Consider the following 109,198-nt stretch of genomic DNA (forward strand, 5'->3'; position numbering starts at 1 on the left):
CAAGTGGAAAGAGGCAACCTTCATTTATTTATTTCCTTCATCATTAAGATGCCATTTGATGTGGCAAAGGGAGCAGCAGCAGCAGGAAGAGGAGCACGCTAGGCTAAAAAATGTCCACACTGTCCTTGACTGAGAAATCTGGAAAGCAAGCTAATTGGAAGTGGCCATATGAAATGGTAATGTGGCACCCAGGTTCTCTGAAGTACCCTGTCAGGCTGCCAACTGTTCTGTAGAGCAACGTGAGCCCTGAATGAGTCCTGTCCTTGTTATAAGCTGAAATACGCCTTCTATCTTCTCGAGCTCTGATCAGGCATGTGCCAGTGTTTTCCCACAGCCTGACGTTTAAGTCAGCTGGGCGTCATTTTAAAAAGTCAAATCTCAGTGCCAGGCAATGGGCCATTTCAGATTTGCTGCATCCAAATGAGCTCAGATTCGCAAATGACCAATTATAGCAGAAGTTGTCCTTCCCATCACCACCCTGGTAAGCCACTACAGCACCTTGCATTGTAAATTCCTGCAGTGTCAACTTGTCGCAATCAGTTTGAACGTGACACCAGGAGGGTTAGAAAAACTGACCCGCACAGTGTATTGTGTAGCTAAGGTCTCATATAAACTTAGCTCTCCTATGTGTGCAGAGTTAGCATGCTAACGCAATGCCTGTCAGGGCCACACATCCTTGGCATTATATGAACTCATCTGGAAACAAAGCGACCTGGTTTAAATGAGACATCAGGTGCTTGGAGTGCTTGCAGTAGCTTAGGACCAGCCCAGTGCCAATAGAAAATGTAGGAATCTGCAATGCTTGCACAATCACATCTCATACAGTTCTTGCAGTGGCAACGGACTTACTAGCTGGGGGAGTCTGCATGTTCTCAGGAGCAAAATATTGAGGTTTGACTGCTAGGTAAATGCCATTTCATGCACAATGCTTGTGATTGCAATGGATATACTTGCTGGGATATTGAGGGCCAGCAACCATATTTCCCCAATGACAACATCAGTTGAGGGCAGCCCATGTGGAGAACAGCTCAGCTGCACTGAAATTAACTCCATTTGTATGTAATGGCTTCAGCACTTGTTGGATATGGATTTGGGTGTTATTCTCAAAAGTAGCAACACAGCAAAATGAGTGATCTCTCCTACTTGGTGCAGCCCCACCCAATTTAGCACGATCATCTTCTACCAAATGTCTAGTTCCTTGTCATCAGCAGAGGTGGGCAATTAGCCTTAATGCTGTTCTGCAACGAAAGTTGCTTGGCTTCACCTGGACCACTAGGTGGCAATACGGGTTGCAGGACATCACAGGACAAGCGACTCTGCTACAATAGGAGAAAGGAACCATACCCCAAATCTCAGAATTCAGAGTGGCATTCTGTTACATTTGACTCAGAAGAGACCCACTAAAATTAATGACCATGACTAAGTTAGGCCTATTAATATCAGTAGGTTAACTCTTGAGTAAAACTTAATTGAATCCTACCCTTAGATTAATTTTTAATGCATTATAAAGCACTTAATTGCTTTAGGTGGAGGATTGTCTTAATCACCACCACACACTTTCAGTAAATCTTCCATGTTTAGAAGCAGTGTGCCTCTGATTACCAGATACTCGGGGACACATAACAAGAGAAGGGACTCTTGCTTATGAGCTCCCCAGGGGACATTTGCTGATTATTGTTGGAGAAAGTGTCCTGGATTGCATGGGCATCCAATCAGATCTCCAAGGCAATGGAGGAATCAGTACCTTATGATGCTCTGATGCACTGAATCAGTAGGTATTTCAGAAGTGGGCACAAAATCCTATCCCATCAATATGCACGAATTGTTAAACTCAAAACAGGAGGGGGTTGTTCTGTGCTTCTTCTTCTTCTTCTTCTTCTTCTTCTTCTTCTTCTTCTTCTTCTTCTTCTTCTTCTTCTTCTTCTTCTTCTTCTTCTTCTTCTTCTTCTTCTTCTTCTTCTTCTTCTTCTTCTTCTTCTTCTTCTTCTTCTTCTGAGCAGTGCCTTCTGAATTGCACAGATCCCTCCCGTGCATCATCTCAAGAGACTTAACTAGTGGAGAGACTCTTTCCCTTGGGGGGAAAAGGTGATGCTCAGCATAAATAGATGTGAGGCAGTATGTATATTATTATGCTGGACAGCACGAGTCTGCAGTGCTTCTGCTGTGGGGGGGGGGGGGGGTATGTAGCACAGCTCTGTTCTGGAATGCAACTTTGAAAAAGGTATATATATTTGTTGTGACTTGACATCTGCTCCCTGTCCATAGGGAATCTTATCCGCAGGCATTACTGAGGATTCTCTTCATTTGGAGTAACTCTTTTTGCCAGGCATTGTCACATCTGTTATATCAGAGCTGGGGCTTTGTTTCAGAGAGACATGTAGAGGAAGGTGGGAGAAATGGGTGCATTCTAGAAATCATATCCTGCATTTTGCAAATACTTATATTTCTTTGGAATATGTGAAATTAATCCCAATTTAGTTCTCATTTATTTCAGTGGGAACAAATTCATGGTTAGTTTTGCATAGATTCTAAAGGGACCCAAGTGCAACTTATTTATCCTGGATCTAATCTTGAGCATTTTAAAGATTGGAGTTATATTTCTTGCAAATATCAGACGCAGCATGTGCTGGCCTGAGGAGCATTAAATGTAAGAGAAATGCCACTCAGTGCTAATCAGACTCTGCCCCTGAGTCAGCCAATCATGTCTCCCTGCTGAGTGCATATGGGGTAAGAGAGCAGGGCTTCTTTGGAAGAAACTCCAATTTCCTGGAATTCCCAGGAGAGACTCACACAACCTCTTCCCTGTTCTCTTTCCATGGAAGCTTAAAACCTTTTCAAATTTCAGATTGCATTAGCTAACTGTTAAGTTTTATCAATTGGCGACTGCTATTTCTAACACTCTTTAAGTTTCAGGTAGGTAGCCGTGTTGGTCTGACGTAGTTGAAACAAACAAACAAACAAAAATTCCTTCCAGTAGCACCTTAGAGACTAACTAAGTTTGTCATTGGTATGAGCTTTCGTGTGCATTCACACTTCTTCAGATACACACTGAAGAAGTGTGCATGCACACGAAAGCTCATACCAATGACAAACTTAGTTAGTCTCTAAGGTGCTACTGGAAGGAATTTTTTTATTTTTTGTTTCGACTCTTTAAGTTTGTTGCTGTTTGATTGCCTCTCTCTTTTTAAATTTTGTGTGAATTTTTATTGTTGGTCCTGTTGTAAAATGCTGTGGAATCCCTTTTTGATGAAATGCAGCATAAAAAATATTTTTATTATAAAATAAATAGCATGCACGGTACACATTTGTCACATTCACTCTTTTCATTCTTATGCGTAGACATCAAAGCACATTTCATTTTTCAACAAAGGGAAGAAACCTAACCCCACCATAGAGCTGGCTGAGGAGCCTTGGAAAATGGCATAACATGAAGTCTCTCTCTGCTGGCAGAGACAGAATTTTGCTGGCAGAATGGCATTAGATTGCTAGAAAGGCCCTGGAACACCAGTGAAGAGCACAGATGTTCCGCTGGTGGGAGTGGAAACAGGACAAGTTGGACATAGACACAGATATGCCACATTTTCCCCAACACATCCACAGAAATGGAGAAACACCACAGCAGCCCCTGGGGCTGGTGCAATTAACCCCCTCTATTGTAGTTAATGGGAGGGAAGACAAACAGGATGCCCCCATCTCCCGCACTGCCTGCAGCAATAATGGCATAGCAATGGATGTGGGGATGACTCTACAAGCCAATCTCTGGAATGCCTCCCTGCTCTAGCATAGACGTAAATCAGGATTGCTCTACTTAAGACTCTCTTATGAAGATCTAGAAGAGACATGGACCAGCCAGAGCCTTTGAGAACCTCACAGACAACGAGTGCCAGAGACTGGTAGAGCCCAAACAGTAGTCGCTGCCTAGCTCTTGATTATGGCTTCTGGGTGCCCAGTAGCCCCCTACCCCTCCCTCACAGGCTGCACCTCCAATTCCAAAATCTGTAAGGAGAATGAAAAGCAGATATTCAAATTGCCATCATTACAAAAGTGCCACCGTCTACCTTACCATGCTGGGATGAGTAATACGAATTTGATCCCTGCTTCAGTAGAATGCAACTCTCTTACTAAATAGAAGGTGCCTGTGCTTGGGTTTCATCAGATACATTCATTCCTCCCATTCGATGCTTCCAGTCCTGGCTACAGTGCAACACAAAGTGCTTTGGGGGGGCCTTACAGTTAACCCAGACAGTATACTCCCAGACACATAGAGCAGCTGTCATTGCTGTGTGTGGCTTTCTGGAAGTTGCAGGGTTCCCATCAGCCCCAGCCAGCATGGCTGGCAGTCAGAGTTCTTCAGTGGCCCACAGGTTTCTCAGCCCTGGCCTTAGACCATACACAAAGCTGCCTTATATCTAGTCAGAACGCTGGTCCATCTAGCCTAGCATCAGCAACTCTCCAGGGTGTCTACGTAGCCAAGGTCCTTCCCAGCCTAGTTACCTGAGATGCTTTGAACTGGAGACACCAAGGACTGCATCTGGGCCTGACTGCATGCAAAGCTCTTTGCTGCCAGCTGAACTCTGGTTCTTCCCCAAATTTGCTTCCGTAGCCAAAGGAACTGCTGTCCTCCTTTCATCTCAGGAGCTCACAGGCCTTTACATGCCCCAGAGCATAAAGCTAAAATTGCTGTGAGTTGGGGCAAGTCCCAGCAATCAGTGCTCCATTCCCCACAGTGAGGAGGAAAGCAGAGCCCCTGGAACAGCAGTTCTGGCTTACTTCAGGTGGAATAGCTTTGACTAACCCCATCATGAAAGCATCCCATCCTTATGCAAGAAACCCTAGCATTTAACTAAGAGCTCTCCCCAAGGAAGAAATTGTCAGAGAGGCTCTGGTTCCTAGAGCGAGGACTTTGTTTTAGCCCCATCCTTGGTAGCACCTCAGGGGAAGTCTGTGTTGGTGATGTAACACCATTCAAGGGACTGGCCAGTGCTTATTGCTGGAAGCTTCTGCCTCAGCTGCTTGGATTTTGAAGCTAGAAGTCAGCCTGCTGAGGCTGTAGGAATATCAGTGTATCAACTGTTTTGTGACAGTGCACTGCCGGCTGGCCATACAAACTGGGGAAAGGAAATCTATCTGAGACCTCAGTTCTTTTCTTCACCCCCCCCCCCCATAGTTATTTTCTCAATAGCACAAGTTGGAAATCTCAGGCAGAATAAACACACGGCTCTGTGACTGCAACAAATTTCTAGTTGGTCCTGGGAATGGAGTATCTCCCATGTATCTTTGTGGGAATTGGTCTTCTTCCAAAATGCTGGATCCTTGAGGCCCAGACTATGGGAACAGGTAGGTTGCTTTCGTTCTCAGCCTTGCCATCACCCTTGGCTGTTTCTGATGGAGGCGTTGCTGACGACAGATGGAACAGCATCATCCCAGCTGCATCCCCGCCCTTTAGGCCCACATGTCATCATAATCGCTGCTGCTGTCAAATGAGCTGTTCCCAGGCCCAGCCTTGCAGTTCACCAAAGGTCTTGGGGAAGTTGTCGAACCTGAAGCAAAGAAATGAGGGCATTTCAGGTCAGCTGCCAAGAAGCAGAAGGAAGGAAGAAGCTCAGAAGGAAAAGATGCTGAGGGGACAGCTGAGGTGCTTGGTGACCTAACTATCCAGCTGTGAAACCTCTCTGGAGGTCTTGCCGGGTAATGCGGGAGAAAACTATCGGCTTCTCAGAGTGGAGAGCTCTGCCCCCCCCATACTTCTCTCTTGCTGTGCTTGACCATTGCTAGAGCCCTGCATTGTGGGCTGCAGTAATTGGCAGCCCTATATTTAGATGAGGATGTGTAGCACCCACAGCCCTTAACTGTCCCACAATAGGAATCCATTTTGTCTAAGCCTCAGATGGCCACCTGGTCAGACACTCCCCCCCCCCTAAGCAATGCTATATGGCCCCTGTCAGCTCTACTGACTTTTAATCAAATGTCTGGCCATGGGTTTCATGTGGAATATTTTTCTTTAACGTTGCATCTCTCTTTTGCATCTAACATGTAGGTACATTTGCAAACGTGTGTGTAACACAATGCCTGGCCACACATGCTCCATAACTGCAAAGCCTTCATTACCAGATAGTGTCAATTTCATTACAGAGAATGACCTCACTTTTGAAGGGATCAGTTTGTGCTCGTCTCTGACGTTCAAAGTAGATACAACCTTGTTTTATTTTGAGATGACCTTTGAATGTGCTAGCTGACTAATTAAAGTTCCATTGATAACAATCCTACGCTTCACCTCCAAAGGAAGGCTCGTTTCCTGGATGGCTTTCCTGTTGCTCTGGTTTCTGGATGTTCTCATACCAGTCTGCGTCTCCAGAAGAGGTGCTGTCACTGTCTTCAGCTGCAGGTCCTGCTGGAGAAAACCATGGACTTCATATGGCAGTGAGGAACTGGATCCAGCACAAGAAATCAGCAACAGCATCACAATTACTACGTACCTCCAGAAAGGTACAGAAAGGCTCTCACCTGCCTGTGGATAGGCCTCTGAAGTGGGGTGCTTGTTGTCCCCCTCCTCGTGCATAGCTGGCATTGCAAAATTGTAACGGGGAGGGTCTTCATCAGTCACTCGGTTTCGAAGAGAATCTGAAACCAGGGGCCAAACAGACTTCAATCTTCAAGCTCCCAGATGCAGGGGAAGGGGAGAAGGAGGTTTCTTTCAAAACACAGGGGTAGGAGGATCCACAGAATATCCCTGTCACTCCCACCACCACCAAATGACTTAGAAGCACAAGTTGATTTGTCAGGAAATAATAATAATAATAATAATAATAATAATAATAATAATAATAATAAATATTTATACCCCCACCCTCCCCAGCCAAGGCCGGGCTCAGGGCGGCTAACACCGGAGATAAAACAGCTGATTGAATTACAGCTGATTGAAAGTAGGCAATTATATATGCTGTATTCAAACTGCACACCTCTGAACCCTCAAACTTGCAGATCCTTTAACCCTAAGTTCCCACAACTCTTAAAGTTTACAAGGTTTGCCCCTTGTGGCTTTTTGTGTTTTTCCCCCCTTTCCGGGCGCACCAAAAGGGCAAAATTCCTCGTCAGGTCTGCCTGAGTGCCTTCCTGCTCCCTCCTTCCCCAGCCCTCTCCTGCTGCCTCTCTCCCAACCTTGCCCCAACTAGCTGCAGAGCATTTTCTGCTCCCTACCCAGTCCCTGCACAAACCCACTGATGGGAGTTTATTGGAGTGGGGGTGAAGAAACACGCTGGACACATACTCAGCTTCCTAAATGCAACCCCTGTTATAGCTAACAAACATTAAATTGCCTCTGAATGTGGATTGCATAGATGTGGGGCACAAAAGTCTAACTTGCATCTCTCAGTAGAAAACCTGCACTTAATCTGCTTTTAAAGTTTGCAATGGGAAAATCTTCGGGGACTGTGGAGGGAGGGAGTTAGGGAAATAGCAGGTGGGCCAAGCGGCACCAAGGAACAGAAGTGATGGGGAAGGAAGTGTTTAAGCAGCCTAACTAAATATTAAAAATCAAATGTGTGGCATGCAGTTTTGCCTGCATTTTCCCTTTAATACTGATCCAAGTCAGACTTCCGAAACTGCTGCGAGTCATGCAGAGGGGTGTGTGTGAATATATACTGGGATATATTGGGAGTGGGGGGGGGGAATGGGTGGAATTTTGATTAGGAAAACAGCACAAAGGAAAGGGATAAACATCCCCCAATCCTGATCAAATCCTTTTGGCTCCCTTAAAGTAGAACGACAAAGGATCTGACAAGAGAGCAGTGTGTGCCTGGCAGTGGTGAGATGCTCACTGTAGAAGGTAGACAGTTGCACAGGTGGTTTGCTGTTGAAATCATAGTGTTCGTAGTCGGAATCAGAGTCTTCACTAAGGGGTGTTGGCAGCACTGCCGTTGCTGAAAGGGAGAAAGAAACATGAGTCCACTCAGGGAGAAGCAGCTAGTAGAGCCACCAGGCAGGACTTCAGGGCACAAGTCCAAGGTCAACTCAGAAGAGAAATGCAGCCTACACCCAACCTTCTCTATCTGCTACTGCCAGGGCTCTTGCGCCGCCAGGGGATAGGTGAGTTTTATTGTCGCACAACATAGGAATCCAACACAACAGTTGCACTAGTTGAAACTCACATCACGGCAGATTGCATGATCCATCGTGCAACGAAGCTGCCAGCAACCTGCTTATGAATTCTCCAGCGTAATAGCATTTCACTGGCACAAAATATTCCAACCATTTTATCAGATGCATGCAATGCTATCTTTGCTTGGCAGAGTAGATAGATAGCTTGTAGATAGACACAAACACAGAGAGACATGAAGGAGTAATGTAACCAGTGAAATCAGAGGGAAACGAAATACAAAAAAGGCACTCTCAGACACTTACATTAAGTAACCCTTCACAGAGCCTCATTGATGATAAACACAAAAGTCTTGGAACGGGTACTGGCATTTATACAATATTTAAAGTACCATACAGTAGATTTTCTAGCTTTGGCTTTTTTTGGAGTTATATTATCTATTTAAATGTTTTTTTTTTAAAAAAAAATAACTATTTTTTATGAAAATAAAATGGTTAAACTGAGAGGAATCATGATAGGGGCAATGTTATCAAAACAAACAACATCGCTGGTAGTATGAGGCTGGAAATAACTGGGATTCAGTAGCAAATACCAGCTCTGAGGTAGGGACTTTCCTCAGGAAAACTGCTTGTTATGATCCTGATAATTATAAAACATATCCAACCACCAGCATTATTGGATAACTGCAGCAAAGAAGAGATTGGAATTGTTACTGTGTCTCAGTAGCCTTTATGAGGCGGGAGAACACATGAGAGAAGTGATAATATAGTGCTACCATTTCGCTCCCAGCCTTATGGGCTACTGTCTCGTAGATTCTGGCCCAAACCATCAAACATGGAAACTAGTAACTGCCAGGAAGACGAGAGAGAGAGAGAGAGAGAGAGAGAGAGAGGTGGTTGGTGGAATAAGGGAGATACAAGTGATGCCAGCAAGCTATAACTACCCATACCTTCTTCTTTGGGGAGGCTTGTGGGGACTTGCTGATAGTTGTTGCGTGTTCGAGTGGCTGAGACTTGCATGCTGTGATTTAGAAGGATGGGGGCAGCTGTTGAGGCACAGGGATTGGCACTATCTGCAACTGAAAACAGATATTTCATTCCCTACGGCTTCCCTGCAAAGGGACTTTGCACGCAGATAGGAGTTTGACTCCTGCTCTGACAACAGTGGAACTGGTGAGCCTGTGGCTTTCTAGATGTTGTCAGACTACAACTCCCAACATCCGTGACCATTGGCTGGGCTGGGCTGATGGGAGGAGTCCAGCAACATCTAGAGGGCCACAGGTCCCTCCTTCTTGGCCTATACAGGCTTCCCTTCCACTCCTCAGAGGGTGCTGAGGTGACATTCTCACAACCAACTTCCACTCGTATGAGTAACTATTGCATTATCTGAGGCAGGGGGAAACCAACACCCAAGCTGCCAACTGAGAAGTGGAAAAGTGAAATATTCCCCCAACAGATGTGCTCTGTAAGAAAAGAATAGCACCTGCACATATTTACTATGGAAAAAGCTGATAGTTTGGAAAGGTCCAAAGGAAATAGAGACCCTCCATAGTAACTAAAGACAGGTCAGATATGACGTATGGCAATCCATATCGGATTTTTGCCAAATTTCCTTGCTTGCTCAACAACTTTGGGCAAAACATTTCACCCTGCTCTTTCTAGGCACAGTGAATTTTTAAGAGTGGGTTTTCGCAGGAAAAGCTCTGAAGCAAAAAAGAAAAAAAAGGGTGTGGGTGCTCAGACACTGAGCTTTAAATTGCGGGCTGTGCCTGGAAAAAGCAGAGGAAAGTTAAGTGCCAATAAGCCCAAAGTTGCATGCCTGGGTAACATCATTCATTCATGTAAAAGAAGTAAACATGAAAGCATTTTCTGGTCATCATACATAGCAAAACGACAACATCATACATAGCAAAAAACAAACCCCAAAAACAAAGAAATAGTGATTAGACACAATTTCCATCTCATATTAAGAAAACAAAAATGGTGTTGCCTGGCACTAAAAGGACAACAGAACAGGCACTTAGTGAGCTTCCTCAGAGACAGCTCCCTAGAAGTGGGGCACCACACCCAAGCAAGCCCCTCTCCCCTGTTTTGACCTGCCTCACCTCTGATGACAGGGGCACCTAGACAGGGCTGGCCCGATACCTTTTGGCCCCTGAGACAGACCCCAAAATGGCACCCCCCCCATCCCTGCCAAGGAAGAAGGAGTGAGGGAAGATTGGAAACAATTGGGGTGGGGAGACAGATCAACGTTGGGATCTGCTACTCCTGTGGATCCTGCCACCTGAGGCAGTTGCCTCACTTTACCTCATGGGCCAAACCTGCACCCAGAGGATGGTCTCTGAAGGACATGATAGGTATGCACCAGCACTCTGAACTGTGTCTGGAAACAGACCTGGCATCAGTGGCTTTTTAAAAGCAACGTGGAGATACGTTCTGTTCACGTGGTTGCAGTTAGCAGCTTTGCGATTGTGTGTAGCACATAATTTTGGGGGTTTTTTGCATGTAAATGTTTCAAAAGGGGGCCAAGAAGTAGGGATATGCTACTAAACTATAGGGAAAAAACATCTGCCAAAATGACAGCCCGCAGGCTGGCTGGATGTTGCATCTTTAAAGCAAAAGAAATGAGTTTCTGACATGAATCCATATAACTAAATGCCCATAACAGGGGAGAAAATGAACACCTGGAGTCCCGAGAGATAGTGGCTCAATTATGCACTTTTCTCTGAGAGGCTTCTAAGTCTCATTTGCAATCAACCCTTATTCCTGAAATCTATCTGCACTCTCCTTCAGATTTCAGGAAGCATTATAGACTTGTTATAAAGGAGGCTTCTGGAAGTGGCAGGGGTACATGGAGACTGAAAAACATTTGACAGCTCGTGACAGCTTCTTGTTGGCAATATGAATCCATGGCAGGGACATTTTGGAGCATTCCTGATCCCTGCCAGGAAGGGATCTGGCATCTGTTTCGAAGCCTTCCTATAGTGGCTGTCCAAAACACAGTATATTATATCCACTCCACCAAATTTCCCATAGCATTGTTTATACATAGATTCCCTCCCTCTGTAGTGCTGGTGATGCCCAGCATACCAATGGTACCGTTTTCCCTTCGCCTGTGTCGCAAAACGGTGACAATTAGAGTCAGAATGGCCAAGAAAAGGAGAAGACCCAGGACGATGCAGAGAATTTGCAGTATCTGGTATGATGGTCGAACATCTAAGTTCTCAGGTGCAGTCCAACCTGCAAATGGAAACATTAGCAGTTGTGGGTGGGTGGGTGGTAAAGATGGACAATAGAAGAAGAAGAAGAAGAAGAAGAAGAAGAAGAAGAAGAAGAAGAAGAAGAAGAAGAAGAAGAAGAAGAAGAAGAAGAAGAAGAAGACAATTTCAGTTTCTCTCCATTTTCCCAGCTCAGTTCATCCCATGATGATTTTTTTTCCAAGTAGGCATTAAAATATATATGCATTTTGTGCAAAAACATTATCCTAATATAGCTATTTTTTTGTACACAATTATGCAGAGTGGATTTATGTTGCATTTGTGATGTCCTATTATGTTATTGTTATTTATTGTTTGTAAGGTGCTTTGGGATTCATTTGAATGAAAAGTGGAATAAAAATACAACCAGTCAATTAGTTTCCCCCAACAGAATGCTTTTTGCATGCTGATTTCAACGGATAAGCACATTTTTGCATGCATTCTTTGGTTTGCGAACCACATGGCAAAATTGAAAGTAGTGCAGATTTCAAAGGAGAGCTGTATGCCGATTTGCTAATTGGTTCAGGAAGTGTGAATTTGAAAAAATTGCATTAAATGCAAAATAAGCAAATCCTCACCCACTCACACTATCCCGCCTCTAATGTGTGGAAGGGAGAAGGGCAAGGAAGAGGGAAACAGCCTTCTAAACTTGTGTTGGATTTTGTGCAATTTCTGTGTTGCTGTTGTTGTTGCTGGTGCAGTTGTTATGAGTTTGGGAAGGGGGGAGTAGGCTGTATGCCAAGACCCTTCTAATGTCTGGGCCCCCTCCTAATTCCTGGAATAGCCAGGCTTGCTTCCTGGTGAGCTAATGGGCCACTAAGGAAACAACAGGAGTGGATCTGGGTGCGCCCCCCTCCCTCAACTCACAAGTAGCTAGAAAGACAAAGGCCAGAGTTGAGAGTGGAATTATGTGTGCTGGAAGCTGGAAGCAAGGCAGAGCACCAGAGCCATGCCTGATTTCTCCTGTAATCCAAGGCTGCAGCTATGAGAGAAGCAGGGCCTTGTGGGGGTGTTAATGCTGTGAACCCCTGCATTGCAGGCTCTGGTTGTAAATATGTGCAAGTAAACCATAAACCATATTAACCGTATGTATCCGCTGTACCTCATTCCAAAGGAAACATGAATCCTGAGTAAGTGCCTGGAACCCCTGGAATCTTGCACCACTCAGGAGATTGGGGTGGCATGTAACAATATCAGTGTTTCCCAACCTTGGGTCTCCAGCTGTTTTCGGACTACAATTCCCATCATCCCTGACCATTGGTCTTGCTAGCTGGGGAAGATGGGAGTTGTAGTTTAAAAACAGCTGGAGACCCAAGGTTGGGAAACACTGACCTAGAGGACACAGACCAGGAACAAGGGTTATATAAAGATAACAGCAGGTGTGGTGTGGAGAGTTTAGAGCAGGCATCCCCAAACTTCGGCCCTCCAGATGTTTTGGACTACAATTCCCATCTTCCCTGACCACTGCTCCTGTTAGCTAGGGATCATGGGAGTTGTAGGCCAAAACATCTGGAGGGCCGCAGTTTGGGGATGCCTGGTTTAGAGGGTGGGTGTTTGTTCATATGGGTACTGATCACACAGGCAGACAAGACCAAACAAGCTGAGATCATGATTTTATGCTACCTCCTTTTGTAACGCCTGAGCACAGGCTGGAGATGTGATACTGTCTGCAGGAGAAAGTGCCTTGAGCTTGAACTTACGTGGACTGGTCAGGTGGGAGACTGGAGTCACTGCTTCTGTCGCTTGTGTGTTTGCAGGGCCCGCCAAACCCTGTGAGCCTGAAATCCAGAAAAGAGCACAGAAGAGTAAAGAACCAGCAACACCTAACGGCCATATTAGTTTTTGGGTTAGAGAGCAGGAGACAGAGAAAGAGGGTCTAGACTGCATCTTCTCAGGATCCTGGGTGGGTGAGAAGGGGACCCCCAAGCTCCTGCTTTTTCCTCTTAGTTTCTCCCCTGCATAGTTTTTACGATTCTGTTTTATTGTATTTTAATCATAGATTTTAAGCAAATCAGCAGCAGCACAGGGAGAGCCAGAGACCCTCCCTCATTTGCAATATTGAGCTCAGGCCGACGAAGCAGCAGCCTGTGCTGGTTTCATGCCAGCACCCGGCAGCCATGCAGATCAGCAGGAAACAGTGTCAGGTAAAGCACATTGCAGGCTTGGGGTAAAACAGAGACAACTGGAAGCTCCTTTAGACTGTGATGCATGTTGTGACAGTGGCTTCTGCACCATCAAATGAGTTACCTAGCAACTCTGCAACGCAACCAGGGCACTTTCAGGTGGTGGGTGGGTCTGTTGCCAAGTGACATCTCAATCACCCCCCCCTTCAGGAAAGCCAAACAGCATCATGGCATAATGTCCCTGCTGAAGCAGGGGAGCCAGAAGGGACCCCTTGCTTGGACCCTGTGGCTACTATCTGTATTGGGCTGGCATGGCATAGATTTCAACCACTCCTCTTTCTATGCAAATGGTGGTGAAATGAATTCAATAATGGAAAAAATGAGAAACCAAGAAAACTGAAATTGACAAATCCTGCTACAGTGGAACCTTGGTTGTCGAACGTAATCCGTTCTGGAAGACGGTTCGACTTCCAAAATGTTCAACAACACAAAGGGCTGTTGGAAATTTCCACTGAGAAAATGGAAAAAACATGCAGCAGAAGCCATTCGGCTTCCGAGGCACGTTCGAAAACGGAAGCGTTTACTTCTGGGTTTTCTGTGTACAGGTTCCGAAGCATTCAGCTTCTGAGACACTCGAAAACCGAGGTTCCAGCCTGTTGCTATGTGTTGTTCACTCATCTCACCTGCCTGCTGCTGTAAAGGGTTTAATGGTGTGCCTAGTTAAGTGCTAATTATCACTCAGTGAGATTTCTGCACCTGATTGCTATTCAGCTCCCACCTTACCATTGTTCTTCTTTATCTACCTACCAATTAAGATTTTATTTTATGCGTCCAATGAAGAGGGCCTGAGTTTATGAAAGGTTACGCCATAATAGATTTGCTAGTCATTAAGGTGCCTCATGGAAGCACTTGGATCATTTTTTTTGGACTGGCAGCAAACGGGGAACAAATAGCCCAGTTCACCAAGGTGATCGGCTATGCCTGCAAGGGGAAGAATCCCAGGCTCCAGGTGGGATTTCTGTCTCCATTTCAGCTAGTGATCTAAATTTGGCCTGTCTTTACTCTGGAATGCTTTTTAGGCATGTGATCTATTCTTGGCTTCACCTTCTGCAGACAGTCCACAGGTGAGAATGTGTTAAATGGATATTAATGTCTGGCAAAGCAAAAATGCAGGCAAGTCCTTAATCTTGAAGGGAGGTGGTGGTAGGAAAGCTCCAGGCAGATAGTGGTGAGGACTGGACAATCGCTTGTCCCTGGGGATCTTGTGGCACCAGAACAGGACATCCAGGGAAGCTGAATGTTGAAAGATTCAGGACAGACTGCACCCCAAAAGCAGGACTTCTTCACGCAGCACATGAAACTATGGAACTTGCTCCCACAGGAGGCTGTGATGGCCACCAACTTGGAGCCTTTGAAAGAGGATTAGACAAATTCACAGAGTTTATCAATGATGGCTACTAGCCATGATGGCTACGTTCTGCCGCCACAGTTGGGAGGCAGCAATACTTCTGAATGGCAGATGCTGGAAACCACAGGAAGGGAGAGTGTTCTTGTGCTCCTGTTCTGCTTCTTGGTTTCCCATGGGCATCTGGTTGGCCAATGTGAGAACAGGATGCTGCACTAGATGGGCCATTTGGCCTGATCCAACAGGATCTTCTGATGTTCATATCTGCCTATTTCAGTTGCTCTCGGTTTCTCTCCCCCCCCCCCCCCCAGGACTTAAGTTCAGGACATGGTCAGAGAATGGCATTGCAAAATTGAATTCCCAGGGAGGGTGGCATTTTGGTTCACACGGCACTTTGGAAAGTTCAGGTGACATAGCTTTTTGCCTTTAAACGCCAACTGAATCAGAGTTCTCCCCTGTCCTTACCTGTTCCTACCATTAACTACCTCTGTGGTTGAAATCTGCACCAGAGAGAGGGAGAGAAAAAGAGAAGGCACACTGGAAATGCCAGCTAAGGGCAATTACCATTGCAGATCACACCAGCAGCTGCAAACTGGGCAGCACACACATTGCTATTGTTGTAGAGCCAGGTGCAGCTGGCGAGTGACTTTTCCGTTCCAAAGCAGTCATAGAACATCTTGCCCATCAGCGTGTGGTTGAAAGGCACTCTCGTGACTGAGGCCTTCTGACTGCAGTTCAATGAGTGACAGAGCACATCAGCCTCATTCTGGTACCAGTTACCATCACACACAGTGTTCCAGGTGCCCCGGTAATAAACCTCCACTCGGCCGGCACAAGCATCTAGCCCTTCTGACAGCCGCCACTCCTGGTGCTCTGCAGAGGTGATGGGAGTGAAGGAGAGAAATAGAATCAGCAAAGATAAAACAGCCGGGGAAATGCCACTCTTATGCTGTAATATGCTACTACATTACCAGCACCAGTTATTTCCTTTTCTTGTAGGCCAGAGCTATGTCTGTTACATAGAAGGCATTTTCATGTGTGATGCTAAGAACTGTAGCAGAGCTGTTTCCTGTATCTGAGGATTGAGATTGCCATGCTGATCAGAACATGTATTCAAGTTTAAAATTTCTCTCTTCTGTTTGCTAGATCATAGCATTCAGAAACAATGGACCAGGCAGAGGCTAAGGACATGGTAGGATGCCCATTTGGTTTCAAGGTTGTCATCTTCCATTTTCTGTCCCACAGTAACAAATGCCATTTTCCTTCCTTTGTCTTCTTATGGATATTTTAAAAAATGAGCTCCCATCCAAAGCGGGGGGGGGGGGGTTGACGTTTCAATTCAGCAATCAGGACGTCAAATGCTACCATGTGTCTCAAAGTCGCTTTGGGTGTCATGTGTGAAAACAGCGGGGATGTGCTTAGCATAACTTATGCTAATATGCTTTCTGGGAAACATTCCAAGAGAAGATTCCATGGGAGGTGGGGAGGTCAGCGCAGGAGATCTCCCCATTCTTGCTAAGCGCCAGGGCCGTCTTAAGCCCATCCAGCGCCCTGGCGTTAGGTCCCTCCAGCGCCCCCCTCCAGAGCCTCTCCAAGGGCCCGGGAGTGCCAAGCGGACTGCGGCAGCAGCGGGAGGCCACCTCTGAGGACTCCGCGCTGCGTATCCTTCTCGTTTCCCCAGCGCTGGGTTCCGCTCAGTCAAGCTTCGCCACCAGCCCGCGCACTGCGGGACCAGCAAGAGCTGCTTGGGTGCTGTGCGCGCGCTGGTGGCGAAGCTCGACTGAGCGGAACCCAGCGCTGGGGAAATGAGAAGGAGGCGCAGCGCGGGGTCCTCAGAGAAGGAGCGCAGTCCTGGCCAGATCTCCGGAACCCTGCGCTCACTTGGCACCCTTCCAGCGCCCTCCAGCGCCCAGCGCCCAGCGCCATAGTTCTCCACACCACTAGCCTCTATGGCTAGGATGGGCCTGCTAAGCGCCGACACCCTGGTTTGCAGGCCAGGCGTTAGGAGGAACAGGGCTACATGTTTTTCAAGGGAGCTACATTCAGTACACATGGTTGTAAAAACACCTGCACTACTTGCTTGGGCCTGGGACCTTTTCAGAGACATAAAGTTTGTTTCATGGTTTATTACTGAAAAAGATAAAGGCGGTCCTCCTGATGTCTCCAGCTGCCCCAGAGAAAAATGCAGGACTGGAGGGACCTTTGTTTGGCCTGATCCAGGAGGGCTCTGCTTCATATATTTTTACTGATCTCTATTGAAAACAAAAAACAAAACTGAACCCTGTGGGGAGCAGCCATTTCTCTTGAGATGGTACTGAGCTAAAACTGATAAAGATGCGTCTATCTTTAAGAATAGACAAAGGTCCGTATAGTTAAAGCTACGGTTTTCCCAGTAGTGATGTATGGAAGTGAGAGCTGGCCCATGAAGAAGACTGATCGCCAAAGAATTGATGCTTTCGAATTATGGTGCTGGAGGAGACTCTTGAGAGTCCCATGGACTGCAAGAAGATGAAACCTATCCATTCTGAAGGAAATCAGCCCTGAGTGCTCACTGGAAGGACAGATCGTGAAGCTGAGGCTCCAATACTTTGGCCACCTCATGAGAAGAGAAGACTCCCTGGAAAAGACCCTGATGCTGGGAAAGATGGAGGGCACAAGGAGAAGGGGATGACAGAGGACGAGATGGTTGAACAGTGTTCTCGAAGCTACCAACATGAGTTTGACCAAACTGCGGGAGGCAGTGGAAGACAGGAATGCCTGGCGTGCTATGGTCCATGGGGTCACGAAGAGTCGGACACGACTAAACGACTAAACAACAACAACATCTTTAAGGAATAGATTTCTGCTTGATCTTTCCGTTTAGCTCTGCACAAGAGATGCACTTCTGTCACACGGCTTTCAGAAAATATATGCATGGGACATGAAATTTAAAGCAAGGATGTCCCAGTGTCCACATGCAGTTACCATTAGGCCAGCAACACCATTTTATCTGGTACTGGGAATTCCTTTCTGTACTAGTTCTTGGCTGCTCCATCAGGCTCAGAATACAGACAAAAAGGAAAAAGGATTGAAAATGCCCTGGCTGCTTCTTCTGACAAGTTTTAATGAGGTGGGTGGAAAGACTTCTGCTTCCCCTTGTCCTCCGTTACAAGTCTTGGAATGGAGGGAAGGAAAGCAAGGATGTCAAGCAACTTCTACCCTGTCTCCTCCCACCTCCAACAATACTTCCACATTTGGTGGAGTCTCCAAGTATTAGCATGGCAACGTGAGTCTGATCATTAAGGTGTGATTATGGGATAATGAGAGTTTGTCTCCTCCAGGATCAGGAAATGGGCAGTTCTTTGGGTTGTCTGTATGAGTAGATGCATGTATGTGTGCACATGTGCGCACACACACAGAGAGGAAAATATCTGTGCTGACCTGAACATATTACACCGGCATCTTCCTTGTGTCCACAGTCATGGTTCCTCTCGAATGGACAGTCCCACAAAAAAGACTCATTCCCCAAGCACTTCACTTCATCCAAATGGATGGGGCCTGTCCCCTTCTGGAAATGAGAGGCAATAGGAGCCTGAAGAGCCCAACCGCAATGCAGTTGCCGGCACACAACGCCAGCATCAGCCAGGTCCCAGTTGTCATCACATATGGTGCCCCAGGTACCGTTATATTCAACCTCCACCCTGCCGGAACAGTTGCTTCTTCCATCCACCAAACGTAGCTTCCGTGTTTCTGCAGGAAAGATGCAGAGAAGTGTTGGGTCAGAAGTCACACAGTGAGAGAACAAAGAAATAGAAGGATGATAGTGGGTGGATAGATAGATAGATAGATAGATAGATAGATAGATAGATAGATTTACAGATCTAAATTTAATATAGTACAACTTGCTAAAACAGCAAGGCAAAGAAAGCCCATACATTCCAAAGCTCCCAACATCCTGATGTTACTTGGGAAATTCAGATCTGGCATGGATAAACACATGTATGAAGCTGATGTATTGAGTTGGTTCATGCATGCATGTCCATCACTTGATGACTCACATGTAGGAATGTTCCTCACAGATATATCCATGGTTTTATCTTGCTAAACATTTACATGAGTGCAACAACTTTTGGCTGCAAAATGTGAGTTCCCCACCCTCTCCTCTCCTCATACAGCCCCACCCAAATCTGCTCTAGGTTTCCCCCCAACTTGGGGGGTGCATGGGGAAAGGAGAGGGTGGGGAAGTTACACTGCACAGCTAAAAGTTGTTGCACTAGCATTACTGTTTAGTTGGATGCCTCCCACAGATACAACTTTCATATCCCCTCATTTCCCCTTGCTTTGCAATGAAAGCCCCCCCCCCCCCCACAAAACCTGAATCCGTTTGTCATATTCAACTCCAAATTATTCAGCCCCAGTTCACAGACGCAGCAGAATGAGATTTTTTTGGGGGGTGGTGTCAGGTGGTTGCATGGTCTGTATTTTAAAAAGAAGAAAAACCAACAACACCAAAAGAAATGCTTAATGACAGAAAACCAGTGCAATGTTATTGACTTAGAACCATTCTCCTCAGCTTGCTACGTGCAGGAAGTTAAAAGCAAAAGTATGGAAAAGCCGTTGAAAGTGGTATCCCCACCTGCAATTTGAGGATTTTATCAACTCATTCTGTTGCATAGGTAGACACAGCCACATTGCTAAGTAATCAAGGTCTGGTGTGCACATGCAGCAGAATAAGGTAGCAGAATTCTGGGGGGGGGGCAAGGGGGATTGTACCACCTTAGACAGTAGGTAGAAGGATGGCATTTTTGTTTGCTCTTCCGTGTACCAAATTTCCTGCAGGTAAAACAACAACAACAACTAGCTCACCAGGGAGAAAGGTCTCATTCCCACCCTCCGCTGTGCCACTTTCCTGACTGCAGAATGTTCAGCTTTGGGTTGTTGTTTTTAAATTGAAAAATATGGTGTGTGTCCCCCACCTGCGGTATGAAGTGACACAGTACACTCTACCACCTCTGAACACTTCCAGCTCATTGCCACATCATTCTGCTCTACATGTACAGTAGGTCCAAGCCATGAGAAATCAAGTGATAGAATTGCATGTGGGAATGTTGTTACCCACCCTGTGATGTTTCTGATTCTGTAGCTAATGAGATAACCGGAATCCAACAGTTGGGGAAATACAGACTGGTCCACCCACTTTTTTTTCTATCTGAGAGGCATTCTCAGTATAGCATGGTGAAAAGGAATGCCGTAGTTCAGTGGAAACTTCCCTAGGTTCAATTTCTGGCATCTCCAGGTAGGACTGGGAATTATCCCCCTGCCTGAAACTCTGGAGAGCTGCTGCCGGTCAGTGTAGACAGTACTGAACTAGATAGATCAGTGGTGGCCCTACTGCGTATAAGACTGTGTCCTCTGCTCCTATGTTCCTAAGGCATCTCGGCTTGAGGCTGTCTGGAGGGGAGGTTGTTTGTTTCCTTCAGAGCTGTGCAAACAGATACATATTTCCTTCCCTCCGTCATGATTCATGAAACCAGCATGGGAGAAAGGTATGTGTGGGTTGAACACTAATTAAAAAGTACTATTGGGCTGGACTCTGTACTGTACTCAGAGATTTACAGTATTTTTAGGATTAAAACACCCACACCCCGATAAGCCCAAAGCTCACAAATCAGTGGGGCCTCAGTATGGTATAGCCCCATTGAAGACAGTGACAATATTGATTCGGCCAAAAAGGCCAATCCCGGCTTATGTTGCTACAGAAACTGCCTGAGATTCAGCCAGTGAGTCCAGGATAGGGGGTCCATATTCCTTTTTTTATTATTTTTACAGAGGTCAGTCCTCCATTGGAAGGGCTGTCAGAAGAGACTCCCCAACTTGGTGGCCTTCAGATATTTTGGACTACAGGGATGGTCCATGGTCAAGGGTGAAGGGAGTTGCAGTCATGCAACACCTGAAGGGCACCAGGTAAGAGAAAGACAGTCCTCTATTTGGCTGAGTCCTCTATATGAAGTGCTGTCTGGTTTGAAAGAACCATAAGAAGGGAAACTGGGGGTGCGGGAGGCTTGAGGTGGCCCCTCAGCAGCTAAAGCCCCTGGACACCAGAAACACATTTCACCTGGTCACAATCTTCCCCACAATGGTGAGATGTATTTTATTTCTCTTTAGATTATACCAGTTGTGTCTAAATTTGCGCCCCTACAGATGAATTAACATATGCAAATATTAGGCAGATTTGCATCCTCTCTTTTTTTTAGCGATGAACAAGTGACTCCCCTAGTCCAGGAAGTGGGTGCTAAAGGGGAAAAAAGCACACCAACCTCAACTTCGCTTTATCCGTGGGATGGGTGCAACACAATTTGCCACCCACACAACTTCCTGCCCCTTTGATGAAAATGTCACTGAGGTGAGTGCACACGGAGCTCAGGTAACCTCAAAAACCAGTGATGAGGTAAGCTCTGCTCCCTGGGAGGAATCCCAGCAGGTGGGGGCTGGCTTGGGCCATTTTTGCACAGCTTGGAGACTAGTGTAAATTGACCGCCTCACCCCGTCTCTGCCCTGTATGCAAGCAGGCTAATGGGAACTGAATGAAAGCCCATCCAGACTCCAAAACAAAAGATGCGCAATTGTGTCTTAGGGTGGTGTCTACTCTGAACCATATGCGTTCCATCATGTCCCAGATCCAAGAAGTGGGGTGAAAGATGTGCTTATAAAAATCTGCACATCCTCATGTCCTTATCTTAGTGAAGAAGTCAATCCACTCTGAATATCATTGGTGCAACTCTTGATAGATTAGCCCTTCAGGATATCGTGCTTGCTCTTCATATGTAAGTTAAGGTGTCTGTCATTTGCAGCAGAGTCAACATGCCGCTATGAGATGTAGTGTGTCTGGTTAAAAAGTCTGTGCCTTTTGTGAATCTGACACCACGGGCAGATGCAAGGATGTATGTACAGAAACCCTATTCCTAATACTATGCCCATCAAAATATAAATCAAATTGTTTACTTCCTAATTACTTGGCCCTTCTCTGGCCCTTCTCTATGCAATCCATTGCTTATTCTTCTTCCGTGATGTCCCTGTTCTGACCAACTTGGCAATTAGACTATCCATTGTTTTGCCCATCAATATCTGATTCACACACAAACACACACACACATATATGTATGCTCAGCTGAATTGTACCCTTTTCTTCCCCAGCCACAGGACTATGTCACATCCACTAACAAGGTGATGTTCACATGCAAAACTGATTCAGTCCCTTCAAATACTAGATAAGACTTGGAGTAAAAGAAAGATTCAAGAGCACTTGCTTTGGATCAGGGCAGTGTTTCACAACCACACTTATAGCCTAGGGAATAGAGAGGCTGGAAAGTGGAGAGGCATAGCTCTCTCAAGAGGGGTCTCTCAGTGCAAACTGTCAAAAGGTGACAGTTTATGGTTTATGGTTATCCCCCATCGAAGCAATCACAATTAAGAGAGTTAATATGGATAGACAATGGGCAACCTACAGGGAATTGCTGGACTTTGCAGGGGGCAAACCCAGACTGAAACTTAATAAGCCATACAGTGGTACCTCTACTTACGAATGACTCGACTTACGAATGTTTCTACTTACGAATGGAGCTCCGTCCGCCATCTTGGATGCTGTTTAGATAGGATTTTTTCTACTTATGAATTTTTAGATAGGGATTTAGATAGGGTTACTTACAATTTTTTTTCTCCCAATGCATTCCTATGGGATTCGACTTACAAATTTTTTCGACTTAAGAATGTGCGACAAAAGCTCACAATTTGAAAAAGAACTGTTGCAAAATGAGGATAAACATCTGTCTAAAATGTATAACTTCTTATTAGAATAGGAAACAAAATACGAACTAGTTAAAGCATCAATGACACACTGGGCAATAGATATAGGACACAATATAGGCCTAAACCTCTGGGAGAAACTTTGGAAAAGTGATCTGAAATTTACTCCGTGTTATTTGCTGAAAGAGAATTATTTGAAAATGATTCATTAATGGTCCAAAGGTGAGTTGAAGGAGGAGGTGATTGACAGTTGATCCTGATGTGTTCACCATGTCATCACCCACACCAAATTGGATCTGCCCAGCACCTGACACTCAGCTGGTCCTGAATGAATATACAGTATTAGTAGTAAAAATGGCCTTACAAACCAGCCACGCAAAAACACACCACAGATAGTGCTTAGCCTACCCTTTCGTATTCTTACCTGGCTCTGCAGTTGGGCTGCCTTCAGTGCTATTTCCAATGGCAGGAGACCCGGTTGGCTTTGCCTGGACTGAAACAGAAACAGGAAAGATTTGGAAGTGAATAATCACTGGTGTCTGATTCCAAGACTCCAGCACAAAAAGCGCACATCATTGGGAGTGGGGGGAGAACCATGGAGCGACACCCTAGGTGATCTGAAGTGCTTCTGCTGAATATAATTAAGTGCTAGTTAGAATTGGTATGATTGGTAAATACTTATTGAGAGATCAAACTGTGCAGCTGAAATATTGTTGGAGGCTCTTTTCTAGCTGGAGAGCTAGTTTTAGGGCAAGCTATCCGTTTCAATGTCACTCAATTCCTCGTTTTTCGAATCTTAAATTCAGTTCACCACACTTCCACATCAGTATGTGAATTATCCCCACCCCACCCCTCTCCAGGCCTCATGAAAATTTGTCAGCACTTTTGTGTTCATTTCACCTAATATAGACACTTCTGTGTGTAATTTTGCCTAATATACATGTTGTTGCAAGCACTTACCCCCTAATATAATGCATTTTTGTATATTATTTTCACTGATATATGCATTTCACCATATATAGGCATTTTTGTACACCTTTTTCAGTTGAAGAACCACATCGCAAATTTTGAGAAGTGTGAATTTCAAAGGATGGCTGTGTTTCAGTTTGAACCAACTTTCTGCCCCATTTCTATTCCCTCAGTTGATACTGATTAAATGTACAGTACAGTAGTTGTAAAAATGGCCTTATGAAACAGCCCTGGAGAAACTACCAAAGATATAAAAGGGTTTAGCTGTTCGGTACGTAATACAGTGATACCTCGGTTTACAAACTTAATCCATTCTGAAGTCTGTTCTTTTCTTTTTTTAAATCATTTTTATTAAATTTTCCGAATTAACAATTCAATCAAATCACATTAAATTATACATATACATATCCAAATATTCTGTCAAATTTTATATCTATCTATCTATCTATCTATCTATCTATCTATCTATCTATCTATCTATCTATCTCTTGGGACTCCCCATGCTTCAAGGTTTGGAGGGCTCTGATCTGTAAGTCCGTTCTTAATCCGAAACTGTTCTTAAACTGAGGCACGCCGGTGCCCTTCCACTGTTCAGATTCTGTTCTTAGACCAAGGTAAAGTTCTCAAACCTGGACACTACTTCCAATTTTGTGGAGTTTGTAAACCGAATCGTTCATAAACAGGACTGTTCTTAAACCAAGGTACCACTGTATCTCTTTTTATAAATATCAAAAGTTCAGTATCTTTTTGCATTCAACAAGCATATAAAACCCATAGGGATAAATTACAATGCTACCAAAATGCAGTTCTTTGTGGAAACTGCACATAAACTGTTGGTTCCAAAAATCAATCTTAAAAGTAGAGATTGCAGCAGGAGGGGTGACTCTTAGATACGTATATTATTAACACAGAGTTAAAATATACAATCTCAGTCGAATCTGATTTTTGACACATTTTTATTTTCATTTTTTTCTGGAAATTTATTTTTTTAAGTACGTTAAGAGATCATATTTGCATTAATAAATGAAGTTTTCTATTAAAATGAAACTGTATTATAAATGCAAACTTATTCTTCACTATTCAAATCCTTGATATTTATTCCAGCGGATTTGAAGCCAGCATCCTGTTGTTTTATTTTGTCTGTTGCTGAAAATCAGAAAATATTTTGTAAAACAATATTTACAGTTTACACCAGCCCTGAATTACATGAAACGTGAAATAACAACATTAAGCAAATCGGCATTGCGAAACTCAAGTGCAAACAGCATATCAAGACCATTGGTGAAATTATCAGATCTGTTTCAAATGCAGCTTTTAGAGCTAGTCTTCAATTTCATGCACCACCACCACAAAATTGAGTCTCACAATTTGGGGAATATTTAAAATGTTATAGAACATCTATTAATATTTACAGCTCAGTTACCCAAGATGCCTTTTCCTTTTGTGACATTTCGGCCATTGCCAATGGGAATGCCACAAAAATGGCTCCACATCTGTTTAAACCTCTGATTTGATGAATGATTTCTATATTCTTCACGAAATGTAGATGGATGGTATCATAAGCTGCTTCTCGACAGGCAATTCTCAACACTATGCGTTCATTGCTCTTTGTCTACATGCAGAATTGCAGCAGTGTTTCCACACTTGCAGAAGTTTTGTGTTTTGTGCGTGCTGAACCTCACACAATGTCCTTCCACGTGTTTGCAAGGTTCCTTCCCACAATTGCTGAGGAAACAAGGACTGATCATAAAAAGATTACTATGTTGTCCGGACACCCTGTAAAAACTGTGAATTAATGACGCATGACAATTCCAAAACAAATACTGTATATTCCTGCGTATAAGACTACTTTTTAACCCAGGAAAATCTTCTCAAAAGTCGGGGATCGTCTTATACGCCGGGTCATATTTCTTATACGGTGAGTATATCCCAAACTCTATATTTTAATTGGAAAAGTTGGGGGTCGTATTATACGCCAGTCATCTTATACGCCGGAATATACGGTACCTTGTCTCGAAGCAACTATAGTCAGCTTTTTGTTGTCCAAGCAGATGCCCTTGGAATGCAGGGTGAGATTTATTGGCTGGCTGTGTGTGTGTGCGTGTGCGTGTGTGTGTGTGCGTGCAGCTGAATTGTACCCTTTTCTTCCCTAGCCACAGGACTATGTCACATCCACAAATGTGGATGGAACATTAGGTGATGTTCACATGCAAAACTGTGACACTCCTAACAGAGAGGCAAGTCCATTGCAATTCTGCACAGAGCTTACAATGGAAGAGTAATGAATGGATAGTATTAGGAACTGTCCATCTAGAAGGAACGTACATCGTGTGGACCACCCCACCACTGCTGTAAAATATGAGTGAACAAGGTATAGCAAATCCACAATGAACACCTCATCTGGAAGCAGTCATAGACAGGATCGCTTTTCTGTATAAACCAGAGACAAGGATGATGTGGGGGTTGGGTTATGTATTAAGTTAAGCTAAGTCAGGAGTTTAACACTCCTGTTTTCTGATCAAGACGTTCTGGGGCAAATGCCCTTCTCCTCCCGGTCAAACTGCAGAGAACCCAAAAGGTGCAGCAGATCAATGAGAATTGGCTTATTTTCTTTGGTGTTTGGGTCCACCAGAATTAGAATGGCTAAGCTGTGCTAAAGGGAGGAGCAAACAGAAGTTGGTGTGTGACAATATAGACTACCCACCCAAACAGCATCATATACTTGGCAAACCAACCACTCCCAAAATGTACAAATCAGCTCTAATACATGAGCAGTACCTGCAGATATATAACAGGTAATTTTTTACTTATCAGATTTTCTGCAGGGAGGCGAAATCCAGATCATTTTTTTAATTTTTTAAAAAAGTTTGGCTAGCATTTTGATAATGACATTGTATGGATGCTGAAAAAACTTGTGGGGATGAGTACCACCAATTTCGCAATAAACTCCCATCTGAAAAATCCCAATTTTCAAATACAAACCCAGATGAAACTGCAAGGAGAAATGCAAGCTAAACAACAAGATTCTCCTTCTGTGGATGTCTTTTACTTTAAACTTTTACTAATGAAGCATGCTAGGAGATAGCCGTAGACCAACTTTCACAAGGACAGGTCATTTGATTCTAAGCTTATGGCAAGTTTTACCCCCTATTTGTGTGAATAACAAATCCAACTATTCAGGTGCCACCACTCCTGCATAGTAATCAAATCACGCTAGGTCACAATGGGAATTAATTTTCCATGTGGTTAATTGTTGAATTCATAGCCTCCCCCCCCCCAATGACCTGAAGAGTGTTTAAAATGACTGACATGAACTGAGTGACATTCTTATAGAATATTAATATATGTATGGATCAGCTGATGGTGGATTTTGCTTCACTGCTTCATAGACAGAATAAGAAATAAGAACAATACATTTTGAGAACACAGGTCAGTTTTATGAATTTATAATGTACCATATAACCTCTTTGAATCAGTAGCTCCTGTTGCAAACAATGAGCTCAATCCACCAACCGCTGCTACTGATTGCACAGAAGATCTTTGTGTGAATCATCCCACACGTCTTTCTGTCCACGCAAACTCCACTAAGATGAACTGAAACTGTACAGTAGTAGCAATGTCAATCACCTAGATTCAAGGAGGCCAATCCACATAATGGAATATGTTCCTACATAAAAGTATCAACTCCATCCCAGACTGCAGGACAAGTGCTTCTGCTCCATATGCATCGTAAGCACTTTCGGCTCAAATGTCTCTGATCACGTAAGGACCACTGATGTGACTGCAACTTGCATGGCAGCTCCACATTCTGCTCTAGTAGTGTCTGGGCAGTTCTTCACTGATGCCATGCTATGCCCAACAGGAAGCCATCAGAGGCACAAGTTGCAAGAAGGCAATGTCTATTTAAAATTGCAGGGGACTTCGATGAGCAAGATTTGCTTCTGAGTAGGGAGATGGGCAAATATCTCAATTTCAGTTTCTCACTTTTCCAATCTGAAGCTCACTTCCCCACATTTTTTTTTAAAGTCTTCATGAAAATCCATCAGCATTTGAGTATAGTTTATTGTGAAATGTGACCTCGACTGTCTTTTCTGACATGCTGTTATTATTATGAAATCTGGGATACAGCTCATAGAATTGTAACCTTGGAAAGCATCCCAAAGATCATCTTCTTGCAAAGATCAACTGGCCCCTACAAAGCAGGAATATGCAGCTGTCCAATACGGGGATTGAACTTGCAACCTTGGCATTATCAGCACCATGCCCTAACCGATGGAGCTAGGTAGATCAATATTTCTATGCAATGCTTAAAATCTGGGGTAGAAAATGAGGTGCCGATATCCAAATATTCATGGTGCCATGGATGCCAGAACAAAATAGCTGTCATGGCCAGCAAAAAAGGAGATATTGATACTCCATACTGCCATAGAAATTCCTGTTTTTAAATATATTTGCTGTAAGAAGCAGTGAATTTCTTGTGATGTTGATTCCTTTTCTTTTTCTTGTTTCTTTATTATTTTTTCGGTGATGTTTTTCTAGAGAAAGAGGTGCTGGAACTCGCCACCTGTTCTCCTAGAATGGCAATGGCACACACCTGAGAGGTGCCGCAACTGAGTTCCAGCAAGTTCTGGCTGAGGAAAAGCCCAGATTTTTTTCACTGCAAAATATAATCCAATTATATATAATGATAGAAAGTCAGATACAACGTCAATGGAGAAATAAAGCTCACCCTACTGGGCACTCAGCAGGTGTATTAGCAGAGGATGTTGGTTTCCTGTGAGATATTTTAATTTTAATTGCACATGTTCAGTATCAATAACGTTTTTCAAAATCATCATTAAAAATGAGTCGAAAATGCACAAATGATGAAAAGATCAGTGGGACTGATCTGCTGCAAACATATACCACTGAAGAGATGCTGTACCCTTCTTGTCACATCACCAACTATCGCTATTCCCTTGCCAATTGATTCAAAGCAAGTAGATTGGGTAATTGAGTTTCAGATAATGAGAGATGTGCTGTACAGTATATGCACCGTTGCCAAATAGGTGCTGTCAAACACTGAAGGAAACAACAGGGTAGGAAGGAAGGAAACCTTTTATTATTCTCTCCTTATTTTACTTCTTTTAAAAATAATACTAATCCCGCCCTTCTAAAATGATTCATAGCAACTTGCAACTAACTCACTGCAAACAAGGAAACAAATCAAAATCACACAACAAAACCAAAACTGCACTTCTGCAGAAACAGAAAGATGCAAATGAGTACACTGTAATCAAAGCAGCAAAAAACAGAAGAAAGCAGGAACAAATCGGTAAGCGTACACACCACACAGCTAAAGCACATTGCTACACTGTGTACCCTTCACAGTGCTACAATTCCCAGCACCCTTATCAAATTATAGTTCCCAGGACACTTTGGAGGAAGTTACGTGCTTTAAATGTTTGGTGTGTACGGATGCGAAAGCAGGATTCACTGACCACAAAGCCTCCTTCAAGCACTTAGTTTTAACCTGAAGACTTTCTTGCCTGGGCCAGGTGGGCCTCCATGGGGAGGCAGTTCCATAAGTTCGGCACCACTACTCAAAAGTCCCTGCTCCTAGTGGAGACCCACTGAACTTGATGGGAGCACATGGTGTGGCACCTCAGATGTTGAACCAACTGCACAAATGTGCTACTCTCCAATTTATGTAGTAAGGAAACATTAATTAAATGTAGCACACACACAACATGCAATCCATGGAATTAATGAAAAATTGTCAGTTTTGTACAAATGCTTTCTCTGCAGTGGCTCCCTGTCTGTGGAATGCTCTCCCCAGGGAAGTTCGCCTGGCGCCTTCATTTTACACCTTTAGGTGCGAGGCAAAAACGTTCCTTTGGTTGATCCAATTTAAATCCTTTTAAAGTGTTTTTTTTGGGGGGGGCTATTGGGTTGTTTTTATTTTTATTAGGTATTTTGTGGTTCTATATCTTGATTTTATTCTGTGAACCACCCTGAGACCCCCGGGTGTAGGGTGGTATATAAATTATAACAACAACAACAACAACAACAACAACCATCAGCTCCCAGTTTTATTCACGTCCAGTTTGTAGGCTTTCCAGAGACATTTGGATAGCCTTATTGAAAACAGAACTAGAGTGAAATTTACTAATCCAGCAAATCTCTTACACAGTTTTGGTCCCTGATTATTACGGTATAGACCAAGCTCTCAGTGAAATAAAGGTAAAGGTAAAGGGACCCCTGACCATTAGGTCCAGTCGTGACCGACTCTGGGGTTGCACGCTCATCTCACATTATCTGACTCAAAAATACTTTCAGAATTAACTTGGTATCTCTTGACTCATCACTTACTTGCACCACTGTGGGGTAATGGTTTGAATGCCCGCCTAGGAGACTAAGGTTCAAATTCCCACTCAGCCGTGGAGTTCGCTGGGTGGCTTTGAGCCTGTCACTATCTCTCAGCCTTCCCACCATAGCGCTGTTGTGAGGACAAAATGAGGAGAGGGAGAGCCATGAGCTCCTTGCAGCAAAGGTGCAATGGAAATGTAACAAATAAATAATATCAGGTAAAGGACCCTTGGACAGTTAAGTCCAGTCAAAGGTGATTATGGGGTTGCAGCGCTCATTTTGCTTTCCAGCCGAGGGAGCAGGCGTTAGTCCACAGACAGTTTTCTGGGTCATGTGGCCAGCCATGAATAAACTGCTTCTGGCTCAACGGGACCCCGTGACGGAAACCAGAGCACATGGAAAAACCGTTTACCTTCCCGCCACAGTGGTACCTGTTTATCTACATACTTGCACTGGCATGCTTTCGAACTGCTTGGTTGGCAGGAGCTGCGACAGAACAGGAGCCCACCCCGTCATGGGGATTTGAACCGCCGACCTAATAAATAATATCAACGTGGACCAAAATGGTTTTCTGAGGGAGGAATTTCCTTCTGACAATCAATTTTGGGAGGGGGCGACCTGCGGCCTTCAGGATTTTTCCACTTCCATTTCTTGTGTTAGAATCATAGAGTTGGAAGGCACCATGAGGGTCATCTAGCCCAATCCCCTGTAATGCAGAAATATTTTGCCCAACATGGGGCTCAAACTCATGACCCTGAGATTAAGAGTCTCTTGCTCTACTGACTGAGCTTTCCCAAGTTATTGCTGGGCACCTATTCCCATTTACCAATAACTTCTGGAGAGCACCACACTGACGGCCTGGGCAGCAGAAGGGTAATTAAATACTGGAGCAAAACCAAGAATAGCTAAAAAGATCAACATCCATATTATCTGAGATGCATATAAAGCATTTGAATAGATTATAACATGGTAATTCTGTCTGTATTTATTTGGACATTGAGTCTTAATGTTTGTGTCTAATGTGGCTTTCTCTTGAGCAAGTGTGCTTAGGATATACACATCTATGCCCTCTTACTTGGCAATGCATGTGCTTATTTGATTTGCAATTTTCACTGATGCTCACTGAGCTAGAATTATTCAAATTGTTTTCGGTGACAAAGCAGTAAGCAAAATAGCCGAGGATGTTCCATTAACCTTCATGCTCCCATTAAAGTCAATGTCTATCACAATTAGACAGGAGCAGGGGATATAATAAAATGTAATCTCTTTATACTCTGATAATGCGGCTATTCCATCTCTGATCCAGTTGTATCTCTTCACAAAACCCTACAGATTATCCCTAGTTACAGCCTTCATCACCCAGGGCATAAAATCAATGAGCAGAAATAGAGATTATTGGGCATTAAATATATCTGCTCGCCGTACATATCCATGTACACAAAATTGCAATTTTTATTCATTCCTTGGAAATTTATTCTCATCAAATACTTAGAACTAAGAATATATGCAGACTTGTCAGTGAACAATATGAGCTCACAAACAAAAAGAAAAACCACAGGTGATTACGGTAGGAAGGATCACTGTAATTAAAATAAATGTTGCCTCAAAATTAAGTTCTCAATGAATATTATACCAATATTTATCTGATAGAAAATTTTGGAATTATTTGTCTAAAATTATTTATACTGGTGGGGAAGAAAAATCTCAGTGAAGGAAAGAAAATGATTGACTAGGAGAGATATAGATAGATAGATAGATAGATAGATAGATAGATAGATAGATAGATAGATAGATTGTGTGTGTGTGTGTGTGTGTGTGTGTGTGTGTGTAATTACAACTCTGATTATTTTCATTAATATATTTTCAAAATGAGAGCAAAAGACTGGACAGCTATTCCATTGCAAGCTCCATCATGAATGCTGAATAAGAACAGATTAGCCTCTATTACAGATAAACCAATTCTTTGGCTAGCAGTGTGAACTCAAGACAAACAGAATCATTTTAAGCTCCATAATCCCCTCATTTGCATCCATGCTTTATAGTACAAACTTTAATTGGCATGAATAGCATAAGAATAGAATGTTACTGTGAGTATCAAAGCCTTTTTACAGTGTAATCCAATACATTTCTGCTCAGAAATAAGAACTCACTGACTTCAATGGACCATACTCCCGGGTAAGTGTGAAGAGGATTGCCGCCTTAAATTCGTGATTTCCCTCCCTCTGCTTGTAATTATGTTTTATAACAAAAAACTATAACCAATGAATCAAAGCCCTCCTCTCTTCCGTTTTTCCCACCACAACACTTTTTGCATGAAATAGATAAAAGAAAAGCTTTATTAGGCAGCACACATATTGGGGAGTTATTTAATTCAGAATATTAAAATAATTTTATGTTATAAAAATGCTTTTCCTATCACAATTTGGGGTTGGATGTTGCAAGGGAAATCTACTCTTACCGTTATATGAATAATCACTCGTTTTATGTTTGTTCCAGTTTGAAAGACATAATCTTTCAAGCTTTAATATATAGCAACAACTAGCTTTTGTAATCTTGGGTGCCATTCAACTCTCCAGATAGCGATCCACAAATCAGAACAATGTTTGGATGCACAACCTAGCCCCCTAGTTAAGAACAAACTAGATGTAGTCCCACTGTGTGTGTGTGTGTGACTGGGGGTGCAATGCTGGGGTGTGTGGTTAAACACTATCCATGGCATTTTCCTGATTCAATCCCCCCCCCCACATTGACTATTAACTGCAGGGGGGAAATATAAGTACAGTACCTGTAGGTCTAAGAGCAGCTATGTGTGTTGTTTACATCAGGAAAATAGCCCTGGCAGGGCATTTAAGGTAACAAACAAACTAAATAAATAAATCAGGAGATCGGACATGGATTTAATCCGTTTTGGCCCTCAGAAACTTCAAAATTGGCACATTTGGTCAGACATCATAATGGATAGCAAAGAATTAGCTACTTCCAGGTGAGATGAACTTCTTTTCATTTTCGTAATAATTATCTAGGACAGCATAATAACGTGGTTACTCTTTCTCAACGAAATATCAGCATCCATTAACTGAATATTTTAAATAATACATACAGTACATTGATTTTAAAAATGAAATGAATTAAATAAAATATAACCATCTCTCAAGAAAAACGTCCTAGCAAATGGAGAAAGTGCTTCAAGAAATCACGAAAACACAAGATCAGTCCCAGTGGGTCAGACCATTGAGTCTAAAAGATCCAGTCTTCTAGAGTGTTTGGGCATTTTGTTCTGGCCTGCAACAGCTGACACTGAAAGGAAAAGGCTTTCATCATCCTTGGTCACTTATCCACCAGTTTCTCTTCTTATTAACAATCTATTTTAGTAATGGTCTCATCTAAACTTCCTCTGCTGCAAAAATAACCGGCAGGCGGACAAGGCAGGGAGGAAGAAATAACACTTTCTGTTTTGGTGTGTCTTGTTCTTGAACATCCTAAGCCAGAATGGAGGCCTATTTCTTCTGTTTTTCGAAGAACCACCCTTGGGTGATACAGGAGCAGGATGCGGCTGGAGGGTAACAAAATGTTAAGATGGATCAAATCCCATCAGCAAAGTATCAGCTTGGGGTGTGTGTGTGTTTCCCCTTTGGGGTCAATAGATTAGATCTCTAGCTGTTGTAAACAAAACAAATAGTCAGTTCTGAAACAATTAAATCAAGGGCAGTCAGGCTGTCTACTCAAGGAACTTTGGGTCTGATTAAGAATGATGACACTTGAAGCCTCCTCTCGTAGCCAAGTTCAGTGGAAAGGTCAGACACCAAAGGATTGATGGATCCAAAGTCTAAGGTCAGGAACCAGAACACTTGAAAAATGAGAGTTAACCATATTAAACTGAAGAACTCAAAGCACCTGGCAATAAAAACAGCCTCTGATATATTGTGACCATGCACATTGGCCTACAGACAACCTTCCAGGCAGCTGCTTCAGTTTCTCCAGCAGTGAGTACTGCCTGCAATTGTTTGCACCAAAAGGAGGGCTTGGCTTCAGAAATCAGGTCACTGTGTCTGCCTGTCCGCTGCACACTTGGGTATTATTCTGTATAAGCCACTTAGGTCCAAGCAACAGGGCACCACCCCTGCTTTCCTACAGCCTAAGAGAACTCCTTGTTACAACTGGGTTATTTTAGGCTAAACATTTTTGTCTCTCTACCCACCCCGTCTCCTGGAAGGCTGTACCCTGGAGGGCTTCTGCCATTTTAGTCTCACTCTCTTTCATGCTAACCTGACTGTCTCTCTGCTATAGCCTATCAGCTTTCTTTCAACATAAAAGCAGCATCTTTTCAGAACAGGAAGTAAATGGCCTTGACATAGTATGGATTCTCCCCAGCCCTGAAGCACTTCGATGTTTATCATCATCTAGCATCACATGGTCTGAACTAATTACCCCAGTTCCCATTTCTGAAGATTTATCCCACTGAATAAAGCCAGACTGCTTCCACTACGATAGGAACATAATCATGTTCTTTTAGGTTAAATCGTACCGATTTACCTGCCTCGTATTTTCAAAAGCGAAATCGCAACCACAAAGTAAGATCTGATCCCATATGGCCTTCCACGCACAGAAGCTGCCAGACGCGCCGCTCCTATCAAGATAAATTCACAGCGTTTGGAACCTATTACAGCTCATCTGCAAATCCCTTTTCACTGATATGCTACAGATCAGCCAGAGGGCAAGATTCTCTGGCACACCAGAAGGAGGGAAATACTGTATATTCCAGCATATAAGACAACTGGGCGTATAAGATGACCCCCAACTTTTCCAGTTAAAATACAGAGATTGGGATATACTCACCGTACAAGAAATACGACCTTATCAAGAAACCAGAATCCTTCCTACTGGGTATAGTCGGAAAAGAGATCCCTAAGAAAAATGTAATTTTTTTATGTATGCCACAACAGCGGCAAGAGTACTACTAGCCAAGAACTGGAGCTCTCATGAACTACCAACAGTCGACGATTGGCAAATGAAGATGATGGAGTATATGGAGATGGCTGAGATGACCGGGAGACTCCGTGACCGGGGAGAAGAAGCGACTGAAGAAGATTGGAAAGATTTCAAAATATATTTGAAAAAACATGCTAAAATTGTATATTAAGATTAGATTTAGAATTCTATAGACACTGTGGATTTAGAGAATATGTCAAGTAGTTAGAGGGATGAAAGATTTGAAATAATTTGAAATTTATATAAAAATGTATAAGAAATTGCTAAAGATAAAAATGAAATGAAACGCAGATTGATGGAACCCGAGGAGGTCTCTACACATAGTGTTAAATGAATTTGGAGCTAAATTTGGATTATTATTTTTTGTTCCTTCTTTTTCTCTTCTTTGTTGTTGTAAATGTATTTTTTGTATGTTTTTGTTATTCCTTTGTTTATAAAATTAATAAAAATTGTTATAAATAAAAAAAGAAATACGACCCGCCATATAAGACGACCCCCGACTTTTGAGAAGATTTTCCTGGGTTAAAAAGTAGTCTTATACGCAGGAATATACGGTACTATTATCTTGTTCACCCTGACTGAAACTTGTTCCTAGCAAAGGTTTACCGCCATCCCAAAAGCACTGGCTGCACGTCCTTAGAAAAGCCTGATTTCCATAATCCACCAAAGAATGAATCATATGGCCAGAGGTCAGGCCCCTGGCTGATCTAAATTGGCAGAGCTTGACTGCTGCTTACTTAGCTGTACAAAAACAAACCGGTAAATGCAAGACAGGAACCTTGAAACAAACAAAGCATCAGGGATGGCAATTGTTGGCCGTTTCAAAATGCTCCAGATCCCTTTTTTAATCTCCCGGCTCCTGGACTACACAGGCAAGCAAGATAAAATGTACTGCACCAGTTCAGACAGCAGGGAAGAGATGTCTTTTTTCTATTGCTCTGCCATGTTAAAAAAACTATTGAAAGTCAAAAAGAAACTCATTGGAGAGAATATTTCAAGCCTAGCCTTGGCCCTGCTTTGCTAGCTTTCTACTTGTGGTGAGTTTCTGGACATATTACATATCCTCCAACATTATCCGATGAAAATAGGTAAAGGTAAAGGGACCCCTGACCATTAGGTCCAGTCATGACCGACTCTGGGGTTGCGGCGCTCATATCGCGTTATTGGCCGAGGGAGCCGGCGTACAGCTTCCAGGTCATGTGGCCAGCATGACAAAGCCGCTTCTGGCGAACCAAAGCAGCACACGGAAATGCCGTTTACCTTCCCGCTGTAGCGGTACCTATTTATCTACTTGCACTTTGCCGTGCTTTTGAACTGCTAGGTTGGCAGGAGCTGGGACCGAGCAATGGGAGCTCACCCCACCGTGAGGATTCGAACCACCGACCTTCTGATCAGCAAGCCCTAGGCTCTGTGGTTTAACCCATAGCGCCATCTGCGTCCCTAATCCGATGAAAATAGGGACGTTCTATTCTTTTATCAATCATCATCATCATCATCATCATCATCATCATCATCCCCTGTCCATATGACTGGGTTGCCCCAGCCGCTCTGGGCAGCTTCCAACATATATAAAAATATAATAAAAACATTAAATATTTTATTAAAAACTTCCCTATACAGAGCTGCCTTCAGATATCTTCTCAAGGTTGTATAATTACTTATCTCCTTTGCTCCATCCCCTCCAACATTTCTCTGATGAGAATAGGGATGTCCTAAGGAGAAGCAGGACATTCCAGGATCATATTAGAAACGGCTTCTGTAAATCCGGGACTGCCTCTGGAACATAGGGACACTTGGAGGGTCTGACATTAACACGTATGATTCTCCACTTGTAGTGCAGTATCCCATTCTGCCATCTCAGGGTTCTGCCACCTCATTTGGCCGTATCAGGGCTGGCCCTACCATTAAGCAAAGTGAAGTGACCACATCAGGTGACAGGTGCCAGAAGGCAGGGAGTATGTTTTGGAGGTGTGCCACATAGCACACCCCATAAGGCAACCTACCACCTTCAAATACAGTGGAGGTCATGAGGCAATCACCGGTGTTGAAACTACATTCAATGGCCTGTTCAGCTCACTTCTGTACATGGAATGTGGGAGGAGGGAGCCATCTTGTTATTCGGCTCAGGCAGCAAAATGCCTTAGGCCGGATGCAGACCACACCTAAAGTCCCTACCTGTGTAAGCTTTCCAGAGGCACCAGGTACATTTACGTGGGTTAAACCACAGAGCCTAGGGCTTGCCGATCAGAAGGTCGGTGGTTTGAATCCCCGCGACGGGGCGAGCTCCCGTTGCTCGGTCCCAGCTCCTGCCAACCTAGCAGTTTGAAAGCACCTCAAAGTGCAAGTAGATAAATAGGTGCCGCTACAGTGGGAAGGTAAATGGCGTTTCCGTGTGCTGCTCTGGTTCGCCAGAAGTGGCTTTGTCATGCTGGCCACATGACCTGGAAGCTGTATGCCGGCTCCCTCGGCCAATAATGCGAGATGAGCGCCGCAACCCCAGACTCGGTCACGACTGGACCTAATGGTCAGGGGTCCCTTTACCTTTACCTAATTTACATGAGCACTGACTTCTTTGTGTCTAACTCATTGATGGTGAGACCACAGGTACAAGAAGGCTTTGTGCAGTTCTGGTCTTCGCCTCGCCTCAAAAAGGATATTTTTAGAGACAGAAAAGGCTTTTTTTAAGGGCAACCAGAATAATCAATGAGTTGCAGAAGCTCCCCTTTGAGGGGAGATTACAACATTTGGAACTTTTTTAGTTTAGGACAAATGATAGAGGTCCATAAGATTGCCTATGGATGTGTTTTTCTCTCACCCTCGTAATACTAAAACCCTGCGATGCTGAATTTTGAAAGACTCAGGACAGAGAAAACAAAGTATTTTTTTCAAAGAATGCACTCCAGCTACTGAATTCACTCTGAAAAGATGCAGTGATGGCCACCAACTTAGATAGCTTTAAAAGAGGACTGGACAAATTTGGGAAATAAAAGGTTCCCAGTGGCTAAATAGCCGTGATGACTATATCTTACCCCCACTGTCAGAGGCAGAATGCCTCTGAATATCAGCTGCTGGGAATCACAAGTGGAGAGTGTGCTGGTAAACTCAGATCCTGCTTGTGGGCTCCCCATAGGCACCTAGCTGGCTGCACTGAGAACAGGATGGTGGTCTCGATGGGTCTTTGGCCTGATCCAGCAGAGCTCATTCATATGTTCTTTCATAGTACTCTAGTGGCACACTCACCTAGGCAACTGATCACTCTTAGATATAATTACCATGTGATAATGCACATGTATGGTAAGTGCATTTAAAAGTGACCAGGCCCATGTGGGAAGCTTATATAAGTAAGGGTTTCCCCTGTGGCTTGCGTCAGGCCATGGCCTCACCTGGCATAAACGGACAAAACGATAAATGATTTGATGGCCTTCATCAAAGAAGAAATGGCTAACCTTCTTGCCAGGAATAACTGGACTAGAATTTCAACAGAGATAGTAGATAGCAGGTATTCAGCTACTGGCACGGGACACCAGGGCCCAGCCCTACCATGAGGCAGAGAGAGGCAGCTGCCTCAGATAGCAATTGTAGAAGAGGGGCGTATGGCTCCAGCCCTCACCATTCCCCTGAGTTCGCTAACCTGCTACATCTAGGTGCTGTGTAGAAAACACTGTACTATCACCAGTGCTGAAGTAAGATAAAACTGCCAGTCCAATTGGATTTTATATATGGGATGGGAGGGTGCCATCTTGTCCTTTGCCTCAGGCAGTAAAATATCTTGGGCAGGACCTGCTGCACATTCTGCATATGTTGGCCATCTTATTCAGGGCCAAACTAGTCAGTCAGGGAAACATTTGAGCACATTCTCTCCTCTGGTGTTTTTTTAATAAATAAATAAACAGCAACCATAAAAAGTCGGGCAGCAGAATCAGACCCAGGCAATAAAAATGTCCCCATGCATACAGCGGCTTTGGGTTAGCGATTTTCACCAGGATCATAGCATAAGACGAAGGTGTTACATCTTCTTCACCATGCTGAGAGGTCCTGACCCTGACCGCTGTCTCCCCCTGATTGCTGCTTATTTTTAAAACATGAAGTATATTTGTACATTTAACTCATTGTCTAGTTTGTGCGGGCATAAAGCAGGGGCATAGCAGAGTGAACTCAAAACACAAAAAGTAAATAAGCCTCAGCTAATTAGCCAGAGCTTCAAGAAACAAAAGACAATGGTCAGATGATTGGCTTGGCGGGTGTTTAAATAAATTTCAAGGAAGCTGGGATTATTTACCCCTGTTGCAATTGAATCTGGCCCACCATTTCCCAAGGAACTTATTTTAGAACAATTCAGGATTCATCACTGACCCCCCCCCCCACGCTACACACAAGCCTGCAACTAGGTTCAGTTATGGATTTTATTATAGTGTTAATTTAATTGCTCATTTAAAAGGAGATGGAGATGGAGGCTCAAGCAAGGAATGTTGTCAAAAGACAGTGAATAATAAAAATAAGCAAGTATATTAAATTAAAACATGAGTTTTGTATTGGTAGAAATAATTGTATTTACAATCTTGGAGATTAAAAAACTCAATTACGTACTGGAAAATTACACACGAAAATTGCACACGAAATTGCACACGAAAGCTCATACCAAAATAAAAACTTAGTTGGTCTTTAAGGTGCTACTGAAGGAATTTTTTTATTTTGTTTCGACTCAGACCAAACACGGCTACCTACCTGTAACTAGTACTGGAAAATTGATCTACTTTCTTACTGCATTGATCAACACACCCTTATAGTTTACGTTGCAGGGGGGATTTTTCATTTCCTTGCTGCTTCTCTTATGTGGCCCCAATCCAGAGAAATATTCCCAAAGACTTATGTTGCACTTACCATTTCAAAGATGGATCTAGTCAGGACTGCAGAAGTATCTGTATGGGTCAAACTAGACAGGACACTAAATGGGTCACTTGAAAATGCTTCACTTTTTGTAAACCGCTTTAAGGTATTTTTTAACAATCAAACAGTATATAAATTTTACAAGATAAATAAATAAAATGTATCAGAGTAGTTTAAAATTTGTAATAATAGACATTGGGGGGGGGATTTCATCTGGATTGCAATGTACAGAGAGGAGAATTTAATCCTCCCCTTCCTACCAGTGTTCCTGACAAAAACTGCCTTTCACGCTGCTATTTGCCTTAGGAAACACACTTTAATTGGTGCCAATTAGATTTCTGTTGGGATCATGGCTGCAGTGGGAAGAGCTAAACCTCCCCTTCCTGCACTCTAAGATTCCAATGAGAATCCACCCAGCCATTATTGCAATTTAGAAATTCCCAGACCTGCCTCCAAGTTTGGCCGTCAGCCTTAATCAGCTCTCAGGTGAGACAGGTATTAGGAGGAAGGTGAACCTTGGACATGAAACAAGGTCAAATGCAGCCCTTCAGTCATGTATGGAAGCCCACTAGGGACAGTATAGGCATTTTTGGTTTTGCTGCTTGCCTGAACAACAGACACTGTCAAGTGTCTGGCAGGACAAAATGCATGACTGTTGCACTGCAGCTGACTTGATGGGTCATAAGTTGTTCAGGCCTGCATTTAAAAAATCAGTCAAGACCAGAATTTCAGTCACTGTAAAATGGGAGACCTGCATTAGTTGGTGGCTGGGGAGCACTTAAAAATAAATAAAAAGTCTTAATCCTAAACACAATGAATAGAATTCCAACTAAATGTCCATTATTTTGGGTGCTCCCAGACTGCTGTTATTTTCAGATGGGATTCACTTACATACCGACAACTTCAGGTTGTGCAATCAAAGTTGGTTTGGTACTTTTGCTCAACAAACTTGCTTCCCCCCCCCAAAAAACTGGATTTTTCTGCAATGAGGAAAGTGGTGGGAAGATGCCACAAAAAGTGGAGGATAACAATTGCTTGAGGCAATGTTGTATAAGCTCCCCACAAATAAACCAGAGTGAATGCTTCATAAACAGCCAACATGGTTTAACTTCTGCACAAGCTTTGTGCAAACAAATCAAGATGTATGCTCAATAAACAGGTTGTCTAGAAAAGACCTATATAAGGACATCCATACAGGCATCATATAAAGTAGTACATATTGAACGGGACAGAAACAGTGTTGGTCCCTTTCTTGAAAAAAGAGCTCTAAAAGCCAAGCAGAGGTGTGATCAAAATTTTCCTTCTACTCTGGATTAATGAATCTGTAATAATGACTACACCCTGGTTGGGTGTTCACAATGGCGAGTGGTGTTTCGAATCATTACTGTCTCCCCCATGCCCCCCATACAGGCATCCATCAATAGAGCCTAAGGAGGCTAAAAACAATCAATCAATACAACATCAACACCAAAAAAACCAATAAAACAGTTAAAAGAACAGTGCTAGCAAAAATGCACAACAGTCCAAGACTTTTTTGCTTCCTGAGGCAGAATAACTAATGGCGCAATATCACTCTCCCCACTTTTAAGGTGCAGAGTGCCCAAAATTGGCTGAGTAATTTGGGCACTTTATTTCAAACAACCCAGGCAGAAAATCTCACAGGTTTTTTCCCTGATGGTCAAAAAGTAACAATAATAACCTTTTCATGACACTCGAAATCAGCTGCCTGAGACAACTAGTTCACCCTACCTAATGTCAGGGCTGGTTCTGCATCAGCCACCAAAGGCTCGGGAGAAGAACTACAGGACTACTAGATTGGCTTGCATGAGTGTCACTGAGGAATTTATTCTATAAACAGGGTACAATCAAAGAGAACGCCCTGTCCACTGTTGCTTCCTGTGTTATTCATATAAATGGTATTAAAGTGATGCAGTACTTAATTCTATTAATATGATGGTCTAAAAGCCAGGAGTGGGGATGGTGTGGCCTTCCAGATGTTACTGGACTACTACAGCATCTCTAACCATTGGCCATGTTGGCTGGAGCTCATGGGAGTTGAAGTCCAAGAATGTCAGGAGAACCACAGCTTCGCCACATCTGGTTTAACCAGGCTAGTAATATGCATATATGATTTTTCCCCCTCCTTTTTTTTCTCCTGGGACTACTTTTATGTCCATTCCTGCCCCACTTTTTCCAATAGGCTTCTGCCTTTTAATCTTCATCTTCGGTTCGCTTTACATGCAAATCTGGGTAGTATTTATTAAGCAACGTAGACTAGGAAATTTAGCAATTATGGGGCAAGAATTTAGATCCCCTTATATATTGGTGACAGGCTGAAAAAAGGCAGCAAAGAGTAGGACTAAAATAACAGGCCTTACAATGGAGGGAAGTAAGCAGTGGTGTTCCTCAAGGGTCTGTATTGGCTTGGGAACCCACATCTACTTGTTTATACATGATATAATGTTTGGGGTGAGAAGAGAAGTGGTCAAGTTGTGGCCAGCCACCTTTGGTACAAGGTGCTAGACTAGGTGGATGCTTAACCCAGCAGGGCACTTATATTCGTAAGAAATCGCTAGTCAATTCCCTCCTTCGTGATTCATGTAGTGATAATTGGAGACATGAAGCCCTCTTCATGAGCTAAATTTTCAAGAAAAGAAAAGAAAAGAAAGGCAAACAGCTGAAAGAAGGGGGAATTCAAGACAGATTCTTGTATCCATCTGTTTCTACCAAGCTGAAAGTGGGCTTCTGAGTTCAGATGCTCATATTGGGAATAAATGGAAAGGTGTTGCCTTTTCAAATTACAGCAGGCATACCCCCTCCCCATGTTTCCCCATATTTGGAAAAATAGTGAGAACAAGTGGGCATAAAATGCCAGATTGGTTTCTGAATAATGAGGACACTGTTGGTCCAGGACCAGAACAGTAGACCTGTCATCTGTAGACCACTTGGTCTGATATGTCAACTTCACATCTCAAAGAGGCTGACATTCACTGTCATTTGATGTCCATTTTAGAGACATGAGTAATGAGGGTGAAAATTAGTTTATTTTCCCATCCTTTGGGGTATGGGTATTATGGGTATTAACCAAAATCTCTCCCCCCCCCGCTTTTTGCCAGCAGGAAGCGGGATCACAAATGAATGGTCTCTTCTTGACTTGAGAACAGAACAAAGAAAACAGAAAAGTGGGCACCTGAAAGCCTCAGGTGCTGCAAACTGGTATTGGCCTCAAAGAAGGCAGCAAAAGATGAGCATTCATCTACCGCAGAAAGCCGGGCCAAATGTTGTGGATGGCAGATGGAGAGATGCACTGAACTGTCATCACATCTAAAGGACTTACAGAGAAAGCTGAACAGAGCCAGAGAGAGCCAGCATGGATAGAAATGAAAATACGGAACCAAGCGAGAAATCGAGAGAGGTACCTTTTCTGATCGCCATTAAGGAAAGGGTCATTAGCAGCACATCTATCAGGTCCATCGTGCATGAGAGTGCACTGACTGAACAGCAATGATCTTCAGAGCTGGGGAGAGGAAAAGGACCAGCACGCTCTTCATTTCATTCTCCTCCTGACGTAGTGATTAGTTTCCATACAGTAGTTTATTTCGTTTGCTTGTGGTTTCAATCGACTCAGGAAACTGTCGGTACACTCTTAGTCCTGGTGGCAACTCAAGCAGACTGAAAAGTGAAGCAATGTGAGAAAATGGTATTGGGGGTGGGGAGGGGGCAGGAAAGCAAAATGAAACCCATGTGAAATAATACTGGAGTGTAAGGTAGGCTACCACAAGCCACCAGCATTAGGATGTCCATCACCATGGCCAGGGGACACACACAAAGAACCATGGTCCTGGTAGTTATACACATCATTCTTTGTCTCAGAAATAGATGCTTCTGGAGTTGTCTTGTTATTTTGGCTCCAGGACCTTCTTGTTCCTCCTTCCTCTAGAGGCCGGACATGTGAAAGAATAGTGTTTTTGTTTTGTTTTGTTTCAAAATTAAGATATTGATTTTTAAAATACAGAGCAAGAAACAAATCCCCAATCACCACCTTCCTGCTCCCTGGTCAAACCAGCTAGCGATACCAGCTCCCTGGTCAAACCAGTGCTTTCCCACATATACCCCCATGTGCCAGGCAGGCAGAAACCATGTTCTTTTGTTGTAGCATATACCATGTTTCTCCTAAAATAAGACATACCCATAAAATAAGCCGTAGCAGGATTTCTAAGCATTTGCGCAATATAAACCATACCCCGAAAATAAGGCATAGTGATAGGCACAGTTCTGGAGGGCGCCAAGGAAGAGGCTAGGCTGGGCATGTAATAAAAAATAAGGCATCCCCTGAAAATAAGCCATCGTGGGTTTGTTTGGTTTTTTTTGGAGAAAAAATAAATATGACGGTGTCTTACTTTCAGAGAAACACGGGTATAATAAAACTGGACCAAATGAAATAGAATTTGTCAGGTGTATGTCAGACTTATTTGCATACGCAGCTTGTGGGTCAACTTTTCCATTAATGCCAAGATCCAAGTCTGGATAGTCCGATCCCAAAACAAGTCTCCAGCCTGGGTTCTCCGGTACTTGGCAACCGTCAGTTTAGCTGCTATGATAAAGATAGATAACTAAGCCTTTACAAAGCAGTGTTTCGACATCGGAATCAAAAACTGGAAAGGAGAGCAAGCCTGGTGTCAGGTGAAAGTTTTTGTTTAGCTATATGTTCGATTTCCTGAAACACTTCACTCAAATAAAGCAACTTTGGAGCAAGACCACTGCAGGTAATTTTAAAAAGCTGGTTGACCTGCATTCTCTCCAGCAGCTGTTATATCCGCTACTCAATATCCTGCTAAGCTGCTGTAGATAGAAGTGCCAAGGATGTATAGGTTTAATAGTGCTTTCCTTGACTCTAGCTGAATCTGACCAAAGAAGCAGAGCACCCCGGATTGCCTGCCATTCCTCATCAGATATAGGCATCCCTGTATCACATTCCCAATACTTTTTAAATCAGGCATCCCCAAACTTCGGCCCTCCAGATGTTTTGGACTACAATTCCCATCTTCCCCGATCACTGGTTCTGTTAGCTAGGGATCATGGGAGTTGTAGGCCAAAACATCTGGAGGGCCGCAGTTTGGGGATGCCTGTTTTAAATTCATAATTAAAACCTTTAGGTGTCTGAGCAAGCATTTTGTAAAGCTTCTTTTGAATTCAAAAGAAGTCAAAGATCTAGTAGCATGCCTTTTGATCTCAGGGTGGGTTATTAAGTAGAAAGTATGATAGATATGTATGAATATTGGTCACTGACTATAATGGAGAGATTGATTGATAAACTGATAGATATGTATCCGATGAAATGGAACATCTTTTAATTTGGTTTGAATCACATCACCCTTCAGAAGTGCTGGCCTCATTTAAATCACCACTTTCCCATTTCCTGAAAATATATCTATCTGGGTTCTGAAATAAAGGGTGTTCAGTAACAGGTCATGGAAGAGATGGAAGGTCCAAAAATCTAACCATGAGATCTGCAGATCGCGCTGGATCATTAACAAAATATTTTTAAAATGAGAGGCGTTGTGCTATCACTGAAGGTTTGGTAAGGGCAGATATTTTTGACTGGTTGGAGCAAACCAAACTGCCTTTTGAAGTCACAGCTGCTTTTTGCCATTTATTGAGGGGAGACTTGTGTATTCACAGGAGAATAGTTTAAAAAAGTAAAGGTAATTTTGGGAGCAACATCATTTCTATGGCTGCTGTCCAACCCAGGCAGGACCAAGCGGCAATTTTCCAATTTTGTAATTGGAGTTTGAATTCTGAAATCAGCCATTTATAATTTAGGGTAAAGTCAGTGTCCACAAAAATGCATGTATTATTCATGAGATATTTTTTTAAAATGACAAATTCTTGTGGAAATGTGGAGAAGTGATTTTTTTAAGATTGGAAAAATGAGAAACTTAGGGAACTGAAATTGACAGATGCGTCTATCCCTAACCACAACCCTCTCTCATCAAACCAGTGTTGTTGTTGTTTTTCTGGGGGGGGGGTGCAGGGTTACGCATACCCCTAAACATTTTGTGAATCTTTGTACTTTTGTCCATTTACTGTATTTATTTTTCACAAATTGAACTATAAAATGGTGATTTTCTTGAGTCAAAATGAGAGTACCCCTAAACATTTTTAAAAAGAAAAAAAGCACTGCATCAAACCATTTGTTACCTGTAGTAACATTTCCAGTTGAATGGACAGCACATCCTGTGGCCTTTAATCTGGTGCTCTTACCCAGATAAATTAGGAGGAACCACAGACAGGCAAAAGTATGTCAGCTCACCTCACACTTTTAAAGTTACTTCTGCCCTAAGTCCTCTGCACAAAGCAAACCACCACATGCAAGGCCCATGAAGTTTAACTGCTGCCCTCTAATGGAGAGCAGTCAACACTACAGAAATGCATGGCTGCATGGGGCTGCAGGGTTGACATGATATCGAAGACATATCGACCCACAGCAAATCATTATCTTGACCTTACTTTGGACATGATCTAGGAGGCTGCCACACTGTCGTTTATTGTGAACCTGGTAGCTGCTCCTGTATGCAAGTTCTGTGCAGCGTCCACACAACTTTGTACTCATCAAAATGCCCTCCCTGCCTGCCAGTCTCTCTCACACAGTCCGTATTTACCATTTCTGCCTTTATTGTTTTTGTTCCTTATTGATTTTCTGCAGATATGGTAGACTTCTCGCATTTTGATGAGGATGTTGTGTGGACACTGTGCAAAACATCCATGCATTTAGCAGTGCCAAGTCCACTGCTGTGAGGAAGTCCCCCGGAGTCAAAATAAAGTACAATGGCGGTTTCCCTTAACCAACGGAACTTAATTTGAGAAGACCATCTGAGCATCACTTGTCACTGTAAGGAAGCAGACAGTGGGGCTTCCAAATCTTGTGAGAAGTGCTGGCAAGTGAATGTGCTTCTGCTTCTTGCAGTTCCATTGTACTATCCAAAGGGAAATACAAGCGGGGGTGTGTGTGTGTGTGCAAGCCATATGCTTGAGCCAGTGCAAGAGAGTGGATTTTGTGCCAGGAGACACATGGCCCTAGTCATATACAAACACAATCTGTTGCGGGTATCAATCTACTTGGTTGTAACTCAGCCACAGAGGAGAAGAATCACTGCCATTTTAAAAATTTGGAATGAGATTTCCATATCAGATGTCCCCCTCTTTATTTGCTTGTTAAATTGGATACAACTGCCAGGCAGAAAAGGGCAACCCAAATAATCCATAGGCTGGAGAAACAGATGGCAGATTTCTACAGGCACTTTCAAGCCTGCCTTCACAGAAGAAAGAAACAAAAGATGAGAATTCTGCGCTCAGAAAAGCATTGTTCTGCAGTCCTGTGGTACTGTGGCTTTCATTCTGCCCTTCCCTCTATAGATGTATAATCTAGATTAGACAGGCAAATCTGGAATAAAGGCAGGAGGTGGAGGATAAATCTTTCCATCTAGTAGCACCATGATTGTTTCTCCTGTCTGTTCAAGGCAGACATGGGGGATCTGTAGCCCTACAGATGTTGTTTGACTACAACTGCTATCAGCTCCAGATAGCACAGCCAATGGTCAGGGATTGATGGGAGCTGTCATCCAGAACGAGTGGCTTGCCCACGCTTGGTGTAATGTTTTAATACTATAGCCATTTGGGTAGAGGGAAGCCTGTCCACAAAGGAGCTGAAGTGGCTTTGCAAACTGCAGGAGGAGTCTGTCAAGGCAATAGCCATGACTGACTCCCACTGCAAGTTACATGATGACCCAAAGAGAAGGTCTGCCTATTGCACCTGGAGACTAGTCCCTCCAGAACGTCCACCACAGCTATAACCTTGCAGCTGCCTTGCACCCCCTCCAGCTTCATTCACATCAACATTCCTCCCTCCCCATGACGCCCAAAAGGAAATGTCACTCTTGATTATTTGTTAATTACTCACCACCCAGAGCCGATTATTGTGGAGGCACAGTAGTTAATGGCTGAGTTGATTTATACATCTTTCAATTTGCCACTTAACAGCCCCTAGCAATGACTGTCTTTACAAATGCCTCATTAAATTTCATTTAGTTAAATGTCTTTTGCCTTGTTACACAAAGGATTTTTTAAAAATCTTTTTTAGAAAATAGTTTTCTCAGCTGGTCGGTACCTATTTTTCTCGTTATGTCTACAGGTTACAAGTGTATATTGGATTTGTAGTGGAACCTGCCAACTTTGCCTCTCACAGTGCCTTGTTACTTGGCAAGTAGATCTTGTTGGTATCTATTAAATGCTGAAATTGTGGGAATTTTAGTAGTTTTGGAGTGGGACACCTTGAGCAACCCTAAAAGATTAAGACACCCCAAAATGGGAAAAGGAGAGGCAGCCTCGGGAATGTGTCTTTTGAAGGTCACGTGTATTTCAAAATGTGTTTTCTTTATGTTTTCATGGGGGCGGGAACCCTGATTCTCTGCCCTATTAGCACAGCTTCCAGGGTGGTTAACAACCATAAAAGCAATCAAAGCAATGAAACGAAAACATCGGCACAATGTAATTGGCAGCGCAACCCTATGGATGTCTACTCAGAAGTGCACCCTGCTGAGGTCAATGGAACTAACTTCCAAGGAAGATGATTATAGAACTGCAGCCTAAAAGAGCAAAATGGAAACAGCAGGGGAAGATAAAAATAGGTGAGCATAACCAGCAGAAGAACCACTCAGCTGGCATTTAAGAATGCTGGGGGAAATGGAAGAAGAAAGCTCTCTGACTGGCAAAAGAAAGGTGTGAGAGTGCGGCACCAGTCCAGAAGGGGAGCAGTCCAGAAGTGAGGCCAAAAAAATTGAAACTGAGAATGATGGAGGTAATATGTTTTAGCAAGGGGATATGTACAGTCTTCAGAAGGGAAGAGGACAGGATTACTGACATTCCCTACATGAGACAGCTACTGTACTAGTTTCTATTTTCATTGATTCAAAGTATTCAAAGCTACCTTTTGAGGTCAAGTAGTGTACAAAAGAATCTATGAGACATGTCATAGTGGTATACATTATTATAAGAAGGCTTGTCTGAAATACATAAGCCCAAGATAGAGAAACCTTTTTATTTCAAGCGCTGCATTCTCACAGAGTTATCTGTTGGGGGCCACATACAAGCAGTATGTAGGGCCAGAGGCAAACTGCAGGTGGAGTCAGAGGTGAGTGGCATTTGTAGCTTCCTCTCTCTGTGCCACCACATATTTTTATGGGCTTGCTGAGTAGCCCCCCCCCTCACACCCACCCACACCCCAGAAAAGGGAGCCAGCAAGGGAAGATGGCCTTAATTATGGGCTGAGTGAGAGCCAACTGACTCAGAAGGTATCAGTGGGATCTGTTGCCTGGCAACTACCAACATGGAAAGACTAGCCTTCACTGAGTGAGATTCAGCTGCTCAGTCCCACTCTCCTGAGCAGAGAGGTCAACACTGAGCTCTGATGCCTATTAGGCAGAGGCCAAATGGAAACATCAAGGAAAACCATGGATATGAGCAAGAAATGCCACCAATATAATCCTTACTTACACACCCATATAATCCTTACACCCTACAGAAACCATGTTAATTTTGTTATTGACAACTAGGGGTGGACAAATCTGTCAATTTTGGTTTCTCTCAGTTTCTCATTTTTCAATAGACAATAAAGTTTCATTCATTTGTTCATTTTTCTGACCTTAAGTTCAGCTCTCCAGATTTCTAGATCTGTTTGCATTTTTTTTAAGTCCCAATGAAAATTCACCAGCATTTTAGTGTGAATTTTCCCTAATACACACGTTTTGAATCTAATTTTGCAAAGCAATTTCTAATACAAAGCATTTTTGTATGTCGTTTCATATGCATTTTATTCACACTTTGCCCCAATATATGCATTTTTGTACACATTTGTCAGCTGGACACCTGTGTTACAAAATTCGGAGAAGTGACGATTTCAAAGGATGGCCCTAATTTGGTCTGTATATTACTTCAGAAAGTGTGAATTAGAATCACCTTTAAATGTGAACTGAACCAAATTTCTTCCTAGCCTTACTGACAACAGACCTGAATGTGATTTCCATTGTGGTAACATTTTGTGAGAGGCTCTCCCATAGCCCTTGTGCAAGTATTTTACCCTAAGACACTAAGGAATGAGAGAATATTGTTTTGATGCGCAGCAGACTACATACTAAGCGGATAACATGACCAGACAATTGAAACAATACACAGAGGACTCTTAATTTACACATGAGGATTAGTCAGTTAAAACCTGCAGTGCTTTCAATTGTCCAGCCACATTACCCACTTTAAAGAACGTTTACCTTGTAGGGCTACTTTAGTATTGCTTTTCAGAGAGGAATTTCCAGCTGCAAATGTTGATTGCTTTTAGCATTTAATCCATACACCTCTTTCAACTACATTAATTGGAACAGATAGTGTTTTATCCATCAGCTACTGAAGAAAATTTGTGTTTGAACATGCACTTTACTAATTTAACCACAATAATTTCCATAGGAATTATGTTTACCTGGTAGAACTGTCATTTTGTCAGCAGGAGTTGAGGAATTTAATTCCAGGCTTAAATGATGCCTGCTTCCAGATGGACAGCTCCTAAAACTATTCATTTATTCTCTTTTCTCTGTGTGCTACACATGAAATTGCAATTGGCTCTCCGCACTGTTGGGGGTATTGCACTTCTGGGGGTGAAATCACCATGTGAATGGGGAAGGGGGAGGTACAATTCACCTCTAAAGCAGCATATATTCTTTTATTTCCCTTCTTTATTTTTAAAGACAAGCATCTGTCTGGGTTTCTCCAATATGGCTCTGCCTGGGATGTGCGCTTATGGCTGCAGCCTTTCCTCAGTGACTAACATAGGAATCTGGATCAAACTGCTTTATCAAAATGAAATTTTGGCTGAACAATGGTATAAGGTACAGTGGTGCCTCGCTAGACGAATTTAATTCGTTCCATGGGTCTATTCTTATAAAGAAAAATTCGTCTAGTGGATCCCATAGGAATGCATTGAATTATTATTATTATTTTAAAAAATTGCCCAAAGGAACGCATTAATTGAATTTCAATGCATTCCTATGGGAAACCGCAATTCACTAGACGAATTTTTCGTAAAACAAATTCGTCTAGCGAGGCAACCTCCGCTAGAAAAACCATTTCTTTAAGCGAAAAATTCGTCTTACAGGGCGTTCGTTAAGCGAGGCACCACTTTACTCAGAGCCTACTGGGAGGATACGAGGTTTGGGGAAGTATAGAAATTCAAATGAAGTTCAGCACAAATTTCAGAGGGGGTTAAATTGCCCAGGAAAGGTCCCTGGGATGTGAACAACTTTGCCCAGGCCAGCTGGTCCCTCCCAACCACTCTGCATATAACTCCTTTCTTGAACTGGACTTTGCTCATTCTCTTAAAAAAAAAATACTGTAGTTATGCTATTGTGCAAGAGGAGAGAGCTCTTTAAGAGCTCTATAAGAACTGTGCACTTAACTGTACAAACAAACGTCTGTGAGGGCCCTTAATCTTGCTTTGTTTTTGGCGTCAGTTCACAAATATGACTTGAAGGAATGCAAATATTAAAACAGTTGCATCTGATTTTTTATCGTAATTGGGACAGTCCAATGGGCAGAGAAAGAAGCAGATTTCAGAATTAGAGGAAGATTTATTTTTTTAACTAAAAAAAATGGGAAGGAACACAGTTCTTTACACCACAGGCTGTTGAAGTAAAATGGCAGCAGAGAAATGTCTCTTGGCTACCTCCCTAATCCAATGCTTGTGTGGTGCTGGACTAGGAGTCAGAACAGTAATCTACCCTCTTCCAATTGGTACAAACCACACCTGCCTCACTTATTAATTCTGTGCCTCTTCTGCAGGCCAATGGTGAATAACCCTTTCCCCCCCACATACAAGTTTTTAGATTCCCTAAAGGTCCATCTTTCAAGAACATTAATACACATTGCTGGTGTATATGGGACCAATAATTCCTCTCTTTCTTTCCTTTGGGGTCACTTGTGTTCACAGATTAAGGGTAAAAGTAAGCATTATCCTACTCTGTTGATTTTCATCATTTTCATAAGGAAGTTTAATGGATTGATGTCCCAATGAGGGATGTCCCACTGAGAGAGTTCTCGTCGTCCAGAGTGCCGCAATAAGGGTGTTTTTGCTGACTCATCAACAGAGGGGAAGGAATGAAGAACATAACCATTTCTAGGCCTTGTTATTGAGGCAGACAACCTCTCTTTAGCCTGCCATGAGCTAAAGCAGATGTGCATCGCTCTAGGTAACACAGAGCCCTCAGGACACTTCCAAACCCCTCTCTCCAGCTACACACCCCTTGAGGTTTTCTGCCTGGTTGCAAATGTGTCCTTGAGGTATGATAATGACTCTTGCTTGTCTGGGTGGAGGGCAGAGAGGGGCAGGTGAGTGTGTACAGTAGCATCTGTCAGGGCTGCATGGGCGCCTTGCTCTCCTGACTTCCCTATGCCATGCATTGGTGCAGGATCCCAAGAGGTGGAGGGGAAAGTCAGTGGGGATCTCTGCACGGTGCAACACGGCATCGGGTTGGCTCTGCCACTGCACCGCACCGGGCTCCCTTTACCATCTTGGTAACTGGCAGCAACATGTGGTGTTGGGAAATCAAGAAAGGCACGCATCTCCACCTGTGCGGCCCTACCAGCCACTAGTGTGTGTGTGTGTGTGTGTGTGTGTGTGTGTAGAAACTAGCCTGCTGTACAAAGGCAAACATTTGCATTAATTGCTCTGTTCACTTTTGTCTGTCTCCGGCCCTTCCCATCACTGGCAAGTGGCTCCCGGAGGTTTGCTAAAAAAAGAATTCTGCCTGTAGGCTAAAAAAGGTCCTGCAATACTGGGATAGGAGAGACAAATATGGATATCTGGAGGGAGCTGCTTATTGTTGGTTCCCCCTGGGAATTCCCAAGGTTTGAGAAAGCCTTGAGCAAAATGTGTGTTGGCCAGGGTAGGGAGGAAGGTACTATTGTGGTTGGCCATTCTCCTGCCTCTCATCTAGTTGTGAGAGCCTCATAGGAAAAGGCTAAACTTTTTGCTTTGTTTTTAAAGTCAAATAAATAGATGATTTATTAAAGAGCTGTTGTTTTAAAAAAAACCACTGTGAGAAGGGATGGAAGACTGTAAAGTGGGAGGGAAGAAAATATGATTGTGACTCATGGGAAAAGGGAACCAGCTCTGCCTCACGGAAAATGAAAGTTTCCTTTCAGAGAAAAGAGCTGTCATATGACATCTGTATTTGAACAGAGAAATGAGGAAGTGCAAGGAGCACTGTGAGAGGCTCTGGAGTAGAAAGAGGATCCCTGGGAAGAAAGACTCCGAGGAAAAGACAGAGACAGGAAAGGGAGAGGCCGAGAGGATAGGCAGGTACTAGGCTGATAACGAACTCAGATCCCAAGGCAGGGCTTGCATGGCCTCGCTGGGGGCCCGGGAGGAGCGGAAGCCCCTCATAAGGCAGGAGGAGGCCCCTGGCAGGCCTGCCGCATCTCCCTTTGAGGGCAGAAAGACTGCTTGTGCTGCTGTGCTGCTGGTGGAGATTCTGGAGCGAACCGCTTTTTTTGGCATCGTCTCCAACCTCGTCCTGTACCTCAACAGCAGCAACTTCAACTGGGGCGGCGCCCAGTCTTCGCGTGCGGCATTGCTCTTCTTGGGGGCCTCCTACCTGTTTTCTCCCATCGGGGGTTGGCTCGCGGATGCTTACCTGGGCCGCTACTGGACCATCGCATTCAGCTTCCTGCTCTACTTGCTGTCGGCCTGCCTCCTGCCAACCGTGGCCTCGCAAGGTGGTCGGCTCTGGCTGTGCGGGGAGATGCCAGCTTACCCAGTACAACCCCCCTGCAAAAATGGTAGTACGGACTGCAACCAGCAATTGCCAAGTCAATATTGTGCCCCTCTTATGTACAGTGGTCTACTGCTCCTGGCCCTGAGCATCAGCTCTGTCAAAGCCAACCTCACACCATTTGGCGCTGACCAGGTAAGAGATCTGAGCTCACATCTACCCTTCCTATTTATACAAGGAGGATATTGGTGTTAACTTCGCTCCTTGTTTCATGGGCTCCTCCTGTCTTCAATATACATTGATTGAGTAAACACAATACCTCTGAAGTACATTAAAAATGGTTTGTTTTTTTCTGTTAAAGAATTCTGGGCACTGTGATTTATTAAAAGTTGCTGGGAATTGTAAATCTGTGAGGGGGAAACTAGAGGGCCCAGAATTATTTGAGGGAAATAATGTGTTTTGGATATGCTTTAAGGGCAAAGTGTATATGCAGCCTTTGGCTCATTGTCTCCTGACTCTTGTTAAAAGCAGAATGCATTATTTTAGTTTATGTTTACATACAGTGGTGCCTCGCAAGATGAATTTAATTCATTCTGTGAGTCAATTTGTTTTGCGAAAAATTCGTCTTGCGAATCCCATAGGAATGCATTGAATTTTTAATTTTATTTTTGCCCATAGGAATGCATTATTTGAATTTCAATGCATTCCTATGGGAAACAGCGATTCGCTAGACGAATTTTTCACAAAACGAATTTGTCTTGCGAAGCAACCTCCGATCGCAAAACCCATTCATCTAGCGAAAAATTCGTCTAGCAGGGCATTCGTCTAGCGAGGTACCACTGTACTTCCTTATATCCTGCTTTTCAGCACAGATTTTCAGCAATAGCAATATAAGAAAATTCAACATAAACCTAAATGAATTAAATAAAAAATAGAAAAGGCCTCCAAAAATTGAAAAGCTTTTACCTGCGGCCGAAAAGATAACAGACTCGTTGTGAAGCAAATCTCTCTGGGGAGAACCTTTTAAAGTAGGGGCCCTGACTAAAGCATATTTTTCACTATGCTGGCTTTTCTTCATCTTCAGTAGTTTTTCAATTAAATGTAGCTTTTATCTTTCTATGTGTTATTTTTCTGAAAAAGACAATAAAAGCTTTTTCTTTTTCTTTTAAAGTAGAATTATTGTTATCATTGCCATCATCCATAGTAGTAATAACAATAACCCACCCTTTCCCCCTAAAATCCCAGGGTTGCAACAATTAAAACACAGTGTTAAAAACAACTTGAAACAACTTACAATCACAGAAATAAAGCAGGTCTTAAAAATATACATCTAAGCTGTGAAAAGGCAGGATAAAAAGTCGATCTTTAGGATTCAGCAAATGCTGTATAATGAAGAGGCCTCCTCCATGATAAGGGAATTCCTTCACCAGGGTCTCCACCTCCCCCCCAAATAAACCTCTGAGAGAAAGAGGCATACTTTCAGGTATTCGGGAGCCCAGATTGTTTAGGGCTGTGGTATGAGAATGGTTTCTGATGTCTGTACCAATAGGGTCAATGCTTCTGCCATGCTCAGTTTCCACCCAGAACACCATTAAATCCAAACAAACATGTGTAAAAGCACCTGCAGCCAGGGGTCTTTCAAATTTGTAGGAGATTAGGCAACTTCCTGACTGAGCTCCTTACAAAGAACAGTGGATAAGTCTTCTCCTCACCAGGGTTTGGTGTGTACAGCTGCCTCTGTCAAACTCGACCTCAGGACCCCCTTGGTTTGCACCTCATTCAAATATCTTTTGTGGTATCCCACAAAAGAGTTTTTCATGTGTGCACATCAGCCTTGCAAATAAGACTACAACAGTTATCCACCCCTACAAATGTTTACTAGTCCTAGTCCACATTATAAAGGTAAAGGGACCCCTGACCATTAGGTCCAGTCGTGACCGACTCTGGGGTTGCGCACTCATCTCGCATTATTGGCCAAGGGAGCCGGCGTATAGCTTCCAGGTCATGTGGCCAGCATGACAAAGCCACTTCTGGTGAACCAGAGCAGCACACGGAAACGCTGTTTACCTTCCCACTGTAGCGGTTCCTATTCATCTACTTGCATTTTGACATGCTTTCGAACTGCTAGGTTGGCAGTGTCCACATTATACTTGGACGGAAAGAACCCATTGTCTTTCAGGTTTCAAATATATCCCTTGCTGGTCACATGAAGACACTTCTTACAGGGATAAATCACACAAGCAACTTGTCTATCAAAACATGGTCTCACTCCCCTGTACTTTTAAAAATTTGAAGGTGACGGACCGTGGCCGGGATGCCACCCGACGTTTCTTCAACTGGTTCTACTGGAGCATTAATATTGGGGCTGTGATCTCTCTGCTGGTAATTGCCTTCATCCAGCAGAATGTGGACTTTCTTACTGGCTATGCCATCCCTGCTGGCTGCCTGGCCCTGGCCCTCATCGTCTTCCTCCTGGCTGCCCCCACCTTTGTCACAAAGCCTGCGGCTGGCAGTCATGTCTACCCCATGTTCCAGTTGGCCCTCCAGAAAAGCTGCTGTGGCCGAGCAATCCAGAAGATGACCACGAAAACCAGGTAAAGCAGAGGAGATATCTCTTTCGGCTGGCCAAGGCCATTTACTCTATGGGACTTTCCTCTGAGCAGTGCTGGATTATGTGCTTAGGACTGGCATGAGCACCGCTCAAAAAGCATGTGTGTAGCAGTTGGTTTAAAAAACAAAACTTCTTTAGATCAGTCAGAAAGGGTTAAGCATTACCTTACCTTCCGGCAAGAAGCTACCCTTCACCTAGACGGCATTAACACAGTGCAGGTGTACAGATGCAGCAAATGAGGTGGCAGAATCTTGAGGGAATTATGGACTTTACCACTTTAGGATGCAAGTGGGGGGTGATATTTTTATTTTTTAAAAAACAGGGTCCACCAGATAAAATGGTTATTGATTGGTCTGTTCTCTATGATGCTAGCTTTCTACTTTCAGAGAGTTTCTTAAACTTAAACACACACACACACACACACACACACACACAATAATTTTTAAAAATGGCATCCCCTGCTAAAGTCTGAAGTAATGCAGCCTATTCGATCTCTTCATTCTGTTGCATTTTCGGACAAGGCCACATAAACTTATCCTAAGGGAATAGCTTCTTAATTAATTTAATATTCTATTTTTTTTTTCATAATCTGGTGGAAAAAGCACAGTGAAAATGTGACTAGTGAAGCTGAGCCCTGGAATCATTGGGAGCTCTCATATTATTTGGTTGGTCCACTTGTGTTGTGTGGAAAGGGACCGTATAAAAAGACCCCTCAAGAAGGGCGGGAAGTATCTTCCAGTTGCAGTAGGTGAAGCAATGCATGCTTCTCACTCACCAAGTGCACTGGAATCTGCCAGATAAGATACTGAGTCAGGCCATTAGTCCTTCGAGAGCAAGGGTGGGGCATTTTTTGTAATAATAATAATAATAATAATAACAATAATAAATAATTAAAAATTTATTATTTATATCCTGCCCATCTGGCTGGGTTCCCCCAACCACTCTGGGCGGCTTCCAACAAAATATTAAAATACAGAAATCCATCAGACATTAAAAGCTTCCCTAAACAGGGCTGCCTTAAGATGCCTTCTAAAAGTCTGGTAATTGTTGTTATCTTTGACCTCTGGTGGGAGGGCATTCCACAGGGTGGGTGCCACTACCGAGAAGGCCCTCCGCCTGGTTCCCTGTAACTTGGCTTATCGTAGCGAGGGAACCGCCAGACCTCTGTGTCCAGGCAGAACGATGGGGACCTCAGTGTCCAGGCAGAACGATGGGGGTGGAGATGCTCCTTCAGGTATACTGGACCAAGGCCGTTTAGGTTTTCCAGATGGTGTTGGAGTTCCCATTATTCCTTACTACAGACCATTTCTGAAGGGTGTGATGAGAGCTGTAGTCCAACAACACCTGGAGGGCCAGAGGGTTCCCCATTCATGGACTAGCCCAATATTGTTTGCTCTGACTGGCAGCAGGTTTGCCACGATTTCAGATGGGTTTTTCTTTGCCCTGCCTAAACATGTCAGGAATTGAACCTGGAACCTTCTTCATCCAAAGCATATGCTTCACCACCCACAGAGCTCTCTTTGCAGCAAAGATGGAAAACCTGTGGTCCTCCAGATGTTGTTGAACTACAGCTTTTGTTGTCCTTGACCGTAGGCTGTGCTGGTTGTGGCTGATGGGAGTTGTGGCCCTCTATGTTATCTGATGCCAAGTTTCTTATCCCTTACAGCAGGGCAGGAGGAGAAACAATTCTCACTCTACTTCCAACCCATAGGAATGCACTCTCAGGGCCAAGGCTCAAAGGGGCTGTGGTCTTTGTGGGAAATAGATGGTTACTTTGTCCACCTTTGAACATAGCTGCCAAGTCTCCCGTTTTCCCCGGGAAATCCCTGTTTTTCCAGCTGTTCCCAGCTGAGAAAATGGATTTTTTTTGTTTTCTCCCGGTTTATTCTGGCGCGGCAGCCATTTTGGAACTGGGCAAAGCAGCATCAAAAGTCACTTCTGAGCATGCTCCGCCCAGTTCCAAAATGGCAGCAGCGCTACTTCTGGTCTGCTATTTTCGGCCTGGTCCCTTATTTCTCTGACAGCAACTTGGCAGGTATGCCTTTGAACAGGTTGTTGAGTTCCGGGGAATGTTACTTCAGGCTCTGCAATAACAGTCTTGATTCCTATAAATGAAGTGAAACTGCTATTTGGGGATAAGAAACCCACATGAACTAATTTGAAGCCTGGAGTGAGACCCTGGTCATGTTATAAAAGCCCTGATACACTTCTGGTGTTCCTTTTATCTACAGAACACACAGTAACCAGTCAGAAGCCGAGGCTAATGGCTCACTTTCAGGTCCAAGGACTCAGCCTGTGGGGATGTCACATGAGAATATTGCCAACTTCCAAGTGATAATGAAGATTCTACCTGTGTTGCTGACTCTCATCCCGTACTGGATGGTCTATTTCCAGGTAGGGCATGGCACCGTTTCCCTATTCTGGTCGGAAGCCCTGATCCATTTAGTGCAGGTATGGGGAAGCTGTGGCCCTCTGGATGTTGCTGAACTACAGCTCGCAGCATCCCTGACCATTGGCCATGCTGGCTTGGGCTGATGGGAGTTGGAGTCCAAAAACATTTGGAGAGTTACAGCTTCCCCATACCTGGTTTAGTGGCTGAAGTTAGAAGGAGTGGAGGGTTAAAGGATGTCCTTTCATTGCCAAAATATTCTTAAACCATGTGTGACTTCATATTTTCATAATAATAGTACATAATAGTAATAGTGTTGTACAGGAACCCTCTCCATTTGGTCACTTTGGCCTACATGAGCTCTGCCCCGTCCTTAGCAGGGAAGCAAATTCAACTAGGATTGCAACCCACTATGCATTCATGTGGGCTCAAGCCCAAATTTAGTTCCAAAAAAACTTGCATAGGGTGATCAGACTGCAAGGTTCCTAGCAGGGCTAGATTTGGACCTTTAGAGGCCCTAAGCACTTAAAGGATTTTGGTTCCCTCTTCTGTTTCTAATTCAAAATATAAACAATATTAAAAATAAAATTTATTTTTTGAAATGAAATGAAACCTACAGTAAGATGGAAAATAATGTTTATTTTTATATATTTGTATAAATAATGTTTGTGTTTGTTCAGCTGCACCATATGGTACATGGTAAATCTTGCAATGTGAAAAAAATCTGTAGTGCCCCCTTCCATTGGTCCAGCCCTGGTTCCTAGTCTCTTGAGTTATTAGGGAGGAGGGGCTATAGGAAAAAAAAAACAGGAGTCTGCCCATTTCATTTCCCCCTTGGTTCCTGTTGGCTTTTACAGCACAGCTGTAAAGCTGACAAGCAGTTACTATAAACTGAAATGAAATGCACATTAAAAAGCAAAGCTATGGAAGCAGAGGTGTTTCTATTCCCGTACATTTTTTTTTCAACAAGGTATAAATCCTTGTTTGTAGGTGAGTGGGCTGCCAAGAAAATGTGAAACCATTTATCCCAAAGAGATATTTGCGAGGGGAAAGGAGCAAGCATGGAGACAACAATAAAACAGATTATTCTAAATGTTAAAAATTGCTCAGGAGGATGCCTGTTTTGATACAAGCTCATGGTGTTTCCATACAACACGGTTTCACTTATCCACTCTGAGGTGCTATGGCACTAAGTCAGCTGTTGAGAGAGGTCTTCCTTCTTCAAGGCACCAGGCATCTCAGCAGGGATAGGGAACTTCCAGGGGTTGCTGGTCTCCATTTGCTATCACCCCTGACTGTTGGCTATGCTGGGTGGGCTTGATGGGAGTTGGAATCCAACAATATAGGGCTACAGGTTACCTACCCCTAGCATGTTTTTTTTAATGAATCCGTTTAATAACATGCCTTTTAACTGATTAGCCAATTCATGATTAAAAGCAGAGTTTCCCCAAAATGGGACGAGGATACACATTGCACAGAATACATGGCCTCTTATGTTATCATTTAAATACACACGAACTCACTTTCACTGATTGCTGGGGATAGGTCTGCAAAACAGTGGGGAAATGGTACCTCATTCCGAGGAAAAGTAGGTGCCCTTGCTGTGGTTGGCTTTGTGATGTCATCATGTAGCTAAATCTGATTGGCCAACTACAGGGCAACCGATCCCTGAGGTGCTCAGATAATGAATTTCACTGTTCTTGCAGCATCTGCCCTGCAGATGGCTGGGAGACCAATGTGTACTGAAGACCCATGGATGGGTATGGGCACATCAAAGAAAGCCCTGCACATATGCTTATTTATAAGGACATTCAAAGTTTGTTAGTTTATGTAGGCATATGCTACATTTACATCCCTGACTTTCTTCTATGACGGAACCCACTGTGGCATACAAGGGTTCTCCCCAGATGTTCTTCCCATCCAGGCATTGACCAAACCCAGGTATGCAAACATAGCCACCAAATCTTGGTGCCCAGTGGAGTTTTTTCTGGGTGACTCCTGGGGGCCAGGGCATTTGGGGGCTCCCCAGTGGTTTTTTGAGGGGGCTGAGACCCTCAATGTTCAGAGGGCATGCACATGACATCAGGACATCGCACTGGGCCCCCTCAAATATCCGGAGAAGCTGGCACCTCTGCCTGCAAAGCTTCAACTAAGTGGTTGCAGAATGGGTCTCAGACCAGAACTTGGGTCCAACATTCCTGTTTTCCATACTTTACAGTATTAGTGTTTCAGGGCTGCAACATATTCTTTGCTTGCAATGGATGAATGAGAGTTTATTGCAGATTCAACTAAGTTGTTTGGGGGTTTGTTTGTTTGTTTTGCAATTGTGACCCCATATATTACACAGGCTGACCCCACTCCTGTGTTTTTGTTTCCCTTACTTAAACCCTCTTCTGGTCTCAAGAGACACTTCTTCATGGTTCTGGCTGCTTTATAGGACAGAAAGTAGGGGGTTTTGTACCGTGCACAGGATTTGGGTGACAATTTCCACTTTTGTAGCCGATGCAGCCAAATACGCAAATGCAATCAGATCTGCATATCTAGCCACCAGGGAGAGAACACATTAAATGTTTTTTATTGGCATTTAATATGATCAGGGATTTAAACAGCTCTGGCTGGCTTTATTAGATGCATTATTTGTGAGTTTCGGGGAGACTTGATATCACTGACAATGATTTAAGAGTTCCTGAATTTTACAACAGATTCATCTGTTTGTAAAGTTGTTGCAAAGTTGTTTTCTTATTTCTTCACATCAAGAAATAACACAAGAATATTTGTCTGTATGTGGTGGGCATTGCCAATGAGCTCCATACTTTTGATCACCACAGAGCTTATACCAGTGGTTCCCAAACTTTTTTGGTTCCATAAACTCACCCCCAGTGCTGCTTACCCTACCTTAGGAGAAGCTTTATTAGTGCTTTGCATGCCCCACTAAGGAAGATAATAACACAATAAAATTCAAAGCAGTAACAATTATTTGCACATTTATTAAAAATCCAGTTGAAACTATTTAGTTAATTCAACAAAATTGATTAGCTTGATCCAGATATATCAGCTGCTCAGAATCTGATTGTCATTTACACTTCCAGTGCTTCCCCCCCCTCTTTGGGAACCACTGGCTTAGACCTTGACAGTCAGCTGGGTTGGGGTCAATCAAAGACTCCTGATCTTTCTAGCTAAGCATATATATCTTTAATGGCATTCCTCTTGTCTTGCGTTTTAGATGCAGTCAACCTACTACCTGCAGGGTCTGCACCTCTACATCCCCAATATCTTTCAGAAGAGTCAGCAGAACAACAGTGCTTTCTCAGTGGACACAGATGGTCACTACACGGTAGGCCATGAGAAACAATGCTGTGTGGCTTCGTTAGACCTTGAGAAGACGGTGTAAGAACTGTCCAGCCCAAATGACAAAGCTTGATCCAGGGGGACGAGCTGTGGTGACTTGGGTCACATTGTGACAAATGCGGCAACCATCACAACAAATGTCTCTTTTAAGTGGAGGAGATACGGGTGCTCAACAGCTCCAATGAAGAGGCTGAGCCGATGGTGAATGTGTTAAGGAACAACAGGGCTTCTTCAGGGAAGGGACATAAAGCAATAGCCTGGTTCTGCCCAGAGCAACATTCCTCCTCCTCTGCAACAGCCCAGGCACAACCCCTATTTTTATAGGCAGAATAGCTGCTGACCAGCTGCATGTGACTCTGGCAATGATAACAGGCCTCAGACACCACAAACAGAAGAGAAATTGTTCCACGTCCCCTCAGGCCCCAAACTGTGTTGTGCTAAGCTAAGGGGAGAGTTGAGATGAGAGTAAGGATGGGATGCATATGCAGGAGAGAATGAGAGATTCTGGGGAAAGAACTCAGGCATTCATGTTGGCTTTGGACTTCTTTCTTAAGGGAATGCCCTTCTATTTCATGAATAGGAAGCAGTCTCTTTTATTTAAAGGACTTAAACGACATTGATTAATTCCCCCCTCCCATCCTTTCTGATGCTGCTTGCCCGCCTCCTCAGTTTGGTAGCTGTGGTGCTTTTATTACTATTTCTCAAGATTCCGGGGAAAACATCCTCAGAATATGCGAAAATGATCCATATAGTGGTCTCTGGAGATCTGTTGAAAAAATGGATGTGTGGGCTCATTTCCTTCTTGCAAGGAGCCAACCATATGCAGAGATTGCCACGAACAGGACTGTGCTTTTTGCACACTCTGCAAAACACTCTATTGTGGGGAATATGATAAAAGTATGATCATGTAATTGGATTGCTTAACCAACCCATGATAATCAGGTGTGAGACAGCACACTGTGATATTGGGCATCCACTACATGTTTAGAAGGTTGTACCAATTGGCCACGACAGTCAGGGACAGTTGACACAATCAGACTAGTGCATTCAAAAATGTTGGTTGCATGACATTCCATCAAACAGGTGTTCCCACACCCACTAGCTCCATAGAAGTGTCACTGGTATCTGTAAACGGAGCTTTTTTCAGTTGGAACTCACTGGTACTTAGTTTCAGCACCTCTCAAGTGGGCACTATAGCCATTATAAGAGAATAAGAGAGGCATTCATGGTGAGTTCCTGCACCTCTTTTTCTAGAAAAACAATACTGCCTGTAAATATATCTGAAGAGCTCTCTCTCCCTCTCCCTCTCCAGTTCCCAGATGCCTGGCTCCTTCTAGCGAATGTGGTGGTTCTGCTGGTCCTGGTCCCACTAAAAGACCGGGTCATAGACCCGTTCCTGTCAAAGAGGAAGCTATTGCCTTCAGCACTAAAGAGGATGGCTCTAGGCATGTTCTTTGGGCTTGCCTCAGTTGTTGTTGCAGGTGAGTCATTCATTCATCTGTATCAATCCCAACCGCTTCCAGACAGGCAGGGCCGTAGCTAGGGGGTGGTGAGGAAGGCCCCTACCAGGGGTGCAAGTCAGGGGGCGCACACACGCAAAATTGGCTTAAAAATATGTCCATAAATATGTCTATAAATAAAAATATTGATTATTGCCTCACAAGAAAAGGTTTTTAATAGAGGGTCTTTATATGATATGCAGGGCCCTCTTTTTCTCTATTTTTTTCCTGTCCCACATTCCTTTTTCTTTAAACTTCTGTGGCTAGGGGCGCAATCTGGACAGTTCTGCCAGGGGCGCAAGATCACCTAGCTACGGCTCTGCAGGCAGGTAGCGCCAAGTGCCACCCAATCATTGCTCTTCCATTGTATCTACCACTGCAGTTGCAATGAACTTTGTGCAACTCGCCATGTTCTGTCTTCATCAATGGGCATGAGTTTTGTGAGTGGAACCATTTGAAACTCAGCACACATTCACTATAACCCTTGTGGGTGCCATTATAGCCCCACGTTACTTTTTAAATTGATGTTTTAATTATATCACTAAAACACCTTTCCAAGTTTTTTTTAAAAAAATTGAAAGAGATAACAGGGATAATACAGCTGTTATACTTCAATAATGTTCTGACCTTATATTATAGTGTTATAATGCTAGATCTTTCTTTCCTGTTTTTTTTAAAAATGTTATCCCTGGAAACACATTTTAGTGATAATTAAAACAAAAACAAAAACACAGTAATAAAATTGTGCTCACCATAAATATTATAAATAACCAGTGCATGCTGAGCAGTAATAGGTTCAATTGCTCAGTATGTTACTGTCCCACATCAAACCCTCATTCTTTAAGAAAGATGGAAGGAGTAGCACTAAACACACCTGCATATGTGGAGATTGTGCTGCTTTTCCATTCTTCCGGGAAGGGGGGAGGGGCTGGGCATTCTGTGTTCTGAGGGAAGATGGAAGAATCACAGGGAAAACAGAGGAAAATAATGCCTGGATGGCGATACAGGCAGTCATGAGGCTGCCTGTAGAAAGTGATTGCCTAACGGACAGCAATTCTAAAGTAAATGCCTCATAAGGGAAGCACTCCCTAGTTCCTATTTTTAGAGTAAAACCAATTGAGCCCAAAGCATAAAATATAATAGGCTTTATCAGCCACCTTGCTCCAATAGAATCAGAAACAAGGCTTCAGGAATAAGGAATGCTATTTTATCAGTACCAGGAATCGATTTGTATTTTATGAAATAGCATGCATTACAATTGTCCTGTGGTTATACTACTTCACAATGCAGATGGGGGATTGTAGGTTTCTGAATTCCTCTACGATGTAAACAACAACAAAAACAACAAACAATAAAAACTCAGTTACCAGTACTTAAAAAATAGCACCCTAGGGAGAAAGCATTGTGACGTTATCCTGGGAATAGCACCCTGGGAAGGGAACCTTTGTTACAAAGTGCGTTCAGTCATGCCTTACACACACAATGCACAAATGCATACTACTCACTTAGAAGGACTATACCAGGCATCCCCAAACTGCAGCCCTCCAGATGTTTTGGCCTACAACTCCCATGATCCCTAGCTAACAGGACCAGTGGTCAGGGATGATGGGAATTGTAGTCCAAAACATCTGGAGGGCCGAAGTTTGGGGGTGCCTGGACTATACTATCTGCTTTTTTCTGAAGACCTGCCCTGAGCGTTGCTTTCCAGATGTCCAGGTTGCAATGCAAATATCAGGGTGCATTAGCCAGTGCTGATTGCCCACCAGGCCTGGCAATCATCGGCACAGGCTGTGCAGTCCATATAGCTGCTTTCCTGCAGTGTGCGCAGGGGTCTCCCAGGTCAAAGATGCCAACATTTCCCTAGCACATTGCCTGCCTAATGAGCATTCCTGCGGCCAGTTGGCATCATCAGGGCATGCTCACAATATAGAGATTCACTCAAAACCCTGGCAAGGCTTTGTAGAGCAGCAGGGCCATCTTCCACGGCTGGAAGATGGAGAAGGGCAGGACAATTGCTGCATCAGCCCAGCACAAGGGGAGGGGGAATTAAATTGCTCTCCCCCTTGTTAGAAAGGCCCTACCCGGAAGCCTGCTGAAATTTCCTGCAGAAGCATCTAATGATGCAGTTCTGGACATTTGCAGCATCTGGAAAACTCCTCTAAAACTTCACGCTGTTGCTGACATTTAATGCAGTATCTTGACTGGAAGCAAGAGTGTACTGCTTTCCTGGTGGTTTTATGTAAGCCCAGTTTAGTCATGAGATGTCTGGCATGGTCTGAGGAGTCAGGAGCCGGGTTTGCTCTCACAATGAAAGGACAACCAGGAACGCCTCCTTGCAACTAAAACACAATGTATGTTTCATTCTTCCCTCATGTTAACAAGATTGTGGGTGCCAGGCACCTATAATCCCTGGATCCAGGGGTTCAGGAAACTTGATTAAAATATAAGCCAGGTGGTGCTGTGGGTTAAACCACAGAGCCTAGGGCTTGCTGATCAGAAGGTCGGCGGTGTTTCCGTGTGCTGCTCTGGTTCGCCAGAAGTGGCTTTGTCATGCTGGCCACATGACCTGGAAGCTGTATGGCGGCTCCCTCGGCCAATAACGCGAGATGAGCGCCGCAACCCCAGAGTTGGTCATGACTGGACCTAATGGTCAGGGGTCCCTTTACCTTTACCTTAGCTTCTTCATGAGGTAATCACCATCAAAAGAGAACAAAGGAAAGGCGATGAGCCATTAAGAAAGCAGTGGAGCTGGATTGCAAATGGGTGGGGCTCTTAGATAGTGAGAAGGACAAAGCCTGTTTCTTAGAGAGCAGAGCTTTCTGTGGAGTGACCTACGGTAGAATAGGGAAAAGTTGCAGGCTGGAAAGGGAGAGAGAGAGAGAGAGAGAGAGAGAGAGAGAGAGAGAGAGAGAGAGAGAGAGAGAGAGAGAGAGAGAGAGAGTGTCATGGCTGATTTCTGCTTGAATCCAAGGCTGTGGCTATGGGAGAAACAAGACCCTTTTGAGGTGTTAATGTTGTGAACCCCTCCATCGTAGGCTCAGGTTGCATATATGTGTAAATAACCATATTTCATAAAGACACCACAGTCTCCGCTGTGCCTCATTTACAAAAGGAAACAGAGGCACCAGGTAAGCATCTGGAACCCCTGGAATCTCACACTGCTCGGAGATTTGGGTGGCATGCAACTTTATGTTCCATCCTTTCCCTTTTGTGCTACACTCCCTCTCTCTCAGTCATTATCACCCTTAAAGAACCATTTAGGCCTACACCTCTTGCCATTGTGACATGATAAGGACTCATTGCAACAGCAATCTGAGGAGGAAGGGAGATTCATTTGAAGCATTAATTGGCAAATGAGGAAAGTGCACAGAAGTGTACCACATGGCTCTCTTTTAAGCTGTTAGCTGGTGGAATACTCTCACTAAAGGAACAGCAAATGGTCCTGTACACACACAGAGAGAGGGGGGGCAGAGAGAGAGAGGCAGAGAGGCAGAGAGAGAGAGGCATGGCCTATAATTAAATATACAGTATCCCATCTGTGAAATGCATCCTGACTATGGGTCTAAAGGCTGCTTCTACTCAATAGGTGTTCTGGAGTCTGAGCGTCTGAAATACGTGAACAATGGGACCATCTCACAGAGAATTGGGAAGGATGTTTACAATGCAGCCCCGTTCTACATTTGGTGGCAAATCCCTCAATACCTGCTCATCGGAATCAGCGAAATCTTTGCCAGCATTCCTGGTAAGCAGCACAGAAGAGTTTTCTATGGCACTAGCAAACAGTTGCCGGGAACTGCACACAAAGGGGAAGGGGGTCAATGGAAGCCTGAATACAGCTATGGTTTATGGAGCCTTGATTAATGGTTTAAAAATACCTGGTACTTTTGCTCTTCTGGTTAATCAACACTCCTTTCTCCCAGGGCTGGAGTTTGCCTACTCAGAAGCTCCCAAATCTATGCAAGGAGCCATCATGGGTCTCTTCTTCTTCATTTCCGGTGTGGGATCACTTTTAGGATCTGGCCTCCTGACATTGCTCTCTGTGCCGGCCATTGGCTGGATGCACTGCCCAGAGGATTTCGGTAAGTGATAAATCTGCTGCCCTTTAGCCACAAGTAGCGGGTAAAATCGGACAGTAGGGAGCGTTAAAGGCCTCTTGACATGTCCCTCCTAGGGTCTGGGCTTTGGCCTTTGTCCAAGTTATAATGGCAGGACAGCGTAGGCAAGAAAGGAACCTGGTGTGTCTGAGAAGCTGCAAAGAAGGTATGTTGTCAGGAGGCTGCTGTAGACAGAGAATAGGAGGAAAGAATTGCCTGGAGTGGTGAATGCTGCAGTCCTATGGCAATGGGACTCCCTGCTGCTGGCCTGCTTTGTGTATGTACACTAATGGCTCTCCCTTTTTCTCCCCAAGGGAACATTAACAAATGTCGGATGGATTATTATTTCTTCCTGCTGGCCGGGATTCAGACAGTAACCTGTGTCCTCTTTGTCTGGATCTCCATCCGCTACGAGCACCAGCAGCAGCAGTCCCCCTGCCTCCGCTCTGCTGGCCGCGAGCACAACTAACATCCTCTGCCTTCTTCCACCGGGACTGCAAAGAGGCGCCAGAGTCCCCTGGATCTCAGCATGCTGCAGAATCCCCACCACTGTGGCCTATATGGTTAACTGCTGGGATGTTGCGGAGGCCAATGGTATATAAAAGGATTAGAGAAATTAATTGGGGATAGAGCTGTCAGTGGCAGCCAGCCAAAGACGACAACCGCACGTTCAAAGTGTCATTAACGTCTTAGTTCTCGAATCTGAGCCCGGGGAGCCCAAATTAATTATCCCGGGATATAAGCCGCTGTGACTAAGTCACACAGACCCGTTCTCTGACCTGGCAAAGCTGCTCTTGCTCCTGTGAGTACTTAACATTCCTTTTGCAGTTCAGCTGTCCTTTTTGGCGGCGGGATTAAACCCAAAAATAAGAGGGGAGTTCTCCCTGTATCTCTCCTCCCTCTACCCCCCCTCCTTCTCGTGCCCCCTCCCATGCCCAAGCCAATGACAAGACCATTCTCTCTTTAAGCCACTGTGCAGCCTTCTTGAAAGTCACCTCCTCGGGGAAATTATTCTCTCTGGCCAAGGATAAGTGTAGCAAATGGAGATGTGGCTGGTGATGGGTTAAGAAATCAGATATATACAGCAAAGCTTTTCACCCAATGAGATCTGGTGTGGAGGGATCCACAGTCCTTTTCTGAGAATGGACATGGCCTTTAAGGTGTGCCCCATCAGTTACTGAGAGCCAGTTTTGTCACAGAGAAAACGACACCTGTTGCCCTGCTTCTGGGGTGCATGGCTTCTGTTAGATGAAAAAAGAAAGCGGTGGGCGTGGGATTTGAAGAGCACAACAGTGTTAATGGGTTGGGCCCAGAGAAGATGGAAAGGAATGGCACTTGTGGAATGGGGACTTCCTGACTGCTCCCTCCCACCTCATGGCAGCCCTTAGGCACAAACATCCAGCAATGGCAGGAGGTGGGGTATGGCAGGGACTGCAATGGGGCAGGGAAATCAGAGGAATCTGACAGGGGTGTCCTGGGGAAGCTTTAAGTACTTTAGGACCCATGTGGATCCAAGCACTTGTTTTTTGAACGTATGCAATGTGAACCTATGACACTTCATTTTACATGTGGGGAATACAGGGGTAGATCTATATTGTGGAATGGAAACCGCTGTCACTTTCAATTAAAACAAACAAACAACTGATCCTCTGACTGATCAAACTTCACTTACAAACGTGAGCCGGCACAAAATCTAAAATGATGTTTCGATCATTGCTTTAGTAAGCCTTCTTGTGGCCTTTTTTAAGTCCATCTCAGCATTCTTTTTGGAATGCAAAGAAGAGTAGAATTATCTTTGCAATGCCAAAACTCCAAAAGTGAAAAGCTTGTTTCTGTGTGGAAGAAGCCAGGCATAGATGCGGGTCAAAGGCGACAGGTTGTTCCTAGTGTGGCATCTTTAACTTGGCAGGGGCTTTAATCTGGACCACAGCATCAAATGCACCCAGCTGGGCTGGATTCCGCTGCAGCTCGTGTCAGCTCAGTGTGCTGGATTTGCTCTTCAGCTGTCGTTATGAATTTTTAAAATTAAAATCAATGCCAAACTCCCTATAGAAACATTCTGTGCTTGAGAAGACTCCCGTAGAATCCCAGAGAGAAGTTGCACAGGGGCCTCGTCTTACTTTTCCTGGTAATATGAAATCTAATCCTAAATGATTTATGACCAGTGGGCCTGTAGCTTATCGGCATATTTGAGGAGTGACAGGAGGACGGAAGGTGGCAGTTAGAAGGGCCTCCCACAGAGACAAGTTTCAACAGCGCAGAGGAGAGGGCTCCTGTCATTCAAAATCGTTGCATAGAAGAGGGGTTTTTTGGCAGGTGTCTCCTGCAAGGATGGGGAAAGGGGTACTTGCTGAATTTCCTTCCATACAGGGAAAAATTGGTGGTAGGATAACATCAGCTCTAGGTTGGGCAAGACACCCCTCCTGCTTTGAGTCTAGCACCTCATCACAGTTCTCACCAGCTGCTGCCCCTCTTCCTTTTCTGCCTCCTCCTGCTACCACCTGCTTGTTAGCAGCAGAAAGCCAGTGAGCACCCAGGCAGGTGAATAAGCAAGTAGGTTGCAAAGGTGGCGAGGAGGAGATCCTCTTGCCACAGAGGTGTGGCCCCCTGGCAGACGACGGACTGCGCTGATCTCTCGGTGCCGGTTCTGCTTCCTGAGTGCCTGACCTGAATCTGGCTAGCAGGGAGTGTTGCCCATGGCCAGCCAAGCAAGGAAAGCAAGCAATTGAGTCCAAAACACAGAAAACTTCCGTTATTTTCAATTATCATTTATTTTTATTAACAATGTAAGAATTAAAAATCTTCCATAAATAAAAGGACTTGCCTGGCAGCCTCCCAATACTACAGGTATAAAATATGAGCGATTGTACAAAACTGTTAAAAGACACCAGGCACACAGCTGGGGTGAAAAAGGACCGGCCGGTGCTTGCTGGAGTTCTGCCCTTGCCCGGCTTGTTTTTTTTCTTTTTTGGAAGTGGGGTGTGGGAATTGCGGGGAGGGGAAGAGCCCCAGGCTCAAAACTACAGGAAGGAAGGGACACTCGCTGTTCAAACCACCACAATGGACACAAACTGGCAATGAGGGTCAAAGCAATAAGGGAGGTCCGGGGGAAAGAAGGCACCCCCACTGGCCCCCCAGGATTCCCCTCCAGAACACATCGCAGTTGGCTTGCTGTTGCTGCTGCTGCTGCGCAGCTGATTTCCAGCCTGCAAAACCCTCACCCCACCCCCCTACTCTAGTTAGAAACCTCTTTGGGTGGGAGTAGGGGAGAAGCAAGGAGGGCAACCCAGGTTCTGTCCCTGCAACGGAGAGGTAGCTCCACTGAGGCCATAGCAGAAAGGGGAGGACTCCAACCCAGCACATCCCCCTCCGGCATGAAAAGAGAACGGGCTTAGTGGTGCAGCCAAGGAAGGAGATCTCTAACATAGAGAGAGAAGCACAAGTATCCCTGGCCGAGTAACCCAAGGCTGGTTTCCTGTTGTGTAGAGCCCTCTTCAGAAAGGGGGGGGAGGGGAGAACGCCCAGCTGGATGACCCTAGGAGAGCACCCAAGGGGGGAGCTTGCAGGTGCCGATCCCTTATTGGTTTGCCCCTATGGGTACAGGTGGGGCACGGGAGAGCCAGAGGTCAGGAGCTGCCCCGGATCCTCTCCATGTAGCTGCGCAGCTCGTCTGGGTCATGCAGCCCCATGTCCTCGCACACCCAGCGGATGTCGTCTTCGCTGGCCACCAGGATGGACTGAACAGCAGGAGCGGAAGGCGGGGGGCTGGGAGCGGAACCAGGGGGGGACGCGAAGGTCACAAACTCCACGCGCTTCCGCCGGCCACCCACCTCCCTGCCCTCCTTCTTTCTAGACAAGGTGGTGGTGAGGGCTGGGCTCCCAGGGGCAGGCAGGCCTAGAGTGCCGGCAGAAATGCCCATCTCTGGCCCTGGCGGTGGCAGTGGCGGAGGACCTGGGCTCTCCTGAGCCACAGCCTCCAGCTTGCCTTCTGGCCCCGCACAGCAACAGCACCCATCGCTGGTGCAAGAAGGGCCCAGGGGTTGGTCCTGGCAGTGTGGGTGGCGCAGATCCAGCTGCCGGCTAAGCTCCTCTTGGTCGGTGCCCAGCCAGACCCAGTTGTGGGGCTGCGGGGCGGAAGAGGCCAGCCCCGAACCGGCATCGGGAGGCTCCTTGCGCTGGTAGCGGAGGACAAAGACCACGCAGTTGATGAGGAAGATGAAAATGGCGAGGCAGAAAACCCCCAGCAGAACGTACATCCCTATCTCCAGATCCGTCACCTTGGCAGGGGCCTTCACCATCTCCTCCTCCTCCACCACCTCCATCTCCTTGGGGTGGTTATAGGAGCTGCCGCCAGGCTCCTCAAATTTGGTCATGGGCGGCCCCACTCCCACCGGGCTGCGCCTCCGTGACCCCCTTCCGCTTTCGGTGACAGCTGCAACTGTCACCGCTTCGCCTGACATGGCGCCTTCCGCTCGCTGGAAAGGGGGCTCACCGTGGAGACCGGGGTCGTGCTGCTGTGGGCTGCTTGTGGTCGGGAGGTGCTGGCCAAAGTTCACTTCCAGCCACATGGTGCCCTGGGAGAGGGGGGCCCTATGCTTGCCCTTGCGGCAGGAGTCTGGCGAGTGCAGGCTCAGCTGCAGGAGGGATCCTCGGCCTGGCCCCTCCGCCACGGCCACAGGGCGAGCCTGCTCCTCATCCAGCCGCACGGAGACCACGCGAGGGTTCAGCGAAGAAAGCGAGAGCACCGCATCCCGCCAGCCATAAAGCTCTATGGGAGCCAAGGTGTGGTCGGTGAATACCAGCCAGAGGGTCAGCACTGCTTCCTGCAAGGAAAGGGAATGTGGGATCAGGAGGTGGAGGAGATCACACAGATAAGACACATGCCTGAGTTTAATATGGGGTAGGATTGCCATATCTGGAGCAGTGCATGCTGGGACTGACCCCCTGTAACCTGGGTAATTGCCCCCTCAGGGCTGGAGGTCAAAAGGCTGGCTTTTATATGAATTTCACGCTTGCCTGATTTGTGGCTCTTTTTTTTTGGTGTTGCTTTGGTGTTGATTCTGATTTTTTTTATGTCATTTGTACTGAAGCTTTTTTATGTATTGAATTGCGTTTTGCAAATCTGCCTGGAGGACTTGGGTTGGTTCTCCTTTTCCAGGTCCTCATTTGTGGAGGCAAGGAAACTCACAACACAGCTGTGCCAAGCTACATGTGTGTACAGGTAGATTTTGCCAGACTGGAGGAGACACAAGGCTGCGGGTTCCAGTGGCAGCCATGAAATCCAGTTCCTACCTGGATGGACCACAGCAGGATGCGGACTTCATCTTCCATGTGCACCCTCCATCACTTCCTTGGACCAAATGGCTGATGAGCCTTAATCTTGCCACACCACCAACTGCCCAGTAGGGCCCTTCCTCTGCTACCTACTGCAGCATCTTCTCACCTGCTTCAGGGAACGCAGAACAGAGAGTCCCTGACACGTTGCTGTGAAGACATTCAGGTGTCCTGGCTCCACGGAGAGTGTCAGCGAGAGGCCTGAGACTAGCTGGGCCTGCAGCTCTGAGATGGAGACCTTCTCCTCTGTCACAACCAGGGTCTGCTCTCCCAGGATAGAGTCAGAAACAGGAGAACGCACCTGAACCAGAGGATAGAGAGGACATGATGACCCTCAAGAGGAGACTCTTTGCAGAACCAGTACCTTTATTCTTTGATATTCTTCTGAATTGCTTCAGCTTGTAAATAGATAACTAGTACCAAGCGTCCTCTGGTGTGTAAGGGAAGCTGGTTCCCCACTAGTGGTTGACAAATATATGTAAAAGGAAAATGCTATTAATATTTGTAAGACTGCCATATTCCTCTTTCTTTGTAGCCTCCCTGCATTCACCACTGGGGCGTTCACACATTACATTCAACAAGTGTAGAGTATGTGAACTCAAACAGTTGAGCTGCACTTGCATAATTATTCACATGTAATGTTCAGTGAACATACCATTTGTGTGCTTGTGTTCCCAACTGTTGAGCTGTACAAATAAACAAGTGTACACAGGTAACCTTTCACACAAACGCTTGTACATGTGTCAATACAGCTTGTGCCTGTACCTGTCACCCTACCCTGGGATCTTTCCCACTTTGTTCCCCACTTAAGTGTTCTGTCTTCTGACTCCCTCCTCCCGCAGCAAACCATATCACCTATCCTAACTCTGTTCAGATCACAACCACCTGTTCACAGGTGTTCATTCTTCCCATTGCTCCACCTTTCCCCCAAACACCTCTGCTATCCTGTAACATCCAAACCACATGCCCAGACTTCTAGGCAATCCATCTGCAGTAGGTTATCATCCCACATCAAGCAAGCTTCTCACCCCACTTCATCTCAGCAGCCAACAAACAGCCTCTCTTTCCCCCCTGGCCAGCTCCTTACCTCCACAGATGTCATTCCTGGTTCCTGGCCAACCACTACATTTCCACCTTCCAGTGTTGCCACCCGGGGGTCCTGGATTCTAGCGTGCTTTTGCACCAGATGAGAGACATCCAGCAGCCAATCAGAGCTTGGCATGTAGGTCAGGTGACGGCCACCATCTAGTGGGTGAGCCACAAAATGGGCAAGGAAACGGACTCCGGCACGCTGGTACTGGAGACGGCAGCCACGAGCTCTTCTCTCGGCTTCCTCTCCACCGTCTTCAGGCTCTGTTGGGCTGCTGCTCAGAAGAGGAGGGATAACTTGCTCTGAGCATTTATAATGGCACATTTCAAGTAATGCACTCAAGGTGCATTATCTCAGTAATCCCGACAAAAGCTTCATAAAAGAGGTTGGAATTATCCCCAAGTAAACCCTTACATGAAATTAACGTCTACTCCACCTTCCTACAAGAGTACCGAGTGTCCCAAGCGTACACAATGTGATTCCTACCATTTTTAGATTTTATTTTAGCAGTCTGTATCATCAACACAAGACCTCTAAGTAGTTTCCAATGAAAATTCCCAAAATATTCATTTGGAAAAAAATCGATAAAAGCAAAGATTAAAACCAAGTAAACATAACAAGTTAAAATTAAATCTGAACTTTTAAAAAATACATAGTAGAATTACATGCTAAAATTATATGCCTGGGTAGGGTTTCTGAAACAAATAAAGGTTTTCAGCACATAACACCGGTCCTAAAAGACCTACATTGGCTCCCAGTACGTTTCCGAGCACAATTCAAAGTGTTGGTGTTGACCTTTAAAGCCCTAAACGGCCTCGGTCCGGTATACCTGAAGGAGCGTCTCCACCCCCATCGTTCTGCCCGGACACTGAGGTCCAGCTCCGAGGGCCTTCTGGCGGTTCCCTCATTACGAGAAGCCAAGTTACAGGGAACCAGGCAGAGGGCCTTCTCGGTAGTGGCACCCACCCTGTGGAATGCCCTCCCACTAGAGGTCAAAGAGAACAATTACCAGACCTTTAGAAGGCATCTCAAGGCAGCCCTGTTTAGGGAAGCTTTTAATGTTTGATGGATTTCTGTATTTTAGAATTTCTGTTTTTTTGGAAGCCGCCCAGAGTGGCTGGGGGAACCCGGCCAGATGGGCGGGGTATAAATAATATATTATTATTATTATTATTATTATTATTATTATTATTATTATTATTATTATTCAGCAGGTGCTGAAATGCTACAGCAAAGGCACCCGCCCACATCAATGGGCGGGGAGTTCCAAAGAATGAGATGATATTTTCTATTATAACTTGAGTCAGGTGGCCATCCTGCTGTGCAGCTTAGGTACTTTGCACCAAGGCAAAAAAATTGTCTCCTTCCACACTCTCATGCTTCTCTTCCCTTCTCCTCCCTTACCCTTTCCCCTCTGTGTGTTATTTTAGATTGTGAGCTCTTAGGGAGAATGATGTGTAAAGCACCTAGTAGTTTGTAGGCACTATATTATACCATAATTAACATCATCATCTCTTGCTTGCAGTGCACTGGGTATTAATCAAGGCACCAGCAGCAGCCATGCTTTGTTTGTTCGTTGATCATTAAAGATGTTCAAGGAACTTCCAGACAATACAATATGTCTGGGGCACTGTAGCCATTAATCTCTCTGCCAAAATGCAAATAGAAATAATCAATTTCCCAAGTTATTTTTCAGCGATTTAGGTATCTCCCCCGCAGCCACCTGACAGGATAACAGGAACCATTTATTAAAGAACCGTAGAGGCCAGTGCCAGAAAAGGTACCGACACAGGGGAAAGCCACTATGAAGACAGGAATCAAAGGGGAGGGGAGCAGAGCAGTGCTGTCTTGCCTTAGAGAAGACATGTATTCCCAGCATCAACCAACAGGTTGATGTCAACAAAGACTATGGTGCATTTTGAAACCATGCTCCTAGACCATCCATGACCATCCAAATAGCACCTTAAACCAAGGTTATGGTTGCCACAACAGAATGTCTATTCGCCAGGGGGTTGGACTAGGTGACTCTCAGGGTGCCTCGAACACTACATGATTCTACTACAGGCATCCCCAAACTTCGGCCCTCCAGATGTTTTGGACTACAATTCCCATCTTCCCCGACCACTGGTCCTGTTAGCTAGGAATCATGGGAGTTGTAGGCTAAAACATCTGGAGCGCCACAGTTTGGGGATGCCTGTTCTACTATCTCAACTACATTGCTTGACTGTAGCTTGCTCTTACAACAATCCACTTGTCTCGGTATGCAGGAAGGAGAAAAACACACGGTGGAAATGGAAAGGGTATTAACTACAGACTAAGGCAGAGGTTTTAAGCTGTGATCTGTGAGTCTATTTGAGGGGCCTGTGGAAAGGCTGAAGCACAAGTATATTTGTACTCAGTCCTCCACTTACTTTCCTTGATGTGATGATGGAGGACTAAGATGCCCAGCAAGGGGGCCCCAATTTGCACAGAAGCACAAGACTTTGCTACGCACAAGTCATGGCTGGATGGAGATGTCAGTCATCAACCTGGCGCCCAGAAATCTCCACGCAGTTGCAACTTGATCTGCGCCAGTAGCAAAATGTGCCTGGGGAATTTTAAACACTGTCCATGAATACATCATTCTGTTTTGCATTCTTTGTTCTCTCCGGCCCACATGACAACAGCTGTCTATATGGAACCACTGGGCTTGCATGGAGGAATGAGAAGTCGCCTACCCTACAACTCTGGCTGTTGACTAAATCAGGGATGGGGATCCTTTGACACCCGCCTGCCAAGATGTTGCTGGATTGCAACTTCCACCACCCCTCACCACTGGGCATGGTGGCTGGAGCTGATGGGAGCTGGGAGTCTGAGCTGGCTGGAAGGCCACAGGTTCCCCATCCCTGCTCTAAACACTCCCTTGAGATTATCCCTCATATCTTCCCTCTCCTCTTGCTTAAGCACAGAGAGCACACAGACCTCCCTCTGTGGTGCAAACACTGGGCTCTGTCAACCCAGTGCTGGTGACCCACTTGGTTCCATAGCACTTACCCATCTGGGGCCGGACCAGGTACCCTCCAGCCTCGCACCTGCTCTAGAGAGGTGTCTGTCAGCTCAATGCGCAGGGGCAGTAGTGGGGCCCAGACAGTAAAGAGCAGTGAAGCGTGCAGCCGACGGTACCAGAAATCCACCCGTACGCCACGTGCCCCTCGGCTCTCTTTCCCCCCTACGTAGACAGCGTCACACACGTCAGATACCTGAGGGAAAATTGAGGAACACATCAAGAAGGTCTACAAATGCAGAGACAAGCGCCCAGGTATATGCTGGAAGACCGCATAAGGGTGCAGAGCAGGTGAGAAGAAGGATGTTCAGGTCTCATTTCTGATTATGGGCCTGGCCATAGGCCTGTTATATGCTTCCTCTTCCGTCCCCCTGATTTGCAGTTTGTTCAGCGACTGTAGGCAGGAACTCTTATGGGGCCCACCTTCTTATAGCCTACTGAAGGGCCCAAGATTTGTGGTAGGGGAAAGAGGAGAGTGGGGGGTTTGAGGGGGACAGGGAGAGGTACATTTGTCTTTCCTGTGGCCCAACATTTTTCACAATCACTTTAGCCCAACCCATGAAAAGACAAGAGGAAGAGGACAAAGTAAGCTGATAAGGACAAGGCCCATCATGGAGGCAACTAGAAGGCTGATGCCTACATTAAAGAATCCATGGTTTACCAAGTCTGAAGCTGGAAGGCAGGAGGAAGAATATGATGTAAGAATAAATGAAACAAATAGGAGGCTTGCAAGGAGCACAGGAAGACATGTGCAAACAGCACTCCATGCATAAGGTGGACAAATAGAAACACCAGATTTACACAAAATGGGCATCTGGTCATTTTGGAGGCTACAGAGACTTGTCCCAGAGATATGGGCAAAGAATGAAGTCTGGAGTTAAGACCCCTAGGAAGCAGTTTTTAATCCTATGGCCACAGAGAGGGAAACAGACCCTTTGTGAGGCATATTAGCTTCTCACCTGCAGGACCTGCTTGTTGGAAGACTCACAGCCCATCTGGTCCGTGACCTCGGATACTGCTCCCCCAGTCTCTACCACAACCAGCTTCACAGGCACTGAGTGGGGGATTCCTGTGAGAAGGGCAGTGTTCACAATCTCCTGCTCCTGAAGAGGGTCAAGGAAAAAGAAGAAGTGAGGAACCAATGTTAGATGCCCCTCAGGGGTACCTTATGAGAAGGGGAAGCACAGCCCTCCTAGGCCTCACCTTCACCAGTGGAACCAAGGCCCGCACATCTCGCTCCGACACTTGGAACTCCCACACCATCTTGTCCTTCTCAGCCTCGGGGTCCTGGCCAGGATACTCCACTTGCCAGGTGACAGGACGGTTAGAAGCTAGGCCCCCTGTGCCATTCTCCACGACAAAATCCAGATACAGGAACTCTGGGGAATCTGCTGCCCTAGATGGAGATAAGGATAGGCAACAACACACTAATCGTAAAGCAGAAGTAAACACAGAGCCCAGGAGAAGCTGGGCAGATCATAGAATTTCATTGTGCCTGTTCAACTTAGATCAGTGAAGGAGGCCTTTCGAGATTGTCCTGCTACTATCAGAAGCACAGTTGGAAGAAGCAGGGGTGATGGGCACTCTCTTCTGTGGAGCCCAGAAGGTGGAGGACTTTGCCCTGGGCCCCCTCAGTCTTGGTTTTCTGTCATGACCTGAAAAGGTTTTTTATTCCAGCAGGCTTTTGTCTGAACCTCTGGAATGATGCTGAGATTTGTACTGTCTCTTAATGCTATGTGACTTGTTCTCAATTTTTGTTCATTACAGAGTGAAAAGGTTGGATAGGAATAAAAACACCCAATATTTTTTCAAATAAATTCCTGAATTTCTATTTAACTGGTTAACCAAGCTTACAGGGGTGACAAACAGTTAAGCTTCACACATCACTGGACCCAGTCTTTTATTCAGGCTACAACAGAGAATAAGGAGGAGACACTATTATCAAATATTGCTTAGAGACAGTCTGGACCAATGAAAGTTGCCCCAGCCACCTGGAGTTGACATTCCTTTATAGAGGATAAGGACAGGGTTTGGTGTGTTTTTCTGTCTCAATGTTCTCTTATCTCCTTACTTTCTTCACGGAGAGAGGTGAAGGGTGAGCCTGTCAAAACAAGACTATCTACATTATTGTAGCTGAACAGTATAGCTCTCCCTCGAGAGTCCCTTGTATAGTTTTTGTGTTCAGCAGACAGACAATTCCACTGAAAGAGATATAGTAAGGGCTGTGAGTATATTCCAATTCCACAAGAACTTCAAAAAACAAACACCACAGAAGTGATACTGGATACAGAATCCAATTTCCTGAAAATCTTAGCTTTCATTTGAAATAAACAAAACGTTTCTAGCCCTCATGACAGCGGAGGTATGCCAATAGAAGTCCAGTGAGCACCTACCTCCAGTCCAAGCCACTAGTAAGGGAACGCCGACAAGTGACCAGAGCGGTGTGGTGTTTAGCACCCTTGAACTTGTCCAGCTTTGCAGTCCAAGCCTCTGGCCTAGTAGGGCGAGCTGCCAAAACCTGTAACCCTTTTTTCACCTTGATCCTGAAAGGAAAAGCAGCATAGTAAGGTGTGCAGACAGGAAAAAACCAGCAAAACAGCTTCACAGCAGCTCTGATGATAGGCTAAGGAATAATGAGGATCAGGGCCCAGAGGAATGAGCACCCCAAGGCTTGAACTGCCTATAATCGAGGGAAGACAGCACCAGCGAGCTAGTGTAGCATAGTGGCTAACAGAATGAGCTGTGGATCAGGAAGTCCCCAGTTTGATTCTTGCCTCTGTCATGAAGTGACCTTAGATAAACCGTCTTGAGCGATAAGAATACTGACGCGTAAGTTTTTTTTAAGGATCACAACTAAATAACACATGCAAAGGGCCTGAACACTTGAAAGTGCTCTCTGATTGTTAAGAATTAACATAACCGCCATTGACTAGAAAGCTCCCCCTAAGAATTCAGATTCCTTTGTCATTCACTGGAATGAGAACGTTATGGCTGGAATCCCAAAGCCTGGCTCCCCTAACTCACCGGAGGATCAGTAGGTCGGCCGTGAAGTTCTGCTGCAGGATGAGAGTGGCTGTAAAGAGCTGCCCCGGGCGAAGGACCATGTCTGGGACGCGGACCATCACGTTGTCGTCCAACCGCACTTCCTGGCGCCGTGGCAGGCTCATTACCCTGATATCGACCGGGCCCACGTAGTGCAGTCGCTCCTTGCCACCCTCAGCGCCCGGACGTGGCCTTTCCCGGGGTCGGACAGGGGGGCACTCTCTTGGCACCCTCCCGGGTAGCGTGGGCTCCAGGGTGTAGTACAGCTCAGCCCGCAGAGGAGTGATGGTGGAATCCTCTCCCTTCCTTTGGCTGCTGGTGGGTGCAGGAGAGAACCAGCGAGCGGGGAGCTCTAGTTCCACCACACACACACCCAGCGGTGCCTGGTCAGGAGAAGCAGAGAGAGAGAGACAAATCATGTGCTCCTTTTAAGTCCCTCCTCATGGTATGTGAACCCATGCAGCAGCCTTACACCAAGTCAGGCCATTGGTCTGTCTAGTCCAGTATGGCCTGCTCTGATTGAGCCTCAAGGATCTCAGGAAAGGTCTCTCTCAGACTAGCTCTCTGGGATGCTTATAATTGGAGATGCCAGAAACGGGCCTTCTGGACATGCAGCAACAGCTCCACCATTGAGCTATAGTCCCTTACTTTGGGAGTCCAAGAAAGCTACTCTCGCCTCACCTTACCCTACAACTAGGGTCAGCCCAATACACTTTGATGACTGATGCAGAGCAAGAAATGCCGCCCGGAAGCTGCTCTTTCTCTCCCCCCAACCTGCCTTAAGTGGCAACTGCCACTCTCTTCCTCTCAACCAGCCTTGGTAGGACAGCTATCCCACCTCAGTTTGAAAGACACATTGAGTGACTGACCGAGAGGGCCTCAGAGGTCCCACTTTTTGCCGCTGTGGTGCAAGCTCTTTCTGGGCCTATCTCATGCCACAATACCTCACTCTGATGAAAGGGGTATTGGGGGCAGGGTAGCTGCAGGAATAGCTGCTGTACACTTTGGTCCAGTGACCAGACAATAGCTTTTGTTTTGTTCTTGTGCCACTTAGGTAGTAGTCAGTGATGGTGGCTCTATGGCCTTGGCTGACACACGCAGGGCCCATATTTGCCAAAGGGTGGGTAGGTGACAGTGGGGTGGTGGGTGGGACTGTGGGAGGCCAGCCGTGGGGGGCTGGGTGGCGAGAAGCGCCATCTGCTCCCCTGCGCATTCTGCCACCTGAGTTAAGAGGCTCACCTTGGTTCATGGAAGGGCCCGTCCTGCTTGTCACTATATTCCATTTCCACTAGTTCTTGCTCAGGCATCCCCAAACTTCGGCCCTCCAGATGTTTTGGACTACAATTCCCATCTTCCCCGACCACTGGTCCTGTTAGCTAGGGATCATGGGAGTTGTAGGCCAAAACATCTGGAAGGCCTCAGTTTGGGGATGCCTGTTCTTGCTCATCATGTTTCTCTCTCCTTCTGTCCCTGTCTTTTTTATCTCACCCAGCCCACAAATCTTCTGGTGGGGATTTGAAGCCGTAGTAGTAAAGAAGGGCCAGCATGCAGCAGGAAGCCCACGTCAAGGGGGAACTTCACAGACTCACTCTGACATTACCAGGCCACCAGCTCAAAAAAAAAAGGCAGCTCTGACAGTTACCACATGCTTGGCCTCAGGATGCAGAGGGAGCTCTCTGCTGAGCTTGGCCACCACTCAACCGGTTGCCACCGGTAACTGACAGGGGGCTCAGGGAATAAAGCTAATGGGGCTACTATAGGGAAGGCCAAGTTGAACTGCTGACATTTTGCAGCCCTTTACAAGTTGGATATTAAACCTCCCAGGCTTCAGCAAGAGCAACGTGATGGCTTTAAGAATCACTGACTTGCTCACAAATGCCTCTTCCATGTTAACAGATTGAACTATCCCCCAACACCAAGAGAAGAACAGAATATGCACTCTCCCTTCTCCATATAAGCACCCTGAGGGCAGCTTCACACATTACAGAAAGCCCTGGTAAGTAGAGCTGTGAGTCACATTTGATTTCTGCACTTCCAGGAAACCTGCAAGAGTAGAATCCCTGCATTTCTCAATGTGTGAAGCTGCAGTGAAGCGTCCTCAATACAGAAACCAACACCTGCCTAGGGTAATTCCAGTGCTTTATCATTTCGGTCTTCTTCCCAGCAAAATACTAAACATTTTCACATGTGTTCTGAATGAACATTGGAGAGCTTGTTAAATGTTGCTTTCTTTTGATGAGTGGTATGAGTGTGTAATTAAAAACAACAACCACCAGTTATTTTAAAAGCAGAAATATTCCCCACGCACAGATATTTAGAAAAGAGCCCATTCATCTTTTTATGGGGGGGGGGCAAAGAGGTTTTTCCAGTTTTGGAAACAGTTTCGTATTATCCAACATGCAACAGAAATAACAATGATATAGAACAGAAATAACAATGCTATAGAAAACAAGGCACCCGTTGTATAAATTTAACATTCTGTGTAAGAGGGGATTTTTCTCACCTCTGGAGAACTATAATGACAAGCTTCCTCTCCTGAAATTCTCTTTCCTTTCCAATCATTACAAGTGCTTGAGCCCTGATGTCATAGAATCACAGAATTGTAGAGTTGGGGGGGGGGGAACTACATGGGGCTTGAACCCAAAACAATGAGATTAAGAGTCTCATGCTATCCATCTCTGCTCTAGAATCACAGTGCTGGAAGGAGCCTCATGAGTTCTGCCACCTGGAACACCAGGGATTTGTAGACTTAAACCACAGCAGGTGGAAGTTTGTCCATTCTCTTCTTAAAAATTAAATAAAAATCCAACGAAGGGGATTCATATGGCACCCCTGGGCAGCTTCGACATACCACTTTCTAGTTTGTTGATAGATGCTTACAAGAGAATCCTTACAGTGAAACATACTAGAACGTATTCTGTGGGCCTTTGTCAGCCTGGTGCCCTTCAGATGTTTGGGACTACAACTCCCGTCAGCCCCTGTGAGGAGAGAGTGCTGGTAAGAATAGCAGTCCCAAACATGGGGAGAGCATCGGGCTGGTGAAAACTATCCCGTGACATTTCAGGGTCATGTATCAAATCTCTCCCAAGCAAGGCAGTTGGCGGGGACGACGACTACCCAAAAGAGTGGCATCTCATTGACCAACCTGGAGGTGGCAGGCACGGTGAACCACCTGGGCCTGGTGGAAGACATGTAAGGTGACGCACGGCAGGTCCTGCTGTCTTGACATCCAGTCCTGCCCTTGGAGGTGGAAGAGCACCCTGGTGTATGGCTCGTAAGGGGACACTGTGCCCTCAATGGACAAAGCCCGGATGTCCCAGGCAGTGGAGATGTCCGTGAATTGGGAGTCATCAGCTGGTATCGCCTGGGGGAGAGAGGAAGTCTTGAGCTCTGCTGAAGCACCTCACAGCAGGAATCAAGAAAGGAAAGGGACTTGGCTCAGTTCAGGAGTCCCCTTGCACAGCTGCATGTGATTATTTACCTGCTGAGCTGTGAAAGGGGGGTAGCCAGCTTGGATGGTGGGCTTCCCTGACAGTCGACGGTGGAGGAAGAGGAAGGTCTCTGAGCGGGAGCCGAGGGAGGCATTTCCTGGCATGTAGCGGTCCGTACGCTGAAGACGGAAGTACTCTGGGCCATTTAGCACTTTGAGTTCGGCTGGAAGGTACACCACATCAGGAGACTCAGATTCACAGTCCGCTGCAAAGAGAACCACGTCCATCAACATCAGCCTTTCAACCTCTCCCCATACCCCAGTCCATACACATGCTCTTCCACAAAACCCTTCACTGACTAGCGATAGGAAAGGCTGAAATAAAGGCAGTGAATACTTGCCAGAGTTCAGGTGACCCACCTTCCATGTGTTCAAATGGGTGCAGGGAGCATGGGGTTATACAGACTAGTCATAATCCCCAGAGACAAGTGCAGCAGTCATGGCCCCTGGTGTCTGCATGTTTGGCCAGTGTGCGAAGGGGCTCCATGCACAGACCGAGCTCCTTGATGCAATGGAGGACTCTGGCGTCCAATCAGGATGCTCCCCTCACATGTAGGGTTGCCAGACTCAATAGTGGACAGGACTTCTGTGCCTTTAATTGCCCTGCTCTCTTTTGAGCCTGGAAACCTTAAAGAGAAACCAGCAGACCCTTTGCTTGGAAATAAAACAAAGGGTCTGCTGGTTTCCCTTTAAGGTTTCCAGACTCAAAAGAGAGCAGGGCAATTAAAGGCACAGAAGTCCTGTCCTCTATTGAGTCTGGCAACCCTACTCACATGGGGGAGTCCTAGACATGTTCAGTAAATCTCCTTCACACACGGCTGCATGCATGGAGAGATGTGTGGCTGCTGCATGCATCAGTAACCTCAGCCCTCACATGCTATTTCAATGCATGGGTGGGGCCTTTGAAACCTTTAATCTTGTCTGAACCAGGAATCAAAGTCAAACCTCATGTGTTCCAGCCTCAGGCCTAGGATTCAAGAGCCAGAACCACTCTGACTTCCTCTGCCCCCCCCCTTACCCTACTATACTGAAATCAAGGTGTGGAAAAGGTAAAAGCAGTGACAATTCTCCACATAAGTTTCACGCACATGCTGTTGCAGTACTCATACACATTCTGGAAAGCAAAAACACCACTTCCAATTTGTCTCTCGGGAAGATATTTCAGGAAGTTTCTCATATCTCTCCAATCGATGTTCTAATAACTGTAGAGCCCTGATACCCACTCCTGTTACAGAATCAGACTATAGATTTGGCCCCCAGCACAGCGTCTCTGATTCATGGCTGATCTTGCATTGCCTTTTTTATTATGATGATGATTTCTTTCCCTCCTTAGAAACCCGATGTTCAGCTGTCTATGGAGCTGCCAAATGAGCAAAGAGCAATGTGTGTAAAAAACCAAACCAAGAAAACCCAAAGTTATTTACATATCCCTGTATATTTTAGGATTCAGAGTTTAGCATTTAGCTATACCATCTGTTTAGTATAAGTGTGGTAGATATGCCACTAAAGGGGATAAAGGGCACAGTTGTCCATATACAAAACTAGAGAAAAATAACAAGGAGAGCCACCCAAACCTTGCATTCATTTCTAGCTAAATAGTTACAGGAATTGGGGCCTATCAGAATAACTCACTTTAACTACAGTATATTGAGCCAATAACAGGTGGTCTGTCTGTAGAAGCTTAAAGAATGGGCTGCATGTGGTACACCACAAAAATGGGCTGCGTGAAAAGGCACACCACAAAAATTGCCAAGCAGTTCTTGCTTTTGAATTGGGGTTATGGGCACATAACCTTGGTTAAAGATTCTGAGCCATACCTGCCAAGTTCGTGACCTAAAGATCCGGGATCGGCAGCACGCGCATGACCGGAAATTGCGTGACGCAACTTCCAGTGGCGCTTCGCCCTTCTATGGGCACCAGAAAATGGCGGCACCAGCGCCGGAAGTCGCTTCCGCGCATGACCGGAAACACGTAAAAGCGACTTCCGGCGCCGGCGCCGCCATTTTCTGATGCCCATAGAAGGGCAAATCGCCACCGGAAGTCGCGTCACGCAACTTCCGGTCATGCGCGGAAGCGACTTCCGGTGCCGGCGCCGCCATTTTCTGGTGCCCATAGAAGGGCAAAGCGGCACCAGAAAAATGGCCGCCGGGCCGAAGCCGATTTAAGGGACAATACCGGGATTTAAACCTAAACGGGAGACCGCCGGGAAACGGTAAGAAAAAAGGGGTTTTCCCAGCGGATACGGGATACTTGGCAGCTATGTTCTGAGCAGTAGTCATCATTTATTTGGTGAGGGTGAACCTAAATCCACTATCATTTAGCCTGTCTTGGACAGCTGATTGGCCTTAACTGTGCTGTGGGTGTGATCCGGAAGCAAAGTTAGTAAGAGGGACCTGCAACAAACATGTCAGTGTACAGTGCTCCTGTTCAGAGTTCCAACCAACCAGCCACGGCCTCTACCAGGATACTCCATTCCATTTCCTCTCTCCTGACCCCATTTTCAGCCTTTTCACTCTCAATAGTCAACATTCCATGCCCAGTGAACACACTCAGTCCTCTATGGGCTGCTTTGAGATTCCCCCTCCCCCTGCAAATAGGATTTGTACTTCTGGAAATCTTGGGGTCTCATGTTCAGTACGGATTATACTATTTTGGCTACATGACAATCCATACTCCCTCACTATTAATATACAGGCTACATCACCTTTTAGCTTCAAATCAGTTATTTGAAAAATGGGACCTATAATTGGTAATCTGAGAAGTGAGAGCTGGACCATAAAGAAGGCTGATCGCCAAAGAATTGATGCTTTTGAATTATGGTGCTGGAGGAGACTCTTGAGAGTTCCATGGACTGCAAGAAGATCAAACCTCTCCATTCTTAAGGAAATCAGCCCTGAGTGCTCCCTGGAAGGACAGATCATGAAGCTGAGGCTCCAATACTTTGGCCACCTCATTAGAAGAGAAGAATCCTTGGAAAAGACCCTGATGTTGGGAAAGATTGAGGGCACTAGGAGAAGGGGACGTCAGAGGACAAGATGGTTGGACAGTGTTCTCTAAGCTACGAACATGAGTTTGACCAAACTGCGGGAGGCAGTGCAAGACAGGAGTGCCTGGCGTGCTATGGTCCATGGGGTCACGAAGAGTCGGACACGACTAAACAACTAAACAACAACAATTGGTAATCTAATAAACTCTAACAAAAGTACAATGCTATCAAAATATTTTTTAAAACTGCTCAATAAGCATAACATTTCAAGCTTCTAAAAGATTAAATATGCAGTATTTTTTTTAATGGTCTGGAAAAGAAGATTAAATTATGCCACATTCATGGAGAATTTTCTACCTCTCTTTGAAAATCCCACAAAGGTAGTACGGAAATGCATGCGGCCAGAGAATGCATGAATGACAATGTGAGATGCATGGCATTTGGCAGTTAGATATGAGCCAACCTAGTTCTGTTTATGGGATCAGGCAGATTCCTAGCCCAAGGCAGCGATACTCCACCTCCTGCCAAGGTCCATCTCTGGATGTCTTCATGCTTGAATGGCAGCTAAGACACAGAAATCCTACCGTGTGTATATGTGTGTGTGTGTGGTTTTTTAAAAAATAAAAACAAACCATATTTCTGAATGAATCCAAGAGCCTTTCATTCTAATTTACCACCACAAACTCAAACTGAGCTGATTTGGGCATCTCACTGATTTGGAAAAATCAAGTTCTATGATTTTGTAAACTGCGCTTCATGGTATATTATGCCTAAGAGGCCCGAGGAGGTAGAGCAGAGTATATGAGATGATAGGAAAAGTAAAAATTAGGTCATTATTCAAGATTACAGACGCCTTAACTGTCTGTATTTTCAATTCTCGCAGAGACTGTGTACCATGCTTTGGAGAGACCTAAGAAACAGATCCTAGTTTCACTTCCCTCTGGCTTCTTACTACTGGTTCTCATCCATCCCTTAGCTTCCCACACACCCTGTGGATTCGATTTCAAGCTCATTCAGGGGCAGAATTACATGTTACGTGTTGACCCATGATTGTTTTTAGTGGCATTTCCTTCCTCTTCTGTACACTGCAGCCAACAAAGCTGAGGTTTGAAGGAGGAGAGCATTGGCACAGAGGGCGAGAGGGGCTTCATAAACCCTTTCCCTTGCGCTGGTTCCCTGTCAAAAATACCCTACACACTTAAAAAAAACTTACGAAGGAAAAAAATGTGTATACACCTCTCCTTTCTTCAGCTGAGGTAAGAGCAGTTGGGGAGGTAAATTTTCAGAAGAAAAGTAGCACAATTTATTTATTTATTCATTCATTTATTATTATTGTTTTCAATCTTATGCATTTCAATAATTTTACAATCATTTTAACATTTCAAAACTTGACTTCCTTCCCCTTCTTTATGCAATTTCTTATTTTATATATATATATTCTACATATTCCAAATTCACTTAATTTACTCATTTATACCTCTACTTTAAATAAGTGTGTATGGAGTTCCTGGGCTGCCTGAACAACAGGACTCCCCTCTTGCAGGAATAGATATTTACTAAAATAGAATAGTGCCAGGGCTCTTTCAACTAAAGACTTTCTCTCCCAATGCAGCAGTATACCAGTTTGCCGACTATTGCCCCCAGTCTTACCTGGGGCATGGTAGACATAAGTGTACTGCAAAAACGAGAGCATTGAGTTTACATCTTTTTAATTTCTTCATTGTGTTAGTAATCCTAGGGCAGCACTCACCTGGGAGATCTCCTGCACAAGCGCCGCTGAGGTGAATGAAAGCGCTGCCGCACTCTTGTGTAGCTAGCCCCTGTTGTTTTCAATGGAGCCTGAACAAGAGATCTCCCGTGGTGGATTGTGCCACAAGCAAATTTAAAATCCTTAGTTGTCTTAATGTCAGGCTGTTATCTGAAACCGTAGCTGCCTTTTGGGGAAGAGAAAATGCTCTCGTTATGGAGGATTTTAAACCAAGGCATTTAAAAGAATCCAAAAGCACAAGACAAATTCAGAATAAATGGAATTGCAGAAGGAAAATGACATCCTTTTTAAAGACACATCCAATTATTAGGAATACTGTACCTAGAGCTACTAGCAATTCTGCTTTTGTGGTGTTCATGAAAAGCCTGGGGAGATTTTGTTTGTGTGTGTTAAAAAGTCTAAGGTGTTTGCATTTATGCTTGTTTCCCATTAGAAATGCAAACCTCATCTTTCTCTGAATTCTCTGGACACCCAGAGAGCGGTACAAACACATCATCAGAAGAGAAAATGGAATGAAAAAGCTCAAGTAGCTGAGAGAGAAAGGGATTTCAAGTCAGATCATTTAACTCTTTGGACCACACATCATAGCTGTCTATCGCCAAAGAACTAAGTGACAGTCAGCAAAATATATATATTTTTTTTAACAAGTCTCATCTTTTAATCTTCTCTCCCTGGAATTAATAAACCATGATCAGGTCAAACATCAGTTGGGTGGGTGTGGATGAATATATCAACTACACCAGTGTCAGAAAGAACCCCCCTTTTTTTTCCCTTTATGAAGAGTAGTACTCAGAAGGTGGCAAAAGACCAGCATTAATTAAGCAGGGGAAAGCAGGGATTAGGGAGAGCAGAGACACATCTTTTTAAGGGATGGTTATTTCCGCACAAAAGCTCTGTCAAACACAATGGATGCCCCTTATTTCAAAAGCTCCAGAGAATGGACACCACAATTTTGCCCTGCCCTTTATTTTTAATTTTTGCAATTTGATAGAAGAACGGAACAAAGCCTTGGCATTCTTATAATCCAGTTTGTACACTCTTACATCGCATCTGTTTGGTGGGTTTCAATAAAAAGAGGGGGGGAGGCAATATGCTGGTCAAAATTGGTTAGCGATGGGTCATTTTAAGGCAGGTGTGGAACCCACCAGAATAAACCAGTAAAGAGCTCCTTTGGCACCCACTGTACCTAATGAAACTTCCGATCGGTCCGCTAATATGCTTTGTTCAGTTTTGTTAACATTTCTATTGACACCCCAGTTCCACCTGGGATTTGAGGTTTTCCAAAGCAGCCATTTTAATGCTGTGAGATGTGCAAGGGAGGGATTGTAGTTCTGTTTTGGTGAATGTTGTTTTTCCTTCCCTAGCAATTATTTTGTGTATGGGGAGGAAATATTCAAATAGATTTTGGAGTTTAGCTTTAATTTGGGATTTCTCCAGCTCCCAAACAATGTTAAAAATGATAATGATGCTGCTCTTAATTAACTGAAACCTAATTAGAGGTTCCGCTGAATTATCAATCTGGGGGGGAAAGGCATCATGATCCTAGCATTAAAGGAGCCTGAGGGGGAGGGGGCACGTGTGGTGTGTAGTAGTAGCAGGCTGCCCCATTGGGAGGACAGTTGTAGCGGTCCATCGGGGGGGGGGGATGCGGTCATGGAAATGGCATTCAGCACATCACTCGGGATGAATCTTTTGAAGGCTGCTGCCTTGAGGTTTCGGTGTTTTTCAGCTGCCCTTCAAAAACAAGAATAGCTTCTCCAGTTGTAAAGAAACCCTTCCAGCTGCAACCTCAGCAAGATACAGAGATGCCCACTTGTGTCCGAGGGGTCAGGTCAAGCACTGTTGCTGCACTGGGGCAGGGGATGGTTGCCAAGGGTATTAATATCCCTTTAAAACTGGGACAATGAAGGGTTTTTCTTTTCTTTTTTTAGCAGGCAGCAAGTCCACCATCCCTTCTCCTCCAATTGTGAAGGGCCAATCACCCAAACGCCATATTCTAGCATGCGGGGGTGCTCTCTCAAAATGACGCTGTTCATTTCCCCAACGCTAGAATATTCCTGTCCCACCATTCCTCCAGTGTAGTGGAGGTTATCTGTTTTATTCTGGCCCTAGACAATCATAGAATTGTAGAGTTGGAAGGGACCACAAGGGCCATCTAGTCCAACCCCTTGCAATGCAGGAATATTTTGCCCATCACGGGGCTTGAATCCACAACCCTGAGATTAAGGGTCTCATGCTCTGCTGGCTGAGCTATCCCAGTATGATAGATAGATGGTAGGTAGGTAGATGATGGGTAGGTAGGTAGGTAGGTAGGTAGGTAGGTAGGTAGATAGATAGATAGATAGATAGATAGATAGATAGATAGATAGATACAGATATGTATGCATTTGCAATAGATTCTGGTTATAGTTCTGTAAAATGGGTTCACAGATTGTCCAAATGATGCACAGTAGGTGAGCTCCTTCTGGCTGGGTGGAGGTTTGAGCCCAGGTTTAACTGATTCAAATCCAACCCATTAACACTGCTCTGGCTTGGTCCCCCAATGCCAGAAGCTAATGTACAGCCAATTCTTCAAAGGGCACCACATGCAAAGAAACTGCACACAAAGGGCTATAAGAACAGGACAGTTTTGGGTGGCTGAATGCAATCTTCCCAGTGTCCCTGATCTTGCAAGTGCCATAGAGTCCAACCCTGCTCCACTACCACTGCAGACAAGAGCAGAGAGATCAGAACCATCTATTTCACCCATATTTCTCTAATATTACCGTATCTGCACATTTCGTTTTGTGCTTGTGATTATCACATGTTTTGTAGGGTTGGGTGGCATATAATATCAATATGAGTTGTCACATCCCTGTTTTTTACAAGGATTCCACCCAATTCTTCTGGGTTAAAGTGAAAGCACCAAAGCAGGATGTGGTCCTGGCACAGCTGTGTTCGTGGACATGTTAACACTGCACCTTTTTTTTTGCTCCCGCCACGTGCATCTAGAAATAAGGGTACAGCACCAAACCAAACACCTTTGTTCGTGACAATCTCAAAGGAGATTCCGACTAAACATCAGGAAGAACTCTCTGACAGTAAGAGGTGTTTGACAGTGGAATGGGCTCCCCGGAAGGTGGCGGACTCTCCATCACTGGAGGTTTTTAAGCAGAGGTTGGAAGGCCATCTGTCATGGATGCTTTAGCTGAGAGTCCTGCATTGCAGGGGGTTGGACTAGATGACCCTCAGGGTCCCTTCAAACTCTCCCATGCTATGAGCTCAGTGTGTCACACAGGTGCGGCCCTGGAGGACAAGGACCAAGCCATAGGCATGGATGGGCTTGCAAGCATTGAATGAAGAACAAGCCCTCCCATTCCCCTGCGCTATACACATTCATGCTCTGCTAGAGTTGGCCAAGTGATGTTGGGTGAGAATCGTAGAATGACAGAGCTGGAAGGGACCTCAGAGGTCATGTTAGTTCAACCCCTCCTCAAGGCAGCACCAACAATGCAGGGTGCAATGACATCATCCTTGACAGATTGCTATCAAGTCTGCTTAAATGTGGAAGAGAGACCAACCACCACCTCCCAAAGCAGCCTGACCCACTTTTGAATATCTTGTACATTTCTCTTAATGTTTAACCCAAATCTTCTTCTCTACAATTTCTGTCCGCTGGTTTTAGAGCTGCCCTCTGTAGCAGCAGCAGCAGCAGAAAAAAAAGTCTGCTCCACCTTCCACATGGCAGATATTCAGAGTGCACTATCCTGTATCCCTTTAATCCTGATGCTGTCCTGGACTTCTTTGGGAGAAAGGGCAGGATATCAATTTAATACATAAATGAACCTTCTCTTCTTTGGGCTAAATAGGAGAGTCAGCATCAGTCAGATTCTAGGCACTAGTGGAGCAACCAAACAAAAAATACTGGCTGTGATTCAGGGAAAGCAGTAAGTTTTCAAAAAGACTAAAAAGCCAAATCCCTAGATGGGAGCTGGCAAGTAATTCCCCACCCAAATCCTCTTGCTCTGCGTATGCCATCCCAGCTCAGGGAATTAGGAACGCCCCAACCAAAATATTATTACAGTCTGCCATCCAGCACTACAAAGGAAATGGAAATACAGGGACAAAAAGGGCACACACAAAAAGAAATCTTCAGAGGAGATCAGATTCCCTTAAGCAAGCAAATAAAAGACATGAAGGGACCAAGAAAGCAATAGTGAAAGTCAGAGATTGAAAGGGGGAGGAATCTGGAGATAAGGGTGAATTACAAAAGGAAGTTTATTTTAGGCTTTATTAGACATTTACCCCAAAAGTGTGTTTGTGTGTGTGTGTGTGTGTGTGCGCGCGCGCGCGCGCTTTAAAAAAAACCTTACACTCCCCTCTTTTTCCACAAAGATGTTTTTTTAAAAAATCACATTTTTTTGAAAACCAGAAAAATTAAATCTACTCCTGAGAGCATGTATAACTTTTTACAATAGTTGAGCAAGGATACCCTTCACTCAAACTTGGAACAGCACATTTTAATTGCGTGACAGCCATGTAGAAGTTACAAAAAATACTTTTTGACCAAAGAAAATCATATATCCCACAAACGGACAGTGCAATCCTGTCCTCCTCATCTTATGTTTGCCAGACAAGGACAGTATCCTGACTATATTGCACTGATCTTGGAGGTCATTATAGTGGGGGTGTAGAAGTGCTCTGCCCAACAGTAAGGGTCTTGTGGCACCTTGAAGACTAACAAATTTTATTATGGCATACCTGTACGTCATTTTTAAAACGGCTAAGACTTTAAGGTGCCACAAGACTCTTTTTGTTGTGTTTGCTGTGACCTACTAACAATACAGCTGCCCCTAACAATGAAGCTACACACAGACGGAGCTGTGCATCTGTGGCCATAATGCAACCTCCATAAACTTGAGCAGTTCTGCTCTCCCCACTCAATCCTCTGCATGCGGAGCATTAATGATGTTGAGCCCTGCGGGGATCCCTTATCGCACCTCCCACAGGCTCTGGGTCGGGTCACAGACTTTCCCCTGAGGAAGCAGCAGATGGCTGAGAGATACCATGACATCACACCCTGCCCCTCTAGGTTACAGAAGGAGAAAGGAAACAAGTGGGCTCTTTACAAATTTAGCTTCTTCCTCCCTTAGGGCGAAACCTCTTGTCACCTCTGCTCCCCCCCCCCCTGCTAATCACTATTTCTTCCATCAATTTCCCCCTCGTCAGCTGGACAACATGATCCAGATATATAACCTGTCCTCTTCATTCTTGGATTGATTTGAGTTTCCCCGCTTTCCTTCCAAACAAACCTCAGTGGGTGGGTGGGTGCAACACCCTTCAAGGTCTGTCTGTCTGTCTATCTATCTATCTATCTATCTATCTATCATCTCCCTGTGCTTCTCTCCCTCTCTCTTTTGACCATCAGAACCCTCTTCCTTTGATATGCCATCTTGTACACCAGTTTTTCCCCAGCGATGCTCCCATCTAAAGCACCCACCAGTTCTGCAATCACTTCAAAAGCAGCGACTGCGAACAATAAATGTATCCGCCACCGCTTTGAGATCTTGCAGGCAATAACAATTTCCTGGTAGCTTCACAGGCTCCCCTTGAATGAACAGGACCAAGGGGAGGATTTATTCATCACTTTTTAAATGGTTCCGTTGATGACTGATGCTCAGAAGCATCCTTTGCTCCAAGGAGACTAAATGAGCTTTCTGTGCATGGAACAAGAATTCAACACAGGAACAATCTGATCAAAACAATGTTGGGCGCCTCTTCTTTGACCAAAACCACCAGAGATATGTTGTGGAGGATATCATTCATGAAGCCAAAAGCCATCTGCATTAAGGGATCGACTTAGGTCGTATTCCTTCATCAATGGCTGTGCATATGGCTCTGGAGGCAGTTTTTAAATCAGCCAGGCGCACAGTTGTGCAGTTAACATTAGTGAAGGGGCAGAAGCACTGCTTGGCACCCTCTGCTTAATAGGAATTTATACTAGAGCTGGGAGAATTGGTGCTATAATCTCAACAACTGTGCTTAAAAGAGGAAACGGTGGAGGAAATGCTCACTCTTCAGCACAGCTGAAAAGTGTTGCTACTCACTACAGCAGTATGTGGTCATTTATAAGCCTTGATAAGAGATTCTAAACCAAGGCAAGACTATTGGCACATTCTGACTACAACAAATTGCCTGTGGAAAAATGATTGTAGAACATCAAAGTCAGATAACAGTAACAGTGTCAGAGCAGGCACAAATAAATCAGCATAAGGACCCATATTGGGAGAAAAGCTTCTTCAGAAGGCTGAAGTGAGGACTGGGGAATAGGGTGGAGCATTTGAGGGGAGAGGTTCAGCCAGAACAGGTAGAATTCTGCTCTCTCTTTCTCCACACAATATACAATTTCATCAGCTTCAGCTTCCCAAGGGAAGAAGTATCAGCTCTAAGGCTTGAATCATTTGCAAGTAGTCTACGCATCTTGCAGGCTTGGAGGGTGGGGGGGGGGAGATACACTGTGGGGAATAATCATGTCTTGCTGAAAAAAGGGGTGGGGGTTACCAAAAGCTAATTAAATTACAGCAGCAACTGAAGAGGCATTTGCATTTCAAGATAAGTCCTGGGGAAATCTGTTTCTTCCCTCACCCCCACCCCTTTCAGAAGCAGGTAGAGGAAAGGCGCATAAAAGATGAGATAGCAACCGCAAAGCACATGGGGGGTCCTATGGGGTGCAGAGTGGGGGCCCAGAGTTGGCTCGGTCCCGAAGCTACCTTGGGGAAAACTTCTGTTTTGAAAGCCGGCATGTAAATCGGTAAACAAATAAATGAAAATGCGGGGTGGAGGGGGTCGAAAGGATGCTCCACTTCAACCTGAGGAGATCGAGTGGGGTGGGAGAATTGCTGGCCCGGGAAACAAATGGAGGGGCACCTCCTTGGAGATCAGGGAGCAGCGCTCAAGGGTCCGAAGCGGGGGAGCAGGGGGAGAAGAGCCCATTGGCTCCCCACGCACACAAACCCCGAACACGCGCAGAGATGTTCAGCTGTTTCCATGGAGATCCGAAGTGAAGGCAGTATAGTTTTTCAAAACCTGCTTTTTTTAAAAGAGGGTCCCTACCAGGGGGAAGGGACGGCATCGGTTTCTGACGGGGGAGGGCGCTCCATCGCTTTAGGAACACGCGAGACCCCCACATGCAAGTCGCGATCGCACCCCCATTTCCCAGCCAGGGGCAAAAAAAAAGCAGCGGGGGGGAGCTGGGGGCTGGATCGGCGAGGGAGCCCAAGCTCCAGCCAGGACTCACCTTCGGGGGCGCGCAGGCTGAGCAGCGCGACGGCCAGCAAGAGCCAGCGGGCAGCAGCACAAGGGGGCTCCATTCTCCAGGAGCCGATCCGTTCCCAACTCCGGCTCAGATCCCCACTCCCGGCGCTGTGGAGCGCATGTTCTCTCTCTCTCTCTCTCTCTCTCACACACACACACACACACACACACACACACACAAACACACAAACACACGGCAGTCCGGCTCCGCTGCGGCGCCAAACTCCAGGTGCGAGCGGGCAGTCAGCGCCGCCAGCCGTGCGCGATCGCCGGTGCGCTGCGCAAGCCGCGCATCCCTGCCCGGGCCGCCGCCGCCGGGCTGCTCAGCCTCAGACAATAGAGGCAGGCAGGCAGGGGGAGGGGACCGGAGCACATGGGATCAGCACCTTCCCGCTGCGCCGCTGGGTCCTAAAGCGCCTCTTGAGATCCCCCTCGATGACGGGCGACCCAGTGCCCACTAGCCGCACCGCTCCGGTACAGGTGCGAAGCCAGCTCCAAACAAGGCGGGGCCGGGGCGCGGCGGGAGAGGGCGAGTAGCTGAGCGGATCTGGGAGGCCAAGGGGAGCGAGAGCGGCAGGGTCAAAACGCGAAGGGGAGGAGGAAATCCAAGGAAGTGGATTCCCGCGAAAGAGCGGGGAGAAGGAAAGGGCGATCGCGGAGGGGACTCTTCCAGGCGGCTGTCTTACTCCGTTATCCAGTACAGAACTGTTCGCACACTTCACTTCTGCTGCTGTTTCCAGTGGTTTCCAATTTTCACCCTTTAAAATATTCGGACAAGAAAGCGGCCACGCATTTTATGTCTTGAGATGATGAGAATTTCACCGTAGTTTTCCTTAAGGTATCCTGGGGGTAAAATAAAAATAAACCCAGCCCATCTGACTGGGTTGCAAAAGAAAAATAAGGTGCTATTTTAATTAAAAAAATTTTTTTTACAAAATACTAATAAATACTTCACACTGGTTAAGTTTCCTTAATGCGGTCTGCCCCTCCAACGTTGTTAATTTTGAGGCCTGAAGTAGATTTAACAGTTAATATAGGGTGGCTTTCCAAGCTTTGTTCTTTTGTACAAAGCCTTATAAGAGGCATGCAAATAGTGTTTGCCCCCCCCCAAAAAAAAAACCTTTTTAATTTTAATTTTGCAGGTGACATTATTTCCTATTCACATTTGTTGTTGTTGTTGTTTAGTCGTTTAGTCGTGTCCGACTCTTCATGACCCCATGGACCAGAGCACGCCAGGCACTCCTGTCTTCCACTGCCTCCCGCAGTTTGGTCAAACTCATGTTCGTAGCTTCGCGAACACTGTCCAACCATCTCGTCCTCTGTCGTCCCCTTCTCCTAGTGCCCTCAATCTTTCCCAACATCAGGGTCTTTTCCAGGGAGTCTTCTCTTCTCATGAGGTGGCCAAAGTATTGGAGCCTCAGCTTCACAATCTGTCCTTCCAGGGAGCACTCAGGGCTGATTTCCTTAAGAATGGATAGGTTTGATCTTCTTGCAGTCCATGGGACTCTCAAGAGTCTCCTCCAGCACCTTAATTCAAAAGCATCAATTCTTCGGCGATCAGCCTTCTTTATGGTCCAGCTCTCACTTCCATACACCACTACTGGGAAAACCATAGCTTTAACTATACGGACCTTTGTAGGCAAGGTGATGTCTCTGCTTTTTAAGATGCTGTCTAGGTTTGTCATTGCTTTTCTCCCAAGAAGCAGGCGTCTTTTAATTTCGTGACGGCTGTCACCATCTGCAGTGATCAAGGAGCCCAAGAAAGTAAAATCTCACATTAGTTTACAACATTTGGATTTTCTGTACAGGGAAATGGCCTGGAAAAGTAGGATTCAAGCAGCATGTGAGGGACCGTTTAAATTCAAGACTTCATGCAATCCTAAGAAACAGAAAGAACTCTTGTCAGGTTTGATCAAGCCCTCATTTACAGATTTTGACAGCCTGTCAGACAAAAGAGGAAAATCTACCTAAAATAATTCCCCAGTTCACATTAATCTGACTATATGGAACCACCACTGTTGAACACATGAGTAAAAAACAGTCTGAATCCCCCACTGAAGTTCGGTGTAGTTTCAGCCAGCTAATTGAATGCCAGTTCAAAGGGACTAGCTTGCTTCAACTAAAAGATCAGCAGATCCCTCCTCCTTCTACTGGCTGAATCTTCCACAGGATCTCACTTTGTTCTGACCATGGACAGAAGGAGTTATTGCATTGAAGGGAGCCTAGTTAGCCTAGTTAACACCTGATCCACTCCTTCAGTATGCTGAAATCCACACACACCCCGCATGAGATCAGTGGAACTTTTTGCAGAAGGGAATGTGAGGCTGACACTAAGCTGCAGTGTATGATTTGTGGTAGAACAAGGGCTCAGGATTTTGTTTTCAAAACCACTACTGAGTCCTGGAGCAGCCAAAGCAACAATGGAGAAAATACCTCTGAGCATTTGCAGAATGCACCAAGCAACCTCTGCCATTTAGGATTAAGGAGTTTAGAATTAAGGAACGGGATTTCCAGAGTTGCTGAGATGGCTCCCAGGCAGACTTGATCACCATTCCATTTACTGTAGTCTGAAAATCAAAAAGCCTTGGAGATAATATTTTCTCCAAGGCCATCAAGTGAGTTCTGTGGCGTGTAAGTTGACACCTGAATGTCTTTCAGAAGTCAGGCATGCACCAAAATGTGGGAGTCCTTCTGTTCATATTGCCAGCCAGCCATGTGATGCTCTTTGCCAGGAAACACTATTCCATTCCATCTCAATAGGTTTCTGTAAAGTGGCTTTTGTTTTTTGTACTTAGGCAAACCTCAGAGTCTCCATGAACTTGCTAAGGCCTCCCTTTTATGAGTGGGTTGTGCCATTTTGGCTAACTAAAGATAGGCAGTCAGAGAAGGCATTTAGGATGCCTTAATTTGCTCTGGTAATGCTGGCTCACATACCTCTAAAGGTAAAGGTAAAGGGACCCCTGACCATTAGGTCCAGTTGCGGACGACTCTGGGGTTGTGGCACTCATCTCGCTTTATTGGCTGAGGGAGCCGGCATACAGCTTCCAGGTCATGTGGCCAGCATGACTAAGCCGCTTCTGGCAAACCAGAGCAGCCCACGGAAATGCCGTTTACCAGTACCTTCCCACCGGAGCGGTACCTACTGTGTTTCTCATATTTTAAGTCATCCCTACAAAATAAGCCATGGCAGGATTTTCCTGAGTTGAAGAAATATAAGACATACCCCAAAAATAAGCCGTAGTGGTGGGAGCAGGTCTGGATGGCGCCATGGAAGAGGAAGATGCCTGTCAGCGCCCAGAACCGGATGCTGTTGCCCCTCCAAAATGCCCAGCAGCATGCACCGCGCCAAGCGCTGACCCGTCGGCGGGACTGGCAAGAGCCGCAGCACGTGCTGCTCCAAGCTCCAACCCGGCAGCGGGACACAGCAACAACAAAAAAACACCCGGCCAAGCCTTCATTGGCTGCCACGGCTGCCACTCGCTGGTCCCTCCCGGAGCTCCTTTGCGAAGAGGCTGCCCCACCGGAGCTTTGAACTGCTGTGCGCGGAGGCAGCAGCGGCGGTGAGTCTCGCTGGGAGCTCGGCGCCAAGCAGGAGCAAGTGAAAAAAGCCCCGAGCTTGAGCGCGCTGTGGCTCTTGCTGCGTCCCGCCGCCGCATCAGAGCTTGGAGCAGCGCACGCTGCGGGTCTTGCCAGTCCCGCCGCCGGGTTGGCGCTTGGCGCTGGCGCGGCTCCAAGCCCCGACCCGGCGGCGGGACGCAGCAAGACCCGCAGCGCGCGCCGCGTGGAGTCCCGACCCGTCGGGACCCAGCAGCGTGCCCTGCTGAAGCGCCGATAACGCGCCCAGCAGCACAGCAGCAGCCAGTTCCGGGCGCCGAGCCGCGACAGGAAGAGGAGGTACCATACCGTAATTTTTTTAAAAAAAAATAAGACCCCCCCCCCAAAAAATAAGCCATAGGCTTATTTTCTTGAGTACAAATAATTATAAGACGTGTCTTATAATATGAGAAACATGGTATTTATCTACTTGCACTTTGATGTGCTTTCGAACTGCTAGGTTGGCAGAAGCAGGGACTGAGCAACGGGAGCTCACTCCATCGTGGGGATTCGAACCACCAACCTTCTGATCGGCAAGCCCTAGGCTCTGCGGTTTAACCCACAGCACCACCTGCGCTGCTACTACTACTACTAGTCCTTATAAACCAAAATGGAATCTCCTTACTCAGAGACAGTAGACCTCACATCCCCACCTGCAGGGAAGAAACAAAGAGATATAGCGGTCCCCAAAATGGCCTACTTCTGAGTTTCCTTGGGGCAAGAGACGGCCACTGCTGGAACCAGAGTACTACTAGCCACAATTGCTGTGCTTCACCTCCACTGCCACAGGCAGTATGCTTCTGAATACCCATTGCTGGAAACTGCAGGAGGGAAGAGAGCTATTGCACTCAGGATGCTGCTTGTGGGTTTTTCCTAGGTATCTGGTTGGCCACAGTGAGAAGAGAATGCTAGACTAGGGAGGCATGAAGGCTAATGTACTTATTTAGTTGTTGTTGTTGTTTAGTCGTTTAGTCGTGTCTGACTCTTTGTGACCCCATGGATCATAGCATGCCAGGCACTCCTGTCTTCCACTGCCTCCCGCAGTTTGGTCAAACTCATGTTCGTAGCTTCAAGGACACTGTCCAACCATCTCGTCCTCTGTCATCCCCTTCTCCTTCTGCCCTCCATCTTTCCCAGCATCAGGGTCTTTTCCAGGGAGACTTCTCTTCTCATGAGGTGGCCAAAGTATTGGAGCCTCAGCTTCAGGATCTGTCCTTCCAGTGAGCACTCGGGCCTGATTTCCTTCAGAATGGATAGGTTTGATCTTCTTGCAGTCCATGGGACTCTAGTATGCAGCCCCAAATGCAGTTCGCTTTGTAGAATTGTGTTGGTTACCTCAAGGGATGCTCTAGCAAAGAAATGCAGTAAGAATAAAACAGACTTAAGTAGGACACATACGCCGTGTTCCCCCTTTTTTAAGACACCGTCTTATAACTTTTTTCCCTCAAAAAAACACAGAGTGTCTTATTTTCAGGGGATGTCTTATTTTTTAATTAGGTTTTTAATTACCTTACGGCCTCCTCAGCCGGGCCAGGCCGCTGGCTCAGGGTGCTGCTGGGCGCTCCTCCGCTGGGCCAGGCGGAGGTGAGGCTGCTGGTTCGGGTGCTCCGCCCGGGGCTGCTGGGCGCTCCGCGCTACAGCAGCCAGTTCCAGGCGGCAGGGTGGCAGGCCTCCTTGGCTGGGCCAGGCAGAGGCAAGACCGCTGGCTCGGGCGCTCCGCGCGCTCGCCGTTGCAGCAGCAGCCAGTTCCAGGCCCTAAGCTGGCAGGCCTCCTCCTCCTGCTGCTGCAGTCCCGCTGGCTGGCTGGGGCACTCGGCAGTCTTGCTCACGGCATGGAGGTACTGTATGTCTTATTTTCAGGGTATGTCTTATATTTCGCAAATGCTTAAACATCCTGCCATGGCTTATTTTATGACTACGTCTTTAAAAAGGGGGAACACAGTAGTAAGCAAATAGAATGTAAAATAGAGACGTCTGTACAGCAAAACAGATAGGGGTGCAAATCAGTCTCTGATATTAGATGTGAATCAAGCAAATGTTTATTCACTTGGGTATCTGCCAAACCAAGAAGATGAAAAGCCAGGAGTGGGGTAGGAGATTTGCATTAAAAGGAGAATTTCCACCAGTTGCAGCTTCACCTAGTGTTCACACTGCCACACTTACAAAAGCAGTGTCGTGTTAGCCTGTTAGTGTTGCACAAAAACATGTAAGAGAACAGAATGTTGGTACTGTTCAGATTTCTGTTGGGGAGAACACCGAATTGAGCCTTTTATATTTTCCAACTTTGTATAACCTCTATTATAGGATGGGGTTGAGCAGAAGTGGGTTTCATTCTCAAAAGAAAGGCATCCTGATTCAATACATGCTCAGGGACACTGTGCTCTCAAATCCTGTTTTGGAAAATATAAACCTTTGTTGTCAAGACAACGGCACTCAAAAGCTGATTCTCTGTGACACACACACACTATGGAAGATGCCAGATTTTAAAAATCACATCAAAAGTTAGAAACCTGGAGTGAGATCGAAGACTGTATGAACCAAAAGCCACAGAGGAGCTTTTAATGGATTTCAGCATTTAGAGAGTTGAAGAGGGTATTTCCTTTGCCGAGGAGCAGCAGAGGGGTCCTGTTGCAGCTTGTCATGAACACTGAGGTTCCCTAGCACCTCCCTGTGGTATTATCATCACCTCTGGGCTTTCGTACCCAAGTGACAAGTTCCAACTCGCCTGCCCCCAAGAAAATGAGTGAATGTATTTCTGGGCCCAGCAAGAACAATTATCAGCACAATTATATTGCTCTTAGAAAAGTGCTCCGTCCTTTCAGCCCGGAGAAAGGCACTGACTGATATATTTTGGTGGTGGTGGGGCCCTCCCCACCCTCTTTCACGTCCTGCATTCAAAATGGAAATCCAGGTTGCAGAAATGACATCATGGCTGCCATTTTGTTTACACCACCAGCAGCACTGGGTGTTGAGGACTGAGGGAGGTGAGAAGTTCACGATGCAAGATAACTTTAAATCCCAGTTCTCACAATGCAGGCCGAGTGCGAACGGCACCTGCATTCCGGCGACATGCGTTAAACACGCTATGTTAAATGTGGGGTTCCATTTAATGTGCCTGCGTTTTGAAAGGAAGGAAGAAGAAAGTTGCTGAAGGGTAAGGGGGGGAGAGATCAGGATCCGATTGCAGGAGCTTCATTCCTGCAGCAAATACAGCAAATCCTTGAAAATGTGCAATTATTTTTGAGCCCACAATTTCTAGGCAGGCTTCCATTCAAATTTCTAGACTGGTAAATGAATTCCAACCTCTTATTGTGGAAAATAAATGTTTTCTATTTTGCAATAAGCTGTCATTTGCATATCAAGTCGCACAGAGCAGTGGCAGTGTGCAGCTGTTGCTTGTTGGAACTCGCCTGTCTGATCACCGGCTACCGCACTGCAAGTTATTCACTCATTTAATGAACACGGTTGCTGTATTGCGGCCTCGCAAATCCAGGCAGCCTCATTTACATAGGATGTGATTTATTCATGATGAATAGCAACCTTATGGATGTGCATAGTGCACATGCTAAATTAGCATACTTCACTCTTGCTATTTCCAGCAGATGGTTTCTCTCTGTACCAGCTGCAAAACAAGGAGGAGTGAAGGCACATTCAGTGGAAGGACTTATCTGACCATTTCTCAGTGTCAGGGGAGATAAAAAGCCCTGAGTGGAAGCGCAGAAATGCCTGCCCACAACAGGATTGCCTCTTTTACCCGCTCTGTCATTACATCTCCGTCTGTTAAAACACTGGCAACCTTATTCTCACAGTTAACATGCAGAAGATGCCCATTATAGATAGAGGTTCAGTGCTGATTTAGCATGCTTCAGCTCATTGACTTTACAAGGTTGAATTGTCACCATTACAAATTGTACAAACTGGAATATATACTGTACAAGTAGAGCCTGCAACAAAATGTTGCAGCATGGGTGCTTTTCTTCCAGAAATTTTATTCTATTGCCCATCTGCTTTCTGCCCCACCATCCAACAGTTAGCATTCTATGCCCACTGAGGAACCTATGTAGCCCTCAAGATTTTGTGCGTGTACATCTTCTATAAATTTTATTTCCTATTTGAGGTTTTTGAATCACCGTATAAATCAGCAACAGATTGATTAGTACACTTATTCAAAGACAGGAGGCAACATATCTGTATATATGCAGCTGCTCTTGTTTTGTTTCTTGGTGAGCTTCTCCATCAATGCAATTTGCCATGATTTGATGTATCAACAGCCCAAATCTGCCCCTTTCGAGTCTTTCTAGTAATGTGCCATTGCCACTCTTGCTGCTAATAGCTTATGACTGATTAAAGTTTTAAAATGTAACATTTTCATGTTCTTGAGCAAGGAGGTTTTTTTTATTTTATTTTTACAATATGGGTACCAATTATTTTGTCCATTTCCAGAGGGGGGAAAAATCCCAAAATTTTGCTACCGTACCTCACCACAGGTTCTCCAGCACCATGCTGGGGGGGGGGTTGATATATGGCGTTTTCACAAGGGTTTCCCCGAGTCAGCGACATACAGACCAGCCCTGGAATATTTGCGATTGCTATTAGCTTATAAGATGATACTCCAGATATTGCTGGCCTATACCTTCCATCAGCCCCGACTACTGTATCGGCCATGCTGGCTGCAGCTGATGGGCTTCAGGTTCCCCATCTCTTCTCAAAACTGGAAACAAAGAAAGGGAAAGCAAGCAAATGGAGACTGAGAGCACAATCTGTTTTCTGTTCTGTGACCTCAAATACAGGGAATTGTGGGGAAGTTAAATTCTTGTGCATAGCTCAAACAGTTGCAGCATCATAGCCAGAGAGCCACATTTCCCCTTAACGGCTCAGAAAGATTCTCAGTCTGCAGTCCAGGGGTCATTTTTCTCATCTTTAGCTGACCCTGCACTGCACAAGAGACATCTTTGCTTGCTCAAGTACTTTCACGTTGTCCAAAGCAGGTTCAGAGGCAGCCCAAGACATTTTGCTGCCTGAGGCAGTGCAGCAATTCCCTCCTCCAGAGGTCATAGTGCATAAGTAGCAAAGAAAGGTCAAGTTATTTTGACACCTGAGGCAAAGAAAACAAAACAAAATCCCATAAGCATCTCTCCCGCCCATAGCTGCCAAGTTATCCCTTTTTTTAAGGGAAATTCCCTTATGCTGAATAGGCTTCCTCGTGAGAAAAGGGAAAACTTGGCAGCTATGCTCCCGCCTCTTCTTGTAGGTGAAAAGACAAGAAGAATTGTATTTTGCAGCCCTTTGCATAGGCATCTGTTTGGGCAGTGTGAGGAAGCTGGCTCACTAGTTAATGATCTTTCTATTGCTAAATGGGGTACGTTGCCTTTGGGACACAGAAAGTGACCTGCAATTTTTGACATTTTTTTATTGTCCGGTTTTGCAACTTTTTATTGGGCATCAAAACTCTGCCAAATCCGTTTGACCTGAGACTGGTCTTAAAGGTAAAGGTACCCCTGACCGTTAGGTCCAGTCGCGGATGACTCTGGGGTTGCGGTGCTCATCTCGCCCTATTGGCCGAGGGAGCCAGCGTTTGTCCCACGGTTTCCAGGTCATGTGGCCAGCATGACTAAGCTGCTTCTGGCGAACCAGAGCAGCACACGGAAACACTGTTTACCTTCCCGCCAGAGCAGTACCTATTTATCTACTTGGACTTTGACGTGCTTACGAACTACTAGGTTGGCAGGAACTGGGACCGAGCAATGGGATCTCACCCCATCACGGGGATTGAAACTGCTGACCTTCTGATCGGCAAGCCCTAGGCTCTGTGGTTTAGACCACAGCGCCACCTGCGTCCCATGAGACTGGTCTTACTCGATGCCAAAAGCAGAGCACTGCCCCCATGGGCTCTGAGACACTCATAAGAACATAACAGATATGCATAACAGATATGCAGGATCAGGCAGGATCAAGCACCCTGTTCTCAAAGTGGCCAACCAGATGCCCAAGGAAAGTCTGCAATCGGGACCTGAGTGCAACAGTAGTCGCTACAGGTCTGATTCCCCAGCAACTGGAATATTCAGAGGCACACTGGTAGAACATACATAGCTGTCATGGTTAGTAGCCCCTCTTCCCTGTGATATGTCACCTGTTTAACAGCATTCGAAACAGGTCAGCCTGCTAGATGCTTTGAGGGGTGACTGTAAAGTGGGCTGTACTGTACAGTCTTCCTGTCTAATAAGGCACCAGACACAGCTATGTGTTTTTGAAATGGTACAATCAGCTTTGCACCCGATATGTAACAGTCTCAGTGCAGCAAGACGAGATAAGGAGGTGGGGGGGGGGAGGCAAGGAGACCCTCTAGTCTAGAACTTGCAAGCAAACTGAACACAAGAGGGCAGTGGCTGCGCAGGGAAGCAATTAGAGAGGGATCCGGAAAAGAGAGGAAGATAGAACACAGAGAGGATTAGAACATAAGCATCTTTTAAGATCAGAACATCCCAACCTCTGTCTTCCCAGAGCCTGTCCCTAGCGGATGGGCCATATGAGTGGCAGGAGGATATAGAGGATAGAAAGCTTTTTATCTGTGGGATGCCAGTTTAAACCCAACAAAGGCTAAATCAATATTTGAAGCCATTTGTATATTCAGCACATTTTGCTTGTTTGTTTGTTCTTGCCTCAGTTGCATTTAGAATCCATTTGAAAATGAAATTCACAAGGAGACTGTGACATTTGGCCTCAGCCAGATGTTTCCCAATAGTTATTATTTTGAGTCTTGTTAATTTGCTATTTTCGTATTATGGGATTGCCTCCTCACCATCACAATTCACAAGGCAACCTTTTATTTGATGGATGAATGAATAAATAAGAAGTGTGGGGTGACACGAGACTCTAATGAGCTGAGCTTAAATATTTGACTAATCAAAGGGTTGGTTTTGATTTATTCATTCATACATTAATTCATTTATTAAAAACAGACAAACAAGCATCTGACTTGTTAAAGGTTTGCAGAGCATGCAAGATCAGTTAACATATTGTTAGCTGATTAACAAGTGGAAGCTTAAAAATCCAATCTACGAATGAGAAGACGCTGTAAACCCCAAGGTTGCTAAGTGAACAAAATCAGTTTCTATCTCGCAAACGACCTCCCGCGGCCTCATTATTAAAAGCTGAATTGTTGATACAGCACTGCCTTAGGTATGGGATTTCCAACACTGGCATGAGGGCAAAACTGGTGCTGGGAGCTAAGATCTGAGCTCAGTCCCACCCCTCCACCACAAGCACCAGCAATACATTCTTTGTCAGGAAACAGTAACCAACATGATTGTGGTGCGTCAAAGGTACAATTTATACAGTATGGCAGGGGTCCCCTGTGTGAGGCCCTCCAGATGTTGTTGGACACCAACTCCCATCATTCCTGCCCATTGGTCATGCTAGTTGGGGCTGATGGGAGTTGGAGCCCAACAACATCTGGAGGGCCTCACATTGTCTGCTCCTGCAGCAGGCGATCTGGTGTGCCAGTTGAGGATGGGAAGTCTGGGTCTTCTGGCACCTCATTTAAAAAAAATCAAAATAAAAAATACTGTTATTCTTATTTAAAAAATAACCGCAAACTTTAATTTGAAATCCTCACTCCCCACCCTGGTAACCTGAAATGTCCACCTTATGCAGGATAATAAAAAAAGGCTACTGGATGTGGAGGCAGATTCTGTCCTATTAGGGATAGCGGAACAGGGCAAAGCAAAGATCAGGAAATGGGTGGAGGCTGAAGAGCTTCCTAAACTTCTAATAAGCTAGAGAGTCGCAGATAAAAGTGGGCTTAAGGTCTGACTCGGTAGAAGGCCATTCCCTATGCTCCTAATGTTTGCTGTCTCTTGCTGAGGTTATTCCTGTTTGAACTTGTGGGACTGATTAGGCTTTAAAGAAGCAGCTCACCCCAAGAGCTATTTGCTGGTGCAGATGTGTAAGCAGTTGGGTTGCTGTATGAATTGTGGGGAGGGGAGGGGGAGAGAGAAAAGCTCTGGACTGCTTTTTAATAAGCCCAGGGATGCTGCCCAGAAGTGCCACTGTGCAAATTGCTGTTTGTGGCGTGACAGCTAAAGAGAGGCTTCTGTAGCAGGCTTCGAGCCAAATTCGTATTTATAAAAGGCAGGGATGAGAAAATCATTACATAACAATGAGAGCAGGCACGAGAGGAAACCGTTGAAAACTCTTTGCGTCTTCAGCTTACCCAGGAAGAGCAGAGAATTGCCAGAACTACCAGTAATCTCTCATTAGGTCCTTAGAATATACAGCATCACCCAGAGGAAAGAGCTCGGTTTCTGGGCCAGGAGATTTAAGGCTGGCTGGTGTTACTAACTATATTCACTTTTGCAATTTGTGGATGTGAAGCAGGTTGGCTCAGCTGAATATTTCCTCTTAGCTCCCAGAGAATGGCAAAAACGCTTCCCTTCTGTGAAACTCCATCCCCTGCCCACCTGCACATACACCCCCCCTCTAATCCAGGCAAGCACACAAAAGGCTCCTGTGCAGGATTAAAAGACACAGCATCTCTGCCTTTGACTCTGTTTGGATTCCACATGCAGGGACTCCATGGATTTGGATGGCAAGAAATTGGGCATCCATATATTTACAGTACATTTCTACTGTCACAGGAGGCATCTGGAGAAGGCTTAAGTTGGCAGAGCGGGATATGCATTTCAATGGTCTAATGTGTGCCCTGCACAGCTCCATGTTCAGATCCTGGGAATAACGCGTACACAATCCACCCAAGTGTTATCTGCTTTTAAGTCCCATTTAGCCAACTGCATGCTGTCTGTCCAGATTCATAATCTGGCTTCACACCTGTATGCAGTCGTTTCAGGTATTTGAGGATTCTTGAGCAAAGGAATGCAGTCCCTCCCTTCCACCACCGCTGTCCATTCATCTTTCTCTGCATCTAAGCTATACAGCCACCTGGAGAAAACCCATAAAGTGAGCAGCAACAGCAGCCCCTTCTCATTTATGTTGCTCATTGCTCGTTTATAAAGGACAAGCGAACAGGCAGTGACAGCAAAGCAGTGACAGGAGGGGGACCTGGAGGTTGGCAGTAAAGGGAAAGGTACCCCTGAGCGTTAGGTCCAGTCGCAGGCAACTCTGGGGTTGCAGCGCTCATCTTGCTCTATTGGTTGAGGGAGCCAGCGTTTGTCCCAGTTTCCAGGTCATGTGGCCAGCATGACTAAGCTGCTTCTTGTGAACCAGAGCAGCACATGGAAACACCTTTTACCTTCCTGCCAGAGTGGTACCTATTTATCTACTTGCACTTTGACGTGCTTTCGAACTGCTAGGTTGGCAGGAGTAGGGACCGACCAACGGGAGCTCACCCCGTTGCGGGGATTCGAACCACCGACCTTCTGATCGGCAAGCCCTAGGCTCTTTGGTTTAACCCACAGCGCCACCCGCGTCCCGCGAGGTTGGCAGTAGGCTCCAGCAATTGCCCACTCCTGATACTAGGCCTGTCTCTATGGTTCATGTACCACACCCTTTTTACTGCAGTGTAGTGGGAGTATAGAAAGCACAGCTATCCTACTGCAGAGGCAATGTAGGGTTCCCACAGGAATTTATCTACAGCCGACCACTGCCACTCTAAGTGCAGATACTCAATAAGCAGATACCATGATCCTAAGCCAATTACTCATAAATCAGAGAGCAGGGTTCAGATCCCCACTCAGTCATAAAGCACTGAGCAGACCATGTTTCCTTGAATAGTTAACTTCACTTGTGCCTTGTGATTTATTGCTGACCTGCTCCTGATACCCACTCCCTACAAAGTCTCAAGGTATCAGCATCTGCCAACATTTTAGTGTACAGTCGTACCTCGGGTTACGACCACCTCGGTTTGCGAACAGTTCGGGTTACGAACTGCGCAAACCCGGAAGTGTTTTCGCCACGCGCGCGATCTGCGCATGCGCAAACCGTAAAAATCGTG

General features: G+C 45.2%; 3 protein-coding genes across 3 annotated transcripts; 1 reads left to right on the forward strand and 2 right to left on the reverse strand.

The window, feature by feature from the left end:
• Nucleotides 1–3,159: 3,159 nt before the first annotated feature.
• Nucleotides 3,160–43,404, reverse strand: CD6 (CD6 molecule). Its single transcript, XM_060281189.1, has 11 exons — nucleotides 43,274–43,404; nucleotides 23,086–23,154; nucleotides 18,300–18,608; nucleotides 15,444–15,752; nucleotides 13,052–13,129; nucleotides 11,185–11,334; nucleotides 9,045–9,167; nucleotides 7,818–7,919; nucleotides 6,477–6,621; nucleotides 6,275–6,408; nucleotides 3,160–5,540 (listed from the first exon to the last, which is right to left on the reverse strand). Exons 1-11 carry the CDS (start codon nucleotides 43,326–43,328, stop codon nucleotides 5,443–5,445), a joined length of 1,572 nt encoding a protein of 523 aa, XP_060137172.1. The 5' UTR covers nucleotides 43,329–43,404; the 3' UTR covers nucleotides 3,160–5,442.
• Nucleotides 43,405–53,052: 9,648 nt separating this feature from the next.
• SLC15A3 (solute carrier family 15 member 3) lies at nucleotides 53,053–70,758 on the forward strand. Its single transcript, XM_035123966.2, has 8 exons — nucleotides 53,053–53,863; nucleotides 55,964–56,262; nucleotides 58,511–58,673; nucleotides 61,892–62,002; nucleotides 63,329–63,497; nucleotides 67,102–67,257; nucleotides 67,436–67,594; nucleotides 67,924–70,758. The coding sequence occupies exons 1-8, from the start codon at nucleotides 53,300–53,302 to the stop codon at nucleotides 68,076–68,078; spliced, it is 1,776 nt and encodes a 591-aa protein (XP_034979857.2). The 5' UTR covers nucleotides 53,053–53,299; the 3' UTR covers nucleotides 68,079–70,758.
• Nucleotides 70,727–95,842, reverse strand: TMEM132A (transmembrane protein 132A). Its single transcript, XM_035123977.2, has 11 exons — nucleotides 95,639–95,842; nucleotides 83,600–83,814; nucleotides 83,264–83,482; nucleotides 80,101–80,501; nucleotides 79,470–79,619; nucleotides 78,280–78,472; nucleotides 78,036–78,179; nucleotides 77,067–77,272; nucleotides 74,031–74,307; nucleotides 73,053–73,244; nucleotides 70,727–72,432 (listed from the first exon to the last, which is right to left on the reverse strand). The coding sequence occupies exons 1-11, from the start codon at nucleotides 95,709–95,711 to the stop codon at nucleotides 71,236–71,238; spliced, it is 3,267 nt and encodes a 1,088-aa protein (XP_034979868.2). The 5' UTR covers nucleotides 95,712–95,842; the 3' UTR covers nucleotides 70,727–71,235.
• Nucleotides 95,843–109,198: the final 13,356 nt, after the last annotated feature.

This window comes from Zootoca vivipara, chromosome 1, assembly GCF_963506605.1.
Source record: "Zootoca vivipara chromosome 1, rZooViv1.1, whole genome shotgun sequence".
Classification (NCBI taxonomy): domain Eukaryota; kingdom Metazoa; phylum Chordata; class Lepidosauria; order Squamata; family Lacertidae; genus Zootoca; species Zootoca vivipara.

Bases quoted from the DNA above. Each gene is read 5' to 3' on its own strand.
- CD6 (XM_060281189.1), bottom strand. From the start codon at position 43,328: ATGGACCTGATAGATGTGCTGCTAATGACCCTTTCCTTAATGGCGATC. The intron at 9,168-11,184 runs GTATGCTGGGCA...TTTCAGTTGCAG, and splicing joins AAGGGAAAACGGTACCATTG to ATAGTGCCAATCCCTGTGCC. The intron at 5,541-6,274 runs GTGAAGCGTAGG...TCTTTGCTTCAG, and splicing joins AAACGAGCCTTCCTTTGGAG to GTTCGACAACTTCCCCAAGA.
- SLC15A3 (XM_035123966.2), top strand. From the start codon at position 53,300: ATGGCCTCGCTGGGGGCCCGGGAGGAGCGGAAGCCCCTCATAAGGCAG. The intron at 67,258-67,435 runs GTAAGCAGCACA...CCTTTCTCCCAG, and splicing joins AATCTTTGCCAGCATTCCTG to GGCTGGAGTTTGCCTACTCA. The intron at 67,595-67,923 runs GTAAGTGATAAA...TTTCTCCCCAAG, and splicing joins GCACTGCCCAGAGGATTTCG to GGAACATTAACAAATGTCGG.
- TMEM132A (XM_035123977.2), bottom strand. From the start codon at position 95,711: ATGGAGCCCCCTTGTGCTGCTGCCCGCTGGCTCTTGCTGGCCGTCGCG. The intron at 79,620-80,100 runs GTGAGTTAGGGG...TTTTCCTTTCAG, and splicing joins GCCGACCTACTGATCCTCCG to GATCAAGGTGAAAAAAGGGT. The intron at 73,245-74,030 runs GTAAGGAGCTGG...CCTCTGGTTCAG, and splicing joins CAGGAATGACATCTGTGGAG to GTGCGTTCTCCTGTTTCTGA.